The 143756-nt window shown below is 43.9% G+C and overlaps 3 protein-coding genes and 1 non-coding gene across 6 annotated transcripts; 2 read left to right on the top strand and 2 right to left on the bottom strand.

The window, feature by feature from the left end:
- The first annotated feature begins 38191 nt into the window (after window positions 1-38191).
- Window positions 38192-50771, top strand: Prok2 (prokineticin 2). Of its 2 annotated transcripts, XM_042680014.1 has the most exons (4): window positions 38192-38284; window positions 41567-41692; window positions 48613-48675; window positions 50301-50771. In XM_042680014.1, the coding sequence occupies exons 1-4, from the start codon at window positions 38192-38194 to the stop codon at window positions 50403-50405; spliced, it is 387 nt and encodes a 128-aa protein (XP_042535948.1). In that variant the 3' UTR covers window positions 50406-50771. The 2 variants fall into 2 exon arrangements, with proteins under 2 accessions (XP_042535948.1, XP_042535949.1); XM_042680015.1 differs by lacking the exon at window positions 48613-48675.
- A 14968-nt stretch (window positions 50772-65739) lies between these two features.
- Gpr27 (G protein-coupled receptor 27) lies at window positions 65740-67044 on the bottom strand. Its single transcript, XM_042680207.1, has one exon. It carries the CDS (start codon window positions 66832-66834, stop codon window positions 65926-65928), a length of 909 nt encoding a protein of 302 aa, XP_042536141.1. The 5' UTR covers window positions 66835-67044; the 3' UTR covers window positions 65740-65925.
- Window positions 67045-67751: 707 nt separating this feature from the next.
- Window positions 67752-127230, top strand: Eif4e3 (eukaryotic translation initiation factor 4E family member 3). 2 transcript variants are annotated; one of them, XM_042680209.1, is made up of 8 exons: window positions 67752-67777; window positions 87282-87426; window positions 103800-103872; window positions 113413-113507; window positions 114855-114915; window positions 117241-117307; window positions 121065-121220; window positions 125702-127230. In XM_042680209.1, exons 4-8 carry the CDS (start codon window positions 113482-113484, stop codon window positions 125746-125748), a joined length of 357 nt encoding a protein of 118 aa, XP_042536143.1. In that variant the 5' UTR covers window positions 67752-67777; window positions 87282-87426; window positions 103800-103872; window positions 113413-113481; the 3' UTR covers window positions 125749-127230. The 2 variants fall into 2 exon arrangements, with proteins under 2 accessions (XP_042536143.1, XP_042536142.1); XM_042680208.1 differs by lacking the exons at window positions 67752-67777; window positions 87282-87426 and adding an exon at window positions 89557-89754.
- On the bottom strand, window positions 75571-75699 carry LOC122108277. Its single transcript, XR_006147516.1, has one exon. It is a non-coding gene; the product is annotated as a small nucleolar RNA SNORA40 (small nucleolar RNA).
- Window positions 127231-143756: the final 16526 nt, after the last annotated feature.

Below are 143756 nucleotides of genomic sequence, written 5' to 3'. Positions count from 1 at the left end.
ATGTTCATCAGAACATTTGGGATGCTAACTTTTGGGATGAGGGCAAGGTGAGTCACCTGGTCACCACTTAAACCCACCACTGATGACAGATCTCAGCACCCCCAGCCCAGAGGGCTTCACTTCGAGCTGGAATGTAATGAGAAATGATCATTTAATAGGTTTGTTCTGTGGCTGGATATTTCAAGGTCAAGACAGGGAATGTCCCAGGAGCCATGATCTGAAAGGAAAGGACACGTTTCCTAAGAAGTTTTGTGCTACATAGATCACCTCATTCAGTCGGTTTATGCTGAAGTTTTGGCTTTTCTTGAGATTCACATGGCTCAGTTGGAGGCAAAAAATCAGATGCAAGCTTTACCAATCTCTCTCTCTCTCTCTCTCTCCCCCCCCCTTCCTACTCCTTTAATCAGGATTACAGATTACAGGGAAGGACTGAACTATTCTGCTGCCATTTTGTCTAAATACCTTCTTCATTTCAAGTACCTGTTTATTTCTGTGAAATCTAAGGGAGAACAATGGGCTGAAGATACACCTTGAAGTTGAGGGGCTTCTGCACTTACAATCTGTACTGGTTAGTTTTCCATGACTATAACAAAAACCTGGATCAGGGAACTTAGAAAGAAAAGAGATTTATTTACCTCACCGTTTTTGAGACATATCATGCAAAATAAAAAAGGGCCCATTGGTGTGGCCTCTGTTTAGAACTTAATGGCAAGTGACATCGTAATGGGAGCAGAGACAGGAGGCCAGACACTAGACTGAAGAGCTGTCTTGCTCTTGTATAATAATCACCTTGCCGAACTAGGCAGAGGTCTGGTGAAAGGGACTTAACTCCCTTAGAGAGCAGCGCCCTAATGGCATTTGGCACAAGAACCTTTTGGAGAACAAACCAGATCTAAGCCATGGCACCATCCATTTGACTGTCCCAAAGGAAGCTTACCACCAAGAAACTAAGAGGAACCATGTCCCTGTTCCTCATTTTCCTAAAGGTGATGATTACAGTTGACCATATAGTGCCTAGAAAAGGCCAGCATGACTTAACAACTCACTCAAAACCACGTGAAGAGCTCATATTCAAACACAAGTGGTATGATTTGGGCTTGACGTTCTCTCAAACATGGAACTCCTTTTCCCTTTTCCAACCCAAGGCCAGTTGCTTTATTCCTTTAGGCTTTCAATTTGGAAATGAGCGGCTCACTAATTATCTTCTTCACTACAGAACAGACGATATTTCATCCCATTTTCACCTTGGATGAGTCAGCTAACAAGGGTTAAAATCTGTAGCTCACCATTTCTCCTTTGTTTCTCTCCTGTTAGGTAAAGCTCACCCTCACCATAAGGAGCATATGAATCCTCCCACCTGCATTTATCTTACTGAATTTAGTTTATGCGTTCTCCTGGCTTTGTATAGTATGGTGAGGTGATTAGAGTTTCACCAGGCATGTCTTCTCTACCTTTTGCTGTAATGGTGGACCTGAGAAGATATTTAGCAGCGTCCCATCAAGTGACATGGTTTGTGAACAGTAGCAAGGCTGAGTCATTTAAAAAAACAAATTTCTAAGTGAAAGGAATATGAAACCTGCCCTGATTTTTTTTTTTTTTTTTTTTTTTTTACATATCAGAAGTTTGTAAAATACGCTTAGGATGAGCAAAATTTCAGGCACAATGACTTGAAGGGCAAATCAAACGAGTCTTTTCTCTTTTCATTTTCCAACTTTGAAAAGCTGATTCATAGGCTTATTTTTAAGAGTCTAGATAATTAATAGGATGGACTCAACACCTGCTGTCCCCCCAGAATGCCCAACCTCTCTGCTCTCTTTCTTAGGAACCTTCCCCGCTTCTAGCACCTTCTCTTAACTAAGTAAGTGACGCGTTCTCTGCGTCAGAGGTATGACTGGGCTCCGTTTATTCCACCGCTCCCTACCCACTGTAGTTCCCTTTGTAAAATCGCCACGGGTTTTAAAGGTCTTTTCTAAGTGGAATTGGCGTACTTTTCTCTCCCTTTCAACAAAAGCTCTATCTTTTGCTGCCTTTTGCTGGTTCCATAGAAGTCAAACATTACCAGCAAAGGGAGAATAACTTATTTAGGGGGCACACACCTTGTCATGAATTATCCTCACATCCCACACAATTATACAACTGAAGCACCTAAGTGAATTCAATGAAAACAAAATGAACCAATCAAAAAGAATATCCAAACAGTGGGACTAGGTTAACTGCTTTGTAAAGGAGAGGAAACTATTTCTAAAGGGCATTTGACTATGGCATTAGACAAGACCTAGCCCTGGGCTCAGAGACTGTTCCATTACAACAAAGGTCAATTTTTCAAATGGATTTATATTTGGGGATTTTTATTTTGCATTTTGTAAAGTAGCATCTTTTAAACACACCATGCTCCAACTGATGAATACAAGGTAAAGAAGACAAAAATCTGATTGGGATATGGCAGTAATCATGATGATGGCTGGAATAGATAAACTAGGAGTGGAAACAGAAATATCCTAAAATGACTGTCAACGCAGAGCACTGTAGAGTTTTATTTCCCCAAGGGGTCTGATGACCCGCTGATAGCCAGGGATCACTGCAACTCTCCAGCCCCCTAAGAATATATCGTACCTCTTATGACCAGCTCAGAAAAAGGTGAAAAATGCCAATTAAAATACAGTTCCTACAGAATGCACGTTGCTTTCTTGAAGTTAAGCCATTACAAATTGGGAAGTGTCTGTACTGAAAAATTAGGAGTTGTCTATCTACAATTCAGATTTAACCGAGTACCTTGCATTGAATCTGGCAGCCTTTCCTCAGGTCCTGGGTTTGGCCTACAGGGCATTTTTTTCCTTGCTCAAGGAAAGGCTCTGAGTTTCATTCTCTGGAAGAGAATATTCTTGGCATGAGGACAGAGCTTGGCTGTCTCAGGCAAGGGACGAAGGCAGGGCAGGTGGGACCGTGGATGCTGCCATTCTCTGTAGAACAGGCCTGCTTCCTCAAGTGAGGATTCAGGACACAACACAGTCCAGACTAGCCACAGCCACCTGTTAGTGTTCAGATGCTTTGTATACTTACAAGTTTAATCATGAAAAGCAGGTCTGGCCATCTAAAAAGAAATTGCTCCTCCAGGAAGTGGAAATGAGAGGGGGCCTTTTTCTTCATTTTTTTTTTGTTTGTTTTTCCTTTTTATTGTTTGCTTATCTCTCTCTGGGAGAATAAGCGGGGGTGGTGGGAGGCCCAGAAATGGAGGGACAAAAGGTGGAGCAATACAGCCATGGTACTCACTGGACACTGAGTTGAACATAAACTATACAACTTGTGGGTGGGAATGGGAGGGAAAATCTGGAGAGAGTGTGGGAAAGAGTGACATTGTCCAAAAAGAACTATACTCATTACCTGACTTGTGTAACTGCAACCCATTTGAACATCACCTTTATAATAACAATAAAAAGAAAATATTCCTTCCTGTTATATAACATTATATTGGCTCACTTTATTTCAGAGCTCTGAAGTCAATTAAAACTGATGTTTAAATTGGATACATATGCTGGGTTTTTTAAAAAAATATTTTTCTTGAGGTTTTCTGTCTACCCTAGTCTTTGACTTTAATTCTCTATTATATTTGAGGATAAGAAATAGCAAGTAGCCTGTAGCTCATGAGTATGTGGATTCTGTTCATTTTTCCAGGTAAGTTCTGTCTAAAATATTTGTTTTCAAAATGATACTTGTTACTGTTGTCACGATTTGTTTCTATTGCATTTTATTTGGCTTCCATATAATTTAAATTGAGTCTGTAATGCTATTTTAAAAAATGTCATTTCAAAGTCGAATTATTAAATGTTATGGAGAAAAACTTTTTGAGTGAATTATCAATTTGTTCCATTTTCCAAGCATCCATTTAGGGTCATAAACATAATAATGGGGAGGAAAGAATTTAAAAAAATTCTCTCATAACAAAGTCACCAGTGATCATAGGCCATACTAGAAAATTACAAATACGATTTGGTTATTACTCAGGAATGGTGTATTTTATCAAATGTGGATAGGGAAAACATGTTTTTATTGTCAAAGATGCTATGCAAATGCTGTCAGGTGACAATATGCTAAAGTAATCAGATGGCTGTATAATCTCATTTCAAAGTGATCTCAAGCTCTAATGTTTTAAATAAAAAGCAGTATATTTACATGTTACAAGCATCTTAAGTAGACACATTTAGCATATTATCTACATTTTGTATATTTACAGTCTATTCCTCCCTGCAATCTTGGAAGGTGAACATTGCTGCTATACTACATGGTCAAGGAAACTGAGGCCCAGAGGTGCTGAGGAAACCATCCAACAGCAGGATGCTAGTTAGGGGGCAGAGCTGAGAGTTGAACTTGGATCTGACTGGCTCTGTTTGTTGTTAGCTATAGGATACTGGACTAGATGATGTAAGGTATAAAAACTTCTTCCTTTCCAAAGAGGATGAGAGATGATAGAAGGTAATAGAACAAACCAACTAAAAATAATGGCTGAAATGAACAAACCAACAACAAAAATTAAAAACAAGAAAATCATTGAATTGAGTTGGTACTATACCAGCTACTTGAAATGAATCTTAATGTGGCTTCTGACAGGCTAATATCCAAATAGAAAAGAACAGCAAGTTGAAGTACATATTTCTTCTTGACTTAAAAATCCAATGGGGGAAACAAGTCAATGAGTAAGCTCATTCGCAAAGGTGACCTTTTCCTTCCACAGTTTAATGGGAGGAAAGCCTGGGTCGTCTCTGAGTGTTGTCACACTCACCTTTGGTTTTAGTAGAAATAGATTTCCCAGAAACACATTTGAGATGGTAAAGATCATTTTGAAAGATACATTTTTGCATTTGTAAAACTTGGTACACATGGATATTTTTACATAAGCTATCTTTATAGGCCACAAGCAATTCACTCAAAGTTTAGACAAAAGGTCAACAGAATGATGCAGATAGAGCTAATCAGTGATATTATGCAGGTGTCCGGAAACTCCCTCTAAAGAGCTAAGTAGTAAATATTTTAAGCTTCGTGAGTCACATGGTCTTGGCTACTCAACTCTGCGTGAAAGCATCCATGATGATTCGTAAATGAGTGACTCTGTATGTATGCCAATAAAACTTTATTGGCAAAAACTAGAGAAGGGCCAGATCTGGCTTATGGACTCTTGACATCTAATGCCACCATCTAATATAGAAGATACAATGTTAAGAGTGTGTACATTCATCCTTCTGACTCAAATAGTTAATTCAAGGAGGAATTGGACAACATGTACATATTTTACCTGTTATTGCTTTTCATTGTGGAGCCAGACAGCAAGAACCAGAGTTTATGTTGGGAAGATGTGGGACAAAGGCACAGAGATGGCCAGCCTGTTCCCTCCTCAAGGCCTTCCAGCCCAGTAGCGAAGAGAAGGGGAAAGACCGGATGCTCTGCTGTATCTTCCCAGAGAAAGGCTGTCTTTTTCTAATCCATCTAATCAAAGGAGGCGCCTTTGTCTGCTGGGAGGGATGTCTTTTTTTAATTCCTGTGAGGGTGTGGCATGTGCTTAGAGAGATCCTATGAAAACTGAAGAACCTGACTCATAGCCTTCCCATGTTTTGTGGGTTGCAGCTCAGAAAGCAATCTTTGCATGGATCTTTAATAAAAAATTAATTGGAAGCCATTAGGTTTGGCGCCATCTTTCAGAGAGAAGACTCTTTAGGTCTGAAAAGTATTAAGTGTAGCTGCTCCCAATTGACTCTTGCAACCAGAACACCATAAGGTTGTGTTTACCCTTCGGATGGTGGTTTTAATAAACTGTCCTAGGCACTTTGAAAGCCTAGCCCTCTGGAATATCTGTTATCTAAAGGCAACATTTAGATAACAGGCCATGACTCTCCTGGGCACAAATGTGCGTGTGAGATATTTGTACTTGTTTCCTCACGAAGCTGCAATGAGTTGTAGGAAAACGTGTGGGTAAACCCTCCCGACTTGTCATATGTCACCAATGAAACCGGTGTTGCAATTAGTTAAGAATGCCAGCAGAGATTAGTTTTGTTTACTTTTGAGGTTAGTTTTGTTTTTATTTTTGAAAAAACCCTCACTGAAATTAAAATAATATTGTAACACATAAAGGGAAAACCTGAAGTTTCCAATGTTTTCTGGCCTTTAAGCCACACTGAAAAGGAAATAGCTCCAGTCAGGGTTATAATAAATATACCCTTCTATATTCTCTTCTAGTTGTTCTTTATGTTTAATTTTTGTATGGAACTCTTTAACCTGATTGGAGTATGGTTATGAATATGTTGTGAGGTGGGTGTTTGACTTTTGCATATAAGTGGTAACCAATTTTTTGGGTCATTTATGACCATCCTATTTGACAATGCAGCAAAAGTGCATTATGGGCTATTCCCATTGTGGCAAACAGGCTATTCGAATGGTATTAATCTCACAGTGAGATTTAATCAAATCAGTACTTCTTACTGCTTCTGCAGAGACATTAATAAATGAAGCATCTTTTTCTTTTTACTTTTTTTCTTTCTTCCTTCTCTCTTTCTCCTTTCTTCCTTCTTGCCTTCCTTTCTTTTCTCTCCCTCTCTCCCCCTCTTTCTTTCCTCCTTTCCTCCTTTCTTTCTTTCTTTCTTCCTTTCTTTCCTTTCTTCCTCCCTCCCATCCTTCTTCCCTCCCTTCTTTGTTTCCTTCCTTCCTTCTTTCCTTTCTCCCTTCTTTTTCCCTCCCTCCCTCCCTCCCTCCCTCCCTCCCTTCCTTCCTTTCTTTCTTCCTTCCTTCCTTCCTTCTTTTTCTTTCTTTCTCCAGTACCAAGTATAAACTTAGGATCTCACACTTGCTTACTCAGCTGGTGCTGTACCACTTCAACCACAAGCAACCTTTCTTAAAGTGTAAGTGCCCTCAGGTGCTATAAGATGACTACTCTGGCAGTTTGGTACCCCTGCCTCAACTATGCCAAGATACCAACAGTGAGACTTAACATTGTCTTTTATCATCTGTGCAAGTGTCAGCATGGGGAAAAAGGCAAATCATAGACTTTCCCAACAGGGTCTCAGGGACCCCATAGGGGACTATAAGCTCCACAGGAGTAATAATTCTGTCTGTGCTGCTTGCTGTTGTGCACACACATACACACACCCTCATGCTTTGCACAATGCAGGACCTCCATAAACACTGAATGAGTGTTTGTTACTACCTATATCAGATCAGCTTGAACTCTGGGCCTGGGCGCTGTCCCTCAGCTCTTCAACTCAAGGCTAGCGCTCTACCACTTGAGCCACAACACCACTTCTGGCTTTTTCTCTGCTTATGTGGTGCTGAGGAATCGAACCCAGGGCCTTGTGTGTCCAAGGCAAGCACTCTACCACTGAGCCACCTCCCCAGCCCTCAGCTAGCTTTTGCTAACAATAATCCTGCCCAACAAATAACCATAACATGTCAGTGGTTTCATAACTGTTTTGCCTTACACACCTCCCTGCAGGTTGACTGGGTTCTGCCAATCTAGCCTGGCTCAACACTGCTTCTCTTTATTGGTCTGTGTGCCAGCTGGGGCAGCTCTTCTCCCACCCAAAGTCTCTTATCCTCCTTTGGCCAGTAAATGAACAAGGGTCTAGGGCACAGCTTCCTGTGGTAGAGATTTAAGGGAGAAATCAGAAACATGAGTCCTTGAACCTCCATAAGACATGTCATTGCTTCCATATATGCTTACACCAGGGAAGGTTATGTGACCAGATCTGACGTTAAGGGGCAGGGAGATGCACTTTCCCCAAGGTGAGACCATCACAAAGATGCAGGAAGCAGCATGCAGAATGGAGGCCCAGTTACTCACACAAAGACCAACCTACCTGGAGTTCATTTGGCTTTAAAACTGAAAAGTCCAGAAGATTGAAAGACTCCACATTGTAGTGGATCATAAACGAACCCAGAAGGCCAGTTAATTAGACCATGTAGTAGGCCACATTCCCAAAGTGGTACTATTGGGAGGTGGTCAAATCATGAAGAGGTCAGGCCGGTGGGAGGGCTTTAGCTCATTAGGGCCATGACCTTGAAGGGGAAAGCGGGGCCTAACCCCTTCCTCTTCCTGTTTTCTCTTTTGCGCTGGCTTTGAGGAAAAGGGTTTTGCTGACCACATGTTCCTGCCACGATGTGCTGTCTCATCGCAGGCCCAAAGCACTCAACAGAGAATCAAGGACTAGCGCCTCCATACTGTGAGCCAACATGTACTTTTTCTCTTTGTAAGGTGATCATCTCATGTATTTGTTTCAGTGACAGAAGCTGACTTACATGATTAGGTGAGCCTCCAGAACTACCCTATTATACACTTTAGGCTGTAAGGAGGCTGAGAATGGTGTTTTGTGAAGGTGGCTTTCCTTTGATTTTCTCCTTTCTTAACCACTGTAACATTCTTGTTTTTTAGTAGTCCTCCGGGCCTTGTATTTGCCAAGTGGAATTTTGACCACCACTGGATCCCTACATCAACCCTTTGTGCCTTAGTTATTTTCGGATATAGTTTCATGATTTTGCTCAAGGTTGCCTTACACCCTTGATCCTCTTACCTGCAGCCTCTCAGATAACTGGAATGACAAGTGTGTACCACCTCCTTGGCTTATTAATTAAGATGAGAGTCTCACTAACTTTTTTTTTTCCCAAGCTGGCCTTGGATTGCAATCTTTCCCATCTCTGTCTCCAGAATAGCTGGGATTCCAGGCGTGAACTTAAGAGTCCCAACCCACAAACACTGTAATATCACTTGCAGATATTCAACAGAAGATTTGTGGTGATACTGGAGAGATGGTAAAAATCTTCCTTAGTAACCTTAATCCTCCACTGTAGGAGATATACTCTGTGTGTAGAGAATCATCAGATCGTACATTCCTATAATGCATTGTTCTATAGTAGATTTTTAGGCCTAGTGCAAAAAGAAATCCTATCCTAAATATATATATTTACACATGATACATTATGGTAGTCATCTCTTATATTTTGCAAATATCTTTTAACATTTTCTTCAATTCTGTTCATTTTTTTTGTGTCCTTAGTCATATAATGATAACAAAGGTGATATTGTTACTGGTGCCATGTTGTTTTGTGATAACCCATTGGGTAAGAAAAGCTGTGCTTGAAAGAGCAATGGCACACAGGCTATTTGGGGCTTTAATGACTTTGGGTAACAAAGCTGAGACACTAAAACAAATTGATGGGGTTACATTGGGTTTTTGGCCATTTAATTAAATAGGGAAATAATGAATCAGCTGAATTGTGGTAAGAAAATATTGAGCACAGATTAAGAGAACTTCATGGAGATACTGTATGCCCGTTGCCAGTAATGATCATGAGAATATCAGGAACAAATAGTTCTACCTCGTCCTTGACATATTTTGTCATTCCCCGTGGTTCAAAAAGACGCTTTTCCACTTGTATTTTTCTTTAATGTAATACACTTGTTTGCATCCTTGTTCAGTGAAGTTGTTTGAAATATGTCAGAAATGTTCTTTAATTCTTGTGGAGAATAGCCATGCTCTAAAAGTTCACACAGAGACAAAAAAAAAAAAAAAAAAAAGAACACTGGTGCTTAAAAATATGCCCTTTAAAAAAGAGATTGAAAACCAATGAATCCACTGTCACTCTTGAATGGAAATGAGTATTTATTAAAGAGATTGACAATCATCGCAAAAAAAGGCATCCATGGGAATAGATCAAAAATGGAATCACAGTTCGGTGCACATTACACTTTGAGAGTGTTCTCATTTTAACATCAGTCTTAGCCCAGTGATTAAATATTTAACACAGGAGAACAAAACCTCACAGTGTCAGTGTGGCACAGATTGCTGGAAAATGAAGAGAAGCTGGCTGTCTATGTCCCACTTACTTCGCTCAGCTTGAATGGCTGATGATGAAGCCAGTAATACCCTGGGGATGGTTGTAGGATGTAATCATCACCATGGTTTTAGGAAGTTGAGTCCCTCCCTATCCTTGTTTTACAGCTTCAGAGTGGGTAGGTCATTGGTCCAAAATAACACAGCTTGGATGGGTTCCTTTAGGGATACCACATGAGATTCAAATCCCATGGTCTGACACCAGTGACTCAGTGGGTCCTATGTGTACAATGTGTAAAAAGTGCATCCCTCTCGAAGGCTTTGTCAGGCACACAATGTTTCCAGCTCCTGGTTTTGTCTGTCTGTTATTCTTCTTAGGGGACATTCCTCCCACTCCATGTAGTTCTGGTACAGCTTTAATCACAGTGCTAGATACACGTGTGTACACACACACCCCACCCACCGTCAGCCCCCCAGGACCCTCCATCATTCCTAATCACCCCTATCACCTTCTATCACTCCATCCCCCTCCATCGTGCCCATTACCTCCATCACTCTTCATCATCCCCATCACCCTCCATCATCCTCCATCAACCCTCTGTCATCCTCCACCACCCCTACCATTCCCATCACCCTCCATCACCCTCATAACCAGTCACCCCATCTCTATCCCCCCCACACCCATCACCCCACCTTTCCTCCACCCCCTGCACAGGGCCTGTTCTCCTAATGCAGGATGTGAATCGCTAGGCTGAGCTACTTCCTGACCTGCGATTGTCCCAGTCAGCATCCTTGATCCTCCCAAAGAATTTTCCGTTTTCCAAACTAGGGAAGTAGAGCTGGGTGAACACAGATAGTGAAGACCCAGGCAATATCGGATAAGGAAACATGGCCCTGATTCCAGATGTCACCACTGTATTTAATGCGAATTTCAGCATGCAAATCAGGTATCACAGTAACTGCTAAGAAATGCGATGCTGACTGTATTTGGCAATAAAATAATAATCACAGTGTATATCTCTGATGAAATGAGATTTAATCCATTTGCACTCCTAATTGTCTGCCACACTGCATTACAGTTAGATGCTGCTACTGTCTCCCCTGCTCTGCAATATGAAATTTAAAGCAATATGCGCAACGTCTTGAAATAAGCTAACTTAATGAACCAGCAAATTAGACCTTTCTATCTCTTTATTTAACATCCAATTCCATGAGTGTATCAGAGTTCACTTCAAAGGTGCAAGTTCTAAAGAAATGCTACCCAAATCATCAGTGATTAGAACTAATGACTTTGAAAAAGACTTCTCACATTTTTAGAGAGAGTGAGTTCTTATTTATTACTGCGATGTGCATGGGCTTGGGTAATAAATGTTTAATCTTTTCTCACTTATGCCTGTTATCGTTTGGATTTTGTAATTCAGCTCTGAAAAATAATCTTATGTAAAGAAATCAACTTCTTTTTCTTCAGCACAGCCAAGTCTACCTCAGTGACCTGTGTCCAAGGTTCTTCATGGGAGGAGGGAGGACTGTTGTTCTCGGGGCATTTGGTGTTGTCTGGAGATGTATTCTATTATCACAGCTGGTGTGAGGCAGGACTACTTGCATCTAGTGAGTAGAGACTATGGGTGCTGGTGAGCAACCTACAATGCACGGGGCAGCCCCCCAGCAGGGGTGTCTATAGCATGTACGGTGCTGAGACTAGAAACCCTTGACCCATGTGAATGAGTCCTATTTATCCAATGCTCCATCAATTCACTGATTTCCAAAATGAAATTGCTTTCCCTCTCATCGTGTAACTGCAGAGCAAAAACAGCTAGAAGCCATGTGGCCCCAGTGATTTCCCTGTGGTTCACTTAATGCAGCTTCACTGTATCTTGGGTGTAATGTGTCTATATCTATATCTGTGGAGTTTTTGCTATATCACAGGATTTTGCAGAATATAGGGGCATTTATATACTATTTATTATTTTAATTATTTTTCCCTAAAATTTTTAAACCAATATAAAGTATCTAAATGTTAATTCAAACATATGAAAAGAATATTAAATCGACATAAAATACACTAGCTATTTCATCAGTGGATGAATACCGTACTGTACACAATGGAAATGCAGTACGCCACTACCGTTGCATAAATTCGCCAACGTGGGATTGTACAAGCCACATTATTGGCTTGATGGACTGGAAAGTGGCCAATCACAGCACCGTGTTCTGCATCCTGGGCGCTGATTGGCTCCGTGACCAGAGGCTCGGCCTGTTTGCTCTCCTGCACTGTGCCCTGGCGCTCAGCATCTCTCCTTGTCCACTTCATGGACCAGTCTAAAGGCTGCGCATGGTGTTGATCTGCAGTGTTGTGTTTTGGGGAAGTTTTTGTACAAGTTTGAATTTTTTTCAAGCCCTACGATGCCACCCAAACACGCTGCTCCTTCTAAGGCTTCCAGGCGCCAGAGGAAGATGTTTACCATCAAAGTAAAGGTGAAACTTCTCGACGTGTTAAAGAAGGCAAAAGCTAGGTGGTTGTAGGCCGCCATTACGGATTCAGTGGATCTGCTGTGCACTACAGAAAGGAAGACGAGAAGACGATTCGGTCTGTGGCAACGATGACTTTAGCAAGTCTGCAAAGAAGGGGTCCCTTCCCACACTATGGAGACTGCATCGGCCCTGTGGATAAGCGACTGCAGGAAGAAGAGTATCTCGCCGGATACCAGCACCATCCGGACGAAGGCCAGGAAGCTTTATGATGGCTTTGTGGAAAGCATGGATGTTCAAGATGGTAAGGAGGATGAAGATGAGGGCGACCGCACAGAAGCAGGACGGTCGAGTGCTTCTCCCATCGGACCAACCCCAGTCAGTGCCAGCAAGGGCTGGTTTGACAAATTTCAAAGACGCTTTGGACTCAAGAGAGTGTCTCTGCATGGAGAAGCTGTCTTTGCAGATAAAGCCGGAGCTGAGGAGCACCTGAACGACCTGTTCAAATCCATCATCAAGGAAAGGGGCTATAAGCCGGAACAAGTTTTTAACATGGAAGAGACGAAGTCAGCAAGTGAAGAAGAGGATAAGGAACACGATGAACTACATGGTGGAGAAGAGGAGGGTGGCCTAACAATCATCTTGCAAACTGTCATCAGAATGGCCAAAGGACTTCAGCGAGTGGCTGTAGAATGGGACCCCCAGGTGCTTCGTTCATTGCACTTCATAAATGCAATCGAGAGTGGTGTGTCAGTGTATAAAAACCTTCTCACTCAGAAGACAAAGCAAAGCCAGAAACTCCCCATAGCTATGTTCATCACTGGGACAAAGAGATCAATTATGCCTACACCTTTAGCAGAAGCAGGAGTTACGGCCCAGGACGAAAATACTGCATCACCTGATGAAGCGCCTGTTGAAGTAGAGCCTTCAGACGAGCTGTACTGCTCTTCTTGGCTGTGCAGTTCCTTCATTTCATCACCACCTTCATCACCATCAGTACTTCACAAGCTACATAATTCATGGTCTTCATCGTTCAAGTTGCAGTATACTTCACACTGGTGAGTACCCATATAGCATTTTATACGTTGTTAAAATTACATAGGTTTAAGAGTGTAGAAAGTGTTTAAGAGCAGATGAAGTGTTTATAAGAGTGTGGGAGAGGTTAATAAGAGAGTGGGAAAGGTTTATAGGAGAATGGGAAGGGTTTATAAAGCCTTAAAATATATAGAAATAATAAAATAATGCTCCTTCAGGGATTTTCACCTATCACGGGGGGAGGGGGGAGAAGGGGGAGGGCGGTTCTGGAGTGTAACTCCCGTGATAGGTGAGGGATGGCTGTAATGGTCACTTTACCATCTACAATAAAGAAGAGATAGAGATGAGTAATAAAATGGATCCCCTAAATAATTGGCCCAATCATTTATATTATCTTCAGACACATATCTTTCCCACTTTAAACCCAAAGCACCTGGTCATCTAATAGGTTTTGATATATTAGCATATTGGTTCAAGGTATTTAAAAGAGGTTTGTTTGAGTTTCTGGTATATGTAAGAGGGCCTGCAGTCAGTCAAGAATGAAGGTGAGCCTGGTGCTAGTGCCTCATGCCTTTTATTCTAGCTACTCAGGAGGCTGAGATCTGAGGATCATCCTGTCTAGGCAGGAAAGTCTGTGAAACTCTTATCTCCAGTTATACACCCAAAAAGCTAGTAGTGAAACTGTAGCTCAACTGATGGATTGCTAGCCTTGAGCACAAAAGCTCAGAGACAGTGCCCAGGCCCTGAGTTCCAGCCCCAGGACTAGCATACGCTCAAAAACATAAAGGTAAATAATGGGATGATTGATTAGACACCATATTTCCTTGGAACATTATTTATGGTCTGCCATGAGGTAGATTCCACATTTTTAATAGAGGCAAGTTTGATTTTGATACTGCAGAAATTCCCTTTCAATAGTCCAGACTTAGTTGGACTTTTCTCAAGGGCATGCATCAGGCACTTGGTTAATTTGATGATATTTAATCTGATACTTGGTGGTCTCCTGTGATAACAGTGATCAAACTTTTATTGTTCTTACTTATTTGAAAAAACCTAATCAATGTACCCTAGAAAAGAATGAAAGAACCCTCATTCTTCTCATTCCAAAAAATTAGCAATTGACTATTAACCTATATAACTATATATATGTAATTATATATATAGAGAGAGAGAAAGAGAGAGAGAGAGAGAGTTACAGATTTTTTTGTTTTGTTTTGTCAGTCATGGGGCTTGAATTGAGGGTCCTAGCACTGTCTCTGAGTTTTTCGCTCAAGGATAGTACTTTACCACTTTGAGTCACAGCTCCACTTCCAGTTTTCACGTGGTTAATTGAAGATAAAAATTTCACAGACTTTGCTGAGGCTGGCTTCAAACCTCGATCCTCAGCTCTTAGCCTCAAGCATGAGCCACCAGTGCCCAGCTAAAAAATACTTTTGCTTTAAAGAAAATTAGAAGCACAATTTGCTGAATTTGGGGACTGGGTTGTTCTGAAGGAAACGTAGTTATAAATATATTTACATAAGTCCCCTTACGTTTGCCTCACACTTATATTGTAATAATTGCATCTCCATGGCTCTGGAGCTCAGGAGCCAATGGGTCAATAGATAAGAGTCTTAGCACAGTGTTCAGCAGCCACAAAGCACTGGATTACTGCTAGGCTGGGTTGGATCCCATGGGTTCTAAGGCTGCTGCAAGGTAACTGGCTCAGAGCAGAGATAGGCACAGAAAAGAAACAATGGCTTATTCTCTGCCTTTAATTAATTTGTGGGCTTGAGCAAGGGATCAGGACTTTGTTTTAAGTGATTTCTAAAAGTGATTTCATTTTACGTGTCAACTTGATGTGCCCAGATAGATGTTTGCTCAAATGTCACTCTGTATGTTTTGGTGAAGATGTTCTTTGAGGATAAGATTAAAATTTGAGTTAATAGATTGAGCAGAGCAGGTTGCTCCACATTCTGGGTGAGCCTCGCCCAGTTAGTTGAGAACTGCATCCCCTACCCCCCCACCCCCAAAAAAGACTGACTTCCTCCAAGATGGAGGAGGGAAGTCTGCCAGCAGGTTGTCTTCATACTTGGGAATATAACATCATGTCTTCTCTATCAGCCTTCCCTGCAGACTGTGCATTTACTAGCTTCCATATCACATTAGCTAGGTTGTTAAAAGTCTCAGTCTGATCCTAGCTACTCAGGAGGTTGACATCAGATAGTGTTTCAAAGCCAGCCCAGGCAGAAAAGTCCCTGTGAGACTCTTATCTCCAATTAACCACTCAGAAGCTGGAAGTGGTGCCGTGGCTCAAGTGGTAGAGTACTAGCCTTGAACACAAAGAAGCCCAGGGATTATGCCCAGCTCCTGAGTTCAGGCCCCACAACTGACCAAAAAAAAAAGTCTCAGTCTTTCTCTCTCCCCTTATTTTTTTTCCCCTTATATGTGTATATCTAGATATAGATCTGTTTGAGGAACCACCATATTGCTTCCCATAATGGCTATGTGGCTGTTATAAACCCACCTCTTACTGCAATTCTTGCCTGAGTTGAACTATATCACTCCTTCAACAAAGGCACTTCCAGTTTATCTAGACAGCAGAGAGCATAGAGACTACCAGGTCCCTTTGCTACTAGGGCTAGCTAGCAGAGAAGGGCAAATGGAGCATCATAGAGTTAAATTATCAACAAGACCAACTGTGAGTTTTCAGAAGAATAACTCTCTCATGGGCTAGTTGGAACAGATGTTTAGAATGGACCTTCAAGACCTCCTCCCATGACTGTGTACAGTATGGAAATAACCAATCCAATCAAGCCTCTTCCAGTAAATAACTGGTTATTTGATCAAGCAAGCTTATCTGACAGTTCACAAGGGCAATTAAGCCCTTCCTCATTCCTTCGGGCAACTAGGAATCAGCCACCATTCACAATTTCCTTTTATGTATAGAGCTGCTTCCAAAATAACTTAAGGGTTCAAAAGAGCTTTCAACAAGTATTTTTACAATCTGTTCCACTGGGTAACAGATTGAACGGAGCTTCAGCTGGTGATATTTGTCTTCTTAATTATCAGCTATAACAGCACTTTAAATTCATGTGGCTCTCTTAACTCTGCAAAAGATGGCCAAGTTCATTTATCAGCTGGTCTGCTTGGTTGTACTATGCTATAACTTTCAACTGATAGGCCCACACAGCAGGCCAGCATGTTATAAGGAAGCATATGGTAAAAACTGGTGTTAGGCTCTCTTTTCCTAAGCAGAATTTGGGCCACAATAACATGATCTAAAGAAAAATGCAAGCTGGGTGCTGGTGGCCCATAGCTAATCGGGAGGCTGATATCTGAGGATTGTAGTTTGATGCCAGCCCTGGTAGGAAAGTCCACGGGACTCCGATTAACCACCAGAAAACCGGAAGTAGCACTGTGGCTCAAAGTCGTAGAGCACCAGCTTTGAGTGAAACAGCTCAAGGACAAAGCCCAGAACCTGAGTTCAAGACCCATGATGACAAAGGAAGGAAGGGAGGAAGGAAGGAAGGAAGGGAGGAAGGAAGGAAGGAAGGGAGGAAGGAAGGAAGGAAGGAAGGAAGGAAGGAAGGAAGGAAGGAAGGAAGGAAGGAAAGAAGGAAGGAAGGAAGGAAGGAAGGAAAGAAGGAAGGAAGGAAGGAAGGAAGGAAGGAAGGAAGGAAGGAAGGAAGGAAAGAGAAAGAGAAGAGAAGATAAAATCAAATTGTGGTATCTGGGATAACACTTAATCCTCAGAGATGTAAACATGAACTTAATCATGTAAAAAAATAATTAGTATGTGTATTACAAGTATAAGAATAAAAACTAAAGCCCATTAGTACTGGTGGGAGAATGTTGGTTCCTGTGACTATCCCTCCATGAATCTAGGTAATTGAGAGTTTACTGCACTATAATGTTTCCAGAAAATACTGGAAGGGAGATAAGTGCAAGCAAAGGGGCTTGGCCTTAGCCTTTGAAAGGTACATGCTGTGCTGGCTGAAGAGACATCTTTCTCTGGTTTATATTAAAAAAAAAATCCATATACTCAACATAATAAGAAACTAATAGCTATGTCAGCAAACCCTTCAACTATAAAACTTGCTAAATGGTGTTTAAAACAGCAGGAGAGCATTTATCTATACATCTTCTATTACTGTTTTGCATTGTATGGGATAAGATTATATGGCATATTTTAACATTATGTGACAAAGGAAGGCAAAAACTCTTAAAATATATGAGGCTCTAAACTTATATTTAGATATTTCACTATATAAAGAGACAAGTTTGCAAAATGAGATGAATAGAAGGGATGTGCGTAGGCAATTTTAGAAGGTAAATCAAAGAAAGCATGCAAATCAAAGAAGGTAAATCAAAGAAAGAATTCCATGTGGAATTTCCATCCAGCAATAACATATGAAGATGTGCTAGACATTGAAAGTACATGTGTGATGAAATGTGTAGGACCACAGTCTCATGTTTGAAAAATGAGAGGCTCAAATAACTATAAATGGTATGTTGCTCCATCAGAATTTTTTTTTTGGTGCCAGTAGTAGGGGCTTGAATTCAGGGCCTCAGTGCTGTTCCTTAGCTTTTTTTGCTCAAGGCTGGCACTCTTATCATTTGAGCCACAGCTCCATTTCTGGCTTTTTGCTGGTTAATTGGAAATAGGAGTTTCATGGACTTTCCTGCCTGGGCTGGCTTTGAACCAAAGTCCTCAAATTTCAGCCTCCTGAGTAGCAAGGATTATAGGCATGAGCCATTGGTGCCCAGCAAAATTGCAAGGATTTTCAACCCATTGCAAAAACTTACTGGGTGTAATCAAAGGCGACAATTTGTCTTTTCTCTGTCCATTGTACTTTGCTAATTCCAGCTCATTCTGTTTAAGTTTGGTGTTGCACAAACCCAAGTACAAATTGAGAGTTTGTTCTTCCTTCTGAGGACAAATTGTCAAGCCAGGTGCTAGTGGCTTTTGCCTATAATCTCAGCTACTTCAAGAGGCTAGAAATGTTCTACTTGTTGTTTTAGGTATTCACATGGATGTATTTAGCTGGTACATTTTTCATGCAAATATTATACTTAAATTTGTATTATAAATGTGAAATATTAATATAATAGAATAAATAAAAGTAATATAAAATGAAAAAAGAGGCTGAAATCTAAGGATCCTGGTTCAAAGCCAGCCTGAGCAGACGTATCTCCAAGACTTTTAATCTCTAATTAACCAACAAAAAGTGGGACTGGAAGTGTGGTTCAAATGGTAGAATGTGCCAGCTGTGAGGGGAAAAAAAAACTGAGCATGGTATAAGACCTTGAGTTCAAGCACTTGTACCTGCACAGAATTTTTTTAAGTGGCAAAGTTAACTATCACCATTGCCTCTTCCCCCAGGAATGATGTCTTTCCCCTTCTCTACTCTGCATCTTCTATCTGTGATAACAGAAGGGAAGAAACCCAGGATAAATTGGGGTTCTACCAAGTGTAAGACCATTGTACAGCTTTGGAGGCAACATTCCCAATGAAGTTAAAGTGACCTCCTGGTATTGTATGTAGAATTGCATGTGAATGTTGGCTTTGGAGTTATGCAAATCCTCTCAACTTAGTTCAAACCATACAAATTCATAAGATCAGATAGCGTTATCATGAGAATATAAGTGTATTCTCTGCACCTGGGCTTTCTTCCTTCAGCTTTACAAGGGCCAAAGACCTCTATCTCCACGCCTCCCTTTGCTGAACCTCCCAGATAGTCAAGGGGATTGATCATATTAGAAATTCTGAATCGCCCAATCAGAGCAAGGTATCCACCTCCTGGCCCAATGAACTGTGGCTACAGAAGCAGTTTTTGTGCAGCTCACTTAGCATGAGATCAAACCTCTGAGAGAGGAGCTGGGAGCTGGAGCCTACACAGCCAGCTGTGGGTACATGGGAGATGCTGGATTTTGTTAGGAGAGTTCATACTGTCTGATAAGATTCCGCATGATGCATAAACCATTGACTATAGGAATGCTTAATCTTCAGTAACAATGAACCCCTCTTCATGCAGTAGATTTCTATTAATCCAAAAAGAGTTGCTGCCCCTCCCATTATTTCTTGCCTCTTTAAAGTCAGGCATGTCCTTGTGAATTTGCCTTAGCCACTGAAATGCTGGGGGAAATGATGGTTGTCACTTCTGAGCAGTTTTTGGAGCTATCAAATGCTAGCTGTTTTCCTCCTTCCATAATAGAAGTGCTTGAGGTGATTATCTACATGACTTTATTTATGCCACTTTGCATTTCTCTGCCTTCCCCTCCTAATCTTCTCCTCCCTCCCCCGCCCCTCCCCGCCCTGACGCTGTTCCTTCTTTTCTTATTTGCTTTGTGGTTGTTGGAGAGACTTTGGATTTGGCTGAATTCTTATAAACAGCATTGATTTTGTTTTTAGCAGGCAGTTACCTTGGACACTCTCAAACTGAGAACTCAGCTCTGTTTTAGCTTTTGTTTTGTTGGGGTTTTTTTTCATCTATAATGTAAATTCATGTTCCAGGAGGCTAAAACTGTGGCTTATGCACAGTACTTGAACCCCTCTGACTTGACTCTGTTTGTGGGGGACTTTACTGGAGGCCAGAAAGAACAGAATTTTTAGTGCATTTTTAGCCCACCTATGCTGCCCTTGAAGTCTGGGTCCATGAAAAGAACTCTTACAGGGATGACACTCTTGTGTGTTTCTTCTTCCTTCCAAAAGCCTGCCTTGGAACACTTTCTGGAGTATTTCAGTCCAAGCTCAGCAGTTCTATCCTCATTAGGGGTAGTGTAATAGGAGCCCACTTGGCTATACTGGAGGTGACAACCTCTAAAGCCACTTCAGTGATAGGCATATAATGAAAGCTAGAAAGAAATTCTTGCAGTTGAAGGTCATTGAGATGTAGGTGCATATTTGTTTCTGCAGCCCAACTTACGCTCACACTGACTAAGTCAGTTAGGGCTATCTGGAATATTACTGTTGTAGCCATTTCATATCTGTGTTTATGAAACCTATTCTAGGTCAGATGGACTTTTATACATCGTTCCAGTCCTATGGAGCTTGCTTTTCTTACTTTCCCTGTGAAGATGCTTCATGTGGTACTCTTCCCTTCATCCTCTTCACTGTGACCTAAAGAATAATGTTCTTTAATTTGAAAGATATTTTTTATTCATGTCCTCATATTCCATCCTTATCACTGAAACCGCAAGGTTTGCAAACAGTTATCTAAATTGAATGTACATCCAGCACCCTGGTTACAGAAAGAATTGGGCTTGGTACAGGCATGAAATATGATCGATTTCCATTAAAACATGGCAATGTCGAAAAGCTACAAAGTAAAGACTATAAAAGCAAATTAGGCAAAAGAAAATGTTTTTTTCTTAGGGCTACTATTGCAATGCTTAAATGCCCTTAAAATGGCCTAGTGGAGAGCATGCTTTTCTTCAGTGGCCAAACAGGTCTTTGGCATAAGATATTGAATGTTATTTATGATATTACCTTTAAAGAAAATTCAGGATTGATTCTGAATATACAATCTTCAGAAATAGAGTACATATTTTACTTCTTTCTTTTAGCTGATTAAAATAATGAAAAAGAAAACAGATATTTGTATTTATATTTTTCTTGTTACTTGATTGCTTTGCAGCCTGAGATCTAATCAGAAACAAAATTTCTTCACAAACATCTCTCCTATAGGAGAGCTGTAAATTAGAAAAGCCTGTTTTAAATATATCACAACCTTTGAACATTGTCTGTTTCCTTTTTAAGTTATAAGAATACTCTGGAAGGCTGACAACAGGAGAATTTATTTGAATTTATTCTCTAATAAATCTTTTGTAAACAATCAGGACATCTATCCAGATTGCTCAAGTTATTATTATTTTTCCTTTACATATTTTCATTATGTTCTTCCAGTCATTTGTTTGACAAAGGTTTATTGAATGACTACTTTCTGCCAAGTTCTGAGGATGTACGGGTACACAAGTGCAGCCTTCACGAGGCTTCCATGTTGTAGAAGAGACAGGGTGCAAATAATATCACTTTGATTATCAAATAAATACACCATACAGAAATTAAAGCAAGGTCAGGGGCTAATCCCATTGATATTCTCCTTTGTTCTGTAATTGCTTCACGTAGCATGACCCATAACCATCACAGCTGCTAGGAACTGGTTACTGCACAAGAAACTAGTGCTTTTTCTATACTTTACTCACTCCAAATTCAGCCTACTCTATCACTGTTCACACAGGAGTTGAAGGCCTATCCCTAAACCCAATGAGTGCTTTTCACTCTTTACCTACATTGACTCTTGTCCAAAATCTAATTCTGTCACTCTTTCTGGTTTTCTTTAAAAAAGGCTCTGGCCCTGGGGACATCTCTGACTGTACTCTCTCTGTGTCTTCTGGAGTTTTCTCTCCCTCTAGCCTTTTACTCATTAGGTAGTGGCATTGAAGAGACTGGGTGGCGGGGTGGAGGCTCTTGTTCCTTTTCCTTCTCCTTTTCAAAAAAGTATTTAGTAGTAGTAGTAGTAATGGGGATTGAACTCTGTGTCTCACAGTTACAAGGCAGAGGCTCACCACTTGAGCCATGTTCTCCAGCCTTTTTTACTTTAATTGGTTTGCAGATAGAGTCTCTCATTGTTTGGTCAGTCTGACCTGAAACATGATCTTCCTACCTCCAACCTCTGAGAGCTGGGATTATACACATGTACCACCATGCCAAGCTCCTTCTCTTTATGTATTCATTCTGTGTGTGTGTGTGTGTGTGTGTGTGAAAGAGGGGGGGGATAGATGGGGCTTTAACTCAGGGTCTGAGCACTGTCCTGAACTCTTTTGCTCAAGGCTAGCACTCTACCACTTGGAGCCACAGCTCCACTTCTGATTTTCTGGTGGTTCATTGGAGATAAGAGTCTCACACACTTTTCTGCCTGGGCTGGCTTTGAACCAAAAGACAGGCCTTGTATAAACAAACCTCATACTGTCACTTTATCATTGTAATTAAGTACTTTCATTTTCATGTGAAGTGTGGGAAAGTTAACTGTCCACGGGTGTTTATTGAATTGTGGGACACAGGAGATGAGGGTTCCTGGCCAAACTCTCTCTTCAGGGACTGCTTCCACAGGGCATCTTCCCTTCCCACCTTTCTAAGAAATTCCTATTGCAAGCAGATTCACCAAGTCAGTTACCGCTGTGTCTCATACTGGCACATTGGAACGTGTATATGTCGGTCTTGGGGCTTGAACTCAGAGCCCAGGCACTGTCCCTGAACTTTTTTGCTTAAGGCTAGCACTTGGAGCCATAAGACCACTTCTGATTTTCTGGTGTTTAATTGGAGATAAGAGTCTCACAGACTTTCCTGCCCTGGCTGACTTTGAACCATGATCTTGAGGTCTCAGCCTCCTGAGTAGCTGTGATTTGGGGCATTAACCATCAACACCTAGCCACACAATGCTGTTTTACAGATACAGTCCTGAAGGAGGACAGAAAAAAAAAACCACAGTGCATCCATAAAATAGTATTGTGTGCCTGGTTGTTGATGGCTTATGCCCCAAATCATAGCTACTCAGGAGGCTGAGACCTCTGCTTTCTCCTGGAGAGAGAGTATACATGTCGTGTGTAGAAGCATGTCTTTCTATCACTGTGGTACCACACTGGCTCAGTGTCTTGTTGAGGGCCTTGCTGCATGTCTGCAGACATACTTCTCCCGCAGTGGGTTTGCCTATCTTTTGGTCTTTCCTACAAACCAGAACTTATACATCAGCATCCCTCTAGTGCCTGGTTCTTGTGACTACTAGTATACTTAAAAATGAACTATATCACTTTCTTTTTAAAACTTTCTCATCTTCAGAGAAGTAAACACTGTAAATTATGGTTTAATGATGTGATTTGAGGAGTATTTATAAGCTAGGATTCAAAACCAGACTGCCTGTGTTTAAATCTCATCTTTTCTTTTCTACTGGTATAGTGTGTGTGTGTGTGTGTGTGTGTGTGTGTGTGTGTGTGTGTGTGTGTCTGTCTGTCTGTCTTCCTGCCTGCCTGCATGCCTGTCTGTCTGCAGCCTGTCAACAAAAGTCGTTGACATTCTATACCTCATGAGATTGTTGAGAACAGTATAAGTGACCCAGTGAGGTTTTGGCATATTGTCTGATACAAAAAGTAGATGAGTGGACATAGGTGTCATTACTATTGTTAATACTATTAAATGTTACTATTACTAATTCCTGTTACTCATATGATAACTGTCTACCATCTTCAGTTTCAAAAAAAGATTTGTCATCCAACTATAAGCAATTTACATTGACCTTAAGTAGAATCAAACCTATAAAGGAATAGTTTTTAATCGTTTCTAAGCATACGAATTCCACTAGATTCAAATGTGTCTTTCCAGTGGGACTATTTGTTTAATTAAGTTGGTGTTTGTCTTTTTTTCTAAGACATAGAGTCATACTATGTTCTCAGGCCAGTGTCTAACTCCTGGCCTTAGCCCACACCTCCTAAGTCTCTGGGACTACTAGCTAGCATGGGGCACCATGCCCACCTAATAATTGGTTTTTCACCAATTTTAAAGTTTTCAGGCACCATCTTTATATCGGACAGTGTGCTAGGTACAAGGTGAATAACAGAGGCTGCCTGTCCCTCGAGAGAGACTGTGAAATTCATTCTTGTGAAAATGAGTTTTTGAGGCTAGGTTCACAGGAGATGATGTTAGCTGGGAGGTGGAAGAGTGGGGAACAGAGCAGAGCAAGGGAAAGAAGCCAAGTGAGGATCAAATCTCAGGCCAGGTACCAGGTCCAGCTCCATCCTCCAGGGTCCCCCTTCTCTGTCCTAAGAGGACAAAGGGGAGCTCAGAGCTTCTCCTGTCTCAAGATAAGGGCTTTGACACTCCTGTGTTGGCAATAACAGGAAGTAGACGTTTTCTCCTGGAAAGATCTCGTGTCTCGTGTCTTGTGTGGGAAGCATGTCTTTCCATCACTGTGGCACCACACAGGCTCAGTGTCTTGTTGTCACTGCACAGAAATTTCTGAGGTAACCCATTTGCTAATTAGCACAATGTTGACACTTCATAATGAATGCTTGTTTCAGTACAAGATGATGCATACACCTATTGTCAATTGTCCAATAAAACAAGTGAATGAATTTTGTTGTTGTTGTTCATGAGGCTTGAACTCTGAGCCTGGGCACTGTCTCTGAGCTCTTCAGCTCAAGGCTAGCGTTCTACCCTTTGAGCTACAGCACACTTCCAGTTTTCTGGTAGTTTATTGGAGATAAAAGTCTCATGGACTTTCCTGCCTGGGCTGGCTTTGAACCGCAATCCTCAGATCTCAGCCTCCTGGGTAGCTAGGATTACAGGTGTGAGCCTCCAACACCCGGCTGTGAATGAATTTTTTTAAGTTGACATTCACAGCCAGCTTTGTTGCTTTTGTATTTATAGATCACATTAAAAAATACATTGTATTGAATAAGTACAAAAGGAAAAACTCAAATTTCATCTTAATGTATAAACTTTAAAATTAATTACAAAGTATATCCAGATTAGAACAGATCTGTGGGAAAAAGTTATCTTTTTGTTTTGTTTTGGTCCTATAGGTCTACCTCCCTTTCAGCAAACATTGAAAACAAAGTATGAAATTTTTTAAAAAGATGATAATGGATTATAGCGCAACCTCTGGATGCATGCGTTTTAGATAAGCTATTTCTTAATGGATAGCCACAGTTTTTACAGCTATAACTGGAAAAATGCAGCATGGCTCACAGGCTTCTCCCTTTTTGAAAGATTAAAATTAGTATGAGATTCATTGCAAACTGAGTTGCTCTGGATCCTAAATGAGAACTCAGCTTACAAAGATGTGACTTATACGGAAATTTGTGACAAGTTGATCCATAGTTATTAAGAATATAATTGTTTTATGCTTTAAAAAGTAATTAATAGGGTGGGTTTTTGGTTTGTTTTTTAATTCTACAAAGTAATTGCGCTGTCATTGATTGAACGTGAGGCTGAGTATCTTCTGAGAACATTCATTATTAGGTTCTTTGCATTCTTTTACTAAAGACCTGGCCATAGTTGAGTAATACACTGAGAAACAGTCAGAAAATGTTGGGGTGAATCTGTTGTATAGGCAAAAAATGGAAAGAGGGATAGGGAAGGTGATGGAGAGAGGGAGGGAGGGGAGAGAGAGAGAAAGAGAGAAGAGAAGACAAGAGAAGGCAAGAGAAGAGAAAGGGAAATATGTTTCCATGGCTTCTAATAAAAGCATAGATAGGATTGCAAAAATGAAAACTGGTTTGCTTTGGCAAGCAAAAATGAACCGATCTATAAATATTTCCTAATTTTAGCCCCATAAGGTCTCATTGTTGGGTGGTTATCTTTATTGTGAGTAATCACGGGTTGCTTTATATGTGGTTCTGGCTGTCTCTGCTCATCTCTGTGCCATACATCTTTGCAACAGCACCCACTAATTTCTTCTTCATTTCCCTTATTCTGGTGTATGGAGAATATATGTAGTCATTGAGTAGGAAGTTGGACACATCACTATTCAACTTAAACATATAAAGTGCATTTTTAGAGGCAACACGTATATTGCATTTGCAGATGAAGCCCTGTGTTGTGTTTTCCTTGTGAAACAGGATAGCTCATGTTTAAGACATCTTCTGCATCTTGGGAGGTCCCTCCTCTGAGGTGAGCCTTGGGGAGATGACAAGGTCACTCAGAGGGACTCATTCTTCTTTCATGGGATAGGATGAGAGAGTCTTTCATGATGAGTCAGAGCTACTTGCTTTGTCTCTTCCATGTCCATCCACTGGCCCTTCTACTTTCTTCCATGATTTGAGATAGCTTGAGGTGCTCAGGCAAGATGAACAGACACTCAATCCATGTACTTAGTTTTTTTTTCAGCCTTCACCGCAGGGAGCTAAAAGGAACCTCTTTTCTTTATACACGAGCGTCTCAGGTATTCTGTAATACAGACCGAATACAACCTGAGCAAGGGAGTGATGTTGTTTCTTGACACTTGGGAACATAGAAATGCTCCCTAGTAACTGGTAGGCGTGTGCAGAGTAGCCCTGCTTTGCTCAGAAGTGGGACACAGCATTGCCTTTGTCTGCACAGCACCCATCCCTCTTCCTTTGTTAACAGCATCTTCATTTTCCCTGGAGAACCTGCCCGTTCCCCTGTCCTGAGTCAGGTGATCTGGTGGGTCTGCCCTTGTCAGTATATCCTCATCACATTTCCCCATATCACAAGCCCATTCCATTCCTGTGCCTGGTTCAGAGATGAACCTTGAATCCACAATGGTCCACCGAGACTTGATCCAGGGATTTCTGCTGGAATCAGAGACAGAAACTAGATCCTCATCCTACCCCCAACACTAAAACACACAAAAGAAACATAAATGAGCCAGGTGCCAGTGGCTCATGCCTGTAATCCTAGCTACTCAGGAGGCTGAGATCTGAGGATCACAGTTTGAAACAGCCAGGGCAGAAAAGTCTGTAAGATTCTTATCTCTAATAAACCCCTCAGAATTAGCAGGAAGTGGCACTGTGGCTCAAGTGATAGACCGCTGGCCTTGAGCACAAACTAGCTCAGGGACAGTGCTCAGGCCCTGAGTTCAAGCCCCAGGACTGGCAAAAAGAAAAAGAAGAAAGAATGGAAAAGAGAGAGAGAGACACACAGAGAGAGAGAGAGAGAGACAGAGAGAGAAACATAAATGAGAAATCAAGGTCAGCCTGGAATTCCTAAAGAGAGCTGTTGCATGGGGAAGTCCCGACAGAAGGAAACAGACCCAATGCAATTCATGACTGAGAACCAGCCTGCACCTATTCTGGCCCTTGTAGTTTCAGTATTTGTGGGGACTGATTCCCATACACCTGCAAACACCAGACACAGGGATACACAAGTCCCTTATATTACATGAGGTAGTATTTACCTGTTAGCTCTACATATCTTCCTGTGTATTTCAAGTTGTTTCTAGAGTGCTAATACCTAATGCTATGTAAATACACATGTATAGTAATTATTCTGTACTGACTAAATGATAAGAAAAGGCAAGTCTGTATATGTTCAGTACAAGTGTAATTTTCTCCCCAAATATTATTAAGTCCTAGTCTGGTTGAATCTGTAGAGGTGGAGCCAGCAGAGAGGAAGGCCAGACCATGCCCAAAGTCTTCCCCTTTGGCTAGAGATAGTGATACACACCTGTAAGCTCAGATACTTAGAAGGCAGAGGCAGAAAGATTAAGTTTGAGGCTGGCCTCCACAAAGTTATTGAATACCTATCTCAAAAGCAAAACACAAAAGGCAGGTGGGTGGCTTAATTGGTAGAGAGTTTGTGTAGCGAGCTTAAGGCACTGAGATCAATCCCCAGGACCACAATAAGGAAAAAAAACTCACCCTATGCAGAGTTGAGTTTCATTACTTGTAACTGAGAGATTATCAAGGAGTTCCCAGAGTCAAAGTCAAGTTCTTTAGAACCTGGAGAAGAGAAAGGGGCCCAGGGCTGTTTGAAGGATGGAATTAGGAAGAATCTGTGTCTTACACGGATCTGCACATGGTTAGTAAAAGCATGAAAAACAAGGTGGGAAATGTTTAACACACCAAAAAAATCAGGGAAATGCTTTGATCTGAGGGTGTCGGGTGCAGAATGCATTTTCGAAGGGGTACAAAAGCCATCGCAGAGTTCACATGCTAACATTGGGGTTGCCATGCAGAAACTTATTGTTGCGATTTCTATTTGTACATATAGGTTAGATATTGCAACCTTTCTAAGGTCAGGAATTTTCAGAGGGGTCAGGGGAGATCAGGTCCAAAACTGAGTTAAGAGTAATTAAGTCTCATGGGCCATGGTACTATATAGCGACTCTAGTTAACAAAAAGTGAATGGTTCATTTCAAAATAGCTACAAGGCAAGATTTTTCAATGTTTCCAACAAAGAAATGATAAATGTTTGGGGGAGTGGAAGACGTTACACATTGTAAACATATATATAACATATGCATGTTATATATATGTTATAAATATTATATATATATAGCCTCTGAGCATGCACAATTATTTTGTGTTGGTGAAAATATTTTTTAACCCTCAGCCTGAGCACTGGTGGCTCATGCCTAGAATACTAGCTACTCAGGAGGCTGAGATCTGAACATCACAGTTCAAGGCAGGGAAAATTCATGAAACTCTTATCTCCAGTTAACTAGCCAAAAGCTGGAAGTAGAGGTATGGCTCAGGCAGAACCCCAACTTTGAGTGGAAAAGCTAAGAGTCAGTGCCCAGGCCTCGAGTTCAAGCCCTAGTACCAACACACAATTTTTATTTTAACTTGCAGAGAGACATAGAGCTTTATAAATTGTGTCATATTAGTTCTCATAAGGAATAAATGAATCAACACATGTAAAAATTTTGTATTATGCCAATACGTAGCAAGTGTCCAATAAATTAGACATTTCCACACTGTTAGATGTTCATTGTTTATGCATCTGAAACCCTCTGCACAATTTCTAGTATGTAGGAAGTGCTTGCTTTAATGTTTTCTATTATTGTTTTTATCAGAACTGATGCATATATTCTCCTGGCAGCAAATCTTCCACAAAAACATGTCACCCATGATTTTCTTTGTAGGCTAAGCTTTTATTCTGCTACCATTCACACTCCTTTCTAGCCTTTCCTTTCAAGAATCTTTACCACGATACTTGCCATGTTTAATTTATAACTGTACTGAGCAACATCATAGTCACTAGCCAAGTGTGACTATTTAAGTTTAAAATTAAAATTACCTCGGAATGATCTTCCTCCCATGCACTAACCACACTTCTTTCATTGAATCTTTAAGTAATCTTACAAAGGAGTTTCCACTTAACAAAGCACTTTATGAAATAACATATCTGGATCAATGTCACCCCTTTCATTATTGTCACCCATCCCTCCCCTCCCCTCTCCTTCCCACACTCTTGTTAATTTCAAAGGTTATACATTGAGTTCTTGACTCCTGGCCACACTTTGTGTGGCCATCCGTGCTGCACAGATAGGGAATTTTTCCATCACTATGGAAAGTTCTATTGAACGTCAATGTGTTACACTGGACAGTAATTAAAACCAGATGTGGAAAAGCAGAGAGCCCTCCATCTGGAAAGTTCAAAGGGAACACACTAGGCAGTGCTTCGGGGTTGGTTTCCAAAGGTCCCTCCAGTCCCCACGGCAGGTGGCCTCACCGGTGACTATAGTCTCTGGTGGCCTTTCAGGCTTGTGGTTTGAGCTGTCTGAGAACACTGTGCTAAGCTTCCTCTGATGGGTCCACAAATTTGGTTGCCAATGCATTGACTTACAAAGAAAACCCTCACTACCTTCCCTGCCCCTATGTCCAGGCCTCAGGATCCCAGGGCCTTGCCACACTGGCAAAGCAGCTGGAAGACCTTATCTCCAGGTTGTGGTAAATCAGGGTTGTCCACTGTAGTGTGCTGTGTGGTCTGAATGGGCTGCTTGACTAAGTCAAGAGGGTCCTGCCCATGCCTAGAGTGTACAGAGCCAGAACTGTACAGCCATCCTGGTCCTTTGCTGCTAGTCTTGCTGGTTTCCCTCTTCAACCTGCACAGAAAAGAGAGGAAATGGGGGAGACTTTCATGGGACAGGACTCTTCACAACCCTTGGCTATCTGACTAAAAGTAGTTGGAGATCTGTTGGTTTTTATAAATATGAGATCAATCTGTTAATAATCCTGGCAATTAATTAACTTTAATAGAAAAGTTGTAGCCCATGAGGACTAAATAAGATTCATTTTTTTGGTTTTGGTTTTGTTATTGTTGTTTTATCAGCTTTAAGGAAGACTGTGAGCTCTGGGGTTAAGGTTGAGTTCTGGAGCTGTACCTCCTTGACAAGGAAAACAGTTCTGCAAAGAAGAGCCTTAAAAAAATAAAGAAAGAAAGAAAAAACCCTCATCTCCTGACCTCTTCATTCTCTGTGCTCTTCCATCTCCAACTGTTATGATGGGGTCTATTAACCAGACGGACACAAGGAAAGGAAGCGGTAAATGTTGTAGGAAGATTATGAAAGCACAATGCTCATGGACAACTAGCCAGGGTACAGAACTACTTTCCTTATGATGAATTACACCTGGTGGTTCAAAAACCCTGGGAATAAACCAATGAGAAGAGTTACTAGCCCCGGAAGTGATTTTCTGACCCTGCCCACTCAACTCTACACTTCTTTTTTCTAACTCATGGGCCAAAGATTGCTAAGTCTGTGGTAGGTATTGGGTGACCTCCAGTCTACCAGTCTATGTGAAAAGCAGGCATCAGCTCAAGATGTTTGTAGTAATATACAACCTGGGTGTTGTTTCTCATTCAGGGCAGAGGAACAAGTAACTCCCATAGCTAACCATGGAAGGAAAGGATCTTCTGAAAAGCAATCGCTTGTTTGTAGAAAATACGTTTGTAACGTTTAGTTTTCGATGGCTACCCCACAGAGGTACTTGCATAGTCAAAACGCAGAAGTCCCAGCTCTGTGACCTAGACACTGTGAGGTTAGTTTTTATATCTGTAAAGAAAATTGAATTGCATTGTCTTGTTTTCCTTTTATTTGACGGATGAGTTCATTGAAGCCTGTGTATATATTAAAATTCTTACTTTGTGTGTGTGTGTGTGTGTGTGTGTGTGTGTGTGTGTAAAGGCTGGATTATGGCCAAGAGACAGGGTTTAGATCTGTACACAATTTTGCCCCTGATATGTACAATTGTGTTGGAAATGCTGGTTTGTACTGAGCCAGGCTAGTTCCTTCTGTCAGGACTTCTCAGAGCCTTTGGTGTGTTAGTACAAATTATGACTCCATAGGAGTACCCCAAATCATCCAGTCATAAAATTCAATGTTTTTCTAAGAAGAAACCTACACTGGCAGGTGCTGTCTGGGAAGTCCTCGGCCCCAGGTTAGGCTCACTCCACTATGCCTTCTTCCTAAGACGTAAAACCTTCCTAAGACATAAAAGTCTTTTCTAGGCTACTTACCTCTTGCTAGTCTAAGAACAGATGCTGTTTCTGTGTGGCTAAAGGGGATCCCTCTGAGCAGGGGATGGGAGGGACTTCAGACAAAAAGTCTCATGTACCTGCTCTCTGCCATCTTGCTTTGAAGAACTTGATCTCTAAATGATTGGAGGCAGAGCAGGTCATTAAGATTTATGCTTGAAGACTACTCACCCCAAAGCCATTGCTCCTTCTGATATTGCCTACCTAAAGCTTCTGTTGGCAGTATTTCAGTAAATCATGTAAATTCAAGAAGCTATAATTGTTAAATATATGCATCAGATCAGCCTGGCTTGCAGTCCTTCCAGCTCAACTCCTGAGAAGTTGCTGTGAATCACTGTAACATAGGTAATCTCTCCAGAGTTCACTTTCCTCATCCATAAAGCAGGCCCAGTAGCTACTTCTATAGACAAGATGTACTGAGATTCACTGGGCACTTGCCACATACAAAACATAGAAGACAGCCTTGACCTTTAGAATAGAGGCTGTCTAATTGGTTTTTGCCTAAAAAATTTTGTGACTATAATTTCCTACATGTGGATGTCTTATTATTTCTTCCAAGTCTTTGCCTTCTGAAAAAAATATTCAAATCTAGAGCAGAAAAACAAATTGCTAAATGAAATGTGTTTGTGTGGGATCAGTAGTACATGCTGACCTAAAATAATAGAGAAGTAATTATCTAGCCCTGGTTTTATGTTTAGACCATTGTCTTCCCTATGAGCTGCTCTCTTTCTGTCTGGAAAGTTACCAAATATGCTACATATTTGCATAACAATCTCTTCCTTTGAAGGAAATGCGTGATACATAAACCTTAGCCTTAAGGCTCATGTTCAGTGCTAATTATGATGAATAGAGAACCTAAATCTTTTAGAACCAAATGCTCAGCCTGACCTTTCCTATTATTTGAGCGGCACATTGTACTAATTGTTTTAAGAAAGCTCTTTCTCCTGGATTAATATTTCAACAATTTAAAAATAGATAAACTTTACTGTACATTATCACTTGAAAAGACCACATGATTTTTAGTATCTCCTTAGACAATTGGCTTTCAAATTGAATCCTGGTGATTTTTTATTTTTTTATAAAGAAAAGTCATCAGCATTGAGCTAGATTAAAATAGATGACTTATTTAGAATTATAAAAGCGAGTCATTTTTTTCATATGTCACATTTAAAGCACTGGTTATTATTTTTAAAAGATATTTCAGACTGATACTATGGGTTTGTTAGCAAGAAAAGCTGCCACGTGATGGTACAGGGATAAAAGATGAAAAGGTGGAAAAACAAGGAGAGGATCTCTTTTACTTTTTCTTTGAACCCATCTGAATGAAACATCATTTACACAAAGACAAATAGGACCCAGTTAGGAAATTACCATGCCCACATTTTATGCTGTGATAATAGAAGGCATATGAGAAAGACATATACAAAGGAAGTCTCCCAGCAAGCTGAAATTGCTTCTAAAACCAGAGCTTCATGGAAAAGAATAACAAAAGTTTTCTTCGCTTTCATAGTTTAGAAAACATTTCAGGCTTCCAGTTCAAGATGGAAGAATGGAAACCTATATGGGTGTTTTTGCCTTTAATTTCTACACAAATATTGGTTGAGCACCTGTTAAGTGATAGGCAATGATAATCAACATATATGTAATAAACATTCAAGGAACCCATCAACAAGCTTGAACTTTAGGCAACGTCTTCAACCTCAGAGAGAACATGAATTATGCTAGTAAACCAGAGAGATCCTCAAATGGCCATCCCATAGAAGCCCAAGAAAGGGAAATAATAATCGTTGTGAAGAACAATGAGGAAACTCTAGACTCCTCTTTATTACGTAAGACAAGAGTCAGAATACTTTCATAAGTATTTTTGAGCTTTTCAGGGCCATACATTCTGTCTCTCTCAACTAGCCAACAAAATGCAGTCTCTCTGGCTAGAAGCCCAGCTTCTTTGCTGCACCACAAGTGAGTCTGGCTGCCCTTCTCTATACCCACATGAGTTCCTATACTCTTTCACTTGTTGGTTTGCTAGTCTTAGGGCTTGAGTTCAGGGCCTGGGCACTGTCCCTGAGCCACTTTGTGCTCAAGGCTAATGCGCTACCACTTAGTCTGGCTTTTTCTGAGTACTTTATTGGAGATAAGAGTCTTGCAGACTTTCCTGCCTAGGCTGGCTTTGAACAATGATTCTTAGATCTCACCTCCAGAGTGGCTAGGATTACAGACATGAGCCACCAGCATCCTGCTTGGGTTCCTATATTGCTATTGTCAGTTACAGCTGGTGAATCTTGCTTGGCACTTCCTTGTCCTTTATCTTACAATAGCAAACTCTTGTTTTAATTCTTGAGAGAGTTGGCTCACATCTCTTTCCCTTGACCTCCAACAAACTTACTACACTATTCTCCCTTCAATCTCCTCTTCACATTTCTAGTAATTTGATCAGAAAATACTTATTGAGGTCCCAACCCCCAGTGCATTGCTCAGTACCTAACTGTTGAATGAATGAAAGAATGAATGATTGTTTACTATCTACCTAAAGCAAAATATCCTTGGCTTATGCATTGGTTTTCTTTCAGTTGTACTGTTAGAGTAAAATACATAGGAAATAACACATTATCATTTGAAATAACCACTAATATAATTCAAAATTCATTAAGGTCATTAAGGAGTCTCAGGCATGAATGATCCTTTTCCTGTAGAAGATGATGCTTGCCGTTCACCAGATTTCTGGTTCTCTTCAGAAACCAAAATGAATTGCAGATTTGCCTCATCTGCTCAGGCAACGTAGAATGTCACGTGACTTTTGTCAGTTACTAAAATGTGAGCAAGAGTGATAGCCTGAGTTCCGGGCAGAAGCAACTGAGCATGCATGGGTAACCTTCTGGCCCTGCCTACCTTGGTTTCCTGTAACTGAAAAAGAATTTACCAGAACTGGGTGACTTGAAACATCCAGTTTATTCTTTCATGGTTCTGGAGGTTAACGGTTCAACATGGCTCCTTGTAAAGGCTCCTAGGGAGAACCTTCCTGGTCTTTGCATGTTCTGATGATTGGCTGGCTATCTTGTTATTCATTGGTTTACAGATACATCACTTCAATCTCTTCATCCATCTTGTGGTGTCCTCGTGTGTGTGTGTGTGTGTGTGTGTGTGTGTGTGTGTGTGTTTGTGTGTGTGTGTGTGTGTGTGTGTGTGTCTTTCCACTGTGCCTTGGTATCCAAATCTCCCTTTCGCTTACAAAGACATTGGCCATTGTATTTAGGATTTACTCTAATCCAGTATAAATGCATCTGCAAAGTCTCTACCTCCAAACAAGATCACACTGACAAATAGCAAGGATTAAGCCTTGAACATAGCTTTCTAGAGGATACAGTTTAACCCATTACATGAACCTCTACTGTCCCTCAGGAAGCATGTGTCAGAGCAGCCTCTATCAGCCTGGGTCCCTGACTGACTCCCATGGGATAGCTGTGTGTCCCCAGGCTCACCACATTTCAATGACATGGCCTCTATGAAGAGAGTGGCAGGCCCATCCCCTGACAAGTAAAGCATCTAGTAATTTGGGGGTTTGTTGCCTGTATTTAATTGATGTGTATAAATGAAAGGTGTCTACATTGTATCATTGACTTGTAACCTGTTTCTGAATTGTTCTCCATAGAGGATGCTCCTATTGATCCTCAATTAGTACTGAGTGTAGGCTGTGGGCTTCATGCAAGAGGGACGTGCAGGAGATGAGACGTGAGGGTCTTAATGAGAAAGAGCAGGCAGTGTGATCTTGTGAACCAAATGGAAAAGCTCTGTAGCAGTGTGAGCTGGTGATGCTGGTAGAAGACATGTAATGAGACAGAGTAAGAGGTAACATTAACAGGTGCCCCTTCCCAGGCCCTTTGCTTAGTGCTCTATGCGTGCAATTTCCTTTAAGCCCCACAGGACTTAAGGTTGGAATTTTATGTCCATTTTACAGGAGATAAAACAGAGGCTGAAAAGATTAAGGGTCTTGCCTGATAGGCACACAGGATTCCCAGCACCTCTACAAGCATGAGGTCCTGGAGACTCCTCTCTATTATACCTTCTATTTCAGCTCAACTAGAATAGTCTTCTAGCCCTGTGTCTTTACTTAAGAGCTCACGGTTTGCTTGTCCTACAGTTATTCCCTGGCAGATATGTGACAGCAGCGATAGGTTGCAGTAATAAGACAGAATTAAAGCAATAAAAATAAACTACATTTCCATTTCTATTTCATTTTTGGTAGCTCAGCCTTCTTACCTTATTTATGGACTAATCCAAATTCACCCTTTCATCTTTTCATTTACAAGTATTGAAGTTACATGTGATGTTCTAACTTGGCCCATGGATTCAGAAATTACATTGACAGCCTTCAGTTATTTTCTGCAATATTAAAACTTTACAGTGTGGATGGGATGTAGCTCAGTGGTAGAGCACTTACTTGGCCAGCATGCATGAACAAAGTCTGGGTTTGATTCCTAGCATGTCAAGGAGAGGTGGTGAAAAAAAGGAAAAAACAATTTTTAAGGGCAGTTCCCAAAGAAGTCAGGCACAAGCAACGTGCACCTACAATCCTAGCTACTTGGGAGGTTGAGACCAAGGGGATTTTGTTTTGAGGACAGCACTGGCAGAAAAGTCTGAAAAACTTCATCTTGGACTAGTTGCGTGCTAGAGCATGAAGCATGACCTTATTCCCAAAATAACCAGTGTATAAAAGGGCTGCCATCATAGCTCAATAGTAGAGCACTTGTCTAGTAAGAAAAGGCCTTGGGTTCAAATCCCTCTAGTGCCCCCAAAACAAAACAAAAAGTTCCCAAAGAAACAACATGAAATAAAACCAACCCTATTTTTAAGTGTTTCCAACCTTGTTTCAAAACAGCCTTATGAAGATTGTTTCCCAAATAGTCCAGTAAGAGAATCCAGCCACAGCCACGTTGGAAATTGGAATCTTTTTTCCCCCTGTGTAGACATAGCCTACTTTCTCTGCTTAGAGAAACAGGGAATACCCAGACTGGCATTCAGTCGCAGCAAATATGAAATAGACATTTAAAAAAAATTGTAGGAGTGTTCAGATCCATGTTGACTGGTTTTTACATCTACCCTGCCTGCAGCACTCCCAATGCACTGGTTGGCATGGTGACTGGAAAAAGGAAACTTTCCACGCGTCTGTCACTTGCTACTGTTTCCACTTATTTTACTGTGAATCCAATTTTAACAGTTTCTTTTAAAAAGTTTAAAAAAAGCGTTTGATTCCTTTTGTGTTTTCGGTTTCAGGATGTTTCTCAAATATAAAAACATGTGTAAGAAAAAAAAAAGAGCTTTAAAACTCAACGATCTGGGCTTCTAAATATTCAGCTGGTTGGCATTCAGATAATTGTCTTGCCTCTTTCTCATATATGTATTTTTTTCCACCAACATTGTGTCTGGGCTTTGGCCCGGGTGGTGGAGTCTCACAGTCTGAATGTAACTTTGTCCTAACTTCTCTGACTGCATTTGTTAAAAGAGTCTGAAAGATACATCTGCATTCAACAGTATGTAGTCCTTAAGAGACAAGAACATGGAAGTCCTGACTTGTGGAAGAAAGCTAGGCTTTCCCACATGTCATGGCCACACCTAGGTAGGCTTGAATGTCACCTTCGTGGACGTAAACCGTCTGAGATTCTTGGGGTTAGGCTAGTATCACAAATGGAGGGTCAAGTGGGTGCTGGTCTCTTGGAGTGGGTAGAGCCCATTGGGGGTGAATTCCGGCTTACACCAAGGAATCACAGCGGCGCGCTGTGGCACTTCGGGGCGTACGGTGACTTTCCTGCTCTAGGAGGTTGGAGAGCTGGCTGCCCACTTGGCGTTTCGGGGGTGCCTGGGGCTGGTACACGGAGGCAGCCATTCTCATGTCCCGCTGGCATCACTGAAGTGGTCTGGCTGAAGCTGGCGCGAGGCTTTGGAGGGGAGGAGAAGCAGGGTCAGGAACAGATGTGAGAGCATCGAGGGAAGGCATCTGACATGCGAGGAAGAAACAGAGTGGCACAGCTGGAGGAGGGACCCCCTCCACGTCGCCAGGGATGTGGGAAGGGGGGATGGGGGGCGGGGGGGGTGACTTCGCACACTGCCTTTGTTCTCTTACCCTGTTTGCCACGTTTTCCAGTTCGTTGGCCGGCAGGCGTTCACCCAGGAGGACAGAGCCGGTGGCCACACCTAGCATCTACCCCCCCTGCCCCTCCACGGACAGCAGAGCGGAGCAGAACACATCCAGGGGTGCCTGTTGCTCCCGGCACATCTGCACAGCAAATGATCGCGAGTTGGCGGCGCCGACTGCGTGGAGCTCTGGAAACCAGGACAGCAAATGAGTGTCACAACAGCGCTGGGCGCGCGCGGGGCGTGTGTGTGTGTGTGTGTGTGTGTGTGTGTGTGCGTGTGTGCGTGTAAGACGGCTGCAAGCAGGACCCGGGCGACAGCCAGGGACGGGTGGGAGGATGGCCCGGGAGTGGGGTGCCCCGTGGGTGGTGTCGCCTGCGTGGCGCGCGCTCGGGGAGCCGGGCACCCGGCACGTGCGCATCTCAGGAGCGGCGGCGCGGTGGGCGCGCGGGGCGTGCGTGCGTGTGTGTGTGTGTGTGTGTGTGTGTGTGTGTGTGTGTGTGTGTGTGTGCCCGCGCTGTGCCCCCCGCGCGTGCTGCCGGGCGGGCGGGCGGGCGGGCGGGCGCCGGCGTGAGTCACGGCGGGGCTCGCCTTTATAACCGCCGCCAGGCGAAGGCCAGGCTCGCAGGAGCCGCCGCGCCCACCCGCCTGCCCGCCGCGCCGCGCCACGCCGTGCGGCCTGCGATCCGCCCGCCCAGCTGCCCCCCCCCCCAGACCCCTGGATCCCCGATCCCCCAACGGCTCCAACCGCCGCCCGGTCCCATCCGACGGCGCCATGAGGAGCCCGCACTGCGTCCCACGGCTGCTGCTGCTGCTGCTGCTGCTGCTGCTCATGCCCCCAGCAGGGGACGCGGCGGTCATCACCGGGGTAAGTAGCCAGGCGGGACCCACCTGTCCCCTCGCTGTGCGCCCCCGGGGTGCGTCCGGGGCCCGGGGAACAGCTGAAAGGGGGACCCTCCCCCGGGGGTGCGCGAGGGCCTTCCCGTGCGTGCGTGCGGGCGTGCGGGCGGACACCTGTCTTCGTTGGCCTCGGCGCCCCTGGGGCCAGTGCGAGGGGAGCCCCGGAATTTAAAAAAAAATGACCGGAGCGCTCCCCAGCTTCCCCCTTCCACGTCTCTCCCCGCCACCTGGCTCTGGTTTGCCATTGAGCCGAGAGAAGTTTCTTTTGACGATCTGCTCAAGTTCTGCTCGAGGCGCTCGAGCCCCACTCTTAGATTTGGACGACCCCTCCCTGAAATGCAAAGCAGTACGAGGAGCCCTCCCCCCCCCCCCCCCGCCCCCAGCCACTCCAGGCTTTATCCGGCGCTCCCCATGTGTCCGTCTTCCGCAGAAACCCCCTTGAAATAACTTGGGTCAGGGCCATCTGAGCGATTTGAAAAGCAATTGAGAGCTTTTCATACTGGGTTCCGGAGCTTCCCCACCCCTCCGCGTCTCCTCCCCCCCCCCTACTTTTTCTCCTAAAGTGGTCTTGGGGTCCTCCACCCTCACCCCGGTGAACGTTTTCCCTTTCTGATTCCCGATCGAGGACCTGGTGCCCAGTGGTGGCGTGGACAGCCACTGATCAGACTTACACGAGGCCACTGACCCCTAGTTTTGAACAGTTTTCCTTTCGTGTCCCAGACCAAAAATGAGCTTATGGCACAGAATGTAAAGGCTTAGTTTACACCAACGATGCAAAACCTCTCCTGTTTGCTGTTTGTCCAGCAGCTTCACGGTTCCTAAGGGCTAAAGTAATTTACTTAATTAAACCCATTTATTTACTTCATTAAATCACTTCAAATACGGAAGTGCACGTTGTAGGACTGTAAACATATGTATTTGGAAGGGTTGATGCCAAGATCATGAAGTGCCCTTTTACTGAAAAGAAATGCCACTATCTCTTGATACACATAAAATTATTTTGTCTCTGGATTCCTTAACGAGTGTAGGGTATTTTGAATGATTGTGTCTGGTTATATCCAGTAGCTCTTTAATTATATGCTTTGTGGTGTTTATTAGAATAGAGACTTAAAAAAATATTTGTATAGCTGTGTCAGTAGCAAGTCTGTGTATGGGAACAAAAGTTTCTACAGGTCTTTCTAATTGAAACATGATTTTTCCCCCCTCTTCCCCTGCTGGTCCATTTTAAATGACTCCTAATCCTCTGAGCCCGATTCCTTTGCAATATAAGTATCTTTTTGTTCCATTCACAGAATGACACTCTTTGAATAGACGTGCAATGGGTTAAGGATGTGGGGCATTAGGAAACAGTTGTCCAATTAAAAATATATAAACTTAGGCAATTCTTTGAAAGTTTCTCAAGAACTGAAGCTCTTGTTACAAAACCATTTTTTTTTATTACATTGGATATTTATCTGCTGGAGAGATTCACATGGGGCTTATTGTATAGTTGTGTGCCGTTGTTGGTTTTGTTGTTGCTTTAGCCCAGTGTTACAAAAAGAAGATTGTTTTTAAGGCTCTCTAAAGCAACATAGCAATAAAATGTAGTTATGTCTCCCTGACAGGCACCATCTGGATTCAAATGAAAAACTCAATGACTTATCTAGATTTATTGTGTTACAGGATGCTAACCTCTAAGTGATTGATTGAATTTTAAAAGATTTTGGCTGGATTTTTTTTTATTGTCTTATACAAAAAATTGGTGGGGTTTGAGAATTGAGGGTATTGAGCATCTGTTGAAATAAAATACTGGCTGGAACTTCCACCTTAAGTATTTAGTTTTTTAAAGTAATATGTGTGTATGCATTCTGAAATTGATTTATATATTGATATAGATTTGTTACAATAACATTGGCAAAAACTGTTGACTTTCATTTATGGAATGTAGTGGTCATATATGCAGATTCCTGGCATAGTGATAACATTTGGACAATGGAAATGTTTAGCTATTGTCCTATAAAATACAAACCACTCCAATTGAACATCATGCCCTTCTAGCTGCATGTGTGTTTTAAATTGACCGAAGAAAAAGAAATTTCTTATGAAGGAAATAAATAACTTTGGAAGCAACATAATAAATTGGCCAGTTGTAATGAAAATAATCCTAAGAATGTGTCCACAGATTTATGTATTGAGAGATTATATGACACCTTTAAAGAACTGTTTCAGTTCTTTCCAAAAATGTACATTTAAGTTTATGCCTAAACTTTTACTCCATTGCACAAGTAGTATAGGATACTTTTACCTTATCACTCACAGATCAAACAAAACATCCTTGTTTGTGTTGGGTCTGGGCAAGAAAATAGTTCTTCAGATCCATTTTCATGTAGATAAATTTGGACTTCATTGTTTTCATTCCTTACTGTGTAGAAAACTCCTCCAGAGCTGGTTCTGTGGTTGTATGTACTTACAGTTTTTATACCTGGAGCAGGTGTCCTGAGTAATTACTGTTGCCACTTGCATATGCTAATCTGGTGGATTTTTATGGGAGTGCACCCCCCATACTCTTGTACTTTACATATCAGGATATTCCAAGCCAGCAATGTCTTTGTGTTGAGTTATTCATCTAAAAAAAAAGAAGAGGATATGGCATATATCTTGATCTGTCCATTTCTAATGTCGGAGATGTCTTTCCTTCAAGAGGAAATGGTGCAAAACCAAGTTAGCTGTGTGAAAAACAGCAAGTCTCATGAACCAAAATGCAAATATTTGAAAGGGAAAATGAGCACTTCTGAAATTTACATCAGTGTCTTTATGCATCTGGAGTATTTCATGCCAGATTTAGAGACCATTTAAATCTCTTTTTAAAAATTAGGCCCAATGTATTCTGCAGTTAATAGTCATAAAATCCCGTGGTTCGATTTATGTAGTTCCTAATGGCCATGTATATTGGAGGCCTAATATAGACTCATTCTTCAATGTCAACACCAGTTCAGCCATAAAATGCTAGAGAAAGAGAGCTAATTTTTTTTAAATGTCACCTTTAAGATTTTCATCATGTGGGGGCTGTGATTTAGCCTGTATCTGAAAAAACTGGAAAAATCAGAGCAGATTTCATTGTAGAGCAAATGAAGCTGATAGTTCTTTTCTGCCCAGGTTTTATTGAAACCATAGCCTTTCGATATTCAAAGAGTATTTTCTCAGCTAATCTCCAATTTTCCCTGAGTCTCTCCTGCTATCTACATCCCTGTGTTTCTTTCTTGTCTTGCAGGCCTGCGACAAGGACCCCCAATGTGGCGGAGGAATGTGCTGTGCTGTTAGTATCTGGGTTAAGAGCATAAGGATTTGCACACCGATGGGCAAATTGGGTGACAGCTGCCATCCACTGACTCGTAAAGTTAGTATCTGTGTGTACCTTCCCAGTGCGTCTCTGTATTGCCGTACCTTGACTTCCAGCAAGAGAGCGTTAACAATGGATAATGTATACAATGAATTGTGCCCTCGGACTTCTTCTTGCAGTGATTTTTTTTTCCTACCATTGTTCTCATGGTATTAGAAATACTACCAAAGTAATTTGTAGTACATGGACTCGTGAGGAATTACATTGGACAAAAAAAAAAGTGTTATCCACGTGCATGCGTCTTTGCAAAACTCAAAGTATCAACGTTGTAGAAAAGACTTGACCTATTGATAAGACAGAAGAAAATAGGTATATGTTTTGCTTTGGTGAGAAAAGCACCAATAATGTAATTATTCTTATGCTTTCTTGTTTTGTGTTGTTTCTTGGACACAAAGATCTTATCATTTATTTCAGGCTGACCTGAAAACTCTATCTAGCCCAAACTGGTCTGGAACTAGTGATCTTCCTGCCTCAGCCTCCCAAGTGCTGGGATTACAGTCCTGTATCACCATGCCTGGTCAAGTACTGTTCTATTATTTTTTCCCTCCGTTCCTCTAGGGTACATTGGTCCTGATTTTAGAAATCAGTGACACTTTCAAATTTCAAATGATCAGGTTGGCAAAGCAGTTGGCAGTGAACAGCATGACCCCAAACCTATGGGAATAGACTGGACCCCATTTCAGAAATTGTCCCTAGGGGTTGCCGTAGATTTGCATTACATCAGGAAGCTGTGTGGACCTGGAGTTTCCTTGCCCTATACGTGGTAACACAGAATGGGCTCAGCAACATCTCCCAGGATGTCTTTCTTTGGTCTACCTATCAGCCATTCAGAGGCACAGAGAGGAGATCCAGGCCAGGAAGCCTGTCTGGAGCTCAGCTGTGCTGTTGGGGGTGCTCATTGTACATTGTATCCTCTCATTCACTGGAAAACAGATTGGATATTCTTGAACCAAGCAGAATTCTATCTCTTGCCCACTCCCTCCCCCTTTTTTCACATATGATCAAGATGTACTAGAACCAGACATCTTGCCTGTCATCCACAGTCCCTGGTAATACTATTCTGATCTTCTCTGCATGTTGCTGAGGTTTCCCGGTGAGGGCTGGAATGTGGATTATGGTTGTTTGGGGAGGAGTGGTCAATCCGCAAACTTTGCTTGCTGCCGGCTTTCCTGTGGTTGCCTTGTGAAATGCTTGGGGTTAGGCCTAAGTGATGCCTCCCTGGGGTTTCGCCATTCCACAGCACTCACTGCTAAACGTGACATGCACCTTTTTATTCTTGGACACTTTAAGACAGTAAAGGTTTCAAACTATATGAGTCATCTGCCCCAATGCCAAACTCAACACAAGCAGGTGAGGCTGCAGCCCCGGTACCTTGTCCCTCTTCCTGACTCTGGGCCCTCCTTCCTAAAGGCACTGTCTGAAACGTTTGCTCTTTCTGCTTTAAGAACTACCTTTTTATGTATTGTTGGTATCACACTGTAGAGGGAACAGAAGCAACAAGGCTAAGCATGTGGCTTGTGTTAATAACAGTAATGGTTGGGGCTTGGTAAGGGCAGCAATGTGTCAGATATGCTGCAGTGGACGTCTTCTCTGTAGTTCTTACACAATTGTCACTGCAAGTCTGAGCACCATGGAGGCTGATCTTTGTCACACTCCACATAGGACAGCACTAAGCCTCAGAGGTATTCACTGGCTAGCTGGGGTCACACAAGCTCTATGTAAGAGAAGGTACCCCAGATACCCCTTCTTTCTGTCACTCCAGTCTGTGTCCCCGGGCTTTTTGTGCTCATGTGGTTCCAGTATATGAGCCACAGCTCCGCTTCTGGCTTTTTGATGGTTAAGTGGAGATAAGAGTCTGGCAGATTGTTTTTCCCAGGCTGGTTTAAACTATATTTCTCAGATTGAGGCCTTCTGGGTAGCTCGGATGACAGGCATAAGCTACTGACAACCCAGCTCTGATGTTCTAGGAATTAAATCTTTAAACAACAGATTATGGTTATCATAATAAAAATGAAGCATTCAAATCATAGACACACTGAGTGGAAAGGTTTTTGAGACCAGGTACTGGTGGCTCATTTTGTAAGATTCTTTCCTCCACTAAGGGACACTTTCATAACACCTGTGAGCTCAGCCAAGACAGGAATTAGGCAGATGTCAGCTCAGGCATGCACCCAGGTAGACAACAAAAATAACCAGCAAAAACGAAGGTTGGATGAATGGCTCAAATAGTAGAGCACCATCTAGCAAACATGAGGCCCTGAGTTCAAATTCCAAAACAAAAGAGAGACAAGGTTTCAGATTAGGTTTTAACCTTCTCTCCATTTAAATGTCCACTTGAAAGGTAGCTAGAGTGTGATTTTATAACCCTTTTTTCCATATTGAAATTGGGATATTTTTTCCATCTTGAAAATGTACTTTTTAAGGTCATTTTGATGAGCTTTTTAAACACTGGGTACCAGAGTTACTATTTGTTACAAATGAAATTACCTGTTCTGGGGGGAAATGTAATTTCTTCCATAGTGTCTCTGAACTATATTCTCTTCAAAATCAATCAAGAAAAAAAAGGTTTTCATAAACATACATTATGAAACATACACAGATACATGTTTACTAAGAAAGGACAATATTTTCTAAACACATTCTTCTTGGCAGTACTAAGGTTTAAACACTGGGCCTCGAGTTTGCTAGACAAGTACCCTAATCCTTGAGCCATGCCCTCAGCCTTTCTTGCTTTACTTTGTTTTGAGGGTCTCACACTTTTGCCCATGCTGGCTTCAGACTTTGATCCTCCTGTTTCCACTTTCCAAGTAGCTAGGATGATAAGCATGAACAGACCCCACATATTACTGAAGTTAAGGTCTCACTCATTTTTAACTTTTGCCTCCAACTGAAATCCTCCTGTCTCTGTTTCTTGTTCTAAATGCAATTTAGAGTAAGTAACAGTCTTAACATATTTACTTTATTTTTAACACATAATAAATGCATGGCTTACACAACCTTTTTTATGTTGTTTGGTTTTGAGACAGGTTCTTAAACTCATTGTCTTCCTGCCTTAACCTCGGTAGTGCTAAGATTACAGGCATGTACCACCAATGTCGACTAGCCTGTTGCCCTTTCGTAAACGCCATTTTCTCTGTAACAGTATTGCAGTTTGAGTGAGAATCGTGCCATTGCAGGCTGGGGAAATATGAGGGATTGAACTCAGGGCCTCCTGCTTGCTACAAATGCCACATCTCTAGCCCTAAGAAACATACGTTTCTGAAAGCTTTGGTAACTGGGAGAATTTGCTGCTTGCATTTCCAGGCTAATAGGAATTAAGATTGAGTATTCAAATGATTTGAAAGTAAACTGTCAAGTTTGGACTGAACGTACTGTGGCAAGCATTTTTCGTGTAGACGTAGCTATGAGATACCTATGGGCTGGTCACCCGATGTTGGTGAATGCAGTAGTGTATATAATCTCCGCAGTGCCTCTCACGTGTATAATCTCAGCAGGCGTAGTCACAGATGGCAGGGGAGGAGGGATATGACCATGTCTGGTGCTATTAAGAAAGGCTCTATGGAGAAAAGGGGAGATACACTCACTGGATCTTGAATAAGGCACCTGGGTTTGAATAAGAGAAGGCAGGCAATCTGGAGTCAAGGGGCCTGCAGCGTTCTGTAATCCTTACGTTCTCTGTAATCCTGGAGGTAGATTACGTTGCTGCCTATGTTGAATTTTTAATAAGCAAAAGAATACAACCACACCTGTAATCCCAGCTACACAGAAAGCTGAGAGGGAGGATCTCGAGTCAACCAATAAAAAGCAAAAACAAACAAACAAACAAAAAACCTGGGCACTGAGCAGGGCGGCCTATACCTGTCATTGCAGCTAGCCAAGTAGCATAAATAGGAGGATTGTAGTCCAGGCTAGCCTAGACAAAAAGCAAGACTCTATCTGAAAAATACTGAAAGCACAACAAATTGGAGGCGAGGCTGAAGTGGTAGAGTGCTTGCTTGATACAGATGAGGCCTTGAGTTCAAACTCAAGTACTACAACTAATTGAATGACCCCAGTACTGCAAATCAATGCCTGATATTTTTTTTTAAAGAATACAAAGATACGTTGGGGAGTTTCACAAGAATGTTTGACCTTGTAAACACACAACCAGGGTTCCTCCCTCCCAACCCAAGAACAGCCTGCCCCTTTAGTATCCTTGGCTACATGCTAACTCTGTGCTTGGCAGCTTGAATCAAGCTGGGCCTGCTCAGTGCCAAGCACATGAGAGCAAATGGTGTGAAGTGATGCTACAGTATCCAGCAAGGAAGAGAGCCTGCATCTGTGTTAGGGGTAGATGTCACAGGCATTTGGCAGAAAATTGCCTTTAAATTTTTTTTGTTATTATAAAGGTGACATACAGAAGGGTTCTCGTTACATACGTCAGGTAAAGCGTACATTTCTTTTTGGACAATGTCACCCCCTTCCCTTGCTCTCTCCCAGTTTTTTCCTCCCATCCTCACCCACAAGTCCATTTTCAACATAGTGTCTAGTGAGCTCCACTGCTGCATTTGTTCACCCTTTATCACTCCATTTCTGTGCCCCTTTACTTTCCCAAAGACAGAAAAATGAACAAACAAGACAAAAAGAAAAGAAATAAAGACAAAGGAAACAAACATCTTGTTTCCATTCCCTGGAATTCATTTTGTAAATATTATTTTATATGATCAGAGGTACAAAGGCATTGTGCCTTTGTGTCTCTCCACCCCTCCCCCCCAAAAAAAAAATTATCCTCATTTGGTCTCACTGTATGTGACTGCCTAGAGACCTGTATACTGTATCGCATCTCACGGTATTTTAGATCTAGCTTCCACACATGAGAGAAAGCGCACACCGCTTATCTCTTGCTTGTTTACCTCACATAACATGATTTGTTCCATTTAAAATATATCCTTAGATATCTTCTTTTTGAAGTAATAGCAGAAACTTAATTTTACTCGATATGCCTTTTAAATTTTTTTACTGTTCTTGTAAAGGTGATATACGGAGGGGCTGCAGTTACCTGAGTCAGGTAGAGAACACATTTCTTTTGAAGAATGTCACCCCTCCCCTCCAGCCCTCCCAGTTTTTCTCTCCCATCCCCACCCACAAGTCCTATAGTTCGTTTTCGGCATAGTGTCTCGTGAGGACCATGGCTGCATTTGTTCACCCTCTGTCCCTCCAGTTTTGTGTCTTGGCCTTGCCTTATTCTCCCAAAGTCATATAAATGAAAAAAAAAAAAAAACAGAACAAAAAGAAAACAAAACAACAACAAAAAAGAAAAAAGAACTCCTGTATTCATTTCCTGAAGTTCATTTGGATGAATATTGTTTTACGGAATCAGATGCATGGAGGCTTTGTGCCTTTCTGTTCCTCTCCTAAAAGTATCCTCCTCTGGTCTCGCTGTGTGTGAACACCTAATCAGACCCGTAGAATTGAGATCTAGCTTCCACATAGGAGAGAAATCACGCACTGCTTGTCTCTGAGCTTGGCTTACCTCACTTCACATGATCTGTTCTAGGTCCATCCATTTAAAATACTTCCTTGGATGTCTTCTGTACCTGGTCTTCTGTACAAAGACCGCAGTCATGGCCTCCTCTTCTGAGGAGCTGGAGTCCAGGCATGGTGGCAGTTGAGAGGAAAGACAAAGTTAGACCTGACCAACCATCACCCAGCTCCTGTTCTCCCTAGCTGAGTGACCTTCACTGCCACAGAGAGCTGCTTTGCCAGTCCCAAAGGAAATCTGGTCCTTGGGTTTGGGGTGATGTTTATAGCTGTGAATCCCAGCCCAGGGTCAACAGATAGTATTCTGTTTCCTTTCTGCTGCTTCCAAGGCCCTAGCAGCCCAGAGTAATGGCAGTGACATGGTGCACGAAGCTCAGACTATGGACACTGTGTGGGCACTTCCTAGTCCTGGGAACTATCCCTCTGTCATTGTTAACATGTCAGCAGGACACCGTGGTAAATTTGTACGAACCCTAGCTTCTCAGGAGCCTGAGATCTGAGTACCATAGTTTGGAGCCAGCCCCAGCAGAAAAGCCCATGAGACTTTTGTCTCCAATTACCCAGCAAAAAGCAGAAAGTGGAGGTGTGGCGCAAGTAGTAGAGCACCAACCGTAAGGGCAAAAGCCAAGCAAGAATGCCTCATCATGACAAGGGGCCTCTTCTGCACATCATCGCTATGCACTCAGCACCAAAAACCGTAACACTGACACACTGCCGAGTTCTCACTTACTTTGGACTCATTGTTCTTGAGTTTTGCTTCCTGTGGTCTGTTTTTTCTCATCCTCAGCGCTGTGGACATTTTGAACCAGGTCAGTCTGTGTTGTGAAGGGCTCTCTTGGTGGTTCAGGATGGTCAGCAACATTTCTGGCTTCTCCTCGCCGAATGTGAATAGCTGCCAGTTGTTAACAATTAGGAATATCCTTGTATATTGCCATGTGTCTCCTGGGGGCACACGGAGCGTGGTTGAGAAGATTGAGCCTGATTGAGAAAAGCACCTTCCTGTTCAGGTGTGTGATGCTTGACACCTCAGAGTCTGTGGTTCTAAACCCATTGTAAAGGCCATTGATGGTCACTGCACACACCATCTACTTGTAAGGCAATCCAGCTGAGCCCACCTCCTCTGATGTGTTTTGGTGGCAGTGATGGAGCCCGCCCCCTACCCCGTACCATGACTCACACAGTGGCAGAACCATTCTGAGCACAAGTCTGCACTGCTCCAATGGGCAGCGTCCTTGTGCGGAGACACTGGAAGTAAGGACGTACCAAAAGACAAAGGCACTAAGATAGCTCAGCACGTCGGGCCATGCATGTTGACTTGCCCAATGCTCCCCGCCCTCCTTTACTTCCCTTTCTCCCCTTTGTGTTTATTGATGTCAGTCATCTCCTGACCCTTCCAGAGCCATTTTGCAAATGGAAGGCAGGAAAGAAGAATGAAGAAGAGAAGAAAAAGGAAAAAGGAGGTAAGAATGCAAGCATGGTGTCACGGAGAGATAAGCCCAGAATTATTAGCTTTGACTCTCCCCTCCTCACACCCAACCCATAGAACTGGGTCCGAGCTATCAGTTTGATGTTCAAAATTAGGTTGGAATGGTTCTGCCACTGTCTGAAGATAGCGTTCTTATTGTGGAGAGACTTGGGTTTTGAGACTATCTGGTAGATGTAGCTCAGATTTTCCCACAAGGAGAGAGCGTTGGTGTGGGTAGCCTCCTTGGGTAAGATGGTAGCATGCTGGCATGGTATCTGATAAAGCATTTGAGCCTGGAAGCTGAAGGAACACGAATTTTTGAAGCCTGGTCTGTCGTAGTTACCTGTGTCACATTACCCTGAATTGAAGCCTTTGGCCATTGTCTTTTTCTTGCAGTAGTACAGCTCCAGAGCTGGCATTCGACACATTTTTCTTCTTTGGACTTTTTTTTTTTTTAATTTGGCAACAAGGTCTTCTGTGTCCCCGTCTAGCCTTAAACCTAGAATCTTCCTGTTTTTGCCACCTTCCGAATGCTGGGTGTATAGGCATGCTCCACCATGCCCAGCCACAGCATCAAACTTTCTTCATACAGCTTTTTTTCTCTCTCTCCAGCTCTTAAGAACATTTCTGGTCCTAGGGGAGGAGAAATGATTTGGTCTCTCCTGATTATAGAAATCATACATGATTTTGAGTGTGTTCTACTTCCTCTAGCACAAAGATCTACCATGATAACTGCTGGTTCACTCACCTTGTGTCAGCCTCACACATGCACAAAGCGGGTTGTGGAGTGACAGAATGAATCAGAGCTTTCTATCTGGGCCATCCTGGGTCCCATGGCCTAGCTTGTTGCATGTCTATAAATGGAGTTCCTCTTTCCACAATTCTCCTCTGTTCCTTAAAAAAAAAAAAAAAAGCAACAAAACAGCACAAAGCAAAAAACAACAGAAATTAGTCTCAGCTTTTCTGTTATTTCTATGCAAATGTGTAAATGTAAATATTACTGCTTGACTATGGATCTATTTGCTTGTTGATATAAGCATACCCATGGTATTGGACTCTTCTTATGGAGTTAAAGTAGAAGATCACACACATAAAAAAGAGAGAAAGAAAGAAAGAGAGAGAGAGAGGGAAAGAAAGAAAGAAAGAAAGAAAGAAAGAAAGAAAGAAAGAAAGAAAGAAAGAAAGAAAGAAAGAAGGAAGGAAGGAAGGAAGGAAGGAAAGAAAGAAAGAAAGAAAGAAAGAAAGAAAGAAAGAAAGAAAGAAGGAAGGAAAAGAAAGAAAGAGAAAGAGAGAAAGAAAGAAAAGGACAAAAAACTTGGTATCTCTGGTCCAGTCCCAGCTAAGCTTAAGTCCCAGATCTGTGACCTTACGTGGCTTGTCTCTGTGCCTCTCTCTCTTAGCTGGAAAATGGGTACAGTTAAGCCACAGGCCCCCTTCACAAGGCCATGGTCAGGATGAGTGTGGATGGCACATGCAAAGCCACTAATTTGGCTTTCTATCAGTTCTTCCCATTGATAATAATAATTCACTAGCAATTACTGGAATCTGTCTGAAGAATGGTGGTGTTGGTTTTGCAACATTTTCCTGCTCTGACTCAGTTTTCTTTTGTTTTTCTTTTAGGTTCCATTTTTTGGGAGGAGAATGCACCATACTTGTCCATGTCTGCCAGGCTTGGCTTGTTTACGGACTTCATTTAACCGGTTTATTTGTCTAGCCCGAAAGTAATTGTGTTGGAGTAGAAACTTTAAATGTGAACAGCACACCATGTCTGTAACGTCTTGTGATTGTGCCAAACAAATAATGCCAGAGAGCTTTTTGCTTTCTCTACTTTCCAAGTAACTTCCCCCCCCCCACCCCCATCTTTGATTTTTAAAATGATTTTTTTGTTTTAATTGAAAAGAAATTTTGGTTTTTGGATGGAAATGCAAAGTGCAAAGCATTACGGGAACAGTTCTCATTTCTATGTTTTGGTTTTGTTTAGGTTTTTCTTTTATGCCAGTAACTCGCCATTTTCAAGGAGGAAAATACGAACTGATACTTTTGTTAGAGACATTTTTTTTCTTACTACTCCTTTCTCAACCCCTGCCCTAACTTCACACACACACACACACACACACACACACACACACACACACACACATTTTATTCTCGCTGTCTTCTTATCGTTAAAGAACCTCAGTACCTTTACTTTCCCCACCATTGACCTTCCCACCACCACTTTAAAGTGGAGTTCTACCCCATTAGCATGTTAATGGAATTGCCAGTTAGAATTCAGCTGTTCCTCAGATTAGAGGTACAACTTAATTCTGACTAAGGAGTTCAGTTGAACTAAAGGCTTCAACTTCTCTTACGGAGTGAATATTGGAAGCAGTTCTAGAAGGTTCCTGAGCCTCCATAACCCAATGGACTTCAGTTGATTGGTACGAGGAAAGAACAGAACGGAAGTCCAATTAATATTGTCTAGATTGCTAGCTTTGGTATTTTATTTAAATAAAAGATATCATTCCCCATACAACATTACATTGGTTTCTCTTTATGACTTTTTTTTTTAAAAGTCTCCTAGTTAGAGATGTTCTCCAAAATGTCACTTGATGAGGAAGCATTGATTTTAATATTGCATAACACTAGTTACCATTCTACAATTGGTGTTGTTATCATTTAAATTTTTATTTGTAGCCCAAAAGTCTATTGTAGTAGATTTGCCTGATAATCTGACATTTGTGCTGGTATCAATAGCTCTGTGTAAAAATTCTGTATCAGAATAATGACAGTACTGTATATCACTTGATTATTTTAATATTATATCCTTACTTTCATCACGGTGGTCATCAGTCTTTATTACAAATAGGTGTCTGTGTAGGCTAATCTGAAATGGGGCAAAGACTGAGAAGTTGTTAAACTAGCCTTAATGTTGTGTTCATTTTCATGCTACATGCGGGAAAGTTGTGTGTTCTCGTGAATTTTCAGGTTGTAAAACAATGAGAAAACCTGAGTCCTGAAGGGAAATGACAACATGAAAAACGGAGGGTCACGGTGAATGGAGACTGGGCCTTCCCAGCAACAGGTGAGGCGGGGGCTGGGTGCCAGCCAGACCCCATGCCCATGTGCTTTGGGCCTGGAAGAACCCGAACGCAAATCGATTTAATGTCACCAATAAACCACCTATGAGATGCAAAGTGTAACGGACTCCACTGGCCCATGCCCACACACGGACTTCCCAAACAACAACAATCCCTGGGGTATTGACCGCTGCCCCTGGCACGCCCTCTTTCCCCTGGCCCAGCAGAGCACAGACACAGATGGGATTTTGTGTGCTAATTGCTCTGTTTGGAGAGACAAGTGTCTGTTTAGGTTAGTTAATGTTCACGAGACATTCCTCAGCAAGTTCTAGGAAACACATTTGACCTGTCCACACAGTCTTACCTCTCCCTTCCCACTTGTTCTTTTTAAAGCACTTTTGCCAGATTTCTTTCCATATGATAGTCAATGCATCCTATTATCATAGGTGGTGAAAACTCAATTGGCGTAATCCCCCATTTTCATCAAAGTTAAACACATAACCAACCTTTAAACAATTTTGTTCTTATGTATACCAATCCAGTTCTGTTTTGTTTTGTTTTAAAGCTAGTACCTAAAGGGAAAGGCTCCACGTCCAAGAGAACAGTGTGGAAAATTAACCATGAATGGTACCTGCTCCTCACCCTGCCAACCAAAGATGCATATGACTTTGCCATTTGTTGCCTTTCCCCTGGATCATTGCTCCTGTGTGTGTGTGTGTGTGTGTGTGTGTGTGTGTGTGTGTGTGTGTGGCACACGCACTGGGCACGCGTTACACTACTGGGGCTTGAATTCAACGTCTGGGTGCTGTCCCTTAGCTTTTTCACTTAAGGCTTTGCCACTTGAGCCACAGTTCCACTTCAAACTTTGGTGGTCCACTTGGGAATAAGAGGCTTCATAGATATTTCTGCCCAGGCTGACTTGAACCATGATGCTCAGATCTCAGCCCCCTAATTATCTAAGATTATAGATGTGAGCCACCAGCACTCAGCTACTCCTGTTGTTTTCAGTATGCCTTTGTATTTGGACATCATTTTTTAACTTGTTACCAAAATCAACATCTTTCAAATAATTGCTCCTCAAGTCTTGGAATCTGGGAAGTTCTTTGAGTTTCATGCAAAGCACTCAGGGTCTTGTGTTGTGAAGGTGGTGGGGCTGTTTCTTCCGGCTCCTAGGATGGTTTCTCACAGTTCTGGGACTTTGTTCTGGCTAAAGCAAGTGGAGATTGTCAGAAGAGAGACAAAGTCAACAGTCTATTTTGGTAAAAATACGAAGAATGAATTCTATCCATTTTAAGGTAGAAAGAGATGTTAGGTCAGAAGCTAGTGACCAAACTTAGGTGAACCTTTGGCCTTCTTTGCCACGATTGACTTCCATAGAAAGTACCCCTTCTGTTTTTCACCTTTCATTAAAAGAAATGTAATTAGCTGGCAGCCAGTGGCTCATACATCATCTGAGGACTGCGATTCAAAGACATCCCGCACAGCAAAGTCCTTAAGACCCCAGCTAACCAGCAAAAAGACAAGTAGAGCTGTGGATCGAATGGCAGAATGCTAGCCTGGAGCACAGAAGCTCAGAGACAATGCCCGGACCCTGAGCTCAAGCCCCAGGAACAGTGTGTGTGTGTGTGTGTGTGTGTGTGTGTGTGTGTGTGTGTGTGTGTGTGTGTGCGTGTGTGTGCGTGTGTGTGTTTATATGTGCACGCATGAGCAGGCATGTGTACACGTGCACGCGCGCGCACACACACACACACACACACAAACACAAACACACATTTTAACAGTAGCTCATGCCTGTAGTCTTAGCTACCCAGAGGACTGAGATCTGAGGATGGTGATTTGGCAAAAAATTCATCAAGATTCTTATGTCTAAATAACTGACAAAAAGCTAGAAATGGAAGTGTAGCTCAAGTGGTAGAGCATTAAGTGAGAGCATGACATCTTGAGTTCAAGTCCCAGTAGTAGCATACACATACACACACATGCACACACACACATGCACACACACGCATACACATACACACGCTCACACACACACACACACACACACACACACACACACACACACACACATCTTCTTTTGGGCATAGAAAATTTTATAAACTTTCCTTACAAATTTTCCCATCCAAATGACCACCGCAGCACTAGATCTAGCCACCAGCCACGTCTGCATCACTAGTGCTGTCAGAAATCCCATCCCACTCATTTTCAGAAAAAGAAAAAAGAAAAGAGTAAATTCAAGGAGTATTTGAATTTAAAAAGCCAGGACATTTTCTGTGATTTAGTGAGGACCATTGTAAAACCCTCTGGCAACTCTTGGCAATCTTTTCATCTTCACATTGCCATGTATTTCTGAAAATATCCTTGGAATATCATCTTTGGTTCTATAATGCCTTCCCTAATTTTTTGCTTCCTGGTGATCACTTTTGCATGAAAAAAGTATTTTTTTCCAGTATTTTAAAAGAAACATTTCATTGGCCAATACAACTTGACATATATATGTGTTGTACAACATATTTGGGGGTAAGTACACTTTGTGGAATGACTAGGTTGAGCTATGTGCTTTTGGTTGTGAGAACACTCGCCTACTCTTAGTGTGCCATATTATAGTCACAATGCTGACTGAGACAGCTGACACCCAACATTTATTAATACATCTTAAAGATGTCCGTCTTTAATAATGAGACGCATAAGTGAATTGTATTATCCCCTGCCCCCAAATTATACATAGGCATATGTGTGTGCATACACACATTTATTCACATATAGAGAAATAGATATTCACACCTATTTGGGAATGCCCAGAATGCGTGTTTCCTAATTTTACAAGTGCCATCAGTGTGCTATTCTTTCCTTTGTCTTTGAGACCAGTCTCCCTGCATATCCCAGCCTCTCCTGCACTCTCAATCCTCCTACCTCAGCCTCCCAGGTTTCATGTATACAGGCCCAGCTCACATGCCGCCCTCGAAGTCCAGTCATCCACCATCTTCAAGGGGTGTCATTTGATTTGTCAGGGTGAGACCTAGATGTTGAGATTTTTTTTAAGCTTCTCAAATTCTAAGGCGGATCCAAAGTTGAATGCCACTGAGAAAGAACAAAGGTCCACTCTTGTATGAAAAGGCTAACCATGACAATATTGACTGAGATATTTCTCTCATTTCATGAGACGGGAAGGAAATGGCTCAATATCTTCTTTTTTTCCTGCCACCCTCCGAAGTTCCTGTGACCCTTAGCATGAATAACTCTGTTTACTTTCATCTACATCAAGGCTTGCCAAGGGTCAGCACTGGAGAATTCAGTGGCAGTTATATGTGTAGTTCTCTGTATAACTATATATACACATTTATTCTATAAATATACAACTATATAGTATAAATATGTAATGCGTATTATTATTTTATATTTAATATGTATTTAAGTCTGTGCTCCTTAGAGCTATGACAGTGCCCTGGATTCACCCAGCTGCTCCCTGCTCTCCTGTGGCCTAGGGCTTTAGGCTTGATTGCAAGTCCTTCCACATCTCCTGTAGGTATCTTTCGTGGGACCTGGCCTTTGAACCATCCCCAACAGATGCCTTACCCCGCTTGTATCCCAGGATTTCATTCTGTCCTACAGAGTGTAAATCATCAGAATGTCTGAGGTCCAATTTGCACCACATCGTAATTGAATAAATCAGACCTATAATCACTGCAATCAAATATACCCAAAGCAAGAAGGTGGGAAATTGTTCTGACTCCTGGTGACAAAAGTGCACAAGTCTGTCTGTGGGTCTTATGTGCATTCAGAGCGTGTGTCCTGGGGCCACGTGGGGACTAAAGGGTGAAGTCTGGAATGCTCCTGCATGCAGTTGTCCCAGCAAGGCAAATCTTGGCCTACTGTATAGAGTGACAGCTGGAGAATATTTCCACACCCTTGCTCACATCAGTCCTGTCCTAGGTTTCTTCACCTGGATGCTAAGAATGTTCTGGGCCATGTTATATGAGGCCTTCAGTGGAGTTGAAGCAGCTCCCCTGGTGGCTACCCATTAGATGCCAGTCACATCTTCCTGTTCTCACAACCTGAGTATCTGAAGATACTGCCTCATGCCTGGAGGTGGCAGGTGGGGAGAAAAGGCATCCTTGTAATACCCATCAGTGTGGTCTGAAGCTATATGGTGTCACTTGGCTATACAGAATGATGCATATTTTATTTCATTATCAAAGGTGAGTTGTGTTTTTTTTTGTTTTTTTATTTTTGTCATGGGGCTTGCACTCGAGGCCTGGGCACTGTCCCTGATCTCTTTTGCTCATGGTTAGTGCTCTACCACTTTGAGCCACAGCTCCACATCTAGTTTTCTGGCGGTTAGTTGGAGATAAGAGTCTCATGAACTTTCCTGCCTAAGGCTGGCTTTGAGCCACAATCCTCAGACCTCAGCTTCCTGAGTAGCTAGGATTACAGGCGTGAGCCACCAGCGCCCTGCATGCGTAAGATATTTTGAAAAGTTAAACCTTTTCAAAATCAATAGAAACAGCCAGTGCTGGGGGCCCACACCTATAATCCTAGCTACTCAGGAAACTGAGATGTGTTGATTGTGGTTCAAAGCCAGCCTGAGATTGTTATTTCCAATTGACCACCAAAAAGCTAGACGTGGAGCTGTGGCTCAAGTGGTCTAGTGCCAACCTTGAGCACAAAAGCTCAAGGACAGCACTCAGGCCCTGAGTTCAAGCCCTGGTACGGGCACACAAAGACACATACACACACACACACAGACTCAGTAAAAACAAAATATTTTTCATGCAAAGCAGTGAAAAGGCAAATGTGCTACACAATCAAAGAAATATTATTTCTGGGTCAGCTCTGTGGCTTGCTGTATTCAAGGAAGTTTTCCTAAGTCACTATAAAATAACACTTCAGGCTAAGGACTCAGATAAAATAAATTCAATTAGAGATAAATGGTTCCCTGTCTTTAGGTTTTACTTCTAAGCAAATTCCCACATTGTTTAAATCTAAATTTTCATTATCTTGATTTAAATGTGAGTTATTTATGAACAAAACCCCCTGTTTTTGATGCAGAAACTCTAAACCTTTACAAGCAAAATTGAGGGAAAATTGTGTTTTATTAAGTTTGGTTTGAACAACTGCTGTGAAGTTTCCCAAATTGAGTTTCCCCATAGACAAGATTAAGGCTGGCATTGAGTGTATTTGGCTCAGTCTTAAAAACAAACAAAGCAACAGAACTTTTATTACGGAAATTTTTTAAGCATAACAGATTTTTAGCTGAACATGGTGGTATAAGCTTACAATCTAAACCCTTAGGGAGACTGAGGCAAGAGTTAAAAGTCAGCCTGGACTGCACAGTGAGACACTGTCTCAAAAAGCCGAAACAATCAACAACAACCATAATGGTGTTGTGCAAGGGATCTTCCTGTACCAATCATCCTAACACAAATATTGTCTTCTCTCTGCTTCTCCCACCCTACCTTTTCCTGAAGAAAATTACCTTGGTTTCTTCTTGACAGAGTTGATTTATCCATCACTGTACTAGTTCATTTTCCAGTGCTATAACAAAATACCAGAGGCTGGCTGACTTTTAAAGAAAAAAAAGGCTTATTTAGCTCTGATGAGGGCCCATTGGCTTATATCATATCAGCTTATTTAGTGTAACACAATCTCCAAGTCTATCCTCTTCCTTGCAATTGACATAATTTCATTCTTCTTTATGGCTAAATAATACTCCATACTGTGTCTATACATTTTCTTTATGCACTTACTGGTTGATAGGCACCTAGGTCGATTCCATTGCTTGGCTATTGTGAATAGTGCTGCAGTAAGCATGGGTGTGCAAGTGGCTCTGCTCTGATTTACATTCCTTCAAGTATATACACACTTGCCATGTAGCTGGGTCATAGAGTGGTTCTTTATAAACTGTGTTCTTGGTTTGATGCTATACATCAGCCTATATTAAGGTCAAACCCTCCCCTCCACCCAGAATTGGTTTGTAGATTGTAAATGATGACAGAGGCACCTCTTGGGGGGCTGGGGGGGGGGCTGTCATTAAGATTTGTTAACAGAATTGGATTCTCCCCTGAGAACTGAGCTGGCACAAGTTGGTCCAGGTGGCATTGGATGGGCATGAGGTTGGTTGGTTTTAGCTTTTATTGTAGCCACAAGGCAACACTGGACTGAGAGTTCCAGCTAGGACTGGGCACCAGGGTGCCGGGACAAAAGACTGCAGAGGGGTGGGACTTGAGAGCCCTCAGCCTTTCCACAGGAAGAGGAACTTCCTCTTTCTAGGGTCCTGAAATCATACCACAGCTGCAAGAACCTGCTGGCCCAATAGGGCAGAGTTTTCACATTAGAACCATTAAACTGACTCACATGTATTTTGGTCATGTGAACATTCACATTCCAAACACTAGGAAAACCTATGAATCCATCTTCTTGTAGCAAGTGTCAAAACTTGAAAATATGTCACCTGTATGTAGATGTAGAAATTTAGGGAAAGTTATCAGATGCCCTAAACAACTGTAAATTTTCTCATTCTATTTAGATGAACTTTAATCTTGACAAGATGTGTTAGAAAAGAGAGAGGCCTGGGGGGGGGGGGGAGAGCAGGTACTCATAGCTCATGCATGTAATCCATGCTATACCTAGGAAGCTGGGATCTGAGGATCATGGTACAAAGCCAGCCTAGGCAGGCAAGTGTGTAAGACTATTATTTCCAACTAACTAGCAGAAAGATGTAAGTGGAGGTATGGCTCAAGTGGTAGCTTTGAATAATAAAAGTCAAGCAAGATTGCAAGGCCCTGAGTTCAAACCCTAGTGCCAGCACAAAATAAGACAGAAAAAGAAGAGAAAAGAATACACATTAAATTACCAACTTGCTCTGAACAGCATCTGCAAAAGATAGAGTGAAAAGGCCATTAGCAGAAGACCAATCGTGTAGGATTGTGTACCTTTTGGGAGAGACAAGTTAATATATATTGATATATCTATATATCTTTGTAAACCTTACAATGGTAACTAACATTTTTAAATCCTTTGTCATACCACGTGTCACCGTACTCATAAAGGATTAGAACAATTATGCAAATCAAATTCTAAAAATAGCTCTGATATCCCATAATTCCTCTGGCTAGATATGCAAATGAAGTGGCTGGTGACTGTCGATTTAAAGAATGAAGCATGATTTCTTCACATGCTGTGCGGTCCCTGGGCAGCTGTGATGGGTTCTCACTGGCTCACACATCACCAGGCACATGGCTCAGTATTCAGGGGCTCTATGAAGAATAAAAGATAACACATATGTTAAATGAGGGCGGTAACAAAAAACCTTCATGTCCTATACATTCTCAGTTTTTCAGCTCTTTTAGAATTTTGAAAAATACTATCAGGTTGGCATTGAAACTTTAACAATTTCGAAGCCTTTTTCAGTTACAGCACATCTGTATCTCCAAGAACATGAAACCCCATGTGTCTATCTCCAGATTCCCACCAAGAAACAGTGTGGTGTTGCTCCAATGACATTTTATAAGCGTTCCCTCCTAACAATGTATGCAGACCAGCATGGTACAGGTAATATAGATATATCTGGGAAGGGGTTGAATGCAGTTTTCCAACAGTTCACATATTCTCCACCTGTTGTAAGCTGGCCACTTAAAACTTAATTTGTAAATGACTACATTATTCCTTTTAGAAGCCAAGCAGTAAGAGCTTTAATTTACCTGTCGCCTTAACATTACTAGGAAATTAGATTATTGCATTCATGCCTTGACATTGCAACTGAAAGTTTTTTTTTTTCTGCATGATTTCTTCGTGTAATTTGAAATGACTCTAAGACTTCAGGCTTTCAGATGTTGATTTCAAGCTGTTCATTTACAAAGACACAGGATTGGTTGGGACCCCTCTAAGTCTTCCCTCTTTCAACCTGCAGAACACAAATGACCCTTCCCTGTAGGGTAAGCCTGCGGCCCCGCTTCCCGGGGAGAGAATGCAGGAGTCCTTTGTGGGGTACTTGTTCCATTTCTGCTTAGTTCAGATAATGCCAGCCATCAGTGTCTTTGCTGGCTCTTTCCTTCTATAACAAAACCTCCACCTTAAAACGACCCCCCTCCTGACTGGCTCTTTTACACTTGCATAGAATTGAGACTGAAAACTTGGAAGAGAGAGAATTCTGTGGTTTTATTTTACTTAGAGAAATGCATTTCTAAACGGATTCCAGAGTGAAAAGAGCATGGAAAAGAAAGCATAGAAGAACCCAGGCAGAAGGAAAGGAGGAACCTGAACTAGACTGGCTCCAGTCTTTTCCCTTTTCCCCCTAAATTGGGTAAGCAGAGATAGGCACTACCCAGGGATTTTTCCCCCCAGACAATCCACCCTGAAGTCCGATCTCCTCCTGAGCCCAGGCTCTCCATCTCTATCTCTCTTGGCCTCTGCCTTATTCTACTCTTGTCAGTTTACCCCAGTCACTAGCTGGCTAGGTTCTTAGACAAAAGCTGCATCCCCCCATCCTTGTCTCCTTCTGCATCTCCCAAAGCAGAGACTGGCTTCTTGCTAGCTTTCAGAAGCTATCCATTAGATGGATTCCATCATGTCAGTTTTCCAGACTCCTGTAATTAGATTTACAATATAAAAAACTTGAAACATGCACAGGCCAAAAAGGTATTACAAAGTGCAGATAAACAGAACTGGCCTAGTAATAAATAGTGTAAAAATCTCCTTTCTAGCTAGAGCCTGGATAATTAGTACTAGGGAAGGATATCTGATAGTAGGAAATCAGAAAATAATGTCAATTAAAAAACAAACTGGTGAGTATAGTTCCAGGATGTCTTCCCCTTACCAGGGGGAAGGAAAGGGACAGAGGAGTTTTAAGTATTTACTTAGGTTTCCTGTGTTATGGTTGAAGTGCTAGTTTTTGTCTGAAACCAGTAGTCTAGGGGTATGATGTTTGTTCTCTGGTTAGAGAAGAGGAAAATTAAAATAGATACCTGCATTTTTTTTCTTTTTACCTTCCCAGTCTGCCATTTCCATTGTTGATAGTGTCGCTCTTCACAGTTTCAGGATGGCTGCTGTGTCTCAGGCATCACATCTTAATCCAAGTACACCCGAAAAGCATTGGATAAGGTGAGGAAGCTGGCTCCTTTTGAGATGGGTTAGACTCCAAAAGTGTTGCCCAGGTTGGAGCCAAGACAGGAAGAACCCACTTGGACTTAGATCAAGTTTGATGACTCTTCTGTGCAAAGTAAAACATCTGCAAGGTATTTTGAGCCAGATGCATTTTACAACCACAGCTACCCAGGACACACAGCTAACTTAAAGTGCTGGTAGGACACCAAGAGTGGTCCTCAAACCTACTGACATGCGTGGGTAAACTGCATCTCTTGCAGGGCATGTATCAGGCTAACACCTCTCTCTCTCTCTCTCTCTCTCTCTCTCTCTCTCTCTCTCTCTCTCTCTCTCTCTCTCTCTCCCTCTCTCGGCTGGATGTTCATCTCTATGTCCACCTACTCCACAGATGAAAGCACTTCACTTAGATGAGGACTTAGGACATAGGAAAAATACATGTAAAGGATACGCATGACCAAGTGTGGACTCTTCAGGACACTGGCAGTGACCTGAGTGGCTGGAATACAGAGCCTGGGAAGAGAGGGGAGGAGAATCACTGGGGAAGGGGCAGAGCCAAAGCTGTGGCCCAGGAATGCAACCCCCTGGAGGAAGACATGCATGGAGCCCAGAGAAGTCATGAATAGCCAAGAAGATTGTCCAAACATCCAGGACCTACCAGAGTCCAGCACTGACCCAATGTTCAGGCAGGACCTGGAACATGCTTTATGTGTGGACTGGGGTAACAATTAATCCTGCTGAAGACAGGATGGTACAGGACTTGGGGAATGGGATTTCCCGGAAGAGGGGCAGGAAGGAGAGCCTAGACACTGTGACCCAAGAAGGGAGGGAGGAGGAGGGGCAGAAAGAGAACCATGGGAGACCTTCTGTGGCTGACAAAGGATCACCATTAGTCCTTAAGCTTGTGGGATGGATGTGGTCCCAGAATCTCACCAACCTGATGATGTACATGCAACATTACATCCTACGTCAGCCTTAGAACCCAGAGCCCTTCCATCTCTTGGGGACAGGGCATTTGACACTGTAGAAGGCTGATGACCAGACCAAAGTCGTGTCAGAAATAATTTTATTTAAAAGATCAAAAAGGGAGGGTGGAGAAAAGGAAGGGAAGGGATAAGAAAGAAGGGAAAGAATAAGGAAATGCACAAGAGGAATAGAAATCAACTTGACAGAACTTACAAGAGTTGGCAAAGTTGCACAATAGAGTCAGATGTATTATTAACTATTGATTTGTTGTATGTGTCCCCCATAGAAATATCTGTTTTAAAAACTGCATGTTGCTGGGCTTCAGTGGCTTACACCTGTACTCCTAGCCACTCAGGAGGATGAGATCTGAGGATTGTGGTTCAAAGCCAGAGTGAGCAAGGAAGTCTGTGAGACTCTTAGCTCTAATTAACTACTAAAAAGCTGGAAATGGTTCTGTGCTCAAAGGGGTAGAGCACTAGCCTTGAGCACAAAAGTCAGTGCCTTGAGTTCAAACCCCAGGACTGACCCCCCAAAAAACAAAAACTGAAACAATAACAACAACCAAAACCAACAACAAAGAACAACCCTGACTGAAATCTGGATGGGGTGACTCATACCTATAACCCTAGCTACTCAGGAGTCTGAACTCTGAGGATCAAGGTTTGAAGTTAGTATAGGCAGACAAATGGTGACGTTCTGTCTCCAAAATAACCAGCAAAAAGCTGGACTGGATATATGGCTCAAGTGGTAGAGTGCCAGCTAAGCAGTCAGGCTGGGTGAACATGACACCTGCTACTGGAAATAAAGAAATGAATGTTAGGTTTCAATTGAAACAGTTCTAGTCTTCCTATACAGCTATTTGATGTAAGGTATTAAAAGACCTAACAATGCTCATTTTAAACCTAGTAAGTCCAGGCCCAGATATGTGAATGAAGATTTCTATGCAACTCTATAGAGTTCAGTGGCAACTCTTTATCTCACTGTGCAGAGGAGTATGTGTTCATTTGACTTCTAAACTAACGCTATTGTTGTTGTTGTTGTTGACAGCCCTGGGATTTGAACTCAGGGCCTTGTAAGCACTCTACCCTACCAGTCCATTAAACAAGGTATTTTAATGGAAGTCTCCCCATAGTGCTTCACATCTCTCCTGGACAAATGAGCAGAATGTTGGGGGGGGAGGGTCGGGGGGAGGGTTGGGAGGGAAGGAATGACACACAGCTAACTTCTCCTTGTTGATTTCTCATTAGGGCAATTAACAATAGAAATCCACAAAGCTGGCTGGACCTGTCTTGGTTCTTGGTTTTGCTGGACAGTTGGCTGTTTTTGTTGCCCCCACCTGAATTCTCTTAGGAAATCTTCCCTTCTCCGGTCTAATCCGTATTTTTTTTATACCACAAACATTGAGCTAATGACTTTGAACACATCCTGTGGGTGTAAGTTTGCATCTGACCAAAGGCCTGAAGGCATGTCTCCACTATCTGAAGAGGGTATGGAAAAATCCCCCCTTTGGGCCATCTCAGTACACATCCTGATAGAAATGTCTGGATTGAATGAATGCTGGCAAGCACAGATGTCAATTCTTACGGATTCTCTGTGAAAAACCATCCCAACTCCAGGGTTGTGTATCGTCAGCAGGTCGGGTGCACTGCAGCTGCTGCCTGAAGCTCTTGTAGTCAGGTGTTTTCTGTGCTGGTTGGGTTCTCGTGCCAGGCTAGGTGCTAAGTATTTTGGATGGCATATGGCCTTCATGACCTTTGGTTACTGAGCTAGCATCACCTGGGTAAATGGATGGTTGGTGAAGAAGACTTTTTGTGTATGTGTGCCATGGGGCTTGAACTCAGAGTCTAGGCACTGTCCCTGAGCTTCTTTGGCTCAAGGCTAGAGCTCCACTACTTGAGCCACAGTTCCACTGCTGGATTTTTCTGAATATTTTATTGGAGATAAGAGTCTCAAAGACTTTCCTGCCCAGGCTGCCTTCAAATTGTGATACTCAGATCTCAGCCTCCTGAGTAGCTAGGATTAAGGGTGTGAACAACCAGGACCTAACTGAAAAGACTTGTAATTCTCAGGCTGCTCTTTGGCTTGGCAGAGATTTCCAACTCTTGGGTGATGGATTTTGATCAGGATTTACAAACTATGGGGAGAAATGGGGTGATGGTTACAATGTTTTCCAAATAGATGATCTGCTCACACTAACTTTCACAAACAAAACAGAATAAAGTTGCCTACTTACCATAGAGAAACTGGCCATATTATCTTACTACTTATCTGTTGTACTATTTAATAGTTTATATTTGCTCCAAGTAAGTTTCAATGTATTTACTGTACCCATTATAATGACTATTTTAATCAAAATGATTACTCTGCTGGTACTGACATGTTTTAATTATTGGTGTACCTTTAAAAAAAATAGTAAAATCCACACTGGAATGGAATGGAACCCAGGGCCTGTATAATGCTAGGCCAGTGCTCCACCCCTAAGCTACACTTTCAGCCTATGTTTATTGATGTACATGTACCTTGTATATATAATATATATACACAAATATATATATGTGTTTACCATTTCTTTTATTTAAAGAAAAGGTCAGCAGCTTTTAATCTTGCATGTACAATTTAAAATGCCTCCAAAGGCCTTGCAAATGGGAATATTCAAATTCTACGACCTGAAAGAGAATAACAAGTACTAAAATGATACGGAACACAAGGTACGCGCTTATAGCCCTGGCCTTGACCAATAACAGAACCACTACTCCAGAATGAAAATACTGGTATATTTGTGTAATGCCAAGAGAAATACAGATATAAATCCTCAAAACGGAAGGTACATTAGTAAAAATGTAGCATTTTAAGCAAAAATTATTATACAGTACTTGCCGAATGTAGTCTTTGTTTCAAATTACAATGTCTAATCAAGAAACGTTACTTAAAATTATAATCCTTATTAGTAGTTTTAAACAACCATCAGTAGAACAACAGCACAGCCTAACCTAGCAAACACTATTAAGGACATGTTTTGTCTCATAGAAGGAGGGATATCATTATATTCCATTTTTTCATACCATGAACAACAGAACAATCTTCAAAGTGGAAATTAGTTTTGTAAGACAGAAGAAAACCAGGCTTCTCACAGCACAAGCTGTTTCCATAAAAAGTACTTTTAACTTTTCATTGGCATAAACCACCTAAACAATGTTGTTGTTCTTCTGCTTTCCAAAACCCTCCCAGTCCTGAATCAGATCAGTACATACAAACACATGCAATACTGTATTTTCTCCACACCATCACTAACCAAAACACTTTTTACTCTTTTTAAAGTTACAATTTTACAGAAATGTTTCCATCCAAGATTGATAAAATACAGAGAGCAGCTGTCTGCTGATGTGTGGTTTGCAGCAGTATAAACTTTAAGACGTGACTGCCTTCTACCGACTCCCGGATCCGTCTGCTCTTTAAGTTCAATGTCAACACTGAAAAAGTTCTCCAACCTTGCCAAGAACAGGCTCAGACAACTGGCCCTGTGGCCTGAGACACAGAGGGAAGGGAAGACTCCTTGCCCGTCCTCCAGCCACCAACAGAAGACCCTCAAGCAATCCAACTTGCCAAGTCCTCTAGCTTTGTTCATTCCACCTCCATGCAACTATAATGCCACTTGAGGTTGTCAAAAATAGCTTCTGTAGAAAACTGGCCATGGTCCTTAGGAAACTTTGCATGAAGAAAATTAGTTTAGCTCTTATTTAAAAAACAAAAACGAGTGAGAGAGAAATTACACATGGAAGAAAAGAAGTTCAGTTCCAGCAGCCCCCCCTCGCCCCCTCCCCCCCAAATGCCCTGCAGGGCCTACTGTCAGGAAGAAAAGAGTCAGAATGACAAAGTGGACTGAGCTGGGACAAGGAACCCAGCAGCCCTCCCGCCCGCCCGCCCTCCCCCGCAAATCTGGAGTCTGTACAATAATCCAAGTGTGTGTCCACTCTGAAGTCATTTTGAAGGCAGCTTAGAAAACCAAAAGAAGGACAGAATGGAGAGAAGGAAGGAAGATCACTGTTCAAGCCACAGGGAAAGGCCTGGATGGCGGGTGAGGGTGGCCGGGGTGGGGTGGGGGTGCCCGGGTGTGCGGTCCCTCACAACCCGATGCCCTTCAGGTCGCAGGGGAGGGTGGCTTGCGTGGCCTGGGGACTCTGGCAGCAGGGGAACTGGGCCCTGAAGCAGTCCCTCAGCTCCCGATTGAAGAGGAAGCACACGACGGGGTTGATGCCAGCCTGCGCGAACGTCAGCCACACGGAGGCCGTCAGATAAGCCTGGGGGACGGCGCCGGGCCGCACCAGGACCCGCAGGTAACTGGCCACGACGTAGGGCCCCCAGAGGAGCAGGAAGAGCAGCGTGACGGCGTAGAACATCTTGCACAGCCGCTTCTCGGTCTTGAACTCCTCCAGCACGAGGAGGCGGCGCGCGCCGCGGCCGGGCCCCGCGGGCCGGATGCCCACGAGCGCGGGCGGCGTGGGCCCGCGGCCGAAGCCCGCCGTCCAGTTGGCGGCCGCCTGGCCGGTGGCCCCGGGCCCGTGGAAGGTCCAGTCGTGGCTGACGGCGGGCACGAGGCGCGCGGGCCGCATCTTGCGGCGGTCGTGGATGAAGAAGAGCAGGCGGAGGTAGACGAGGTGCGTGGCGCCCACCACCACGGCCAGCAGCAGCAGGAAGCCCAGCGCGCCGGGGGCACCGTCGGGTCGCTGCTCCAGGGCGCACGGCGCGTCCTCGTCGTCGCCGCCGCCGCCACCGTCCAGCACGGGCGGGAAGGCCGCGGCCAGCGCCAGCGCCCAGGCGGCGCACACCAGCATGGCGGCGCACGGCCAGCCGGCCAGGCGCTCGGCGTAGAAGCGGTGGTGCGCGATGGCCAGGTAGCGGGTGACCCCCACGCCGAGCAGCAGGAAGGCGGCGTGGAAGCAGAAGAGCGCGGCCAGGAAGGCGAGCAGCTTGCAGCCCAGCGCGCCCGGCGGGGTCCCCGCCGCGGCCGCCGCCCGCCGCGCCGCCAGCATGACGGCCGGGAGGCAGGCGAGCGCGCGCAGCCCGTCGGCCAGGCACAGGTCGAGCAGCAGGTAGTACGGGGCGCGGTGCAGGCTGCGCTCCCGCACGATGAGCAGCGCGAACAGCACGTTGCCCGCCAGGCTCACGCACAGCAGCAGGCTGAGCGTGGCCAGCTTGAGGCCCAGCGCGGCCGCCTCGCCGCCACCGCCGCCGCCGCCGCCACCGCCGCCGCCGCCACCGCCGCCGCCGCCGCCGCCGCCGCCACCGCCGCCGCCGTCGCCGCCGCCGCCCGCGCCCGGCTCGCTCGCGTTCGCCATCGCGCTCTCTTCCCCACCCAGGCCGTGCGCTCCGCCCCGGGGGGTGGGGGGAGGCTCCCCCGAGGGCCTCGCCGCTCCCCGCAGGCCGCCCGGCCCGCGCTCCTCGGCCGCGAGGGGCTCTCGGCGGGCTCCCCGGGTCGGCGATGGGGGGGGGGGCGGGAGGGGAGGGCGGGAGAGGGGGGGAGGGAAAGGCTCAGCCCGCACCGGTCCCGCTCCTCCTCGGCTCCCGGAGCCGCCGCCGCCGCCGCGCCACCGCCGCCATCTCAGGAATGGTGCGCGCGGGTGGCGACGGCCACTCCCTGCACCCGGGGCGCCGCGGGCTTCACTGCGGACCGGGCCGCGCGGCCGCCCGCAGCCCCCCGCATCCTCCTCTTTCTCCGCCTCCGCCGCCGCCGCCGCCGCGCCTCTTGGCTCTGCCCCCCGCCGGGCCCGCCGCCGCCGCCGCCGCCGAGCCCCCTCCCCTCCGCCGGAGCGCGCAGCGTGGCCGCCGCCGCCGCCGGCCCCGCCGAGGCATCCCGCGCAGCCCGGGCCCGGCCGGGGCTGGGGGCGCCGCTGCGACCGCTGCGGGGCCGGGAGGCTGCCGGGAGGGAGGCCGGGCCCAGGACGCAAGGTGGCGACAAGGCGCGTTTGGCCCCAGGTAACGGGGGTCCGGCAGCGGCGTCCTGCGCCCGCGCTGGGGTCGATGGCTGTGAGTTGGGGGTTGGGAGTGGGGTGTAGCGGGGGTCGGGGGGGGGGGGAGAAGTCGCCTGGAATGGCAGGGCCCGGGGAAGCCTGGGGGCGGGGAGGGGGGGTGTCAGGAATAACGGGGATGGGGAGGAGAACGCGAATGGGAATTGAGAGCGGTGACGGCAGAGCAGCCACAAACCGCGGGTAGTCACTCAGTGATGGGGGCTGTACCCCCAAGCTCCAGGATGAATATAAAGTTGAGTCTCTTCTAAGCGCCACGGGATCCCTGGGGAAACCGAGGCTTGGAGGTGGGGAGGGGTGGAGCAGGGCGCAGAGCTGGGACGCAGCCACACAGGGAGACTAAATTTCACTTGATCCCCTCGGTTCCCAGGGCTAGACGCGCAGTCACGGGGCAGGTAGGTGTCTGCTCTTAACTCATCGCTGAGCCCCTCGAAACGCCTATCAAGGGAAGAGCAAGTCCGCATTTTCTCCCCAGCGAGCCCCATCCATCCACCTTCCCTTCCTGGTTCTGATCTTCCATCCACACTCAACTCGCCAGGCAGGGCTCTCCGTGCACCTGCTGGTTCCTCGGCAGAACCAGCCTCAGGCCTTCTGGCAAGCCCGGCCTCACTCCCCTTGCTCATTCCTTCCTGGTGCGTCTACTTTCTCACTGTTGGTTTTGTATTTCTTCTTCACATCCTGTCTGTAAGCTCCCTGAAGACAAGGGACCATGTCTTGTTTGTTGTAGTGGTGGCAGTGGTTTGCTTTGTACCTCTCTATCCCCCAAGGCCTAGCATGCTACAGTTGGAATTAAGGAGAATGTGGTTTCTTATACTTGTTTTGTTTTGTTTTATACAGAAAAGGATAGTTTACCTACATGCATAATGGCCATCTTGGTTTACATTTCCAGGACAGTGTAAGACCACAGCAGGTCTTGGTTGTCTTGGTAAGATGGGTCTAAATTCATTAGTCTATAGGTCCTAAGGAGTCCTTGAGAGTTTTGCGGAGAGAAGTTAATGAGAACTCAGTTTGGGGGAGTGGTTATTTGGAAAATGGTGTTGGGGGAGGAGGGGAGATGATTCCAGAGCAGAGCTTGGGAACCTAGACGCTATAGCCATAAACTATGTACAGAAAGCACCGGAAATCCCATTAAAGTATGTTTGCCGATGCAGTAGATCAGTCCCAGAGAGTCTGAATTCGTAACAAAGTCCTGCATGACACCAGTGTTATCAGTGCTCCACACTATGTTTTTACAGTATGCGGGTTTGAACTTGACCTTAACCTCAGGCTTTCTCATCAGACATTCTGCCACTTGAACTACACATTCACTGTCCACACTAGGAAGTAGCAAGGCCTTTGAGGATACTTTGAACATTTTTTGCCAAACTTTAGCCAACACCTCTGTTGAGACTCCCTCTTCCCCCCCTCCAGGTTCTCAGGAACAAGAAGGCAGATACATGTTGACAGAAACAGAAATAAGTTTTAGAGTGTGGATTGGTTAGGAACTGCAAAAAAGAAAAGGAATATAAATGTGTTTGTTTCCTTGAAAAAGAAGTGTGGAGGTTAGTGATTTTGAGCTCAAGGCCCGGGTCTGTGAAAATAATTTCACCCTTCCCTTGTGATCACAGTTGACTGCAGACAACCCAGCCATTGCTTTGGAATTCCAGGTGGAAAGAAAGAGAAGAGGGCAAAGTACAAGTTTTCCTGCCATCTAAGTCTAAGTTTTCCTGCCATCTAAGTCCAAGTTTTCCTGCCATCTAAGTTGGCTATCTTTCCGAAGAGTTTTCTAGAAGCCCTACATTGTAACATGCACATATTGTTGACTATCACTGTCAACAGGAGAGGGTGAGAAATTGGTGTTTATTTCTTTGTTTAAAATGAGACACATAAGGTATCAGTGACCAAGCTACTTAGGAGGAGGAAATCTGAGGTTCAAAGCCAGCCCATGCAGAGAAATCCACAAGACTCCGATTTCCAGTTAACCAGCATAAAGCTGGAAATGGAGAGATGACTCTTTAGTGGTAGTGGTAGAGTGCCAGCCTTGAGTGAAAAAGGTAAGCAAGAGCATAAGGCCTTGGGTTCAGGTCTCAGTACAAGCACACACACACACACACACACACACACACACACACACACACACACAGAATGAGCTCTTGCAATAGTGTGGGCCTCCACACTTAGACTGCATCTGCACAGAGGAAGAAATGCCTTGTTGCAGCTCTCACACACCTCTCCTGGGTGCTCTTCTCCTCCTCCTCCTCCTTTCTTCCTTCTTTGTCCTTCTTTGTTGTTGTAGGCCGTGGGCTTGAACTCTGGGTCTGGGCGCTGTCCCTGAGCTCTTCAGCTCAAGGCTAGTGCTCTACCACTTGAGCCACAGCGCCACTTCCGGTTTTCTGGTAGTTTATTGGAGATGATAGTCTCACAGACTTTCCTGCCCAGTCTGGTTTGGAACCTAGATCCTCAGATCTAGAACATGGCTCCTGACCTCTTCTTGAATCATTGTTGGACCATCTGGGGTCCCCCTTCTTAGTCTTTAGTTGCAGATGAGACACAGGAGGGTTAATCTGATCCAGCATTCACCACCAATAAGAGCCAGCAACTCGAGGCTGAAAGTTCTCCTCCTCCCCCATTAGAACCACCACAAACATCTGGATGAAAGAAAGCTATGGCCTTTATAAAGACAGCAAGTGAACAAACGGGTGTCTGTGTACATCAGAGAGGGCCTGGTTTTCCCAAACCACCTTTTCCAACACTTGAGTATTACACAGAGCCTCCTTGGTGTCTGGGCAGAAAGTAAAATCCTTGTCCTCCCACTGGTAGGTTAGTGTCTGCCCCACATGGCTGGAATCTTGAAGTATTTGCTCTGATGAATAAATGTCATTCAGCAAGTCATGTACGCGCTTAGCATCTTGACTGTTCACATTTGCTAAAGAGACACTATACTGCATGATTTCTTGGGGTTCCTGAGGTTCAGTGTGTCTCTGAGAAAAAGGAAGTGAAGGGTTGTTAACTATTTGTGAAGATGTAATCTTTAGAAAATATGCTGAAGAAGCGGTAATCCTTCCCTGCATTCCTCTGTGTTTTTCTTATTACTACCTATATGGTCCCATATGCTTCTCTTTGGGATTTGAGATTTAGTCATTTGCCCTGAATCAAATAACAGAAGTGGCAGTAGAGAAATGTATAAATCACAACACTCTTGCGGCATTTATATGTCTACATCTTTCCTTCTCAACATTTGCTGAGTAGATTAATACTTAAGGAAAACTCATCAACATTTCATTGGCCAGAATCTACTGCTATTCCTTTTACTGTTTCTAGGAAGCTTTCGGCAAGACTTCTAAATACTTTCTTAGACACTAAATTGAGTACTTGCATATCAAAGTAAAGCAACTCTAAGATTTTTTTTTCCCTATAAAAAGTTTCCATTTTACTTACAACCAAATTTTCTTTTTGCACATAGAAAAGTTGAGATTCCCCCCCAAACACACACACACACACACACACACACACACACACACACACACACACACACACCCCGAGTAACTTTGCTTCTTTGATGCACATGTACAGTTGTGGGTTGCCATGGAAACCAGACTGTTCCAGGGGACTGGTTGGCAGCAAGTCCCTGAGTTCTTGGTCATGGCAGCCATTTTTTGCCACTATCTCCTCTGCAACGTTGGGCTTTTGGCCAACGACTACACAGAACACCAAGTTAGAGAAGGTTGTTTTGACTTGGCTGTATTCCCAACTCTTAGAAAACAATCTATGCCCAATGGATGCTAGGCCATGAAAGACATCAGTCACTCTGCTGAGCCTCTCCCTGGGAGGAAGCTCTAAGATTCAAAACAAGTGTTAGAGGTGGGTACACTCTGGTTCAAACCCACAGGCAGCCAGTTACTAGCTTAGCATCCTGGAGCTGGTTTTTTGACTTCTCTGAACCGCTGAATCTGAAAGATTCAAAGAGCATAGCCAAAGGTGTGCCCCCAGGTGGCACAACATAAGTGGAAATTGCATTCATATTGTCTCTTACCTAACAGGACGAGTACTTGTACATTGTACTTGTACACTGAGCCGACTGACTTGTGTATTCCCTGTCCCAGACCAGGATACTGTGTATATAATAGGTCCTCGATATTCCTCTGACAAGTATGGATGGGAGTCAAATAAACTGAGGGTGTAAGGACTCTCTCTCTTTATATATATATAACTCCTTCCTAGAAACCCTGTTTCTTACTTTGGATTGCCATTTTTCTCTGCTGGTGAAGAGACATGTTCCTTGGGGCTCAGCATGGTGCCTTGCCTCTTTAAGGTGAGCAGTGATCTGGGCAAGTGCACAAATTTCAGAATACACAGTCCTGTGTGTGTGTGTATGAGGGAGAGAGAGTGACAGACAGACAGACAGACAGACAGAGAGACAGACAGAGACAGAGTGTGTGTGTGTGTGTGTGACAGAGAGAGACAGAGACAGAGAGACAGAGTGTGTGTGCGTGTGAGAGAGAGAGAGAGACCTCACCTGACATTGAGTCATATGTGCCATATCATCCCTGTTCTTAGCCATTGTGGTTTTGCAGTTGTAAGGTCTGAGAATCTGGGCCGAGTGTCACATACCTATGGTAGTAGATACATCCACAGCCATTACACGTGCCAGTAGATACATCCACAGCCATTACACGTGCCAGTGTACATTGGCAATGACATGGAGAAAGGAGTTCATACAATGCTGGTGGGAGTGAAATATCTCACAGCTCCTTTAGGAAATGTTTGAACGGCTCCTCAAAACGTTAAACACGGCATTGCCTTGTAACCCAACAGTTCCATTCCTAGGGATATGCCCAAGAGACATGAACACATGTCCACACAGAAACCTGTGCATGAATATTCATAGAAGTCATCATCATATTAACCCAAAGGAAGAAACAGTGTGAATGCTCATGAATCAATAAGTGAGTGGCTGGGTAGCTCATGCATATAATCTTAGCTGATCAAGAGGTTGAGATCTGATGATTATAGTTCAGTGCCAGCCTGGGAAGGAATGTCTATGAGACTCTTATCCCTAACTAACCCCAAAAAACTAGAGCGGAGCTATTCCTCAAGTGATAGAGTGCTAGCTTGAGCAAAAAAATTCAAAAACAGCACTCAGGCTTTTCACTCACACACAAGTGAGTGAAGAAGAAGAAATGAAGAGCTGACACATAATTTTCCAACATGTGTGAACCTTGCAAACATTAGGCTAAATGGGAGAAGCCCAAATTTAAAAGTCTATGTATTGGGCTGGGAATCTGACTTGGTGGTACAGTGCTTGCCTAGCATGCATGAAGCCCTGGATTCGATTCCTCAGTACCACATACACAGAAAAAGCTGGAAGTGGTGCTGTGGCTCAAGTGGTAGAGTGCTAGCCCTGAGCAAAGGAAGCTCAGGGACAGTGCCCAGGCCCTGAGTTCAAGCCCTAGGATTGGCCAAAAGAAAAAAAGTCTATGTATCGTATAAATAATCTCTTTATATGAAATGCAAAGAAGAGGTAAACCCACAAACCTGAAGTAGATTGACTTTTTTGGTGATTGCAAAAGGACTGTGTATGGGTATTGTGTTGGATTTGAGGTGATGAAAACATCTTAACAAACAAAAAAACAAACAAAACCCAGGTTGTAATGATAGTTGTGCAGTTCTGCAAATGTCCTAAGAGAATTGGAATTGTAGAAAGTAAAACATATCCAAGCAAAGTGGTGTCTGTGGCCTCTTGTGATGCCTTTCTTGAAAGGTGGGTAGCGACTGAGGGTGACACAAACTTCTGGCTGTGATTTTGTAAGTGAACAGGGCCAGTAAGGTCTGATTTCTTGGATCTTCTCAGGGACTGACTGCCAGGGGGCCATGAAGCCAGGGTAACCCTTGGTGGGCTTGGCCATTTCCAGCTGCAGGGATTTGATGCTGAAATGGGCTTGCTTAGTGTGATGAAAGAGTTCATATTTTAGGTACCTTTTTTTATTGAAGTGTATTTACTAGAAAAGCTGTCTTTTGGGGGGTTTGTTATTTTGGTGATATGAGAGATTGAACTCAAGGCCTTGTGCTTGCTAGACAGGCACTCTGCTGGAGCAAAGCCTCCAGCCCTAGAGCCACTTTTGTGTGTGTGTGTGTGTGTGTGTGTGTGTGCGCGCGCGCGCACATACGCGCACACGCATTTGCGTGCACATGCACGCACACACATTTGGTTAATACACTAAAGTATCTTGCATTCATTGGCTCACAGATGCTTCAAGATGCTATAATCTCATGGTCTAGAGGTAGAACTTGAGCAGCAAATGGAGTACAGAACCATGCATACAAAGTGGAGGACAAGGTAGACATAGAGGCTGTTTGACCTGCAAGTCTGACTTCTTGGTGTGTTGGGGTGGTGGGGTGGGAGGAGTCTGGGCTTAGGGCCTGGACTTTGTCACTTAGCTTTTTCAATCAAGGCTGGCACTCTACCCTTTGGGCCACAGCGTGACTTCTGGATTAAGTCTTGACTTCTTAAGGAAGCACACAGGGGTGGTATTGCGGAATGAATACACAACAGAGGGAAACCCTATCAACACCATAGAAAGATGCCAAGTTGAGGGGTTTCACAATTCTAGACCAAAATGGAGAATACCCACGCTGTCATCAGCAGTGTTTCAATCACCTGAAAATGAACACCTTCAGTATTAAAAAGAATCAAGCAGGAGTCAACAAGAACTTTTTATCACCATTTAAAACTCTATTGTGGTTGCTTCTGTAATAAACGTTCTCATGTGTGGTTGAGCCACAGCTCTGTGTGATGGAAGAAAGCCACCACCGGGTTCTTTTACGCTTAGTGGCTCTTGGAGCTCCCTCTAGTGGCTGAACTAGCTATTGTTGTGATCCTCAGTTTTCCGTGCAGCAGCCAGATGCTGCTCTGAGTGTCAAACCTGTTCTTCAGGGCACGCTGTGTGCCTGACATTAAGGTGTGATTGACATGTCAAGGCTGCTATTCTGTGTCCTCTCCTCCTCTGCTGTTCTGTCTTCACTCAACAATCCAACCACTATTGGGCAATCACTGAGGTTTCCTACGGTACAGATTTTTGACGCCCACCCTTTTAAAGTGCCCTGTATTATAGAGCAGAGGCCTACAAGATATGTCTTTAAGGATCTAGCATCTACTTCTTGACTTCACTAGTCTATTGCCTTGGTTTGGATAAGGTTTGTGTCCCCCAGGCTTTCATGTATTGGGATGGAAGGAAACCTTTAAGAGGCAGAGGCTAGGACTGAGGTGTGGTTCGAGAGGTGATTGGAAGGTACTGAGTCCAGTCCCCCCTATTATCAGAAGGAGGGGGGAGGGGAAGAAAAGGAAGGAGCTTGGTGGGAAATGGAAAGGTCATAGTCTTTGCTATAATCAACCTCTCCATTTTTTTTTAGCCTGTATTTTCCCCCCATCGGTCATAGATTTTCTTATTTACTTTTGAGAATTCTGCATGCACTACAGAATCAAGTTCTTTTCCAGATGGATGGTTTGCATATATTTTCTCCTTTTTATTCTTTTAATATATATTTTGAAGAACAAAAGACTGTAATTTTGACACCTCTACCCATTTGGATTATTAGATAAATCATGCTTTTTGGAGAATTCTTGTCTGACCAGGAGTCATAGAGATTTTTCTCCTGTTTTCTTCTAGCAGTCTTATTATTTTAGACGCTTTAGTTTTATGTCCCATACTTAATTTTTATAAATAGTATGAGATACTATTGAAAATTATGTGGGGTTTCTTTTTTCATATTCCTTCTTCCATGTATCAAAAACTAATACTCAACAAGGAGTTCTGGGTTGCAAAAGAGGATTTCCTGTTTGCACTGTCTGTAAGGTTTTGTTACAAATTAGGCAAAGGCACTCACACAAGGGTTATATGTAGTTTTTCAAACTTGGATATCCAGTTCAAGCCCTTGCCCCTTTTGGATGCCTTTACTGGGGCTTGAACTCAAGGCCTGGACACTATTCCTCGTCTTTTTCCACTCAAGGCTGGCACTTTTCACTTGAGCTACACCTCAACTTTTGGCTTTTTGCTGGTTAATTGGAAATAAGTGTCTCACAGACTTTCCCACCCAGCTGGCTCCGAACCGCAATTCTCAGATTTCAGCCTTCTTCATATCTAGTATTATAAGCATGAGCCATCAGTGCCTGGCTTTGTTACAGCACTATATTAAAAAATTATTGCTCACTAAATCGTGTTTTGTACCTCTGTTGTCTGTGTGTGGATCTACTTCTCTAAGAATCTCAAAAAGGCTTAGTCTCAAAGAATCTTAGTTTGAGTTCATTGATTTTTCTCTGCTGTTTTTCTGTTTTCTTTTCTTTTTCTTTTACTTCATTTGAGATAAGTTTCACGTCCTCCCCATTCAACTTTCTATACTGAAGAGTGAACCCAAGTCTTTGCATTTGTTAGGCAGCGCTCTACCCACATTCTTTGGTCTTCAGATTTTTCTTGTTTTGACACAAGGTCTCACAAACTGGCAATTCTTCTGCCTCAGACTCCAGAGTAGCTGGGATCACAAGTGTGTGTTACCACACTCATTTTGGGAGCTGAGTTCATTGGATTAATGTCTTTATTTCATCATGGGAATTATGAATTGACTTCTAAAAATTCATTAAGCAATATCCCATAAAGTTGATATGTGTGTTCTTATGTTCGTTCATTTCAGAATTCTTTCTAATTTCTTTATTTATTTATTGTCCCTAACTTATACAGAAGTAGGGTGCTCTGATTTAATCCCATTGTGTCAGAATGTACTTACATGCCTTGAACCCCAAGACTTGTTCTATGGAGACAGAATGTTCTGTGTTAGTGTACACTCAGTGGACACATGAGAAAAGCATGTATTGTCTGGTTCTTGGATAGAGTACTCTATGACTATCAGTCAGGCAAAGTTGTTTGATAGTGTTGGTATGCCCACTGATTTTTCTCTCTCTGTGTTCTATCAGGTTTTGCAAGAGGAGTATTGAAATTTCTGACTATAATGAGGGTTTTATATATTTCTCCTTTTCTAGCAGTGTTTGCTCTATGTATTTTTGAAGTCTGTTATATTTAGGATTACTATGTCCTTTAGGTGAACCTACTCTTTTCTTCCTAATTAGCATCTTCATTCCTTGCAATATTTTGTTCTAAGATTTACTTAAGAGACTCTTGCCGTTTAATGGTATACCTTTTCCATTGAGTTTTTAATTGTAAAAATTATTGTGGGCTATGGTCATAAAATCAAACCAAGGATATAGTAACTTCTAATTTTGTTTACACCAAATTCTGGGATTTCAGCATGTGTATATTTATGTTCATGCATGTGTACAAGTATGTGGTTTGGCACACATTACAAAGTTTCTGCATATTACGTGGAGAAAAAGAAATACACACTCTGGGATTTACTTTTAAGTCAAGTCTGTCTCTTATTTAAAGTGCATTGCTTATTGCAGGCAGCAGTATTTGGGGGCCTTGTTTTTTAATCCAGTTTAACAATCCCTAGCAGTCCTGTGGGTTACGGAGCCTGTTTACATCTCACGTGATAAGCTGTAGCTCTCCTTGTTTGATTTTATTTGTCTTCTGTGCCCTTTGTTTCTTTTCCTCTGTGTTTGTACTTCCCTTTAGATTGTTCCCTGTGATTTCTTCTGAGTTCTTTTCTTGGATTATTAGCTATGATTCTTTGTTTTGTTATTTTAGTGTTTTCCTGAGGGTTTATGGCATTCGTCCTTAGCATATAGCAGTCTATGTCAGTGATATATCTCTTCACATACTTCTAAGGCTTACATTAGTTCATACTTGAACTTAGTGCTGTTGTGTTCATATGTGTTACGAAACTCATGCTATTTGGTTGTTTTTGTTTAACACAGTTTATGTTCTGACTTGAATATAAAATGTTTCCAGAAGCTTGGTCGCCATTTTGTGGACCACTTGAGAGGTGACTGTATCACAAGATTGCCCCTTTTTACCCCTTTTTAATGTCATCTTTTATTTGGCTTATCTGTAATGTTCAAAATTTTTCACTGTACTCAAGGGGCACTCAGAAAAGCTGGTATGTTCTTTCTTTCTCGTAGCTAGTTCTTTTTCGTTGTTTTTGAAAAGAAATTTTACTAGGTATAGAATGCTAGAATGTTAGTGTTTATTTTCTTTTTAAACTGTCAAAGATATTAATCCTGTATCTCTTCATCTATATTATTTCCTCTGGAAAAAAAGAAAATCTTTCTGTCCTTGCTTCTGTTCCTTTGTAGTGTGTGTGTGTGTGTGTGTGTGTGTGTGTGTGTATCTGTGTGTGTGTGTGTGTGTGTATCTGTGTGTGTGTATGTGTGTGTGTGTGTGTGTGTGTGTACATTTGTTTTCCTTTTCGGTATGGTGCATTTGGTTTTGCTCTGTCTTGGGTGACTGATTTTTTTCATGTGTTTTGGTGTTTGGGTTCATTGCAGTTATTACCAGAACCCTTCCCTAAGTCAAGGCTGACATCATTGCTTAATGATAGAAATGCTGTCAGAGGGACCAACCACACCTTCCAGAGAATGGGGGAATGTTAGGAGCAGAAGCATGAAACTGGACAGACCAGGGCTGCACTTGGGGCCTCCTGTGAAATGATGGGTACTTGCCCATCTTAAGTCCCAGTATCAATAAGCTTACCTACTTTTAAAGGCTGACCTATAGATAAACAAGTGTGGGGCATAATTAAGGGCTCACAAAACAGTAGCTCTTATTTCCTATCCTATTTTTCGATTTTTTTCTATTTTTCAGTAGCTGTGTAGAGGGTTTCACCTCAGTAAGTCAGTTTCTGAGTACAGCGCATCTTGATTAGTGTCACTCCATCCCTTGGTCTTCCCCTTCCCTCCCAGCTCCACCTATCCCCGGCTGAGGTTTGAACTCAGCCTTGCACTTACTCAGCAAACAGTGTAGCACTTGAGCCACACCACCAGACCGTTTTGCTGTAGTGTTTTTTAGTTTGGGTTTGGGGGTGGTATTTATTTATTGTGCTGGTCCTGGCGCTTGAACTCAGGGCCTGGGTGCAGTCCCTTGTGTTGCTCAAGGTTAGCACTCTTGAGTACTTGAGCCACAGCTCCACTTCTGTTTTTTTGGTGATAATTGGAGATAAGAGTCTCACAGACTTTCTTCTCCAGGCTGGTTTTGAACCACAATCCTCAGACCTCAGCCTCCTGATTAGCTAGGATTGCAGGTGTGAGCCGCCTACGCCCAGCTGCGTCTTGCACTTTTCTCTATCCTTGGACTACAGACCATCTACCTCTGTCTCCTTTTGAAACTGGGATAATTGGCTTGTACTATCACACCCAGCTTGTGTTCTGAGATAGCGTCTGATACAGTGATGGAATACTTATCCTAGCATGCCCAAAGGCTCTGGGTTCCATCACCAGCACACAGCAGCCTTGTGATGTAGGAAGTGCCTGTTCAACACGGCTCTAACTTTCTTCTGCAGCTCCAAAAGAATCTGTGGACTTGGGGTGTCACGTGTTTGTAATCATAGCATAGGGGAGGCATAGGTAGAGCATAGTTCAAAACTAGCCTAGGGTAGATCAGCATAGCAAGACTTTGTCTCAAGAAAAAAGAGAGGAAAAGAAAGGGAGGGAGGGGAGGAGAGAAGAAGGGAGGAAGAAAGAAAGGAAGGGAGGGAAGGAGGAATAAGAAAGGAAGGAAAGAAGGAAGGAGGGAGGGAGGGGGAAGGAGGGAAGGGAAGGAGGGAAGGAAAGAAGGAAGGCAGGAAGGAAGGAAGGAAGGAAAAAGAAAAGAATCAGATCTGTGGGCTATTGTTGTGGTTCTGTTGTTAGTGGTAACATCGCATCAGCTAGGAGTCACCTCCACTTGGAGAGAACTCTGGGAGCGCAGATCATTCTGTGGGAACTAGTTGGGAATGCTACCGAGGTGTTATGCCATTCCCATTCCCACTCGTACCCCCTCCCCGCACGTCAGAGGATTTATACTATGCTGTTCATTTTCATTTTGTGTCCTTTTATTTACACACCATTTCCTTCGCAAGTAATTTTAATTCTCCGTTTTATGAGAGAGTCTCTCTCTCTATATGTGTTCCTATATAAAAGAAAGGAAATGATGGTTGTTAATGCAGATTTGAAAGGAATATAATGGATTTCAGCTACGACAATGTCTCCCCACTTAGAAGAGATGAACACCTAGTCAGATGAAGAACGTCATTCCTCATATGATTTGAATACATCCTGTTTCCATGACAACTTGTAGATATCAGCTGGCCTTCTAAAAGAAGTGTTTCAGTTCTCTCCTTGATAAAAGACTTGACCAAACACTAGGGTTCCTGCTTCTTAATTCTGATTATTTCCATTTGGGGGTCTAGTTTTCTTTTTAAATATGGGTTGCTTGGGAACGTTAGCCAATTAGAGGTAAATTCACCTTCAAAATAAAAAGGAGAGGACTCCTAGGCCAGATGCTAATGGGCATAGGAAATGAAGATGTTCTTGCAGGTCATAATCATTTACTGATATCTTCCAGTTTAATTAAATCAACAGAGATGATGCAGCAACTTATTAAGATGTGATTTGATTTGACAAAGAATGATTCGGTTCTTTATTTCCATCTGGACATTATAATCAGGCTGTTTCTTCACTGCTAATTTATATCTTGCCTTTATGGGAGGTTTGTGTCTTCTCATAGCTAAATTTTGAGTCTTGCAAGGAATATGGGTTTATTAACGATTTCCTCTCAGAATGAAAAATAGGAAATTATTTGGATCATTAGCTATGCTTGTGCAAAATCTGAAAAATATGGTACTACATTTTATTGACAAGATTATACTTAACTATTTAAGTCCAATACAGTAAGAAGACATGGTCCTTGGGCAGTTTAGGAATGATAACAACTTAGCCAAATTTAGGATGATTCAGAGTGTAATTTTGAAGTGTCTGACAGGTTTGAAAAGGACAATAGTGATTCTCCCCCCTTACTCTCCCTTCCTTTCTCCTCTCTCTCTCTCTCTGTGTGTGTGTGTGTGTGTGTGTGTGTGTGTGCCAATACTGGAGTTTTAACTCAAGGCCTTGCTCTTTTGCTTGCCTTTTTTTTTTTTTTTTGCTTAAGGCTGGTTCTCTACCACTTGACCCTACAGTTCCACTTCCAGCTTTTTGCTGGTTAATAGGAAATAAGAGTCTCACAGCTTTTTTCCCTAGGCTAGCTTTGAACCTCAATCTTCAGATCTCAGCCTTCTGAGTAGCTAGGATTGTAGGTGTGAGCCACCTGTGACCTGTGACTGATTCTTAATGATCTCCCAAGTTACTGTCTGTGGCAGTAACTATTTGTTGCATGGAACACTCAGGGCAGAGGCGTCTGAGGGGCATCTTTGCCAAGTCCTCCAGGAGAACTCAGATTGTAACTGAGTCATGTCAATGAGTACATAGTTTTAGGCTCTGGAAACATGATAGCATCTTACCACAAGGGTTAAGAAATTTTTAAAGCAATGGCATGATATGCAGCTTACCATTATAAACATACTAAGGAACAAATGACAACAAATAGGAAAGGAGTAAGAAGACTGACAGAGCACCCTCCCTGGCTGTTCCCCACTGACGTTCGTAAAGGAGAATGGACTCAGTAACTGCAGTGGCTTCCCTGGGCTGCGTGTGTTGCAGAGTATCTTTGTGAATCTGGATGCAGTACTTTGTGTGTTGTAGCTCTATGTCTGAAAAACAAAAAAACAAAAACAAAAACGTTATGCAGTCCCAATTTGTTTTTGGAGAACAAATAACGTGGCTTCATTTCAAAAATTGCTTTATGTTCCTTTACTAATTGCCCATCATTTGATAATGACTTCTCAAATTTTACTGTACTCAGCTCTCAAGAAGTAAATGATTTAGAAGCCAGGAAAGCAGTTACGTGCCTGTGAACCCCAGCATTTGGGAGGCCAAGACAGAAAGACTGCAGGTTTCAGGCCAGCCTGGATTACAAAGTGAGACTATTGAAAAACAAATCAACCAGAACAACAAAACCCCCAAACAAAAACCCCAGATAAACCAACTAAAAATATATTTATGGATTACTTCAATGTGTGCTCTAGTAAGGTGCTTTAATCCTAGAAAGGTTTATCACTCAGATATTTTTTGAGAGCCCACTCCATGAACATTATTTTGTGGTGTTCTCAGAACCTGAAATGGTAAAGCTCTGGCCCTCAAGGGTCTAACTGTGGTTGGTTTAGGGGAAAACGGTGCAGGTCGTCATTTTCTGACATGACTCATCACCTAATAGGTAAGTTTCTGTTTTCCATATTAGGATTTCTTATGGTCTGTCGGGTGGAGCAAGTGTTGGTCTGTGGACTTGCTTCTGGTTGTCTGATGGTTATAGTTTGCCGGGGACACAAGGGCTATCCAGGACCTGAAGGGGGAACGTGGGTCCTACAGGACTCAGTGGGGGACAGGTCTGAAAACTGTGATTTGTTCATGCTGCGTATTTGTCTCCAACTCCTCACGCAGAGACTACCACATTCAATCAGCAGAGAGGAGAAGGGTTGGCCTTCTAGGAAGGGAGGTAGGAAAGCCACAGCAAGCATTGTTTCACAGCTGTGGCCTGGACAGCTAGTCTATTTCCATCCTCCTGACAGCACCGCAGAGAGGCATCCTCAGCCCGTGGGAGGAGGCCCACAGAGCCCCAAGCACACACACAGCTGTGAAACACAGACTCCAACACACATTTTTAGGTTTGGTCACATGGCCTCCTTGATGTTACTGGTCTGCCAGCTTGCCTGTCAGCCCATTTCTGACATCCAGGCCTCTGATTGGCTGACCCCAGGGATGCTGGGTAGGAAGCCAGTGATACAGGGCTACATGATAAACACAAACGTTGCTGACAGCCGAAACACCCTGGTCATTTGAATCATTGTGTTCCTCTCGGTGGAATACCATGCAGTCTCTTCAAAGGGCCCTTAGTACTTAAGAGTTCTTAGACTAGCCACAACATAGAATATTTCTGAAATCATTGAGACTTCTTTTTTTTGGGGGGGGGGTCCAGTCGTAGGGCTTGAACTCTGGGCCTGGGCACTGTCTCTCAGCTTTTCAGCTCAAGGCTAGCGCTCTACCACTTGAGTCACAGCACCTCTTCCAGGTTTTTTTTTCTTTTTTGCTTATGTGGTGCTGAGGAATCGAACCCAGGGCCTCAGGCATGCAAGGCAAGCGCTCTACCACTGAGCCAACTTCCCAGCCCTAGGACTTCTTGTAAGCAAGGGAAAGCAGGGTTTCTTTTCACCAGTACCTGGGGAAAGCAGTAGCTTTTGTATCTGCTCTGCCATGGCTCCAGATCTCTGTATCTTGAGCCCCATTCTGGAGTATGTTAGAGATGGTTCTCCTGTGATGGATCTTTTCCAGGCCCTTCAAGGATGATGAGACAATGTGGCTCAGGCTAGAATGTGGCAATGTGAGCTCCCCAGCATGTGGGCCAGGTGGTGGGGGCAGGCCTGTCATTGGTTCAGTAGAGCGGATTCTCCCATGACCCAGACTCTGCTGAGAACAGAGGATCAGTTGACTGGCGCCAGGCCTGTCCCCGGCAGCTCACATTGTGCCAACATTGAGGTCACACCAAGGGGTTAGGGGCAAATCTGTTTGGATTTACTCATGTAAATGTATACTTACATGTTTTTAAATATATGTAAATATAGCTATACATGCACACACATATCTATGCCTAAACATATTTGGAAATGTACTTGTAGCTGCACTGGGAAAGGTGTGAATGATTTTAGCTGCTCCTCTGGGGATTTCAGACTTCAGCCATATGAAGCATTTGAGCTAAGATGTCAAAGGTAACAGCCCCTTGTAGGGAGAGCAAGATGCCATCCACTAAAAGGATGAAGTGGCAGAGGAGCAGAAATTAGAAGAGAAATTCCATCGGCATCTACTGTATATCCAGCTTATTTTCTTAACCCATCTTGGGGTTATGACAAGCTCTGTGACACCGTGTGACAAAAGTGAAGGAGAGACCCTCCCTCCCCCCGGGACCGGATGTTCCTGTATGGGAGATGGGTGGCAGACCCAGGAAGCTTGTGACCCGTGACCTGAAGTGAACAGTTGGGAGGAGGTGGCCAGTGTTAAGTGTGGAGGCTTGGGGTGGAAACAGGGACCAGCTGTGTACAGCAGAAGGATGGTGGACCAGGAGGTAGACAACCTGGGCCTGTTTCCTGTGTCCCCGGAGCAGGGCAGGTTGTGTGTGTGTGTGTGTGTGTGTGTGTGTGTGTGTGTGTGTGTGTGTGTGTGTTAGTCATGGAGCTTGAACTCTGTGCCTGGGCGCTGTCCCTCAGCTCTTCAGCTCAAGGCAAGCACTCTACCACTGGAGCCACAGCACCACTTGTGGTTTTCTGGTGGTTTATTGGAGATAAGAGTCTCACAGATTTTCTTACCCAGGGTTGGTTTTGAACCGTGACCCTCAGATCTCAGCCTCCCGAGTAGCTAGGATTACAGGCGTGAGCCACCAGCACCCAGATCCCCAGAGCAGTTCTGAGGATGAGGGAGAGGGGTCTGCCATGTGGTGAGGAGGCAGGAAGAATCCAGAAGAGGTCAAGCCCTGGTGGCTGCCTGAGCAGTTATGGTCAGTTAGTGAGTGGATCGCTTCAGTATGATGGCGTCGGTGCCCAGACTGCTGCACTCAGTGGATCAGAGGGCGGGGAGAGTGGTTGAGAGGGTGTGGTAGCCAGGAGTGAGTGTACCACTGAGGGTAAAAGAGGGAGACCATCCCCAGGGGTGCCAGGCAGAATAGGCTGGGGCTCTGCAGGGGGTAGGTGTGAGGATGTAGGTCCACCCAACCCTGGAGCTCAGGGATTGGTCAGGCCTATTTCCTCACTGCAGATGCTTAACAAATGCTGTTTCCTGTACCCCTTCCCCTTCCCTTGTAGTTGTGAACCAGACCTTTAGGGTCTTTTAGCATGAAATAAGTGATATTGGCTGCGCTTTTTCTGTGCACAGTTTGCTAAAAGAGGAGCTGATGTTACTGTGCTCATGTCTCAGGTGAGGTATCTGAAGCCCAGCAAAGTTCACACAACTGGCAGGAGCTTGGTGAGGTCTCGGCGAACTCTCACTCAAAAGAAATCACTGTGTTTTTGTTTGGTACATTTTTTAATTGTAAAAATGTTTTACAGAGGGGTTACAGTTACATGAGCAAGATAATGAGTATATTTCCTCTTGAGCATTGTTGCCTCCTCCTTTGTTTTCCCCCTACCATCTCCCCTCCCCCCTGCCCCCCTCGCTGAAGTTGTAAAGTTCGTTTTCAACATAGTGTTTCGTACATCCCCTTGTTACAATGGGTCAACCTGTATCCTTATTTAACTGTATCCTTATTTAAGCATTTTGTCTTTTTCCCTTCCCCTCCCTGAATTAGAGAAGTATATATACAAGATGCAGGGCACCAACATCAAATGCAGTGAAAATAGGGGTTATACTGTGGAGGAGGAACATACAAAGCAACAAAAAAATCACACGGTACATTATAAATACATTAGAAACAATAGCAAGAAAGGAAAAAGATATTTGTGTCCCTATCTTAGGATTCATTTTGCTTAACATCATCTCATCTGGTCCTATGTACATAGCTTTTGGCCTTTTCTGCTTGTCCTACACATGTGCTAGTTATTACAAATGAAGGAAACCATAGGACCTATGTTTTGGTGTTTATTCTTTTACTGCCAATCCTGGGACTTGAATTCAGGGCCTGAGCTTTTTTTTTTTTTTCTTAAGGCTAGTGTTCTACCTCCTGAGCCACAGCTCCAGTTCCAGCTTTGTGTGTGTGTGTGTGTGTGTGTGTGTGGTTAATTGGAGACAAGAATCTCACAGACTCTCCTGCCCTGGTTGGGTTTGAACCCCTTCTCAGATCTCAGCTTTCTGTGTAGCTCGGATTACAGGTGTGAGCCGTGAGTGACCAGCAAGAAATCACTCTGGAACCACACTGCTGACTAGCCAGACACCCACCGCTTCCCAGAATAGCCTCAAATCCTCCCTCGGGCGAGCAACGGTTAAACTTGGTGCTGTGCCTTCCAGTGGCCTAAATCAGGGAGGCCTGGCGCCTGCCATCTAGTGGCTGTGGCTTCCTTTCCCTTTGGTGCTTTTAACCAGAAAGGAAAAATGGAGTTCCCACAGACAACTCAGCCATGTACATATTTATATCATCACGCCCTGTAAACAGGGAACTTCTCAGTCTTCGAGAAGGAGGCTGGCAACGTAAACAGCATATTTGCCAATGAGTTCCTGCATCCATTCAACAAACACTTAAAAATGTAAATACGCATGTAAATCTGTGTACTTATACCTGAGTGTACTCTGCAGTGTCAGCTCCTAGGATGGAGATGTCTTTGGGGTGTGTTACCAAATGAACTGCAAGTAACCAGGACAGCATTCTCATATCAGACACACAATAAGGAATTCCTGAATGGACCAAGTACAGGCCTAACGTTTAATGCATCTGCACTATCCACGAGGTCCTTCAGTGTGCATTTGCTCGTTTAATCCTAAACGTGACTCAAGAGGGGCAGGTCATTGATTGGGGTGTCCCTTCTGTCCACATGGAGACACAGAAAGCTTTCTAGGTTTAGAGATACCTGGTTTGCCAATCAAGGGAGACCAGAATCTAGCTACTGGGCAGAGTGCCTCTGCTGTGTTCCAGGTTCTGTATGTAGCATTGGCACCGTTTAGACAAGTGGTAGAAGTTCTCTTGAGGAAATATTTTGACTTTATGGGGGTAGGTGGGTCCCTTCCCACAATGCTGTGTGCTAGAGCATCAGCAGAGGGCGTAGCACAGCTGGCTCTGTGGCTGAGGCTTGTTCTGTGACCCTAAGCCCCAGACCCCTGGTTGTTTAAAAGGAAGAGACAGAGTTAGGATCCCTGTCTTTCTTTCCGACTCCAACATTCTACTGCTCTTGTGATTCCCGGGGAGCCGGATGTAAGTGGAAGAGAGAGAACCACTTGTTACTAGGCAACCAGCACCCGCCTCACCCATGTTGCCATGGAGATGATGAAAGTTGGGCTGATGGGATTACCAGCTCTTGCTAATTGCATATGAGTGTTCAAGGTCTCTGTTTCTTGCTTTCTCACTGGCTCTGACTTTCTCATTCTTGTAGTGAAATGTGGAAAGATTGTCTCTTCTCCATCTGAAGCATGCCAGAGGCAGCCCTGGTACAATAGAAATCAACTGGAAGATGGAGCCTGGCTGTGCCTCTTGAGTAGCTGTGTGACCTTGGGCTGGTTACCCAGCGTCTCTGGGCCTCCATTTTCTCCTTTGAAAACTGAAGGTGTTCAAGTAGTGATTCCTCCCTAAGGTTCTTCCTGGCTCTCAAATCCTTTGATGTCTAGGGAGCATGTCAGGGGAACAGACCACACGGTTTCTAGGCAACCACCAGGCACCCTGCCCAAGTTGCCTTGGTGACTGGATGCCGGAGGGGAGGGGAGTAGCGGCTGCAGCTAATTGCTTAATTATTTATGAGTGCCTCAAGTCCTTTTTTGTTGTTTTCATTGCTAGGGGCTGTGGGGTCACCTCTTCCTCTCTCCTGACACCCCAAGTCGTCTGCATTTTGTGTTGTACAGAGGACGTGCACCTTGGCCTGGACCTCAAGCTACCCACGTTCTAGTCCCTCCTCTGTCAGGCCCCAGAGCGGTGGCCTCAGGTAAGTCGCCTCACCTCCCTTGGCCTCAGTGCCCGCATTTGTAAGGTCACAGGTGTGCTTAGATGAGCGCCACGCTCCCCTTCCACCTAATTCGAATGACTGCTTTCGCGTTGCCAAGTGGGGAAGATGAGGGGAATCTGGGTAATTTGTTTTCTTCTAAGATGATTCTGAAGAGCAGTGAGAATAATTGCGTTTCTCACACGTGTCAAAAAAGAATGGAATTAAAGTTGTCACCTTATCCACTGCTGGACTAGTCTGACTTCTCTCCCCTTTTCTGACTTCTTGGACCTTCAGGCCATTTAAATTTTGTTCATGTATATGCCAATAACTTCCCAAATAGGCTTGAGGGCTTCGTCTATGCACTGAGTTTGTTCAAATCCAGAAGGACTAACTAAAAAAAAAAAAAAACTAACTATATTGTTGATTCTTCAGTGTTTTAGCATAAGTGTGGTGATTGAGCAGCAAATGCCATTTTGAGCATCCTGGGAGCCAAAGCAAAATGAAAGAGGGATATAAATGCTTTTCAATACAAAAGATGGCCAGCCCATTCCTAGCTCTAAATTCTGAATAGAATGAATCATGTGGTATGCAATTCTTTTAATAGAAACCACAGATAACATTTCTAAAATAGCCTTTTCTTACTGACAGGACTGTTAAATGATATAAGAAAGAGCCAAACTTTGACAATTGGAGAAGTTCTAATCCCTAGAAAGCATTCTGCCAATGCATAGAACTTTACACAGAAACAAGCCACTTAGCGAATATACACTTTCACAATCATTCGCCGCCTATATCAGTCAGTTACATATAAATTCACGGACAACAATTTGGCAAGATGTGTCAAATTGTTTTAAATGCAGCCAGCAGCTCTATTTCTCCGCAGTTCTTCTGAGATAAGTTTGTACAGATGAGGAAAGACATAAATATGGTGGCATTATTTATAAAAAGAAAATGTCTGGAAAATACATCTGTGGTGGCGCATAGTGGATTAAATATTACTTCATCACACCCAATTACTTCGCAAGCCTTAAGATGAAATCTGAACATTTTGACATGGAAAGCATTCACAGATATATTGTAAGGAAAATACGGTGCATCCTAGGTGGTGCAGAAGTTGTGTTTCAAGTGGAGATAATGTAATCACGGTTGTCATGTTATCCAACTTTGGGTTACCTTTTGGGGAGAGCCCCTACCCTGGATTGCTGATTGTGATGCGAGTTTCTGCCTCTCACCTCCGCTTGTGTTTTGACAAAGAGTGATGGAGATGTGGACTATGAGCCTGCCTATGAGCGCACAGATCCCTGGGCCGTAGTGACTTACAGGATGGTCCCAACTGCAGGCTCTGTGTGCCAGGTCGTCCTCTTATCCCCCCCCTTCTGGCCCATGGTTTGGGGGCAGGTCTGGAGAAAGCTAACTCTGAGAGCCTTGTTTGAAAGCTAGCCACGCTGTCGGCCAAGCTGGACCACTGGCTGTGGGTACGCGGTGGATGGAGAGAAGGCGGGAGAGGGGCTTGGGGGCTCTTCAAATGAGCCTGGTTAGGCAATGCAACCTGCTACAACCCCAGGCCCTGAGTCAGCGGATCCCCGCTCCCCTTCTGTCGGCCTTGGCTGTGGTCTCGGTGCCCCCCCCTCCCCCAGGGTCTCAGTCTCTTTATCCATTTGGCTATTGGTTCTCCTCTCCATCTATCTGTCACATCCAACTGTGCCTCTATCTGCCCTTCCATCCCCCCATCCCTCCTCCGGCCGCCTGCCAGCCTCCCCATCCATCCTTCAGACTGCTGGTATGTCTATCATCTCTCCTGGCCTCCACCACGTGAGCCCCTGTCCCCCAGCAACTAGGTCCATCCCTACCTCCATCTGTCCGTCCCTCCGACCTCCTCCTGCCTGGCTGCAGAGCCTGCTAGAGAGCGAGCGTGGCTCTTCTGCCCCAGTCACCCCCACGACCCTCTAGTCCCCGCTGGCCACTCCGGCCCGCCCGCCCCTGGCGGGCCTGGCTTTGTGCGGGGTCTCCAGCGGCCCGGCGGCGCGCGGCTCCGGCCCCGGCGGGCGGCGGGCGGGGCGGGGCTCGGGGCGGGGCGGGCGGGGCCGGGGTGACTCAGCCGCCTTCGCCCCGCGGTCCGCGCGTCCGCCGGCCTGGCAGGCGAGGCGGGGCGGAGAAAATGGCGCTGCCCCCGGCCGCCGCGACCCCCGCCGGGACCCGGGAGCCGCCGGAACCCCACGAAGCCCCCGCCGCCCCCGAGCCGCCGCTCGCCCTGCCGGAGCTGCCGGCCCTGCGGCCCGAGCCGGGCGAGGTTCCGCTGCACTCGCCCTGGACCTTCTGGCTGGACAGGTGAGGGGGGCACGGGGCCCTGCCGCCATCGCGGCCGCTCGGGCTCGACGCGGCCCGGAGACCCGGGGTGCGCTGGGCCGCGTCCCTCGTGCGTCCCGGGACGGGGCGGGGGGACCCCGGCCCGCCGCGCGCCCCGCGGGGTTGGGAAGCCGAGGTTTGGGCCGCGGCGCCCGGCGGCTGCAGGACCGCCCAACTTTGCGCACACTTCCTTCGGGAGAGGGGGGTCCTCCGGCTGCGCCCGGGGAGGTGGGGCGCGTCGGGGGGGTGTCCCGGGGGGGGGGAGGAGGGAAGGCACCGGGATCCCCGTGTGCCACCGAGAGGTGGTTTCCCCAGACCCGTGCGCGGGGCTCCGGGCTGGACCGACCCGCGTGTGACTGACAGCGGTCGGGAAAAGTTGACCCGAGCCCCCTGGGGAAGCGCGCGAGGCACCTCCGCCCTCTGCGACACCCCGAATTCCTCCAGGTCCCTCCCCACCCCCGTCCCCGGGGCCCGAGTTTGTGCGGTTCTCACCGCCAGGCCACGCCCTCCGGGGGGGCGCAGCGGCTCGCGCGCGCCGGGGCGGTGGGGCCCAGCCGACTGGCGGGGCGCGGGCTCCCTCCGCCCCCCTTCAGCGTCCCCTGCCCCGCGCACCGCCCCCGAGTTATTCTGGAAGGACCCTGCTGATCCCCAGCCTGGCTTCCCCCCAGTCTCCCAACACCATGCCCTCAGCCGACAGCGACCGAGCTGGGGGTTGATTGTTAACCCCGCACGGTGCCTGGCACAGGAAATGTCCGAGGGCTGGAGAGGTGGTGAAGCCCAGCCTCTCCGAGTATCTGTGGTCCCTGCCAGTGAGGACACCTCAGAGTGATCCCCTAAAGCGCACAGAGGTTTTGGTAAAATTATGCCTGTGGCGGTTTAAGGAGTTAGGTGGGAAAGTTCTTGAGAAATGTTCTTAGTAGCCACGAAGCCGCTTTATTATTATTGTTAAACTTGGCACGAGGGGGCTACCAGAGCTTTAGAAAGGGATGCTCTTTTTATTTTTATTTTTTATTTTAAATAGGCGAAGACAAACTGATTTTCTTCCTGTTGGAATGGGCGGCTAGCTTCTAAGAGTTCATATTCAATGCTGGCTTCTTTTCTGGGGACCTAAGGAAGTTGGGGGTGGAAGACATAGAATCTCGTTTTCGAAGCATTTTCACTTTCATTATGAGATGCTGAGAACATTTACGGTCGTAACAGGTTATGGTTAGGACAAGCTGGAGCCGAATGAAATAATGAGTCTTTGTTTTCAAAGGTGTGCCGGGCGAGGCTGTAGTTTTCTGGCATCTTCTGTCAAGGTGTTTCACCTGTACCTGTTGTGGTGTAATTTGTGCATGCTGCTGGTGAAAACAATATCCTGAGGTTTGTTTATTCTACTTACCAGAACACTTCTTCTGAATGCTCTAAGGTGTCAGTATTTATACAACAAGCCCACATTTTTGTGGTGGTAACTGGGGTTTGACCTCAGAACCTCCATTTGAGCTTTACTCCCAGCTCAATTTGCTTTATTTTTTCAAATTGGGCTGGCCTGGATTGAAAACTTTCTGTTATTTGTCATCTAGGTGGAGCCACAGGCACGAACCACGTTTTTACCCGTTGAGAAAGGGTTTCATGAAGTTTTTGTGGGGAGAGGGAGTGGCTGGCCTAGAACTCTGATCCTCCCAATCCCTGGCTTTGAAGTAACTGGGGTTATAGGCATTAGCTACTGGATCTGGCTACTAAAACCTACATTATTTTGGGTGTAGACTCTGGGGTTTGCACTCAGGGCCTTGCTCTTTTGCTTGGCTTTTTTTTTTTTTTTTTTTTGTGGAAGGCTGGTGCTGTACCACTTGAGACACAGTTTCACTTTCAGCTTTTTGCTGGTTAATTGGAAACAAGAGTGTCATGGCCTTTTTTGCCTGAGTGGGTTTTGAACTTAAGTCCTTGGATCTCAGCCTTCTGAGTAGCTAGAATTACAGTTGTGAGCCATCAGTGTCTAGTCCAAATCTCTTTGAAAGACTATCTAGTGTCTTTTTAGGATAAATATGTAATAGGGAAGTGCAGCCCAGTGGGAGAGTGCTTACCAAACTAGCATGTACGTGCACACACACATCCACAGCGCAAACTGTCTTTCTTACTACAAACGTGGATTCTTTTCTTTAAAAATCAGTAATCAAGTGAAATTTATTATTGCCACGGTGTCCACACCTTTAATAGAAATGGCTATATTCATTTAGAAATTATAATTAGTTTCAACATTGTAGATTGAATTCATCTTGCCTGATCAATCATCTCATTATTTTTATTGAGCTACTTTTACTTCTCTGGGAATCTGTTTATATAGGCTCTCCCTTCCACTCAGGGTTATGTACTGACTTGTTCTAGAAGTTATTTTGTAACTCTCCCCCCACCCCACTTCCCCCCCAAGCAACATTCTAGAATTTAAGGTTCTCAGGAGCGCCCTGAGGTCACTGCAGCTAGTTCTTGTCTGTGCAGATGATATCAGCCTTGAGCTCTACAACATCCAAAGGCCTTCTAGTTAGACCTCCCCTTTGACCCCTATTCCTGGTCTGCCCTCGCCTCGCTTCCAGCCAACTATTCAATGATGTACAAGACACACACCCTCCTCCAAGCTGTGATTTCATTGTTTGTGAACCAAGCATAGTCATATGATGTATCTCATAGTGCTGTTCTGAGGACTCAGTGAGAGCCTTGACTGTAAATCACTTAATACATGCGCTTAGTAAGTGTTGAATAAGTTTCAGCTGTTAACATTATTACCTTGATCCCAAACGACCAGCACCCTCCTACATTCCCATACCCCGCCAGTGGTCTTCAGCTCCAGGTCTCTGTATTCACTAGTAGGAAGTCAGCATCCTAAATTCACTTCCTATTGGGCAAATTGGAGAACCCTGCAGTTGAATTATTTGTACTTTCTGGAGACAGCTTCAAGAAATCCTTGTTTGGTTAGAAGCTAATCAACTATGTGGCTAAGAATGTAAGGGGGCGCAATGAAGTCTTTTGGATTACAGTAGAGAATCAAGGGAGGATGTTTCTTCCCCCTTTCTGGATATTGAAAACCCTACTCTTTTTTATTCTGGGAGCTACTCTGTCCATGTGCCTCTTGACTTCTTCACCTACGTTACCTGGTGACCCCATACCCTGCCAGATTTTCATAGGACACACATAGTCCCCAGGCCTGTTTCCTGCTCCAGGGCTTGCACCTCTGGCTGAGACTGATGATGCCTGGAGGAGAGAGATCCTGAGGAACAGGTGGATCCTGTTCCTCTTTCTCATCTGTGCATGTCTATTCAACTGAATATGTGCCGGACCACCTTCTCAGCTGCCCTGCACACCTGCCTTCCTTCTGTCATCTGAGCTTAGCAGGAGCTCTCTCAACAGGGGTCTTCTCCTTCCAGTTGGCCAGGCCCTAAATCCTGGAGCTATCTGTAACTGCCCAGTACCCAGCAGAAAATTAAAGTGCTTAGAGTAGCCAGGAGACTGCTCTTCCCACTCTGTTCCTCCGTCTCCTTGCTCTTTTTCCCAAGCCTTCATGCTCACTAGTGTGTTAGTCCTCTGTAGCCTCTGCTTCTCCCTCTATATTCATAGCATCTTGTTACAGGCCAATGTCTGTTTTATGGACAGCGGCTTCTTCCTCTGTCCCTCATTCTTGATTGTGAGCTCTAACATTCATGTCTGTGACCCCCAGGGACTACATGCATGGGTGAGCCCCGTCTTCCTGGAAAACTCTCCATGTCATCGTCATGCAGTCTCTCCTCACTTTCCTGTCCTTGAGTCTTTATTCATGGGCCATCTTCCAGGCAAGACTTTTCTTAACCACTGATGTAGAATGATTCATGCATCCTGACATGCAAGCACAAGTTCTCTAGATTTTTTATTTTATTTATTTATTTTTGGTATGTGTTCCACAGTATCATAATGTTCTGGTCTTCTCACTAGAATACAATTCTCATGTGGATTAGGATCTGGTCTCTGTTGCTGCCGATTCCTACACCAGAGTCTGGTACACATTGGCTTGCACTAAGCACACAGTAGGGACTGAGTGTTTGATTGCAGAAGTGAGCCTCATGTACATCTGCCACTAACCGTCCTCCTGCACTGGGTTTAGCTCCCATGTTTGTCTGAAAGTGTATTCACTTAGTACATCAGAATCACCAGGCACTATTGAAAGCTCAGGCTCCCATCCCTGATCAATAGATCAATGGGGATGGAAGATGGATTTATCACAGTTGCCTATATATCCAGTCTTGAGCCACTGCCCTCCGTGTTGTCATACGCATGTTGTAAACAGTCCCCATTGTGGGTTAGGAATACAAGAGCCACTGCGTTGTTGGCCTCCCTCCCAATTCAGGGTCATCTTACATGCTGTGGGCTTCGGTGGTATCCGTGAAGAGTTCAGAGAGAGATAGGTTGCCACGTTGCAGGATTCAGTCTTCTCCCATGCATTCTGGTGGTGTGATGCGTCATAACGAAGTTGGTACTGGGAGGTGCAGCCAGGCCTGACAGAGATGACTGGATCATCCTTGTGTGTAGAGTGGCCTCCACGGATGAGGTTGGGAGGAAGTCGTGAAGAAGTCATGATGGGCGAGGAGAGGGCTGTTGGCATCAACGCTCTTCCTCCTTCCCCTCATTCTTTCCCTTTGAATCCCAGTGAATCTCTAAATGGCCCAGGATTTTCCTTTGTGTAAAGAAGCTCTGGGTAAATCTACAATGGCAGGAAAAGGCCCTTCCCTAGGGGACTCAGCCTCTCCAGCTGTGGGCCAGTGGTTGCTTCTTACAGAGTGTTTTGTTCCAGACCCTTGAATATTCCTCACTTAGGAAATACTTAGCCACTCAAAACATGTTTTCCAGCTTTTTAGTATTACAAATTTCATTTACTAGTTCCCAAACTGAAGACTGTGGGCAAGACTTCAGCACTCTGACGTGGTGTTTGTAAACTTTAACACAGTTACTCTCCTCCCACCCAGGAGGAAGGGTTACTTGTAAATCAGGATGAAGAGGCCCATTGGTACTGGCAAGGGGCTGTGGGATAAACCAGTAGTGACAATAGATGGGAGGAGAGAGAAATAAAAATCAAGTGGACACGTGGAGCTAAAACGCTTCAACTACATGGATAGTTTCAACAGATGCATTATTAACTGTCAATAGTAGGTTCAGACCATTTGTGTGTGTGTGTGTGTGTGTGTGACTCCTCTGACAAGAAGCCAGTGTAGCCGCAAGCCACAGATCTATGTAAAAGTGATTAAGATGAAATCATCTTTAATGGAGTGAATGATGGTCGCTTGGCACACTTAATCATGTCACGGGGGCTGGGCAGGATTTCCCTCTGACAGCTGAGCCTGATGTTGATATAAATTGCTCAGGAAGGCTGGCTTGTGGGAGGCAGGCTTTAGGTTGAACTTAGCTGAATCGAAATCATCTTACGAAGTATTAGGTTAAATATTGCCATCATTCATATTTTCACAAAATATTATTGTGTGCATCTGTTATTGGCATTATGCCCATTTATTAGCTACGTGGCACGTATTAGGTAAAGTCTTAAATTGTCCTTTCCCCATTTAATATGTTCATGTCAAGTCCATCTTACTCCTGTGTGTTAAGCACTGGATTCAGATCTGTATGGACTGAGGCACGGAATCTTCCTGCAGATGTAGGATTTGTCAGAAACCTTTTTACAGTCAAGGCCCAGAGATGTACCTTGCTTGATTTTACACTGCAGTATAAGTAGAAAAAGGATTTGAATTGAGGACAGTGACCCATGCAGTCTTTCTTCTCTGAGACTGAATGATGACTGGGGCGTGATTCTTTCTAGTCTTATAATTTAATGTGGCAGCTGGTCAGGACTTCGAGGTAATCTGAGCCTTTTACTAAATTTCACATGTGGAGAAACCAAGGTCCATTTTCATGCATGAGGCATAATGAAGCCATTGCTTCTGCAGAGAAGACAGCTGTGCTTACCAGCCTGTGTTTCAGGCCCTTTGCAAGATTGCTGTGCACATGTAATGATGGTGCCGGGTTGGGAATGCCTTTGACTGATGGCAAATGCTTCTGGGGGAATAGTGGGGTTTACATGTTTCTTGTGATGCTGTCACTCACTAGTTTTCTGAGCTGTTTGCATATCTCATGGTGACTTGATTCAGATGACACAGGCCAGTGCATCTCACACTTTAATGTCTACAGGAATTCCAGGGGATTTGGTGTGTCTGGGGCCTGGAGACTGTATCTTTAACAAGGTCCCAAGTGATGCTTCCCATTGAATGATCACACTTAAGAGTGGCAGGAATTCAGGTAGGGGAGAAGGAGACATTTCTAGCATCTTTGCTTTGTCAGATGGGCCACCAGGTGTCCACATGGCTGGTAAATGGTACCATGGCCTGCCAAGAGCTAGTTGCCATTGAGCTGATTTCCTCAGGTGCTTAGGAAGGCCTCTGTCCCTGAGTACTTTCTTAATGACCACAGCTACCAAATCTTTAAGTGTGGGGAATCAATGGAAAGTGCCCACTGGGAAATTCTGAATGGAAGATTGCAAGGTACAGGAGAGTTGGGACTACATGAGTTTGTGGTGCTATGCACAGTGTTGGTTGTGTAGGAATTGCTTGGTTTAAGTTCAGCCCTGAGGGCCAGGTTGTCAGGCAACCTGTGGTTTAAGTTCCAACTCTTCCTCCGGCCAGCTGTGTGTTCTTGGGCAAGTTACTACCTTCTATTTGGTGTTCTCATCTGCAAACTAAGAGTGAAACGCAATGAAGATGTATGCACATATGATAGGGTCCGTCTGTTCATTTATTGGCACTCAGTATTTCTGACATAGGAAAGAGGATAAAATGCTTTCAAGCATTTCCGATTTCATTTAAGCTAAAAGAGAATCCTGGGAAGATTCTCAGGGACCTGCCATAATGAGTAGATAAACATGATTTGTAAATAGCGAATTAAATTTCTACATGCAAATAGTGCTCAGGTGCCTGGAAAGCATTTAAGTAGGACTCATTGCTTCAACCTTATTGGATTTTTTTTCCTTCTCCTGACTCTCCAAATGAAAAGGAATTCCTACCACTTTCACCTAGAGAATCTTTAGATTCATTTCTTATTATCCTGTTAGATTGGAGAGACAGGAGTGAGTTGGGAATTTAGCCTTAAGTAAGGTAAGAATCTCCTTGACATCTTTGCATTAGCTATTTACTTGGCAGACCGGAGTCCCTTCCCCTTTTTTGCCTGTACTTAGGGCAATTCCTGAGCCAGGTCTGAGGGGAAAACAGCCTTTCCAATGGCTATAGACTTGAAGACCTGAGTAGAAGGCTGTGAGATATTTGTGTGAAAATATTTTCCTCTCTGCCCCTTGGGTTAGAAAACGTACTGGTATCTCTCTCCTTTGTACCAAGTTTATCTGTCCATCACAGCAATAACAGTGATCCCAGCAAGAGTTGCTTGTGGGATATGTTTGGTTTAGGTGCTCTATGTAAATGCTTTCTGGAGTGCCGGTTCATGTAGCCTAACTAGCAAAGCCATGGGCTGGAAATGTTTCTGTAGGGGAAGGTCCAGAAGGTGATGCTGAGGGTCAGTCTTGTCAAATAGCAGAGCTGGGACTTGAACTGAGATGTACTGATTCCAGGGGCCGTCTTCTTCATCCCTGTGCTTTCCTTCCTTCTTGCCATCGCCCATCTGTCGCCTTTGTTTGGGTCATAGTCTGCCCTCCATGTCCAGCTGCCCCAAAGCAGTGACACAGAGATGTGTTCTTTTGGAATTTTGCTATTTGTATCACTTTTGCAGAGTCATTATTGCAAGTGATTCTGGTTGTATCCAGTCCTCTTCTTCATTTCTTTGCCCTACTGACAATGTGACTTGGTCCATTGTGGGAAAGAATATGGCAGGCAGTAGCAGTAGGTGAACCCAGGGAGGAAGTGGGGATTCTAAAAGGGAAGGGAGAAGGATTTACTATAAGACCTTGCTGTATGTGACCACTGTGCTGACACTGATGGCTCAGTTTTTATGGGGTGGCAACTTTGTCCAAAGGGGAAGGTAGGCCATGGGCATCCAAGCCAGACAGGTGAAGAAGAACCTAGAACCACTACTTAAAAACAAGTTTGCTGAACTTCAGTGTCCCAAGTTTTGAAGCAAAGAAATAAGACCACTCTGGCAGTATTGCTACAAGAATTAGAGCTAGGGGCTGGGAAGGTGGCTCAGTGGTAGAGTGCTTGCCTTGCATGCATGAGGCCCTGTGTTCAATTCCTCAGCACCACATAAGCAAAAAAGAAAAAAAGCCGGAAGTGGCACTATGGCTCAAGTGGTAGAGCGCTAGCCTTGAGCTGAAGAGCTGAGGGACAGTGCCCAGGCCCAGAGTTCAGGCCCCACAACTGGACCCCCCCCAAAAAAAAAAGAATTAGAGCTAAGACTTGCTCAATAAAAGTAAGTTACTGTTACATTACTATTGTCTAATGGAGGGGAGAATTCTGGGGAGGAAGTTCAGATTCTTTAACTGATCCATGGTGGGGTAGGTCATGGTGGGGGACACTTACCCTTTCTCTTGCTGTCGGAGGAGGTAGCTTGGAGTTCGGAGAGCAGGAACACAAGTAGGTCCTGATTGCTGCATTCTGGCATGTCTCATAGCTGTGGCCCTGGCATTTTCAGATGTGTATTCTGCTTTTAGCTTATTTTTTTTCCCCTATCTCCTGTGTCCTGGGAAAGTTTGAAAAGCTCTGAACATAGTTTGATAGCCTTTGGGAGTTTGGGGAATTTGGAGAGCATGGGTGAAAATTCTAGAACCTAAACTCCAGGAGATAAGGGCTTTGTAAGAATGATCATCACTGTATTCTCAGGAGACTGGAGAGGGGTGCAACAAATCTTGGTTGCCTGACTGTTAAAAACCACTGAGACTATCCCGTGTCTATACCAGGTTACCTGGCTGTGGTACTGTGAACATTTGGGGCTGATTGTGTGTGTGTGTGTGTGTGTTGGGGGGAGACACTGTGTGTGGTGACTATGGGTGTGTGTGTGTGTGTGTGTGTGTGTGTGTGTGTTGGGGGGAGACACTGTGTGTGGTGACTATGGGTGTGTGTGTATGTGTGTGTGTGTGTGTGTGTTGGGGGGAGACACTGTGTGTGGTGACTATGGGATGGATTTCATCAGTATCCCTGGCTTCTGACCGCCAGAGGCCAGGAGCACTGCCTCAGGGCAGTGGTTACTCTGGAGGCACTATCAACCCTATACAAGCTTCTGTGGAAGCATGAATGAACTAAAAGGATATGTGTGTGTGTGTGTGTGTGTATGTGTTAGACATAAGAATCTATTATATATGTGATTAATACTGTTAAGAATGTTTCTATTACAAAGATCTATTACAAACCTTTGCCTTCCGGTTGCTACAAGGACTACAATTGTCTGTCAAGGTCAGCAAAACAGGGTATGGCTGCTGGCCACAGGGCTGTTTCCTGCCATGAACAGTCCCTTTACATAGCACAACCAGAAGGTGAGGGGCCTCCGGTTCAGCTTTGAGTCAGCAAGTCTAGCGCAGACTGACCTGTTTACAGGGCAGAAAAACCTCAGCTCATTTCTTGTTTTGAAATGGATTTTGTAGCCATGGCCCAATTTTGACCAAACAAATGGTTGAAGAACTTGAAGGTTCCAGCATGAGGATTAGGTACGCTGCTGTTTTTCAGTGACATTGGAATCAGATTTGGTGCACTGAACACTGTTCTACTGGCCAGCCGACCCAACATAGGACTGACAGAATTGTTCTGTTCTTTTGCAACCTGGATCAAACCAGGGCCTTGCATAGCTAGCTACTGCTCAATCACTGACCTACGCTAACACCAACCACACTTCCGTTTGTTTTCTTTTTTCTTTTCTTTTGGTGGTATCTGGATTTGAACTCCTGACCTCCCACTTGGTAGAAAGGTGTTCTTACTAGAGCTGTTCCTCAGTCCTGGCTGCTTTTTGCTCCTTATTTTTGACATAGGGCCCCAAACTTCTTAACGGGGTGATCCACCTGCATTAAGCGTCTCAGTAGCTTGTATAACAGGTACCCCCACCTTATGCAGCTCTTCCTGGAGAAGGATTCTCAAAAACTTTTCAGGCCAGGCTGGCCTTGCACTACAATCCCAACGCCGTCAGCCTCCCAAGTAGAGCCAGCCGCCGCCAGCTCCCACAGTTTCATTTTTTAATGGTGGACTGTTAGTATGGTTCTATCAAAGTCGCCATTCTTTCCTGAATCCCATTTCTAGTATAGGATTGTATCTATGATTTTCTTAGAGGACTATTAAATAATAATTCTCTTTTCTTTTCTGTCTTGCCAGTCCTGGGGCTTGAGCTCAGGGCCTGGGAACTGTTGCTGAGCTTCTTTTGCTCAAGGATAGCTCTCTACCACTTGAGCCACAGCACCACTTCTGGCTTTTTCTGTTTATGTGGTATGGAGGAATTGAACCCAGGGCCTCATGCATGGTGGGCAAGCACTCTACCACTGAGTCACATTCCCAGCCCTAAATAATAATTTTCTTAGAGTAGTATTAAAACAATCTTTACCCTTGGGGACAGAAAGGTCATTACAAAAACTTAAGATCATTCTGAACACTACTCTCCTGATTAACATCTTAAGATATGGATGCCTAGAGGTTGAAAAGGAAGTGTGTCAGTCTCCACGGAAGTACAGTTTCCCAATATCTTCATGGAAGGGCCTGGATTCTGTGATCTTAAAGGTTCCCGCATAGCTCTTTCCTGCGCTAGGCTACATGGGCTCAGTATGCTCAGTGTCTTCAACAGCTTGAACAATGAAACTGGGAACCTAAATGTCAGTTGTACATAATCGCCTCCTGCCCTGGAATGCAAGTCAAAGGCCAGACCCTAGGTGCTAAAGAGGCACAGAAAGTAAATGTTCATCTCTGTTCTCTGTATATTACATGGTCATGCCGCATGTATGTACATAAATTGTCATAATGTTATCTGAGGTGAGCACCCCACAATTCTCAACTATCTAAAATTGAAGGGTGACTTTAAGAATTGGTAAAACAATTTTGAAGTGAATAATTTTAATAATGGAAAAAAATTACAAACCTCTTTCCTCCCCTTGGGCTCTCCCTTGATCTCAGCTCAGAAAGGAGCCCTGGTGCCTTCTGCCCAGCTCAAAATCTAGGAAGGCTTGTGGTACAGCAGTCAGCAAGAGGTTTCAAGGGAAGAAAAATTAGCGTTGGGATAAATGCCAGTAGGTTTTCATGTAAAAGCGGTAGACTTTTCACATAATAATCTATTTGGGAAAAGGTTGGGGATCTTTCTTTTGCTCTTTTTGTTTGTTTGTTTTTATATCAGTACTGGGGTTTGAACTCAGGACCTGAGCACTACCTCTGAGCTTTCTCTCTTAAGGCTGGTGTTGTACCAGTTAAGCCACACCTCTGCTTCCATCTTTTTGGTAGATAATTGGACAGAAGAGTCTCATGGACTTTTTCTGCCTACACTGGCTTTGAACTGTGATTCTTGGATCTCAGCCTCCTGAAAATACTGGCATGGGCCACTGGCACCCAGTGGTTGAAAGTTTTTAACAAGTATTTTTTCTCCCTAATTTTGAAAACAAACAATTCTGCAATAAATCACAAAATATCATTTGTCCAAGTTGATACCTGGTAGCCACAAGGCAAGTCTTTCCACCAAGGCTGAGGGCCGCTAGGGCACCAACACCTGGCATCTTTTTTTGGGGGGGTGGTCTGGTCGTGGGGCCTGAACTCTGGGCCTGGGCACTGTCCCTCAGCTCCAGGCTAGCGCTCTACCACTTGAGCCACAGCGCCACTTCCGGCTTTTTTTCTTTTTTCTTATGTGGTGCTGAGGAATCGAACCCAGGGCTTCATGCATGCAAGGCAAGCGCTCTACCACTGAGCCACCTTCCCAGCCCTCACCTGGCATCTTTACCTGGTGTTAGCATGCCACATGTTCCTCACCACTGTCCAGTATGGTCACTACAATTATAGTGGTTCCTGCAATTAAAAAAAAAAAATAAAGCCCCTCAAGTCAAGCACAGTAGCCGATGCCTGTAATCCTAGCTACTTGGGAGGCTGTGATCGGGAAGATGGAGTTTCCAAGACAGTGTGGGCAAAAAGTTCACAAGACCCCGTCCCAGCAGAAGATGCTAGGCATGGTGTCAGACCTGCCATACCAGCTATAGAAGAAACATAAAATAGGAGGGTCATGGTCCAGGTTCCTTGGGGCAAAAAGTGAGACCCTATCTCAAAAATAGCCAAAGCAAAAAGGGCTGGTGGTATGGGTCAAACAATTGTGAGACTCTTGAGTTCAAACCCCAATAAAGGTTTGTGAAACTTATCAACAACTAAGCAAGAGTAGTAAACTTATACTTTAAGGTAGACTTACTTATTAGAATTCACCTGACACGTGTCTCCTCACTAGTTCATAATGTTGCTTCCTTAGTGACCTCCAAAGAAAGGAGTTGTATTCCAAAATGTCTTGTTGATGTGTTTGGTTGTTTGCTTATGCTGCCGGTCATGGGGCTTGAACTCAGGGCCTGGGTGCTGTTCCTTTGCTCTTTTGCTCAAGGTTAGTGCTCTACCACTTTGAGCCACAGCTCAAAGATAAGATAAAAGGTCTCATGGGCTTTGCTGCCCGGGGTTGGCTTTGAACTATGATCCTCAGATCAGCCTCCTGAGTAGCTAGGATTACAGGTATGAGCCACTGGTACCAAGTTTGATGTTTTTATTTTTGAGTGTTTGTTGGTCCATCTTCACACAGGCAGAACTTTTGCCAACACCTCCATCTCTTCCTTCATGTGAGTTTTCCACACATCTCTAAGCTACTGTGGCTTCACTGTCCAGAAAGTGCCACATGCTGAAGGGGTCTGGGGACTACTTCCCTAGGGATTCAGGGCTGGTAAGATCACAGATCCGAGAATAGTGGACTGGTGGACAAGCTGAGAGCAGGAAACGTGGGCTTTAGAGCAGTGTTTGTATAGTAAAACATCATTTTGGGCCTGATGTTAACAGAATCTCATCACTCTTGAGCATGCAGTCAGTAGAAGAAGAAAGAAGTTATGACTGGGAACAGAGAATCTCAGTCTCTAAGGACAAACTGGTCCCAAGAAACTGCTTGGTAGAGCATAGGTTTTCTGGTGAATAAACCTGTGCTTTGTTGCCATCTAGTGGAACATATAGCAAACTAGAGATGAGTGCATTCTGATCGTACAGAATGGTTGCTCATTGAATCAGCCAGAGAAAAGACCAGAAACTGTTTTCCAAAGTTTGAGAAACGTGCACATTCAGGTCAAATGTCAGTTGGCTTTTAGCTATATTTTCTTGTTGTTTTTTTTTCTTTTGGCAGTTATGGGGGTTTAAAGTCATGGCCTTGTGCTTGTTTGGCAGGTGCTCTACCACTTGAGCCATGCCTATAGTTAAGTGTGGCACACAGTCATCCTGTTTCTTTTTTTTTCTTTTGGAGTCCAGTCATGGGGCCTGAACTCTGGTCCTGGGCGCTGTCCCTCAGCTCTTCAGCTCAAGGCTAGCGCTCTACCGCTTGAGCCACAGCACCACTTCCGGCTTTTTTCTTTTTGCTTATGTGGTGCTGCGGAGTCGAACCCAGGGCCTCAGGCATGCAAGGCAAGTGCTCTACCACTGAGCCACCTTCCCAACCCTCATCCTGTTTCTTGTATCCAGAGATGTGGATATTTACTAGCAGGACCTGTAACAAGTTTTCAATACAAATGCACTGTATTTTCCATTGGTACAACAGGCCATTTTACCTAAAAGGCTAGGCAATGGCTAGCTTTTTTTTTTTTAGTTATTGTTTTAAAATGTGGTTTTAAAGTTTCCAGTGCTTTGCTTATATGCTTTACCTTTCCACATTAAGCTTCCCCTATCATAAACATGCTGATTATTTAAGAGAAACTAATGTTTCACAAAGATAGGAGGATTTCATGCTTTAGATCTAACATGCATCCTGCAAATGTCCAGACTTTTCAGAAGCCTTGCTGAACTTCATGATAGAGCACTTCACAGACACTGACTGGTTCTGTTTGCTTCTTTGTTCTTCGGCCAATGTGTGCTTAGATCTTTCCCTGGTGCCACGGCTGCTGAGTGTGCCTCCAACCTGAAGAGAATCTACCAAGTGCAAACAGTGCAGGTAAGATGGTGGGGTGGGGCAGGGCTAGCACAGCTTGTGCTGGATGTCTGGAAGATGTCCCACTTGGGATCTGCCCTGTGTGGGCAGCCCCTGTCGGAAGACTCTATTCTAGAAGTTGCTTCTTGGCTCTACTTCGGTGCAGCCCCCTTTACCCTACTCTACCCCTGGCTGGCTGGGCACAGGCTCAGGAGACCTGCTCTTCACATTGCCTTTGTTGAAACTTCATGAGCTAACCATTCAGACTGCTGTGAGGAAGCAGAGTGAGGGTGTTGAACACATCTGAATCTGTGTCCCCTCCCACCCTTATTGAAACTCCAGCTCTGTTACCCCTCCCTCTGTGCAGGGCAGGACAGAGTCACAGATAGGGAGTGGTGGTAAGCCTGAAAGCGCTATACCGGCCCCTTCCACCACCTTATATTAGGATCTCGGACCACCCTGTGCATTTCTGTGCATGTGGTATAAACATGGTCCCTACCTTCTCAGGGCACTGTAGGGAGTAAGCAAGGGCATGCTCACAGGGTGCTTGGCAGAACTCATGCTGCTCTGCCGCTCCTCAACAAGGCTGTTCTTAGCTCTCTTCCTTCTCTCTCTCTCTGATTCTGCAGGCAAACTTTTTTAGGCTCTAGTTATTGGTTTTTGTTTTTGAGGATGGTACTGAGGTTTGCACTTAGGGTCTTGCCCTTGCTAGATAAGTTTGCTACCCCTTGAATTACACCCCCAGCCCTTTTTTACCTAAGGTTATTTCCAAGGTAGTGTCTTGAGAGAGAGAGAGAGAGTATGTGTGTGTGTGTGTGTGTGTGTGTGTGTGTGTGTAGACTGGCCTAGTACTATGACCATTCTACCTACATCTCCTTAGTATTTAGGAATGATAGGAATGAATTTATAGTTTTCCTGCCGTGCCCCCTAATCTTGTCACAGCTTTAAATCTTAGAATTTCCAGTTGGTTGGTATCTAGATTGCATCCCTCTTTCATGCAAAAGAACCACAAAGATCTTTTATTCAGAACCCAGTGTCAGCGTCTAGTCTGACAAATGCACATTTGTGGTTACACAACCCCAGGACTCACTTGTAAGGTGTCATGCATGACCTCCGAGGCTGGTGAGCTGGTGTAAAGATGGGTGGGTCCCACCCACAGCCTGTTTTCTCACCTATCTGGGAAAGCAATATAAACATCCGGAGAGCAAAGCCGTGGTGTGTCTGTGCATCACCATCCAGGGCCGAGACAGAGTCGCAGAGCAGGGCCTGAGCTGTGCTTCCGGAGATGGAGATGCCCTCCAAGTGTGGGCACGGTCTCTTCCTGTTCCCCTCCACTGACTCCATGGGTGCTGCTACGTTAGGTAGCCAATTGATGAACCTCAAAGCACTTGGTTTTCAGGACTGTGGTCATGAGGAATCTCTGGGCTGCTGTTGGGCTCATCAGGGACTCGCCAGACCTCCCATAATCCTGTCAGACAGGGAATGGGATTGTGGGCAGACCTGATGAAGCCCAATGATGAGAACTGGACCCGTTTTCCTGACCATGCGTAGCAACACAGAACATCTGGTTGGGAGTTGAATCTGCTATCATGCTAGGAACTTTAGGGGCAAATTTAAAGGCCTCTTGCTGGCATATACTAGAAAGTACATTTTAAACAGCTACTTCATTAGAGCTCATATCTGTAATCCTACCTACTTGGGAGGCTGAGATTGGGAGGATCAAAGTTCAAGGTCAGCCTGGGAGAAAAGTTCCCCTTCTCAACTAACATCTGGGTGGGGTGACATGCACCTGTCATATCAGCTATATCAGCTGGGAACAAGAGGAACATTATTCCAGGCTAGTCAGGGCAGAAGTGGGTGTGACTCCATTTCAGTGGAAAGATGGTAGGCATGTTGGTATATTCCTGTCCCAAGTATATTGAGGAATGGAAATTAGGGGGATTACATTCCAGAGGTATATCAGGGCAGAGAACAAGACCCAATCTCAAAAATAACAAGTGCAAAAAACTGGGGTAGGGAGGTGAAGGCATGATTCAGTGGTGAGCACTTATTTAGCAAGCCCAAGTTCAAATCTCAGCACTACCAAGGAAATACTCCATTGGGTATATAACTAGTATACAGTCCATGTAGAGTTCTCAAGTATAAGTAACTTTCTTTCACCTCAGAGTATCTTTGCACACTCTTCCCATGAGACCTTTGCTCAGGTGCAGAATCAGCTGTAAGTGCTCAGGTAGTTTCTCCCCTCTGTCTGGTGTCCCTGTTCATCTCAGCTTGCCTTCCTTGTCTGTAAAACAGATCATCAGAGTGCCTACCTTCTAGGCTGAGTGAGCGTGAAGTGAGCCTGGTACTTGTAAGCTGACCCCCCCACCCCCTGCATCACCAGGTCTTATTAATATGCTACTGAGATTTGCCCTTGGTGTGAACAGCTAGTGTATGGCCTAGGGCCTATGTGATCCCATTGCCTGGGTTCAAATCCCATAGTTGGCTTTTAGTAGCTAGGACACATTACCACTCTTTTCTATATCTCAGTCTACTTATCCATAAAATGGGAATACTCACGGCAGGCATTTTCTCATGCAACTATGAGAATAAAATGATCCCATGATTAAGAAGCGCATCCTAAATGTCTAGGAATAAAGTCATGCTCCTCCCTGGTCATTTCTCTTCTGAAGGAGCATCCTTTCCCTCTTTCCTTGGTCATGTTTGATGTAAGGACACCATGCCTCTAGACTACTCATGTCAAGCCAGTGATGCCCCGTGTTGTACCACTGCTAACGCCTCACCACATGAAGACAAGTAGGTAACTTACCATAACTTTGAGGGGTTCAACCTGTGAGGGTCTGTGACATCTCAGTATAGTCCATTGTACTTAAGAACCAGCTGGGGTGCTGAACTTAAAAGTCACTAGGGACATGCTTTTGCCTGTCTTTATGCTGTGATAGTGTGGTGATGCTCTGGGCATCCCTGGACCACCTGTAAGAAATCGCCTCACCTCCCTGCTCAGGTCAGTGTTCAGCCCTGTGTGTTCTAGGTGATGTGTAAGAATCTTGCTCTCAGTGACTGCTTCATGTAATGGGTCTTTGTTTTTATACTCTTGAGGCCCTTCCACAAATCCACGGTGCAGAAGGTGGGAAAAGAGGGAGTGTTCTCTTGTTTATTAACTGGGAAGACTGAGGCTGGAAGGTAAGAGAACCAGGCTGGCACTGAAAGCAGCCAGTCGTGCTACGGCTTCAGGGCTGGAGCCCTTCCTGCCACTTCTAGTTCAGTTCTGTCTTTCACCTCCCTGTCTACAGAGTGTGGAACCTCGGCTGAGGACACTGTCATTACAGCCAGAAATAACTCCCTTTCTGCCTAGAGTTAAATATCCGCGATATTCCCATCATTCTTGGAAAATTCCATGTTTCATTTAGGTGTATTTCCCAGACATCTATTGATCCCTTTTACTCTTTTGGACATGTAGAAATGTTGAGCATCTCTCTAGTGTATGCATGCTCACTGGCACAGAGCAGAATAGAACCAGGCTTCTGAACTGGCCCAGTCTTCCCTGGGAATGAATAGCTACCTGCGGGCCTGGATGCGCAAGGAGGCTCTTTGGTCCCCAGTGCCTTTCAGATTTGCCTGTCCCTAGACTAAAGCTTCCACCCAGCCTTCGGTCCAGCCCACAGGAGTTTATGCCTTCACCTTCTACAGTTTCCCACACTTGTCCCCCAGGTACATGCTCTGCCCTTTATTTCCTCCTTAAATTGAATTTTTATATTAATTCACATAGAACAGAGAGTGTACTTTTTCTATAAATGGAATTTTAGCAGCACTTCTCATTACCAGAAGTCTTCACACACAGTTTATATAACATACTCAATTAAGAAAATTCAGTCATGCCATGTGGCACCATGGCATCACGCCCGCTCCCCTGCCCAAATGCCAGGCCATCTGATAGTGGTGACGCGCTGTTGTAGGTCGTTAAGTTAGGATAGCCTGTGCCCCAAACTCTTGGCAAATGAAGACTGCTCCTTTTGCAATAAGCCCTTCCCTCCTTTTCTTTTTCCCCTTCCCCTTCCCTCTCTTTTTCTATTTGTGTGTGTGTGTGTGTGTTTGCGTGCACACGCGCACGTGTGTACGCCAATACTGGGGCTTGAACTGAGAGCCTGTACATTGTCCTTTAACTTGTTCACTCAAGGCTGGTGCTTTCCCACTGTGCCACAGCTCCACTTCTATCTTTTTTTTTTGCTTGTCCTGGGCTTGAACTCAGGGCCTGTGCATCGTTCCTGAGGCTCTTTGTGCTCAAGGCTAGCATTCTACCACATGAGCCGCAGCCTCCTTCTGGCTTTTTCTGGGTAGTTTATTGGAGATGAGAGTCTCACAGACATTTCTGCCTGGGCTGGCTTTGAACTACTATCCTCTGATCTCAGCCTCTTGACCAGCTTTGAACCCTGAACCTCAGATCTTAGTCTTCTGAGTAGCTACAGCCAGAAAGAAATTTTGTCAGTCAGTGTCAATGATGGAGGATGATGGAGAGAATGGGTGGAGACCCAGCAGGGAAGCCTGTGGTTTCTAGCATCCTGTAATAGAAGGAAAGGAACCACTCTGGTGAGGGAAGCCAGGGTGGGGGGGGCAGAAACACAGAGGGGGGGGATACAGGGGGAAGGACCTGAAGCCAGATCTGTCTCATACTTCTGTCAGTGCAAAGTTAATAGCAAGGGTAACAGGAGGCTTTGTTCGTCACTTAATTTATTCATTGTACATGCAATGGGACTGACGTCTGTCCATAGTGACAGCCCAGTTATTCATAAGCAGAAAGGAGTCAGGTTGTCCTTGTTCCTTCCATGTTTACTCAGGGCACTGGAGGTCATTGCGGATTGTTGAGGTGGGGGAGGGTGAGTCAGACTTAATCTTACAATTTAATAGTAACTTAGTCACTTCACACGTAAAGCTTGATAGCTTCCAAGTTAAGTCTCTTGAGGCAACCATTTGCTCACCTGCTGCCCTATCACCACCTGAGATCCTACCTGGCCTTTGGTGTTATGTTGTGGCTCAGGTCATGGAGGCCTGTATAATATGGACCCACATCCATTTCTCCATGGGCTTTGTCACAATTTCCTGCTCCAGAGAAGATTTTTTTTTTAAACATTAGCTGCCTTTGTCACACCCATGGTGGGGGGGGGCGTGGAGAGAGTGGGGGGGAGCTTTCTAAGGTGGTGGAGCCCCCTGGGACAAGGCAAACCCCTTCTCCAGCTTTTCTCTGACCTGCCACCTGTCACTCAAACCTCATGACCCTTCCGTGTCATGGCCAAGTGCACCAGACCCAGGAAGCAGGCACGGCTGCTCTGCTCTAGGTTCCCCCAGACTTCTCTAGGGGAGGGGCCCTCCCTGCCCTCGCAAGACATGGACCCCACTCTCTGCTCCAGGCTTTTAACTCCTCAATTCAGAGTAGGTTAAGCTCTTTTGGAGTTCAAAGCAAAGCAATTTCTGGGGTACAGAGCTCTTGCAAATCAGAAGCCCTTTGCTTTCAGCCTCTGTGTCTGCTGTAAGTTAAGAACATCCATTAAGCTCTTCAGTTGTCTGTTCTGATCTCTTATCTGCCCACCACAAACACCATTGATTCTGTGGGTGGGAAGCCCCTACCCACTAGAAATACTAATGAGCAAAGTATCTGTTGAGTGTCTCCAAAACATCTACTCTGCACGTGCACCAACTTCTGGAAGGAAATCTGAAATCTGGGTTATTTTGTTTTTGGGGTGCATTGGCTGTTTTTTAAATTATTATTATAGAGAGAACTATTGATTCTGAGTTTCTTTATATGTATGAGACAATTCACATTTTCTACTTTTTTCTTGAATCTCTTACCATGAAATAAAAGACATATACAGAAAAATGCATAAAATACAATTGTGCTATACCTAAGGAATAAACACCTAAGAAATAAACTAAATGAACTAAATGCACACATAGCTGCCATTATAACTGAAATATAGCATTGCCTGCAACCTCAAGGCTGCCTTCTCATTTTTCATGTTCAGGTATCCCCATCACCTTTGGAGATTATGACACATTAATCATTTCCTGGCATATCACTGTGTCTTTTGTCAACATTATTGTCTTTTCTTTGCAAGAATTTTTCAGAATCTTCTTTATTGCCTTCAGAACATTCCAGTGGGAAATAAAGGAGAAAACCCCACCAGTTTTCCTGGCAATGAATGGTTATCCATTTAGCAGGACATTGTCAGGTGGAGCATACTTGTTCCAGTTAGAACGAGTAGGTGGGAGATAGTTCAGCTATCAGTGTGTCTGACCATCCCTGGCTTCCTTACTGAGGCCTCCCGAGTGCTTTCACTGAATTCAGTCTTGAAATCAGCTGATGCAGTAGCTCCTTTTACACGGGGGAAGTTTAGGCTTCAAGATCTGTGTGTCTTGTTCAGGATAACCTGAGAACCAGAGTCATTAAGTCTGTGTGTTAGATCTCCATTGGACACAGAAGGAGCCAGAATGATGCCAGGAACTTACCTGTGTGTAGCCCTCTGTGGCTGCTGGTTGTCCCCACATTCTGCCCAGTTCCCCAAGGCCTTGTTACACACACTCCCCAAATGATGCTTCGATACCTCACCTGGTCCTTGTGTGCTTTTGAAGGAAGCACTTGAGCATCACTAACAGAAGAGGCTCCAGGAGCCGGTCCTTCCACCATCAAAGGCACCCAACCACTGTTGTAATATTAGGTGAAATTTGTGAAAAAGAACCAGAGCCCCTTCCCAGTGGGGCTTCTGGATGTTTGCTTTCATTTTGTCTTCATGTACAAAGGGTGTGAATATGTGCGTTAATAAACATGTTTGGTCAGAGATCAGTATCTTGGGGTATTTTGGTATTTTGCTGGCTGTGATTACTTCCTGCCAGGTTTGTCAGGATAAACAGAATCCGTTGTCGTGTGTGTGTGTGTGTGTGTGTGTGTGTGTGTGTGTGTGTGTGTGTGTGTGTGTGTGTGTGTGTGTGTGTGTGTGTGTGTGTGTGTGTGTGTGTGTGTGTGTGTGTGTGTGTGTCCGTCCGTGTGTCCAAGGCTACAATCCTTAGCAGGATCCTTAGAGGATTTCTTACCTTGAGAATGAGAGAAGCGCTTTGTTGTGTCTTCCTAAGTATTTCAAGTGCTAGGTAAAAGGTCAGGACTCAAGAACATTGGCTGGAATGTACAGGCAGGAGCTTTGGTATGGGGTGCCCAGAGTCTTCTTGGTTTTCCCTTTTAGACTCATTCCATCTGTAAGTCTTTAGGTGCACACTTGTCAGGCTCCAGTTAAGACAGATAGTCACTAGATTTGATGGAGTTCCAGACATGACTGAAGGAAAACATAGACATCAGATGTCCTCCTTTCTGTGACTATATCACCTGTCCCTGGCTTCTAAGATTATGAGAGACGCAGAAGACATATAGATAGGATCATCAAGGGAAACAGCGTAGGGTTTATGAAATGAGAAATTTGGAATTATAGGGCCCAGGCTGAAATCCCAGCGCTAGCTATTCATCCTGACAGCCCACATAGAAACCCGAATGTTGACATGCTTTCGGTATCTGCACAAGTAGCAAAGCACTTGTGCGCTGGGTTCCCCCACGTGGACCAGCAGCTGCTGGAGGACCTGTAGTAACTGCAGAGCCACTTTTGCTATTTCCAAGTAGCCTCATTGGAGTAGAAGGGGACGATCGTAGATTCCCCAGTAATAAATAAACCTACCACTGTGTACTTTGGCCTTCACCTGCCTCACCGTTCATCCTTACTACCTTTGCAATTAGATTCATGTTATTTTTTTTTACATGAAACGGATGTAAACAACCTATCAGGATTATTATCATTGAACACAAATAGAACCCCTCCTCTCCCTTGTCACTCCATTCATGATGCTGTAGAATTCATTTTCCTAACTGCTCATACTATTGTTTTTAAGTCAAACCTCCTAAGATTCTTACCACACAGCATGGTGCTTCTCTTTTATGTGTAACTCTGTGCACAGAACACGCTATGGTGATTCTGGAAGTCCCTGTCTTTGTGCTCATCCTAAGAGTCATTCTCAACAGTCATGTCTGGACCAGTTTGTCTGTGCCTCAGTCTGTACAACAAGGATAATCGTGTAATGTTGCCGCTAGAGTAAATTGTATAAACGTATACAAATTCCTAGACCCAGAACAGCTCCAAAGTCATCTATCCTTTTTATTGCTATTACTTCACATGACACTGGTAATTCTACACCATCCGTTTCTGCTGACAGCCGCCATATTGCTCAGTTTACATTACTGTAACAGAATGTCATATACTGGCTATTTTTCAGGGTTCTAGAGCTGGAAGTCCAAGATGAGGGCACCCGGTTCTGGGGAGGATCCTCTTCCTGGTGTACACACAGCAGAGGCCTCTTTCTTATACCCTGTCCTAGAGGAGGAGAGAGCTGGCTATCTTCTATCATAAAGATACTCATGCTGGCCTGGGAGCTCCACCACTGTATCTGAAGGCCCCAGCTCCTAGAACCATCCCACTGAGGCTTACGTTCCAACATGGGAGAATTTCCAGGACACAGACATAAAGTTCAGATATGCCTTACTTGGGTACTCTGTTGGCTTTAGTGACTAAGCAATCGCCTGCTTGTTATAGGAAGATAAAGGAGAAGGACAGAGCCGGAGGTGCTTCCTTTATTCCCTTAGCCCCCAAGCCAAGGCCTCATGGACTCTTTCCTCTCAGAGTCCATTAGAAGGAGTTGTGGTTCAGTACATCTGGTATACCTGCCAGCACATTAGTCTGCCAGAAACATCAACATGATCCTTTCCAGTTTGTGAGGGGAGGAGAGGGTTTGTTTTAGGATGAAGTCAGTCACTTTATTTACAACAGAATGCCCCTGACAATGAAGTTATAACTGCCGAGAATCTTTATGCATTGCGAATTACATCCAAATCTATATTTCAAAGCGTGTAATCTCTCCTGATTTTTTGCAGTCAAATCTTCAAAAAATATAAAAGATCTCATTTCCATACAGATTAAGGTTTACCAGATATATTTTGTTAAGTGTTTACAGCACCAGGAAAAATGTTTTTTTTCTATGTCAATGGGTAATTTCTTATTTTAAAACTAAATGTTATATGCATCTGACGTTTACAACATGATGTTATAGGATGCTGATAGACGACAGTAAAATGGTCACAGTAGAAAAGCAGATAACACATCTGTCTCCACTTGAGCAGCCGAGCTTTACATATTCACAGAAATCCCTAGCACAATGCAGTTTTATTAATTTTAGTGCTGGCGTTGTGCATTACCTTTCTGGTTTTCTATGTAGATAAGTTGCACAGGAATGCTTGCCTAATCAGGAGAGCTTCCTGGAAGATGCAACTTGGCCCCCAACATCAGTAAGCAATATTTTTTTAATGTTGTATTATATTTTCTAGTGAAACAAAATGAGAAGGGGTACTGACAGAAAGGATTTTGAATGGATAGGACTTAGGGAAAATCAATTTTTTTTCTTTTATACATTAATTTTATAATCTACTGGCATAGTAAATCAATACTGGGTGTATTAAGCAAAGTATTTTTTCTCTTAAAGATATTCTGGAGTGTGTACAATAATATCCCCCTTGTGACCACCCTGCCTGTGAGATGGAGCTACCATTTAATGAGAGGAGAGAGGCGACCGCTTTGGTAAGTGTCTGATGTGTAATTTGAGGTCAAAGGTGGACAGAAACGGTGTGATGCTCATAAGAGATCTTTTCATCAGGGCATTCAGCTGGATATCTTCCCACCTGGCCCGTAGACAGTCTGCCTGATGAGCATGACCAGAGGCTAAAGGAAGGGGGTAGCACCCACTTCTTTAAAGGCCCATGTTGTGGCAGATGTATTATTAGACAGTAAGTTCGTTAGCCCAGGCTGGAGTCTGTTACTGACATAGCCTGCTATTGCATCATTCCTTTGGAGTTCAGTAATAAGTAAGAGTGTATCATGGCTTACTGAATAGCAGGTAATAGCAACCTAGATTGAGTAAAAACTGGAAAAATTCTCAGATTCTGGAACTGGGAAGTCCCACATGGTTCTTTATATTGTGTTTGCTTTCCATTCTCTGCTCAGTTTTTAGGCAGGCTTTTCCATTTGTGGGTCTTCCTAAGCTCCACTCTTAACTCTGCAAGTCTAGCCATGTCAGCAGCACGCTCCAGCCCCTAAGGGAATTTCTCGGCTGGATGTCCCAGGCCAGCCATGGATCAACCTCTGAGCCGAAGGAGAGGTAGGGTTTTCATAGGCAAGGCTGGGTAACAAACCCATCGTTAGAGCTCGGATGTGTAGTCACTCCTGTCTGAGTCTGAAAAGCCACCTGGCTTCTCAAGTGGAAATTGAGGTGCACTAAGCAGACGGCAAGCCCCGTTAAACAGAGACACCTTGCAAATGTCCACTGTGGGAACATGTGTTTGCCTGTGGCCTGAGGGGGAATTCATGTGGGATGGTGTCATGAATCTGTCATGACTATGAAGATCTTCCTAACCTGTGAAGCAGTTGCCTTATTCATCTATCACTGGAGAATCCCTTAGACAGCACATGCTTGTAAAGAAGAACTCATATCCTTCTCTTTCCCTATCTTCTTCTCCCCTACTCCTTTTTTTTTTTTTGTAGATTGTGGGGTTGAACTCAGGTTCTGGGTCCTGTCCCTGAGCTTTTCTGCTCTACAACTTTGAGCCATAGCTCCACTTCTGGTTTTCTGGTGATTAATTGGAGATAAGGGTCTTATAGACTTTCCTGCCTGGGTGGGCTTTGAACCTCCATCCTCAGATCTCAGCCTCCTGGGTAGCTAGGCGTGAACCTCCAGCACCCAGCTTCCCCTGCCTTTATTACAGCAGAATTCCACATTCCTCCCCATGTCTGTCCTGTTCTTTTGTCTTTCTTCTACTTCTGTTTCCAAGTCAAAGGGCTGGGGGAGAGTTGATTGGAAAATGCCTGATTGTTTTTGTTTTTAAGGTCACTTTTTTTTAAACCTACTTTCACCATTGGTCTTTGCTGCAGGGAAGACGAGAGTAATGCAAAGGGCGGCGTGTGGAAGATGAAAGTCCCCAAGGCCAGCACGGTACGTCTCTTCTGACCATATCCCTGAAGCAGCAGCAGTGCTTGGGATTTGAGGCTGGGGGTGGGGGGGAGGCTGCATGTGTTGAGCTGAGCATTTTGTGCCATTCAGAGAACCTCCCCAGAAGTCCCTCAACAGGCCTGGGGTGAGAAATTCATTTCTGACCTTGTCTGTGTCCTTTCTTACATTGCCACCTTGTCAATTGTCTATGGAAATGGTGTGGTCTGTATGAATGGGTTCCATCTCACAAGAAAGCTCAGGGTCCCCATGGAGGCCTTTCCCCACCCTTGCCCACATAACACAGGCAAGTTGGTTTTCCGTAGCACACAGTAGAATCCTTCCCACTAAAGCCTTTCCCGCCTCCCTGGAAGGCAACAGCACTTCCAGGAAGGACCATGGCACGAAGCAGAGGAGGCTGAGTTGTTCTTCATCCTTTAGGGTCTCTCAAGAGACAGGCTAGGCCTCAGAAGCCCATATGTGGACTGAAATAATTAAATAAACTTGAGCAGTAAAATCAAGGACTTTAAACCCTAAGAAACCACAAGGCCTCTTTGGAAATATCCACATCTCACCTTTTTAATGATTTCTTTCATGTGGATATGTTCAAGTAATTAAAGTGTCTCCAGGAAGTCATGTCTAAAGACTGGACCAGATTTATTACTGCATAATAGAGAATAAGAAGAAAGAAATAACAAACCAGGCAAGGCAAAGAAAACACCTCTACCCACCTCCAAAAGAGAGCAGAGAATGTAAGAGAATGACAGGATATTAGCTCCCTACATCCCTTCCCTTGCTTGCTTCCTTGCTTCTGTCTTCCTTTTTTTCTTTCCTTCCTTCCTTCCTTCCTTCCTTCCTTCCTTCCTTCCTTCCTTTCTTCCTTCCTTTCCTCTTCCCCCCCCCTCTTTGTTTTTGCAGTGGTAGGCCTGACACTCAAGGCCTTGCATGTTTATGTGTTTTGTTTGCTTGCACTAACTTTGTCTTGGATGGGAGCCAAGCATATCAATGTTCACTGAGATGCTTTGTCCTTCCCTGCTTGACCCAAACATTTGGTCACAAATACACTTTTGTGTCAGGGCAAGTGCCCTCACCCTAGTGCTTTGGCCAGTCCATCCCAGCTGCCCAGTTAAAGTCTGGTAGGCCAGGAGCATGACATCTCCCTTGTCCCATTCCATCTCAGCTGTATCACTGACAGAGGACAGATACAAAGTGGAAACAGTAGTCCCTAGGAAGACACTAGAAGATGAGCAGGGAGGGCCTAAGAGAGATGAAAACTTCAACCTCCCCAAGGGTGATAGGTCATCTTTCAGGTCCCCTGTTGACTGCCAGGGCCTTGGATAAAAGATCCATCAGCCCAGTTGCTATGAGCTGCTGAGACCACAGCCACCAGTATTATGGTACTGTGAATGTGTACGGACTTCCTGAGTGTGGTACACAGGCAGCTATTTAGAGGATGCTCTTAAATGTTCAACCTCCTTGTTGCAAACACTGTGCTGAGCCCGCTGGATGCATTCAATGACTGATTTCACACTCAACAACCACCTCTGAGGTCAGTGTTATTCCCTTGTCTACCTCAGGAGACTGATGCTGAGAGATTGGTAAACCTGCTTAGATGACAAAGAATAAACAGATTCTCAGCATTCAGAGCCGTGCTAGGAGACTTTGGAGCCTGTGATCTGTGACAAGGAGATGAAATGGGGCTAAGAACGGTTAGGTCTCCAGTGACCAGTGTGCAGGCCCTGGATGCTTGTGGATGGCATTAGTAGGGGGTCTCACAGAAAGAATTCTGATGTTTCTCATTAGCAAGAGGTGGTTCTGATTGTGAACCAGTCCTCCAGGGAAACTGTACACAGTCATCCATAAATCTACCACTTTGCATCAACAGCCTGCCTTCCATGAATGCATTCTTGGGAGCCTTTAGTATTCAAGAAACCAGAAATCCCCGTAGCTTGCTTGGGCAACCTTGTCCATACCTCATCAGCCGCAGGAAATGTAAAGAGAAGGGTTTTACTAGTAGCACGCAAATATAATCTATTGAAGCATTTTGAATCAATGACCATGAGAAGTAGAGAGCCAGGAAACTGGGCCATTTGAACAGCTCCCTCCCACCTCTGCCTAGGTGAAGCTCACCCAGGGAGTCACTAGCAATTAGCACTCATTAGACTCTGGACTGTGTGCATCTATCTGGGTCCCATAGATGCCACTAGTGTGTTTTATGGCTTGGAGATGTCTGCAGGCTTCAAATGTAAAGTTCAAGAGCTTCTTTAGCTCCTGAAGATGATTGAAAAGCATGTGTGTTTTGTTTGTGACGTTGACTCTTGTCCCCTTCAGTCCACAGTTTGGAAAGAGCTGTTGTTAGCCACCATCGGGGAGCAGTTCACCGACTGCACAGCGGCAGGTAAGGATGGTCTGTCTGTATCTCCGGGGCCTTGGCTACCCCTTGTTCTTTGCAGAAGTTTGTTGTCCTATAGCAGCTTTCTGCATGGTTTGGAACGTGTTTGTTTTATAACTGAAAAGCTAGTTAGGCCTTTTTTTTCGTGTGATTGTAGTGCTTGGTGGCAGATGTGTGTGTGTGTGTGCATACTTGTGTATATTTGCATATTATATAATCAGTCTTTTTCCACCGGTCCTGCACTTGTTGATTCAACCAACCACAGATAAAGAACTAAAAAGAAGAACTATCTTTGATCTAAATATGCACATATTTTTTCTTGTCCTTGTAATTATTATAAGTAATCTAGACATGATTTAAGGTATAAGTTGGACATATATAAATATTATGCCATTTTATTTTATTTATTGTTCCAGTCTTGGGGTTTGAACTCAGGGCCTGGGTGCTGCCACTGAACTCAAAGCTAGTATTCTACCACTTGAGCCACAGTTCCACTTCTGGCTTTTTGGTGGCTAATTAGAAATAAGAGTCTCTCAGGACAACTGAATCTTCTGTTTTTCTAAACATATGTATTAGAAGCCTCCATATAGTTTCCTTTACAGCATAACTTAGTGGTATCGAGAGCCATCTGTCCAATATAATAGGCAGAAAGAAAAGGCAAATATGACATCAGTGAGACTCTTAATTGTAATTTGTAGCAGGTTTCCTGTACCTGTGGCCTGCCATGTCTAGCGGCATTGAGGTGGGCGGTCTAGGTCCCTCTGTCCCTCTACATTCCTTCCCCTTCGTCCTGTCCAGCTCCTGGCCCTGCTGAGAGAGGAGCTCACAGGTGACTAGCGCTCCTCTCGGGTAGCTCCCTGCGATCTGAGGCCAACAGCAGGTCTGTAGCACCTCTGTGTGGAGACCACATCCAGTTTCTCTTGGTCTATTGTGTAAACAGTCCAAGAGGAGAAGTGGCCTGTGTGTTAAAGTTTTATTTTCTTCTTGAGTAGCTCCTTCTGCATGTTTCTAAGGGCACATTAAAAAAATTTCTATTTTACTTCCAGTTAGGGGTTTCCTTTTCTGTTCTGATACTACTTTCATGAATTAGTATGGCTCTTGAATTGGCCCTCAGTCTTTTGAGACAGGCATGTCTCTGGGAGCCTTGCCAGTCGTGTGGCAAGTTTCAAAGTCACCCCTGTAAAGTGTCAGTAATTCCACTTTTGTTTCCTTCATATTCATGGAAGGCAAAGGTTAGATGAACATTATAGGAACTTAAAGGTGTAGGTGCTTTCTCTTTTAACAGGTAACTCATGTGTATAACATGAAAACTCTGGGAGAGGAAGTCTTCTTATGAATTATTCCTCTTTCCAGAACCTGAGAGAATAGTCTGAAGTAGAAAGAGTACTCAGGATTGAGAAAAGAAGTTGCTCTGTGGCTCTCCTAGAAGTGAGAGCACCAATAACCATTAACATTCAACAAATTAGCTGTGTCACTTGAAGCAGGTTGGCTAATCTTTCTGGGCCTTGCTTCTGTCATCTTTAAATAGTGGCTCCTTCTAGCTCTGCCGAGGTAGGCTACTAGGTTTTGCTGGTTGATTCTACTACAGATGTCATATGTATCTGATGGACCTGCCTTTGCACAAGGTTGGCATTTGTATACTGTGTTTGGACAGGCTGCATTCTTAGCTGTGCCTACTTACCAAAGCCAAGCCAAAGCAAGATGGCATTCTCCATCACTTTACCCTCTGGCCACGAAGAGGTAATGATGGCAAAGGACTGGAGGACCCCACAAGGCTAAGTTAGTGACCCATGGCCTTTCCTGAGCGGAAAACTGCAAAAGCGCCTTCTGTACAGGATGCTCTTTTGTTACAGAAAGTTTAACATTGAGTTCTAGCAAGTGTATTTTTAAAGCAGAATTACGAAGAAAAACAATACCTAAATCATCCTATCTTTTTTTGATAGGGTTATAGTGTGTGTGTGTGTGTGTGTGTGTGTGTGTGTGTGTGTGTGTGTGTGTGTGTGTGTGTGTGTGTGTGTGTGTGTGTGTGTTTGAGTGCTGGTACTAGGGCTTGAACTCAAGGCCTGAGCACTGTCTTTTTTTTATTTAAGGATGGTACTCTACCACTTGAGCCACACTTCCACTTTCAGCTTTTTGCTGAATAATTGGAGATAAGAGTCTCATGGACTTTCCTACCTAGGCTGGCTTCAAACACATTCTTCAGATCTCAGCTTCCTGAATAACTAGGATTACAGATGTGAGCCACCAGTCCCCTGACTGGCTTATAAATTTCTGAAGTGGGCTGTGATCAATTATTTTGTTGTTGTTTTTGGAACTTTTTGTTTTAATATGACATTTGTAGAGCTTATTTACAACGTAAGCCTCTCCCTATAACTAACAGACTGATGGAAACATAGGATGTTACCAGCCCCGCCAGCTCCCTCAACTTCCCTTCCTTCACCCTAGACTAATTGTGCTTGTTTTGGGACATTTCTATAAATGGAGGCATTTGGTGTTAAATTATATACATGTAACCAAGATCACATTCATTTAAAAAGGAAAGAAGGAAGAGGGAGGAAGGGGGAAGGTAGAGGAGAACAAGGAATTATTTCACTGAAGATGATTTATTTGAACAAATTAGACATGACGTTCTTTAAATCATACTCAAGTAACAAAATGGCTAAATCTCCGGAAAAACTTTGGGCACAATTATTCAGATTTGCACAGGCTGGCACATTAGGGCAGAGAGTATTAGGTGTGGGGAATGCTTCTCTTTGAAGTATTACTGATGGATGCTTAGGTTGGAAGTGCAGAGGGCTGCCTTGTTCATTAATGTGTCACAAACTTGTAAAACCAGGAGGCAGAAGTCTGCATGCCTACCCTTTCCTTGCCAATTAGCATAAGCAGAGTGGCTGTGGGCAACCATGCAACTGTCCAGTAGGCTGAGTATCTGGCATATCTGTTCTCTCATATCTGTTACGCCTATCCAAGCCTGGAATTTCACTGCAAAACAACAACAACAACATCTATATTAGTCAGTGTTCAGACTTATTCAGGCTTTAATGGCCATCTATTGGAGGGCTATAACAGTAAAGTCTTAATCAGTGGACAAAGGTACTCCTTCTCCATGCATGGTGCTAACAGATGGTGCCAGTTTTGTAGCCCATGCTTTAATCCTACCCAGATGATTGCTAGAAGGAAGTAGAGGACAGGAAGAATTCGCAGAAAAGCAACAGCCAAGCAAACCACGAGACACTGATGAGCAACAGGGCTCACACAATATGGGTCAGTGAGTGCTGGGGTCAGTAGCACCAACTGCCCCTAAGGTCTCCAAAGCCTTGGCAGGAAGTCAAGAGAGATCCTTGACATTCTTAACAAAGATGGCAAGGCATGGAGGCAAAGTTCATCTGAGTTCACTTGGCTCCCACAGCGCAGGGAATTATGCAACCCATTTTAGAAAAGAGCCTCATCCAAACAGAGTAAGAAAGAGCGAGCTTTGGTGACATGTTACAAAGGGTAAAATTACTTATCTGGAAAAGGCGTTTTTCTGGAACACTCTGTATCCCTGGATAAATGTGATGTGACTCTTTGGGCTCTGTGCACTGACTTGCTTTTCTCCAGCCATTCCCTGAGGGAAAGGAGGGGTTGATTCCAACTTTTCTGTGCTGTCTTCTTTTCTCCCTCCTAGCTCTAGACTTACAGATGGGATGATGAGATATTTAAAAATGATCAGACTGACCTGAAATTGTCACTCATTTCTTTGTTTTGCCCATCTTCCCCTCAGATGACGAAGTGATAGGAGTCAGTGTTAGCGTTCGGGAACGAGAAGATGTCGTCCAAGTCTGGAATGTAAATGCCTCTTTATTGGGTGAAGCAACTGTGTTAGAAAAGATCTATGAACTCCTGCCTCACATATCTTTTAAAGCAGTATTTTATAAACGTAAGTGCTTCATTTCCAGTTACTACTCTCTAGCTTATTCTATCATATGTTTAAAGACAAAAACTGTTGCAAATGAGGGTAAAGGCAGAGTCACTTGAAACTCTGTAACTCCAAAAATAATTCAATAAAACATAAGTGGGTTTCTTTTTTTTAAGTTAAGTTTAGTCCCAGAAATTAAAGTGAGATTTTTATTCCTGCCTAGCTGCATGCATGTGAAAAGGAAAGATGCATTGTATTTTGTTATTTTGAAACTTTAAGCCTGAACTTAAAATTGGTCATGCTCAGACAAACAATTATATTCTATTGGAAACAACAATAACAGAAATGTCACTCTTTGAGCTGGCAGGTAGAGATTCAATCATCCCTTCATAAACAGGAATTTATAATGTCCGACATGTGTATTTGTGGAGGAAACTCATTTTGAGCTTGGCATGATTGAATGTTCTCCTGAATGCTAATACTTCCTCATTACGGGGTGACTGTGACGGAGGAATGAGAGCGGATTCATGCCTGGTGGTGAAATGGGAGCAGTGTGAGTCGGTGTGTGGACCCATTGTTTCCATCATGATTCATGTTCATTGCTTTTGTGTGCTCTTCTGAAAAAAAGTCATCTCTTTTCATAATGAAAACATCTTAGTGCTGTTAAATCAATGTCTGGTAGGTCTAACTGTGGGATACACTTTTTTCCTAAAGCTATTGACCAGCTCTACACATAGGTGCTAAATTTCCTAAGTCCCAAACAGTTCCTGGACTTCTCATTTTTTTTTTAAAAGAAGAGTATATTTGTATTGAAGCTAAGATGCTCTTGATAATAAAATGCCCTAGTATTTTAGTATTACCAATAAAGGATTAAAAAAAAAGTTCCCAATGAAACTATGACGTACTCTTGGATTCCAAAGGCCTTCTAATATGTGTATGGGTGAGGGCATCTTAAAATCGTTGAAATACACTTTATTATTGTCTTGCATTTCCCAACTGCTTGCCAAAAAAGATAGGAAAATCAAATTTCATTTCTTGAATGTCCTAGTGTGCCAGCAGATAGGAAAACTTAGCCTCCCGGCAAAGACTTTTGTAGTCACCAGCAAATGAGTCAGGCTTTGCTCAGGGAGACTGATCTCACACTGCATATACTTAAGGAGAAACAGGTCCTTGGGTTTTTAGATGTAAGTTTAAATTAAAAAAAAGAAAAGACAGCACTGCAGAAGCTGTATATGGGCTGTGCAGTGTGGAAATTGCCAATTTGCTGACACTGTTTTTATTCATCATTAATTATATATCACCCCACCTATAAACTGAAAAGTGTTCCGAGAATTTTTTTCCCAGGTTTCCATGCCCCCAAAATAACTAGCAGAAACTACAAAAGGAAGTGTGATGTATTGCCAGGTGAACGGGGCTTCGAGGTTCTTTACCTTGACTGAGTCAGCTCCACACTTGATTCAAAGGCAGAGCCATTTGGAGTCATGGTGCCAGGCACTGTAGAGTTTTGTCAAAACTGATCACACAAATCCCATCTCTCAACTGTTTTGTTCTTCCTCATCTGATTGTCAAGGCAGTTGGTCTGACATGATCTCCAAGGTTCCCTTCTACTGCAGCATTCTATGAACAGATTTCCAGGTAGCACATTGGTTAGCAGCAGCTCAGCAAGATGTGTTTTCTTAGATAAGTAGGCCACAGGGTGATGGGCTAGTTTTCCTGGAGTGTAGCCATAATCAGGTAAGAAGGACCAAAGGCCAAATGACTTACACCTCTTAGGATAATTGTGGGAAAAGAAAAAGGACATAACTAAAAGAAAGAAAGATTACTCCTTGGCTAGCTGAATCAAGCTGAAAAGATGCCCTAAAGGTAGCTTGTTTTTGTCAGTTTGTGAGTGGTTTAGAACCAGTAGTAGTCCTCAGCAGAAATCCATAATTTAATGGTGCACAAACATTTAAAAACTCAAAGACCATTGAAATAAAAATTAGAATTGGAAAAAAAAACCCAAGCCATTCTCTGTATTTTATATGAAGCAGGCAGTCCTTTACTGAGTGGGATTACATTCCATGTACTACTGAAATCATTTGGGAAATGAGCAAAAAGCTGACTCGGTAAGATGCAGGGTCCCCTGGGTGGGTGAGTCTGGGAGTGGCCATTCCTCTTTCTGTTCTGTCTTGTGAATGGAGCCTGTAAGGACAGCTCACAAGTTTATGGAAGTGAGGTGATGGCAGACTTTCTTTGCGGTAGGAACCCTTGCCTATTCAGTCCTGGCCTCCAGTGGGTATGTAAGGCTCTGGGCAGTGCTAAGTGCAATGTGAAGTTGCTGATCATTTGAGTGAGAAAGTTACAGTGTTCATAGACCACCCCACACCCACTCTTAAGATCTTCAGTGATGAAAGACAGGTCAGTGCAGGGCAGACTGGTTACCTGAAACCAAGCCTGTTCCCTGTCTCTTCTCTCTCCTCTTCACCTCGTTTATTTTTATATGGGTGCAGCAGAGAAATATTTTTACATTTTTTTATAGTTTGGGAGGGGGGAATCAAAATAAGGATCGTTTTTTGTAACCTCTGAAAAATACCTAACGAATTTCAGCATCCCTGATTATTTTGATTGCCACCTAGAGATGTGCATGTGCGTCTACATTTCTCTTGCTGCTTTGGTGCCCTAGCAAGCATTATTTCCAGCAGGGCTTGGTGGTACACCTGCCTGAAATCCTAGCAGTCAGGTGGAGGAGGTATTAGGGTCTTGAGTTGAAAGCCAGGCTGATCTTAACATAGTGAGACCCTATCTCCAAAAACAAAATAAAACAACAAAAAGTGCTTTCAGAAAAGTTTGCCGACTCCTGGCTTACAGAGCAGTTCTGTAGTACCTTCCTACCTACCAGGGCTGTTCTGAGGTGGGCAGAAGGCACTCCTGAGCTGTTCCTGCTTTCTTTTGCTGTTCCCTTTACCCAAGGACCTGGGAGTGTCTCAGCTGCGCCTTGTAGCCTCTCCCTCTTTACCTGGAAATCTTAAAAAACAAAACATCCTTGCATAGTCCTCTATCCTTCTGTGGCTCTTGGATTTGACCCTGAAACAGAAGATATTTCATAGCAGATCAAGCCATGTTTTCTTTGCTGTCTGCCCTAAAACATCTTCCTTACAAAGGAAACAAAAAGTGAAATATTTTTAAAAGCTATAGCCCTGAGAAAATGTTCAGTGAGGTCCGATTTCGGGCCATCCTTAGGATTTTGACCTGAGGTCACCCTTGGGGCTACCAGGCAGCACATTTTCCCAATGTTTGACCCACTTGAAGAGCAGGTTGCAGTCCACATTAAAGACAATCTGAAAGGACCAATACTCCTGACATCCTCCTTCCCCTTCATCTGTTCTAGTTCTAGTCAGAAGAAATCAGTCCCTGTTGAAAACAGGAATTGAGAGGGGCTGCAGAGGTAAAGCGGGCCCACCAAGCTGTGTCCTCAGGTGCCAAGCACTAAGAGAAGGCGGTGAGGGCCAAGTATACAGGACCCTACGTATGTGTTCAAACCTCTCCCTTTATCATGATGGCCCTCCCAAATACTGGAAGTGAATTTTCAAACTTTGCTTTTTGCCTCCTTTTTTTTTTTATTTTTTTGGCCAGTCTGGGGCTTGAACTCAGGGCCTGGGCACTGTCCCTGAGCTTCTCTGGTGTAAAACTAGCACTCTAAGCCACAGTGCCACTTCCTGCTTTTTCTGTTTATGTGGTACTGAGGAATCAAACCCAAGGCTTCATATATGCTAGGCAAGCACTCTACCACTAAGCCACCTTCCCAGCCCATCTTTTGCCTCTTGGTAAGGAAATGTTATGTATTTTGCAGATCTCCCATTTCCTGTCTTCCACTTTGAAAATGTTTTTTCTAGCATATTGTTTTAGTTTTATTATAAAGTTCCTAATTATAACTAATAATTCTGCACACCGAACAAGTATAGGGCTGAAAATCGACTAGGGTTTGGGGGTGGGGGTGGGTTATGGTTGGGAAAATAAACAGCCTCATCCATCTGATGAAACTTCCATTTTACACGAAAGGTGTGGAGAGGTGGAGGAGGGGCATACTATTCCTGTCACCCTTGTGTGATTTTTTTTTTTTTTGGTTTGGTGTTATTTTGTTCTTGAAGATAGGCTTGTGAATGGCCCTGTCTGGGTGAGTTAGGTTCCCTTCCTGGTATACTTTGTGGGGCCCATTTTCCCTGTGGTGTTTGCCCAGCACATTCTCCTCATCAACGCGGGATGAGTCACCCCCTTAGGCACCACAAGAAGGAACAGGCAGCAAGCCCGTTGCTTGTTTATTCCTTGTTTTAATTTTCATTATTACGTTTCTCAGGAAATGCACGCCTTAGCTAATAGTTACTGGCACACACACAAAAAAAAGGTATTTGAATTCTTGCCAACTATTGGGGAAGCTGAATGAGATGCCTTAGAGGAGGGTTGGCCCATCCTTTGCTTAAAGTTTTCTTTCCTTTTTTTCTTTTTTGTTTTTTTCTGTCCTTTAGCCCATGAAGAGCATCATGCTTTTGAAGGTGGACGTGGAAACCACTAATTGCACTCTGTAAAGAATTCTTTGTCCTTTGCTGATTGGTTTTGGAAACGGTCTTAACAGGAGGGAGAGTGAAGGAAGAGAAGACTTGCCGAAGCCCGATGCTGGTCAATTTAGAGTGGGTTTCTGTGCTTGCAGACTGGGCAATTAGAGGACTCGCAGTGGCAGGTGGGGTGGGGGAGATGCTGTGGGATTCTGCCTTCATATCACTTGCTTTGTTTTATTTCTTTTTCAATTTTTCTTTTTTGGCTTTTCCTTGTTTTTTTCACTCCCAATGATTCTTTTTTAATTTTTTTGCCTTGAAAATTTCTTCATTCAGGCTCATTATTTTCAACAGTCGCCTTTCATTGAGGCACAGGAACTCAGTTTCCCTTTGAGTAACTCTGCTGTACCTAGTTAATGAGAGTATACATCATCATGACAATGCTGCTTTGAAACCACACTGTAGGGGAAGGAATACTAGCTTGGTGAAACCTGTCTTTTGATTATTTGTTGTGACACATTCCTGCGTGCTCTGAGCTGGGCATTGTTTTTGTTGTTGTTGTTGCTGTTGTTTTTTGTTTTTCTGTCCCAGAGAAAAGAGAAAAAAATCATATTCAAACCTGATGTTGCAAGACGGCACACACATCTTTTGTTTTTCCTTCTTAAAACTTAAGAGGTAAAAGAAAAAAATTGGTTTGCCTGCATCAGGATCAGAATTACACTTTAGGTTTTTGGATTCTTTGTGCAAATATTTCTAACCAGAATCTCAATCCGGTCTTTTCAATGAAAGAGAAGTAGTAGCAGGCAATTTTATCCAGTGGTGAATCCACTTTTTCTGACTTAAAGTGGAAGTGATGTATTTTTTTTACATGTTTGAATTCCACTTCTTCTAAAGTATAAGGTTATTTATTCACTTGGGACTTTCCAGATGAATTCTAATACGTTTTGTAAAGCCATCTCCCCTTCCCCTCCTCTTAGGTATCATTTCTGATACTCAACAGCCTCTAGCCTTAGGTGCCTTCCCTCCCTTTTCAAGCAGGAGCAGGAAACTTAAGTCTCACATCCAGGCTGCATGAAAACACTCATAAAGTTGAACTTTGAGTGCATCCTGTTCATATTAATGATGAGACTTGTTGTTATGTACTGCATTGGACTACCAAAGAAATACTGGCTTCAGTAGAAGGAACTCTTGGAGCCCTGAGACCCACTTGGAACATGCCGATTTCCCTGTACTGACTTTGTGCCCAGCTTCTTGGTGCTTTTACCTGAGAAGGAATGGGGCCTTTTGAAAGCCCTCAACAGGCTCACTACTGATGGCTTCTTGTGGGATCTGTGGGAAATAGTTTGCACTTATGCATTTCTCCAAAGGGTGGTGCATTAGAACTCCCTGGAACTCGGGATTTTTAATACCTCTTGGAAATGTTGAGCAGCAGAGAGAGGCGGAACCTCTCTCAGCCTCCCTCTCACATGTATTTTGTCAATAAAGTTTCCCATTCAAATGTTTCAAATGACTTGCGGTGATGATCTATTTATCAACGTTGTTCCCTCCACTCACATTACTAACCACATCAGCCATAATAATAGTCATCATCATCAGAGTTTTTTAAAAATTCTTTTTTCACCCCCTAAGTTGAGTTTCTCCAGCAATTGCACATTTGGGTATTGGGACCTGCTTTTCTAAGCAATGTGCATTTCTTTAAATGTCATTTTAAAATTATTCCTCAAGGATTAAAAATTTATTCTGGACCCGAAATTGCTTTTTATTATATAAGTCTTTTTCTGATAGGGTAGAAACAATATAACTGACTTCATTGTAAGTGACACCTATATTTCTATCAGTCACTGAGTTTGGAGCAAGCCTTATTTTAGAACTTTATTTAAAACATTTTTGGTGACATGTTCAATTTTTTCCTGTGTGTAGCTTTTGAAGTAAAAATAAAACAATAACTAGGAATGCTAGGTTGGTGTTCATGCTTTCGAGTTCTATTGTTGATGATCCTGGAGCATGATCACACATGGGAGATTTTTTTTTTGTCCCAATGAACTTCTACAGCTATTCTGACCTTTTGGAAAATACCAAACATGAGGAGGATTTAATTTGCCTAATGTTAAGAACCTATCACCTAAATTACTCTCAAGAGTGGATTTTTGTCAGATTTTGCTTTGGAAATTGTTATAATTGAATATTTAGTCATAACAGACTTTGTCTGAACTAAGCTGATTTAATCAGTTTAAAAACCTCTCATTACCTCCTTAGATTAAAGAAGCTAATACTTTTTGGAGATAGGAGGAAATACTTTGGGGGACACGTGATTTTGGGGGTAGGGTAGTTCAGCCATCACGACCCATGCCTGGCCAAGTGGGAAGTTGGGTAGAATGAGACCTTTTTCAGCCAGGCCCTGCAGGTGCAGCCTCTGTTTTCCGCAGAGAGCTAACCACATAGAAGCCAGGGGCTTGCTTTCTTGTCTGGTAATTCAGCGGTCTGTGAGGCAGAGCCAGGAAATTTGATTGAAACCAGTATATATTCTTATTCCATCCCTCCACCTCCATTATTCCCAAGTGGCCTATCACAAGCACTTCCTTACATTGGGAGAGTTATGGGGGAGAGTTAAATAACTAAAGACTCATTGGTGCAGTCTGTCCACTGACTTTGCATAAGCACTTTCTGAAGTGTTAGCCTCCTTGTTAAGATTTCCTCTTTCACTGGAAAGATAATGGCAGTTGACAGCTAACAGGTTCCTTGGCTGTAATGTTGCTACTTAATTCACAGGATGATGAAACAATGTGCAAACGAAAACACAACTCTAGTAAGACTCAGGTTAATGTCTCTCTACCCACCCCTCTCCTTGAGTTCAGTTAATAGCTCCACTATACACAGTCACAGATTTTACAATCAACAAGAACTTTAGATAGAAGGGGATAGATCCAGGAGACATGCTACCCTCCAGCTGAGCCTGGACTGAATTTGGCCCCTTAGGAAGTACACAGAGCGGGTGAGTGACAGGGCTAGGCCTTACAGTCTGCAAGCTGCATCCTGGTGCAAGTTTTCTCATAGAGAAGACCCCAGTATCTATCAACCCAGCCCCCCAAACCTGTCACCCCCTGGTCAGCACTCACATCGGACTCACCCTGACTGGGGATATAGTCACACTGTCAGATGCTCTTTTAAATAACTGCTCATTTTCTCTTGTTCACTTGCGATGGGTGACTGATAGGCTTTAGGTTTGGAATCTGGAAGTAGGCTCCCTTTTCCCCTCCCTTCTTCCCTCCCTCCTCATCCCCCCCCCCCCCCCCCCCGCCCGGTAGTGGGAGGGGCCTCTGGGGAATCCCGCCATTGACACAAACCCTGCACCTGTAATGCTCACACGGTGGCGCTGCCTGCCAGCCCACGGTTCCAGACCAGCAGCAGCAGAGTGGATCTAGCCATGTTGTGGGGTTATTTTAAGATCCTGCTGCATTATTTGATTAGAGTGTAAAAATTGTACTTGGTGGTGACATTTAGTTCTCATACACCTAATAAAATAATGTGTCAGAGAGAACTCTCCAGACATGTTGTAAAAAAGAAAAGGGGATGTGGGGGGGAAACCCTTCAAATCCTAGGCATTGGCTATGTAAGCAGACATGATGGGAAAAGAGTAAACACGTACAAAGAAGATAAGGAATAGGTAGTCAGTAGTGTGAGCAAGACAAAAATATTTGGATGTGGTTTTGGCTGTTTTGCTTTCTGGAAGAGAACTCCCCTTTAAAAATGTAAATGGACCCTTTATCTGTGGTATGTTTCTGTTAGAATTTCACTCATTAAACATGCAAATAGAGGACTGCCTGTTTCATTTTTTAAAAAAATTGCATCGCATGTTGAAGTCAATCAAAAGAATTCTAGAGTTTGGTGGCTTAGGACTGTGGAAAAGCTAGACAGCTGTCTCAGAGCCCCGAAGAGTCAGAGGGTAACAAGGAAACACAGGAATGGAGTCAAGAGGCAAGTCCTGTGGAGCAGTTACTGAGTTCTCTTTGACCACTCTCAAGAGGCAAAAAGCCCCGGTAGATTCATCCATTTGATTGTACTTTTCTGGGATTGCTTCTCTTCTTTTTGTACATATACATCAACAATTTAAGAAAAGTTGTAAGTTATCCCCTTGGAGCCCATCTTTCATGGTGCTGATGGGACTTAGGTTTTTGAAAGAAAACTCAGAGACTTAGAATCTGTGAGTAGAAGAGACCTTTGAGATCATCTACCCCTTAGCATGCCCAGGCATTGCCAGAGTGCTTATTTATGGCACAGATTTCTCTCTGCCCCTCCCTGTAACTCTGAGTCCAGACTTCTGTATTTGAAGCTAATGCCCCAATGACAAAAAACCCATGGCCCTCAGGCCTCACTTTGAGAACTTTGGATTTTATGCAGCTTCTGCATTGGGCACATGAAGGAAGCCCTCCACCCCTTAGCTGCTTCAGATACCCAGATTTTAATATGTAACACCAACAATCTTTTGAGAGCTGGAGAAAATCCTTATTACTAAAAATTAAGTGGAGGATGCTCATAAATAAACACTTTATGACTAGGACCACAGCAGTCATAAATAGCCCATCCCTGGAAGTCCATAATACAAAACCTTTCATACCAAGCAGTAGCTTTTCTCTCTTTATAAATACCATTTCAGCCTGTTAAGAGAAACGAAATTAATGGTCAGAAAAAGTAGCTGCTCCATATGCAATAACTACTTTTCTATAATGTCTTAGGGCATCTGGGGTTCAGCATCATTGAACACGATTAAATGAATGTTATAGAGCTATAAAATTGCATGTAAAAGAACGCAAAACTGTTCAGATGATGATCAGAGTAGCCTGGGAATGAGTTTCCACTAAAATTAATTGTCACTTTCTAAATGTAGCTTAGCAAAGCTGTTACTAAACTGGAGGGATTCACTAATATATAGGAGTGTCCAAAAAAAATTAGTTTTCCCCAAACCATGAGAATGGTAAGCAGCAGAAAGAAGTCATTGTGAAGTCAATGTTTTTGTTTGTCATTGCCTCTTAAAAAATGCACTGTCCCATTGTATATGTGTGTTGAGTGTGCTTTATTAGAATATCCAATAAAGTAGCCTTTGGATATTCTATGCTCTGTGTCTCCCAGAAATTGTGAGATTGAGAATCCATGTTCAATGTTTAAATGTTTGCTCGCTGCCTGGAAAAAAAAAAAAGATCAACTCATTAAATGAAATGCAATGAATGAAATCCAGTTTCAACATCTCATATTGAAGTCAGAATTTTTCTTGAACTTTTATTCTGGAACAAGTGGCTTTGGAGGGGGCATTTGCTAAATTGGCAACTTTGTATTACATAGGGAGAAGCATGAAGCAAATCATTTTTTTTTTTAGTTTTCTATAGAAAAAAGAGGTATGTATTGTCTTTGAATACAAAGAAGTGATTTTAATAAGAGCTTAAGCAGGTGAAATTTTTAGTTTTTAGCACTTTTTATAGTTGAATAATGCTGAAGAACTCTGAATATTTTAAGGAAGTTATAGGCTTTCTGTTTTCAAGGGGAGCTGTTAATTTGGTGAGCCATGCATTCAATTTTCCCCAAATTTCTCAGACTTTAATGAAGTACCATAGCTTTCAAACCATGGTTGTGTTTTTTAAAAAGTATTCATTCATAGCAAGTTATCATAACTTTGCAGGGATCCTGGGGGAGTCTTTAGTTTTATTTGAATTATTATACACACACACTTCAAGTTGCAACTAATAAGCACACTTTGAGCTTGAGATATATCTAGGACCATTTGTCTTGAACTTAAAAGTCTTATCAGTTGCCTTGAAAGTTCTTCATTCTTTAGAGCAGACTTACCTGTGTAAGTTGAACCAGGTTTATTTGCCTGATGGTTTGGATCTGCTCAGACCTCTCTCCCCACCCCATTTTATACCATCTGTGCCCTGTGCAACCTGGGACCCCCTCACATCTGGCGACAAGCTGGTGGAATGCCCTTCCTTTTGATCTGGTCTCACCTAGTGATTTGCTCAGTATTTTGAAGGTCAGACTGAAAACTTTTTCTTTTCTAGTTATTTTGGATTTTATATCGTGTGTTGTGTTTGAAGTCCAGATACATGTGAAAGTTGCTTCTATAAGTCTGTCATTTTTATTCCACCCTATTGCAGCAATAAGGTAAGACTAGCTTGTACTCTTCTTTCTGAAAAACTTAATGTGTGGAGTGCAAATGTTTACTTGCACAGAAGTGTTTTGTTTTGTTTTGCAGTTTTCTAATTTGGGACTTGTATTGTCATGAGTTGATGTCCTTACTTTTTTTTCCCCAAGTTAAAATGATATGAAGTGTGTTAGAGGGTTATTAATGGACAGAAATGAATTTTGAGATCTTTTCTAATCTATTGTGCTAGTTTCTCCTTCTCTCTGGCTGGGTTCTTATAATACAGAAATATTCTCACTCACCAGGTTTGAAAGTCTCATGCAATTGAATAAGCCACATTGTGTAATCTTAATTAGGTTCCAGGTATGTGTATGGTGATTATCATAACCCTGTTTATTCCAGCATGTTTTGCAACGTATTTCCAGCAGTTCTAATATGTGTGAGGCTTCCAGTAACCAGGAACCTGGCACATAGTAGGTTCTCTGTGTTCCCCGACTGGGTGCAGTGTATCTATTTTGCATCTCTCCTGGAGTACGGTTAGCCAGAAAACTGGTCTTAGGCTCTCAGAAAACACATCTTACTTGATTTAATACTTCTTTACTTTTTACTCAGGATGGTTTCATTTTAGAACAGTTATTTGTCTTTGATGCTGCCATCTACCCAGGTTGATTTACTTGTTCCCCATTTAGCTAACCAGCCAACTTATTTATTCTAGACGGTCTCAGACATATCCCTTTAAAAGCAAACAAAATACCAGCGAGCCCTTATTTCTTCCCATTCATCTACAGACGTTCCCATCTCTCACTGAAGAAGCCAGCAATTCAGAATTCGGTGTGAGATGCCCAATTAATTTTAACACAGCAAATTTAATGAAATCTGTGAGGGGCAGGACGTAACACACTGAAGGCTTTAAAATTTCATAATACCTCCTTCTCGTATTGGAGTCTGGTTACTGCCACCCTGCATTCTCTGTGTACTTTATCATCTCGTGGTTATTGATGCACTTTTCAGAACATGTTCTCAGTTGTTTTATTAGCATGGGCTTTGCTTTCCCACCTCACAGGTAGGGTTTTGGAGGCTAAGACTATGCGTGCCTTTTCTTTCTCAGTAATTCTTTTCAGGCAGTAATTGCTGTTTTAAAAAAAAATTTAACTGCTTTCCACTAACGAATGTATTAAATATCTCTGGAATTCTCCAGGCTGATAGGTCTTTTGTTACAGGAAGAAAAGAAAACAGTAGCATGTACAAGGCTCAGCAAGTTCAAATATATATCATCTGAATGTAGTTCTAACTTCCCATCATCTGGCTCAGTGATGGTGCTGACTAGCTTATTTCTTGCCAGAGAAAATAAGTTTAAATCATAAGCATCTATTAACTAGCAGGCATAAATCATAAGGCTTTAGAATCCTTAGCATGTTGAACTCTGTACGGTTTGTACAGATGGTATGGCTGAATGCATGCTCCTCCCAACACGCAAGATGTGGGTAGGCCCTTACTCCCCAATTTCCTCTTCAACTCAAGAAACTTCAATCATTTGCTTGTTCTCCTCCCCACCCCCTCCACCAATACAGGAATCTATAAAGTAGCCACCCAAAGTGAGGTTTCAGGTCTTAGGTAACGCTGCAGTTCTAGGACTCTGTCTTCCTGGAGAAGAAGGCTGAGAAGGGATGTGAACCTTGCTTATTCAGGCCAAAATAAGTGATGTTTGGTGGGGATTCGTCAGGTTATAAAGGACGCTAGTTCTCTGAATGTGCTTTTTTTAAAAAAACCCCACAGAATCAAAATTTAACACAGGGTCACCCACTTTAAAAAAAAAAAAAAAAAGCATTCCCCAGAAGGCTGCTTCTACCAGAAACACTTCAAGATCGTTCCCAGAAGTCTTCAGCTATGTTTTTAATCTGGATGTGATTGGCTGTCATCCTAGCTACTTAGGAGGGTGAGATCTGAAGATCTCGGTTCGAAGCCAGCCCAGGTAGGAAAGTCTATGAGACTCTTATCTCCAGTTAATCATCAGAAAACCAGAAGTGGTAGCGTGCTAGACTTTTGTGGAAAAAACTCAAGGACAGCATCCAGGCCCTGAGTTCAAGCCCCATAACCAATAATCCCTCCCCCCCCCCAAAAAAAATATGCTTTTAAAGCCATGTTAGAAAGTGCCATAGCCAGGCACTGTTGGCTCACACCTATAATCCTAACTACTCAGGATGCTGAGATCTGAGGGTCTCAGTTCAAAGCCAGCCTGGGCAGGAAAGTAGTTTGTAAGACTCTTATCTCCAATTAACTGCCAGAAAATGGAAAGTGGCACTGTGGCTTAAATGGTAGAGTGCTCACCTTGAGCTGAAGAGCTCAGGGACAGCACTCAGGCCCCAAGTTCAAGCCCCATGACCGACAAAAAAAAAAAGTGCCATAAACACATATACACTTAGAGTCCTGTGCATCATTTGTCAAAATTTAACATTTCAGAAGGCAAATGGCATCACTTACATACTCCTTGATTTTTGCAAAACATCACTTAAAAATGCACCTTTTTAATGCATTAAATTAAGTGAATACATTAAATGAATTAAGTGCCCAATAGGTCAGAAACATGCAATGTTTGTCATTCCCATTACATATACACAATTTATTAAGGCCATTTATACAGATGTTCCACTTATTTACAATATCACTGAGAAAAACAGAAGATGCTTTCCAAGAAGCTACCAATAGTCATGTTATTGTCAAGGATGCAATAGGCTATCCAGTAGTAAATCATATAACACTAAAGGTAGCAATAATGATAATAACTACATTTATGGAATGTCCAAGAATGGAATTGAGTGCTTTCCGTGTATTGTTTAATCTATTAATATCACAGTCAAATTGGTATTATAGCAGAAGCATTCAACCCTGATCTCTGATTGTACTGATTCTGTGTTAGTTCTTCTTGGGGAGACCTTGGCCTCCCCTAGAAGCACATGGATGAAGAAGCGAGAGGATTTGCTCAGGTAGAGAGAAGACTAAATTTCAGCAGGCAGGGGGCCATGTGGTAGAAGGTGACAAGTTCTTGCTCACAGCTGGTATTCTGCCTCTGGAGCTGTGCCTCCTAGCCAAGATGGCAGGTTCTGAGAAGCCACAAATAAGTAAGACCTCTGTCAACATGGTGTCTCTTTATGTTTCAGGAAGCATTTCCCAGTAAGCCCTTGGCCCTACCCTGAGAGCTAACCTGAATGTTTCCCAATTCTGAATGCAATTCTTTAATCTGTGCCAACCTTAGGCTACACACTGATCAACTTCCTGTCTTACGGTAGCCAACTGAGGGGATTCTTTTTTGGGGGGGGCGGGTCTGGTCTTAGGGCCTGAACTCTGGGCCTTGGCGCTGTCCCTCAGCTCTTCAGCTCAAGGCTAGCACTCTACCACTTGAGCCCCAGTGCCACTTCTGGCTTTTTTCTTTTTGCTTATGTGGTGCTGAGGAATTGAACCCATGCATGCAAGGCAAGCGCTCTACCACTGAGCCACCTTCCCAGTCCCCCCCCACCCCAACCGAGGAGATTCTATCTATCAAGCTGCATCACTGGTGGCCTTGACTCCAGACCCATCTTGTAGATAATCAACTTCACTATTTTCATTGTTAAGCATTCAGTCACAGGCTGGCTAACTGAAGTCCATGCATGAAAACATATCCTTTACTGGAAAGATTGCCTTTCAGGCCTTCACCCAGAGCCTGTTAACTCACAGAAGCTATGACTTTGCTAAGTGCGATTAGCTGACTTTCTGTGATGAAACAGATCAGATCCCAAATTGAGCCTCCTTTTTTAAATTGTAAAATGATGGTACAGAGAACCATGTAAAACAAACATGTAACCCAGTGAATTGGTACAAGGAGAAAGGTCTTTGACCAAATAAATAGCCTTGAGTGTTTCTCTACACTTTATGTCTGCTTTGATCACAAGAGAAAAACATGGTTTTTGTTTTTGTCATTTTACTTATAGAAGCTCTTCCACGTGTGAACATTGGACTCAAGAGTTATTTATAAATCCTTTAAGGGATTAGTGCAGAATGGTGCCCCATGCACTTGGTAGTCCCATAAATCAGAGATGGGTAGAGTTCAACATGCTTTGGCTGTAGTGTGTGGCTCTGTCCATACTTATATCAACAGTACTATTGGTAACCTGTGATGGACTACATCTAAGCACAGAGATTAAGTACTCTCCCAAACCCTAGGAGGGCAATGCTTTTATTGTTCCCAATTTCTGTATGTGGAATCTTAGAGAGGTCTTCCCCAAGGTCACACAGCGACCTTTGCCAAGTCAAGGTACAGCTAAGGTCTCTAATGTTTCAATACATCTAATGCTCTATACTATCACTGAGGGAAATTGAATGTTCTGATAGACAAGAACTTTGAGATTCCTTCTGCAAGTTTGTTTTAAAAGAAAATAATCACTGGACACCAGACACCATGGCTCATGCCTATAATCCTAGATACTGGGATCTGAAAATCAGTTCAAAGCCAGCCCAGGCAGGAAAGTCTATCAGAATCTTTATCTCCAATTAGCCAGCAAAAAGCTGGAAGTAGAGGCATGGCTCAATTGGTAGAGAACCATTCTTGAACAACAACAACATAAACTAGGAGATAGTACCCAAGTCTTTAGAAGAGATAGAGAACTCACTGGCCCAGTTTACAATCTTCATTTTACATAGAAAGCAATGACTCAGAAAGGGGAAAAAAAGCACTTAAGGTTACACAAGCAGTTTGTGGCAAAGTTGCAACCAGATCCCGGAATCTGGTTGTTAAAAAAAATCAGTGATGGTTTCTTCCCATGTCTCATGTGGCAAAAAATACCCACATTCCCTAACCTGCCTCTTTGCACAAGTCCATGTGGGCAGATCTGTCTTGAAATTAGTTTTCCAGCTAGAATATGCCATCCACTTGCTTATTTTCTCAAGGTTTTAACTGGGAGTGAAAAAAATGTATACTTGAAGCTTGCTTTTCTGTCTCACTTATTGAGTACCCAATCTGTAGACACACATGCCTAACACTCTTCTCTGAAGAATGTACAAGAATAACACATTTGACTGGCGTGGATGGCAGGTGAGAAAGAATTACTGGTGTAGTGTGTGTAGGCCCTTAAACATATTCACGGCCAATTCTGGATTACCCCAGCACAGATGGATCAGGCAAAAAAAAATCCCTCTTCTTCTTCTTACTGGTGACCTTTAAACTATTTGTGTTTGCAAATGCTTCTACCAGAGATTGCTAAGGAGAGAAGCACAGAAAATAGAATTCTTCTTGACCAGAGTTATTAGGTATCCTGGTGAACATTTTGGTGATTTTGCCATTGAGGGCTCCAGGAAAGAATGGAAGGTTCTCTTCTGACTTTAAGTCACTTGGGATGCCCAACCTCGCCTTAGATGTGAACAGTCAGAAAGAGCAAACTGGCAACCATATGAAAGGTTTAATTATTGGGTTGCCATCCTATTACCTTGTGCCTCAAGCTAGCTACTCACCTTCACTGAGTCACAGTTCCCTCATCTTTAGAAAGGAGAAGGAGAGCCTCTTCAAAGCAAGTAATGTAGGAAGCGTCCTGCTCAAAACTATGCATAGGGTACAGAGTGCGTAAATAGGAGGCTCACAGGTGAGCCCTCTTCATTTGTCTACACAGCAGAGTGGACTCACCCAGGCTGCTCATCTTACACTTAAGACATCGGGCCAGCTCACCTTCTTTGAGGTCCTAGAAGTCTGGTTGCTATACTCAGGCAAACAAACCTACAGCGTCTCCTGATTATTGATCTTCTCATACATAGCATATAGGGGAAGAAAAGTATGCCTGTTTCTTGAGTCCTGTGTCCCTGGCTTCTGAGTCACATGAACCAATTTTTTTCAATGAACCAATGTAAGCTCGAGTGAACATTCTAATTATTCTCCAAGTACATTATTGTCATCCTTCCTCAGAAATATCAAGAAGGAGGTCCAGAAGATGAAAATGTCTTCTAGACTGAACCATTTCTGGTTAAAGTTTAAGTTTCTTATTTTCCACTGTCGGGTGTAGACAGACACTCAAACTTGTCATGGCAGGGTAATTATGGGAAGTTCCCAAATGACCTCTGAATTAAGATGTAAATTATGTTAATAATGGATGCCTGGAAGGAAAGTTGGTAGGAATTCATATAGCCAAGATACAAGCCATATGTGTTATTGACTCTCAATCAGCAAGTATTTGTTGAATAACTGTGGTGCACTAGATACTGCAGATAAGAAAAATAAACAAGAGAAGACATCATCTCTGCTTCATGGAGGTTACAATTTAGGCAATTAAGAAATACCATTAAAACTGAACTATCACCTGGTGCCGATGGCCCATGCCTTTAATCCTAGCTATTCAGGAGGCTGAGATCTGAGGATCGCAGTTCAAACTCAGCCCAGGCCGAAAAGGTTATCTCCAATAAGCCATTCAGAAAACTGGAAGTGGCGCTGTGGCTCAAGTGGAAGAGCTGTAGCCTTGAGCTGAAGAGCTGAGAGTCAGTGCCCAGGCCCAGAGTTCAAGCCCCAGGCCCCCAAAATAACAACAAAAAAGAAACCCTAAACTATCAGAAAGGTAAGAAGTTTATCCTGACCATTTTCACATTTCACCTACTTGGCATTAGAGAATAAGCTTAGCTCGTGTTGGAACCAAGCAATGTTTGGATGTTACCATAAGCAGGGTTGTGTTTTGTTTTTAAGTTTTAAAAAATCTCCTTCCATTTCTAAAGCTGAGTCTTTACCTTAATCTCATCATTCTTTCCAAATTCTCTAATGATAGACAGTGAATTCAGTAACCACAAAGACTTGCTTATAATCGGCTGGCACTTGTCAGGCATTTTAAAAGCTAAGCAAGGCTCTGACTTTTGCTTGGTATGTTGCAGTGTCTTTGTGCATTTACTTGAGCAGTGGCAGCCATAAAATCCATCTATCCAACTGCCTGGGCACCAGCATGTGAACGAGAGGGATTCTTAACACTGGAATGTCCAAAGATTGCTTACTCTGTAATTTTTTAAAAGACCTGTAACCTCTTATAAAGCATACAGAGCATCTGAACAAGAAATATGACACTAAGTCTAGGATTAAATAATATCTAGGGGCTACTACCTTATGCATTTTGGGCAGTTGGGAGACTCTCTTAAGTGCACGTTAACAAAGCCCTGAGCACCACAAATGAGCTTCTGTCCCATGACCCAGCAGGAGACCCCTTCCGATTATTCATTCCAGAAGCTGCACTCAGACAGTGTTCAGCCTTCCTAGTTCTCTCTCTCTCCCTGGTCCTTTAAGATTGGCGGAGGTCACATGCTTCCACCCCCATGTTTTGTGGAGAGGGTCTTGGTCGGGGCCCCATTGCCCTGATAACTCCGAACAATTCAAGCAAACAAAAAAAGCGCCCTAGCCAGAGAGGAGCCAACTCAGAACACTGGTAAAGATATGATTTCTTTCATAAAGAAAAAACAACAAAACACCCAAGTATTTTCAAGTCACAGCAGACAACCCTGTGAACTTGTTGGACTGGACATCAGGGTGGTCGTGTCTGCTGACCTGGGCTTTGCGGCCTCCTCAAGTTCAGTCTTCCCTTTTCAACCATAGGCTCCTAGAGAGGATCACCTACTTTTCCTTGATGACAAATTAATCAAACTTGATTTCTTGGATGAGATGGATACAAAAGCACAACAACTCCCCAAGGCGCCTTCTGGCTCTGATTAGAGTAACAAAAGGATATCTGAGAGCCATCTTTCTCCCTGCTCCCGGGGCTGCGGGCTGAAGCGGAAAGCAAGTTGGGCTTGTAAAGCAGAAAGACCTTATTAAAACACATTTCAGCTGCGATCAAGCGCGCGGCGAGGCCTCCTGACAAAATAACTCTGAGATCTGCCCACCTTTTTCTCAAGAGCACCATTTCCGCTTAGAAGGACCTAGAGGAAGTACTATATTATGAATCTGAAATGTTTATTGATCTTCCCTTTTATGTTTCTGCTGTGAAGATGAGCATATTATATATGTGTGTGTATATATACACACACATATATATATATATATATATATGAAGAAATTGGCCTGTGGTCTGGCAAATGTTATGAGATAAGCCCTCGTTTGGATAAGGACATTGACATCTATGAGACTTAAAATTAGAAAGCATTGTCCTAAGCCTATGGAATTTATGTACCTATGAAGGCAGACCCAGGACAAGGTGAAGATGTCTGTTTCAAAGGACAACCAAGCAGGTCTGGTGAGCATCCCATTTCAAGAGGGCCTTCTGCTAAATCGGGGTGCGCAGGATTTCCACACACAGCGCTCTCAGCAGCTTTGTCTTCCGCCTGTTCCGGGTCATGCAAGGACAGAGCTAGCATCCATCTTGTCATTGCTGTGGCATCTATATTTAGAAGGATTGCTGTTGCACAAAATATGGTTCCCTGACTGTCTCTAGGGTGCTTCCTACCCTTCCCAGAAAGACTTCCAGAGAGGGGGGTTCAGACTTTCATCTCAAAATGTTGAAAGAAAGATCTTGTAGGCGTTTCCTTTCACGTGTAGGTAGAAGGCACACATCTATCTGTCTGGTACAGGTGCCAGGGTGACACATCTGTAGGATCCATTTCCGTGCGTACAAATACCAAACGGGGTGCTGATGCACACACGGGATAGTTGGGGGCTCGAGGGGGCCCAGCTTTCATTGGTGACACTTGGCTCCAAAACCCTTTCCCCAGGCAGGTTTAAAAAATGCTGTGTGGCATTGTAGGACATGTAATCATCAAAAGCTCTTTGGAGATCTACCTTCTGAAAGATACTTCCCCCCCCCAAAGGGTGAAAGGAACCCACATTTTCATCCAGGAGACTAGCATCTTCCCCCTGGCACCAAACCTCGTAGATCTGTGACCATGGGCTGCCAGACTTCCTGAGCCTCAGTGTGCCCACCTGGGAAATGGGGATTGAGTGTGAGGCAGAAAGGAGGAAATGTGTGTGCATGCAGGGCCCTTACTAGATGGTCAGTGCTACTCTGGGTACATCTTGGTATCAGGGCTGAAAGACACCAACGTGGTCTGGCTGCGGGCAGCCTGCTTTGGTTTTAAAATTATATTCTAAGGTAAATTATTTTCAATTGTCACAAAAATCCTTTTTTTGGGGGGGGACATAATTACAAGCTCATTGTTTTAAATGCAAATAATAATGATAGCTAGATCTTCCCCTCACACCTTCCCCCACGCAATCCCCCCCCAAAAAATCCTACCTTTGATTGAAAAAAATTCCTAAGCAAGCATGGTACTACATGCCTATAATGCCAGCACTCAAGAGACTGAGGCAAGAGGTCAGTTCAAGTCCAAGGTCAGCCTGAGATATATAAGGAATAAGTATGTCCTTCTTTGAAAAGGGATAAGTAGTCCTAAATGATAGTTCAGGAAATAGCTGTGTGTAGATATGCAAAGGCATGGAGGAAAATTGAGGTGCACGAAGGGCCAGGGAAGGGGATGGGACTTGGGAAGGAAGAAACGCTGCAGATGGAAAAGGAGGAATCAGAGAAACAGGGTGTCTCAGCACAGATAGTACAGAAATGATCAGCAACACTGTCTTCCATTTAAAATACAACCCCCCCCCAACTTTCCAAGCTGGGCGCAGTGGCTCAGGCCTGTCATTTTAACTACTTAGGAGGCAGGGATTGAGGGATTTCAATTCAAGGCCAGCTCAGACAGACAAGCAGAGAAACAGCATCTTAATCAGTAGCTGGGCACACAGGAGAGTGCTTGTCATCCCAGTTACAAAAGGAAGGGCAAATAGAACCATTACATCCCAGGCTGGCTTAGGCATAAAGCAAGACCTTATCTTGGAAATAGCCAACATAGAAAGGAGCTAGAGGTGTGACTCAAGTAGTAAAGTGCTTGTCTAGCTAAACCAGGCTCTGAGTCCCAGTACTATCATATTTTTATTTTATTTATTTTTTTTGGGGGGGGGGTCTGGTCTTAGGGCCTGAACTCTGGGCCTGGGCGCTGTCCCTCAGCTCTTCAGCTCAAGGCTAGCGCTCTACCACTTGAGCCACAGCACCACTTCTGGCTTTTTTTCTTTCTGCTTATGTGGTGCTGAGGAATCGAACCCAGAGCCTCAGGCATGCAAGGCAAGCACTCTACCACTGAGCCACCTTCCCAGCCCCAAGATTTTTAAAAATATATTTTTCTTTTCTGAGAAAGCCACCATCATTCGTGATTCCTGGATCTGTGTCTCCCTTTCAGCCATACTGTTTCCTTAGCTGTGCACACAGAGGGGAAGTTCATGGGCGCCAGTGGCTCATGCCTATAACTCTAGCTACTCAAGAGACTGAGATCTGATCGGTTTGGCTTAGAAATCCAAGCCAGCTGGGTGGCAAACAAATCCAAGAGACTTGTATCTCCAATTAACCAGCAAAAAGCCGAACGTAGAGGTGTGGGCCTCAAGCGGTGAGGGCAAGAAGTTTAAGCAAGAGCTGCAGGTCTTGAGTATTGGCACAAAACCCAAGCAGTCCCTGCCCTTCTGGGGCTTAGAACCCTGTCTGTGGGAATGAAGTAATCACCCCTGGCCTTTGTCAACAAGTACTCCTCTCCCATACCAGTGTTTGTCCTGAACAAACATCGGTGAGGATAGGTGGCTTTCAATTCAGTTTCTCTTCTGGTCAGAGTGTGGTGGGTTGTGCTGGTTGTGGATGGCGCTCTCTCTCTTTCTCTCTCTCTCTCTCTCTCTCTCTCATTGATGTAGTAGAATGTTTGTAGCCATGATAGGAATTTTACACCTGTGTGCCATTCATAGTTTCCCCCCAGGAAGCATGGCTAGAGTTTGGGTTGGTGTCAAATTTGGAGTGTAAAAATGGCCAAGACTCTGATCTTCCTTCTTGGTCTGTTGTTTCTCTCTGCCCCAGATCGGCCCTACCACATCTATGAACGGGAAAACACAAAACCCCTCCCCAAGGGTTGATGGCTTGTTCCCTGGCCTTGGGGGAGAGAGGGAGAGAAGAAGGTGTTGGTGAATTTTCATTATAAAATGCCCTCCTCCTAGCACGTCTTCACCGTCATTCCAGGGAGCCACGTGTATATTGCACTTTAAGCACAATTGAAAAATCTCCTAGGTTGCCGACAAATACCTAATTAGTTCAAAGACTGAACTGTTGGAGGGCAGATTGCCTTTATCTGTGACAATACGGGTTTCTAAAGCAGATCTGTTAAAAGTGCATTACTGTGACAGATTTCAGATCTCTGATTCTTCTAGTTCCTTTCTCCATTGTGAGGAGTTCACAATAGGTGAAAAGCGCCTATTTTTAGCGGTTGTAGAGATGCTCAGATTAATTTTTAGCGGAAGAGGTAAATAAGGCATTCTGTCCTTCAAGTGCTTTTCAAGTCCTCGTCACGTGCAGCCTGTCAGTGTGAACACGTGCACACGCAGCGGGATGTGCTGGGAATCGCCATGGGCTGCCTTCAAGTTCACAGCTGGCGTCATCAGGGGATAACCCCAATGGCTGAGCCCCGGGGCTTTCTGGGTAGGGTTTTCCACACAGCAGGTCTGTGATGGGCAAGAATGAGGTGGGGAGCATCCTGGGTGAAAGGCGGAGTGTGATGTGTGTGCCAGCCAGGCCGGAATCCCTTCATTCCCACTCTTGCCCCACCCCTGTCCTCCTGGGGAGATTTTCAAGGTCCTCAGATGTTTCTCCTTTACATCATTGCATTGCACTGGGCCTAGGCCTTGGGAGGACCTTTCCCAGAAGCACTTGTTGCTCTGCATAGGTGTGGACCTTCTAGGAAGGAAGCTACATCTCCATCGTTTTTATCCACACAGATTTCCTGCCTGTTATCTGCCTTTGGATTATTCAGAGGCAGCCTGCAGAGCGGGGGCTGGGGTCAGGGTCCTGTCTTCGTAGCTGAGGGGCACCTAGCAAGGAAAGGTGC

The sequence above is a fragment of the Dipodomys spectabilis genome, unplaced genomic scaffold, assembly GCF_019054845.1.
Source record: "Dipodomys spectabilis isolate Male_0828 unplaced genomic scaffold, ASM1905484v1 ptg000054l, whole genome shotgun sequence".
Lineage (NCBI taxonomy): Eukaryota > Metazoa > Chordata > Mammalia > Rodentia > Heteromyidae > Dipodomys > Dipodomys spectabilis.
The sequence above is the reverse complement of the archived record's forward strand: the minus strand, read 5'-3'. Positions and strand labels throughout refer to the sequence as shown.

Bases quoted from the DNA above. Each gene is read 5' to 3' on its own strand.
- Gpr27 (XM_042680207.1), bottom strand. From the start codon at position 66,834: ATGCTGGCGGCGCGGCGGGCGGCGGCCGCGGCGGGGACCCCGCCGGGC.
- Prok2 (XM_042680014.1), top strand. From the start codon at position 38,192: ATGAGGAGCCCGCACTGCGTCCCACGGCTGCTGCTGCTGCTGCTGCTG. The intron at 38,285-41,566 runs GTAAGTAGCCAG...CTTGTCTTGCAG, and splicing joins ACGCGGCGGTCATCACCGGG to GCCTGCGACAAGGACCCCCA. The intron at 48,676-50,300 runs GTAAGAATGCAA...TTTTTCTTTTAG, and splicing joins GAAGAAAAAGGAAAAAGGAG to GTTCCATTTTTTGGGAGGAG.
- Eif4e3 (XM_042680208.1), top strand. From the start codon at position 89,585: ATGGCGCTGCCCCCGGCCGCCGCGACCCCCGCCGGGACCCGGGAGCCG. The intron at 114,916-117,240 runs GTACGTCTCTTC...TGTCCCCTTCAG, and splicing joins AAGTCCCCAAGGCCAGCACG to TCCACAGTTTGGAAAGAGCT. The intron at 117,308-121,064 runs GTAAGGATGGTC...TCTTCCCCTCAG, and splicing joins CACCGACTGCACAGCGGCAG to ATGACGAAGTGATAGGAGTC.